Below are 142,563 nucleotides of genomic sequence, written 5' to 3' on the forward strand. Positions count from 1 at the left end.
CAAACTACAATGTGGATGAACTTTGAAGGTATTATGCTAAGTGAAATAAACCACTCACAAGCATGCTACATGATTCCGCTTATGTGAGGAACCAAGAGGAGTCAAATTCACAGAGACATATTCTCTGCAGCAAAAGATGGAGAAGCTCTATACAGTCAACAAAAACAAGACCATGAGCTGACTGTGGCTCAGATGATGAACTCCTTATTATCAAACTCAGAATGAAATTGAAGAAAGCAGGGAAAACTGCTAGACCATTCAGGTATGACCTAAATCAAATCCCTTATGATTATACAGTGGAAGTGAGAAATAGATTTAAGGGCCTAGATCTGATAGATAGAGTGCCTGGTGAGCTATGGAATGAGGTTCGTGACATTGTACAGGAGACAGGGATCAAGACCATCCTCTTGGAAAAGAAATGCAAAAAAGCAAAATGGCTGTCTTGGGAGGCCTTACAAATAGGGGTGAAAAGAAGAGAGGTGAAAAGCAAAGGAGAAAAGGAAAGATATAAGCATCTGAATGCAGAGTTCCAAAGAATAGCAAGAAGAGATAAGAAAGCCTTCTTCAGTGATCAATGCAAAGAAATAGAGGAAAAGAACAGAATGGGAAAAACTAGAGATCTCTTCAAGAAAATTAGAGGTACCAAGGGAATATTTCATGCAAAGATGGGCTCGATAAAGGACAGAAATGGTATGGACCCAACAGAAGCAGAAAATATTAAGAAGAGATGGTAAGAATACACAGAAGAACTGTACAAAAAAGATCTTCATGACCCAGATAATCATGATGGTGTGATCACTCATCTAGAGCCAGACGTCCTAGAATGTGAAGTCAAATGGGCCTTAGAAAGCATCACTATGAACAAAGCTAGTGGAGGTGATGGAATTCCAGTTGAGCTATTTCAAATCCTGAAAGATGATGCTGTGAAAGTGCTGCACTCAATTTGCCAGCACATTTGGAAAACTCAGCAGTGGCCACAGGACTGGAAAAGGTCAGTTTTCATTCCAATTCCAAAGAAAGGCAATGCCAAAGAATGCTCAAACTACTACAAAATTGCACTCATCTCACACGCTAGTAAAGTAATGCTCAAAATTCTCCAAGCCAGGCTTCAGCAATATGTGAACCGTGAATTTCCTGATGTTCAAGCTGGTTTTAGAAAAGGCAGAGGAACCAGAGACCAAATTGCCAACATCCGTTGGATCATGGAAAAGCAAGAGTTCCAGAAAAACATCTATTTCTGCTTTATTGACTATGCCAAAGCCTTTGACTGTGTGGATCACAATTAACTGTGGAAAATTCTGAGAGAGATGGGAATACCAGACCACCAGACCTGCCTCTTGAGAAATCTGTATGCATGTCAGGAAGCAACAGTTAGAACTGGACATGGAACAACAGACTGGTTCCAAATAGGAAAAGGAGTACGTCAAGGCTGTATATTGTCACCCTGCTTATTTAACTTCTATGCAGAGTACATCATGAGAAACGCTGGACTGGAAGAAACACAAGCTGGAATCAAGATTGCCAGGAGAAATATCAAAAACCTCAGATATGCAGATGACACCACCCTTATGGCAGAAAGTGAAGAGGAGCTAAAAAGCCTCTTGATGAAAGTGAAAGAGGAGAGTGAAAAAGTTGGCTTAAAGCTCAACATTCAGAAAACGAAGATCATGGCATCGGGTCCCATCACTTCATGGGAAATAGATGGGAAACAGTGGAAACAGTGTCAGACTTTATTTTTGGGGGCTCCAAAGTCACTTTAGATGGTGACTGCAGCCATGAAATTAAAAGACGCTTACTCCTTGGAAGGAAAGTTATGACCAACCTAGACAGTATATTCAAAAGCAGAGACATTACTTTGCCGACTAAGGTCCATCTAGTCAAAGCTATGGTTATTCCAGTAGTCATGAAGAAGGCTGAGCGCCAAAGAATTGATGCTTTTGAACTGTGGTGTTGGAGAAGACTCTTAAGAGTCCCTTGGACTGCAAGGAGATCCAGCCAGTCCATTCTGAAGGAGATCAACCCTGGGATTTCTTTGGAAGGAATGATGCTGAAGCTGAAACTTCAGTACTTTGGCGAAGTACTCATGCGAAGAGTTGACTCATTGGAAAAGACTGTGATGCTGGGAGAGATTGGGGGCAGGAGGAGAAGAGGACGACCGAGGATGAGAGTGGCTGGATGGCATCACTGACTCGATGGACGTGAGTCTGAGTGAACTCTGGGAGTTGGTGATGGACAGGGAGGCCTGGCGTGCTGTGATTCATGGGGTCGCAGAGTCGGACACAGCTGAGCGACTGAACTGAACTGAACTGAACTGAAAGTAGAATGGTGGTGGCCAGGGTCTCGGGGGAGGGGAGAATGAGGAGTTACTGTCTAATGAGTGCAGAGTTTCAGTATGAAGAGATGAAAATAGATCTGGAGAGGGATGTTGGTAATGGTTGCACAGCTATGTGAGTATACTTAATGCCACTGAACTGTACATTTAAAAATGGTGACAATGGTAAAAAATGATAAATTTTGTTATATATATTCTACCACAATAAAAAAAAAGCTTAGTGAGAAAGATACTATGCTGTTGGCAAAATTTGTATCTCTTTTAATAATATTTTCCCACATATACTCTGTGAAAGCATTTAGGAGAATAAGATTCTCTTGTTTGAATCAGCTGGGGAACTCTCCATACACAAAGCATTAAGTACAAAAAAGTCACTGATAAGACTTCCACTGACCATTTTAAAGCTTTGTTTGATTCAGCTTTTCTATGTATTTGACCCTAGAACCCTTTCCCAGAGATCCCTTAAACACCTGTTAGAGCTGGTATTCTGCAAAACGACAGCTTCGAAAGCACCATTTAAGTCTCCTTCCAAACTGCATAGGAGATGTGTTTGGAAAGCAATGGGTGATTTCCTTTGGAAGCTCCATTCTTTATAGATACACCTAGTGAACTTTGTGATCAACAGTTAGAGATCAAAGTTAGAGCCTAACTTCGTTAGGCTTTATTAGTTTAGTAAAGAGACGGTAAATAAAAAGCTCTCAGTGTGTGGGGAGGTACTCTGACCCACGGACTAGAAAATTAGTTTGAATTTTGCCAATAATGGAGGCAAATTCCATCACCCTGGTGGCACCTACCCGGATCGTAGGCATGAGATTGACAAATAAAAATCAGTCAGTTGACCATAACTGTCCCACAACTGACTTTTATTTTTAATCTGCCCAAAGGCTCCCCTTTTCCTTGATTGATATAAGTGGGCTCTTAGGCCTACATAGATGGAAACACTAATGTAAAATGACCTTGCTTTCACAGTTATTATTTCATGCTTGGATTTTGACCTACCTCTCCATCCAGAACAACTGCATAAAAAGACATTATTTCATGGTGTATCTTGTGCCCACAGATCAACATTTTGGGCAAATTATTTCCACCTTCTGGATTTCATATTCCTCATCTCTAAAACAAAGAGCTTGGATTAGATTGTAAAAGTTCCTCCCACCTTAAAAAAAAAATCACTTTTTTTTTTCAGATAAAAAGAGTCATTTTCCCTTTTCTTGCAAGTCGACATTTCTGTCTTTACCTTATGAAGATTTTGGGGTCTGTATGCCTCCTGTTGTAAGCATTTGCAATTTGCATACAATATTTTTTATATTTCATACCTACCAGACACTTTTCTTAACAGTTCTGTTGTTCTTCTGGCACTTTTATTGCTAAGTTTTTGACCGATTATTCTCAGAAAAGGTTCAAGGCTTGAAACTATGGCTCGTTTAGAAAATAATAGAATATTTAAAGTGAACCAAAGCAAAGTTTTAAAAACACCTATAAATTATAAACATTCAAGGACAACCATTATAAGAAGTGAAATGCAGGGTGAAACTTCCAAGCTAGAAAAGAGAAAGAAATGTAATCAAAAAGTAAATATGCCAGGAACTCAATATTTTTTTTAAAAAAAAGGAAAGAGAAAAAAATCCTACAGAAGAAAACACAGAGAAAAATAGTAGAAACATGCCCAAACGTGTAATCAATAAAATGCAAATGACATAAGTATATTAGTTAAAATAGACTTTAGAATGATTTTGAGACCAGTATTCAAAATTCAACCATATGCTTTTACAAAAGATGCACCAGAAACTTACAAACATGGGAAGGTTAAAAATAAAAAGGGTGGAAAAAGATGAAACACACAAATCTTAAACAAAAGACAGCTGGTGACAAGATAATAATTTTAGATAAAATGGACTTTAAGGTAAAAGTCATCTTTATGAATAATGTGATCTCTACATGATACTTTTTATTGGAATATAATTGCTTTACAAGGCTATATTCGTTTCTGCTATACAGCAATGTGAATCAGCTGAACGTGTACATACATATATCCCTTCCCTTGTGAACCTGCCTTCCACCCCATCTCCCATCCCATCCCTCTAGGTCATCACAGAACACTGAGCTGAGCTCCCTGCGCTTTACAGCAGCTTCCCACTAGCTCTCTATTTTACACATGGTCGTGTCTGTATGTTGATGCTACTGTCTCAATTTGTTCCCCTCTTCTTCCCTGCCCCTGAGTACCATTTTTCTAAATTTCATGTATGTGTGTTAATCTGCATTATATTTTATTTATAAAATGGGATGCAGTGCACCTCTCCAAGTGTAGGTGGGTGATATGACATAAAGTATCTTAGCACAATGCTGAGCATAAGTTCTCAATCATTGATAGCACTTACTATTATTTGTTATTTTTCAAAAAGCTCCAAATCAGCAGTTGCTGCTGAACCTGATGATAAAGTTTTAATAACACTCTGATTGAAAGCCATGGTACTTTGTGGATGAATATCAGATGGATGAATCTATTTTCCCACAAGTCCTAGTTTTTCAGTTTTTTATCATTTTTAGCCAACTTTATAGTTTTGCATATTTGAGGTCCACAGCTGGCAAAATTGAATGTTTTGGTTACTTTTGGCAGTTCTTAGTGCGCTTAGAATTTCAGAGTCAGGGTAATGCAATGTGTCTTTCTTAGCATCCTGGTCAAAATTCTCACTTTCTCCTGGACATGTCTAGACAGTTTAATGTGATATTTGCATAAAACTCAGAATCTGAGACCACCAACTTTTTTCTTTTTTGGCCCCACCTTGTAGCATGTGGGATCTTAGTTTGACTAGGGCTCAAACCTGTGCCCACTGCAGTGGAAGTTCAAAGTTTTAAACACTGGATCACCAGGGAAGTCCCGTGAAACCATTAACTCTTTAAAAAATTTTCTTGTTAGTCACTGCCTGTTTACTAGCTGCCGTTCATTTTAAGAGATCGCTTCCAAATGTGTTGAGGATTCACAGAGGACTATGGCCCAGTGCACTTTTGCTGTCATTTATTTAATACATCAATAAACATTTACTAAATTCTTCTTAAATGACAGACGCTTTTCTGTGTCAGGCACAACAGAGAGTACAAACACGAATAAGGCTTAATTCCTACTCTGGAAAATCCCACCGTGTGTGGGCAAGCTCCGTTGTGTCTGACTCTTTGCAGCCCCATGGATTGAAACCCACCAGGCCCCTCTGTCCACGGGATTTTCCTGGCAAGAATGCTGGAGCGGGTTGTCATTTCCTCCTCCAGGGGATCTTCCTGATAGAGGGAGCCAGCCCGTGTCTCCTGCATCTCTTGCATTGACAGGTGGATGTTCCACCCCTGAGCCACCTGGGAAGCGCCCATCTCACTGTTTAGTTAGGAGAAATGAGACAGATAAAAAATACTTGTCTCTCTAAGGTCAGGAAAAAGGCAAGGATATCTACTCATCACTTCTATATAACATTGGTCTGGAGATAATAACCAGTATAATAAGGCAAAAATTAAAAAGAGAGAAATGATAGTATAAATAATAGAGGTAATTAAAACTCTTTATTTCAGGCAAATAAAAACTTCTTTGTATTTTGTCACAGTCTTTGTTTTAGTGTCTAGTTTGTCTGACGCAAATATTGCTACTGAAGATTTCATTTCATTTTTATTTGCGTGAAATAACTTTTCCATCTCCTCACTTTCAGTTTCTGTGTGTCTTTAAATCTGAAGCGAGTCTCTGGTAGGCAGCATGTACATGAGTTTTCTTTGTATATCCTTTCAGCCATTCTATGTCCCTGATTGGAGCATTTAGTCCACCTATGTTTAATTATTGATAGGTATGCAATATTGCATTCTGTTCATTGTTTTGAGGTGGTTTTATCATTCTTTCTTGTTCCTCTTTTCTTCTTTTGCTCTCTCCCCTTGTGATTTATGACGGTCTTTGGTGTTGTGTTTGGATCCCCTTCTTCGTTCGTGTGTGTCTATTCTCAATGTTTGCTTTGTGGCTACTATAAGGATTCTGAAATGGTGCTCAGCAGCGCTGGTGTCTTCCTGGTAGAATGAGCTCCCCCAGAATGTCTGCTTCTAGGCCCTGTGTACCCTGGGTCAGTCCCAGTTGCTCCCTCCTCTCCTCTCCAGGAGGTCCTTCAAGATAAGCAAGCAAGTCTGACCCAGGTTCCTTTCAAATTAATACTTCTGCCCTGAGTCTCAGAGTGTGTGAAATTTTCTGTGCATCCTTTAAGAGCAGAGGCTCTGTTTCCCATAGCTCTCTGAATTTCCCCAAAGCCAGCCCCTTTGGCCTTCAAAGCCAAACATTCTGGGGGCTCATTCCCAGAGCAGAAGCCCTGGGTTGGGGAGCCCAGGGCTGCCCAATGGGAGACTCTGACTCCTCACTCCTTGGGGAGAAGCTTTGCAATTGATTATCCTCCCATTTGTGGGTCATACATCAGGGAATGTGGGGCTTGACTATACCGCATGTCCCCTCACTCCCACGCTCTTGTTGTGGTTCCATCTGAGAGTGTTAATAGTGTCGGACACTTGCGGCCAGAAGTCCCCAAGCAGCAGGAGGAAATAAACTCCAAGTAGCAGACACTTTTAAAAAAATTTCTCTTCTAATCCTGTGTTGTCATGGTGACACCTGGTTGGCCGAACTTAACTCCATCTCAAACCTTGAGCTAACCAATGCGTTTTTCTTACGGAAATGTTTTCTTAAGCTGTGTTAATGAACTATGTATTTGCTTGGAAATCTGCCTTTCTTTAAGATTCATGTTAATTGTTTTATGGCCAGGTATGACTCACCTTATGCCAGTTCAGTTCAGTTCAGTCGCTCAGTTGTGTCTGACTCTTTGCATGGACTGCAGCACGCCAGGCCTCCCTGTCCATCACCAGCTCCCAGAGCTTACTCAAACTCCTGTCCATCGAGTCGGTGATGCCATCCAACCATCGCATCCTCTGTCGTCCCCTTCTTCAGCCTTCAATCTTTCCCAGCATCAGGGTCTTTTCAAATGAGTCGGTTCTTTGCATCACGTGTCCTATTGGAGCTTCAGCTTCAGCATCAGTCCTTCTCTCAGGGGAATGTATAATTTCTTTAGTTATGTCTCGTCACAACAAAAATTTGAAGCGACAGACGTTAAAGCCCTCGGTGTGTCACAACTCTCGGACAATATTACAGCTCCATGTTACTGCTCAGTTTTATTTAGAAAATAAAGGAAAATACATCCTCGAGGCGTGAGGGCATGCTGACCCAAAAGACATGAAAAGAAGAGTGAGAGAGAGAGAGAGAGAGAGAGAGAGAGAGAGAGAGAGAGAGCGAGAGCGTGCACGTAGGGGAGAGACACCCCCGGGCCTTTGGCTCCTCTTTTTATGTTTTTTCCTCCCCCTGGGCCTGCCCTATGTAAATTGGGCTAGCCAGGAGTGCTGTTTGTCATACCTGAGGTCCTCACTCTGGTTCTCAGACTTTCCTTTGTTTTATTTTTGAACAAAGGCTTCTCCCTTCCTCGTCTTTTAGGCACCACCATTCTGGACTCCTTTTTCTTATTCTAACTACCTAATACTTCCAATGAATATTCAAGACTGATTTCCTTTGGGATGGACTGATTGGATCTCCTTGCTGTCCAAGGGACTCTCAGGAGTCTTCTCCAATACCACAGTTCAAAAGCATTAATTCTTTGGCTCTCAGATTTCTTTATAGTCCAACTCTCACATTCATACTTGACTACTGGAAAAACCATAGACTTGACTAGACGGACTTTTGTTGCAAAGTTATGTCTCTGCTATTTAATAAGCTGTCTAGGTTGGTTATAACTTTTCTTCCAAGGAGCAAGCGTCTTTTAATTTCATAGCTGCAGTCACTATCTGAAGTGATTTTGGAACCCAAAATGATAAAGTCTGCCACTGTTTCCGCTGTTTCTCCATCTATTTGCCATAATGTGATGAGACTGGAGTTTTTGAATGCTGAGTTTTAAGCCAGCTTTTCACTCTCCTCTTTCATTTTCATCAAGAGGCTCTTTAGTTCTTCTTCACTTTCTGCCATAAGGGTGGTGTCATCTGCATATCTGAGGTTATTGATATTTTTCTCAGCAATCCTGATTCCAGCTTGTGGTATATCCAGCCCGGCATTTCTTATGATGCACTCTACATATAAGTTAAATAAGCAGGGTGACAATATACAGCCTTGACGTACTCCTTTTCCGAGTTGGAACCAGTTTGTTGTTCCATGTCCAGTTCTAACTGTTGCTTCCCGACCTGCATACAGATTTCTCAAGAGGCAGGTCAGGTGGTCTGGTATTCCCATCTTTTGAAGAATTCTCCACAGTTTATTGTGATCCACACAGTCGAAGGCTTTGGCATAGTCAATAAAGCAGAAATAGATGTTTTTCTGGAACTCTCTTGCTTTTTCCATGATCCAGCGGATCCTGGCAATTTGATCTCTGGTTCCTCTGCCTTAACCCTAACCCAAACACCTTGTGCCAATGCTATCTCAAAATGCATGTTGTGGGTGAGGGGCCTGATGCAACTCTCTCAGTTTTGAGGAGTTTCCTTTCTCTAATTAGCATCTTGCTAACAGGTATATCACTTCTTGCTAAAAGCTAGTAAGGGGGCACTCTTTCTGCCCCCTTCTGATGTCTATGTCAGAAGCTTTCACTGTCTCTTTTCTACCTTAATAAAACTTTATTACACAAAATCTTCAAGTGATCAAGCCTTGCCTCTGGCCCTGGATCGAATCTCTCTCCTCCAGGGTCCACGAATCCTGGTGTCGCACAGGGCTCATAGCTGCAACCTTTCATTTCTTCATGTCTTTAGTTGTAGACGGTATTTGCATTAGCCTTCTGGCCATTTGCATTCACAGCTGCTTTGTAAGTAGTTGTGATTTTGGTGTGACTTTGGGAGGAGGTGAGCTCAGAGTCTTCCTACTCTGCCAGCTTAGCCAAGCCCCTCCATGTATGAACTTTTTAAGAACCCCAAAGCAGTGTATGACACAGAAGCTCTACCTGTCCCCACTGTTAAATCAAAACCCCTGGTGACATTACTGCCAGCTTTCTTCCTCTTCTGTGTCTGAGAAGAAGTGTGACTTCCCCTCCTCTACAAACTGAGGCTCCTTATTACTGGTCCGGACCCCACCCTGCCCTGTTTGCCTCATAAGGCTGTTTGTTCCTAGGGATTCTGCCTCTACTCTCTTCAACTCTTCACTCTCCACTGGATCCACTGAATAACATTTGTATACCACCCGTGGGCTTTCCTGGTAGCTCAGTCAGTGAAGAAGTTGCCTGCAGTGGACGAGACCCAGCTTCAATCCCGGGGTCAGAAAGATCCCCTGGAGAAGGAAATGGCAACCCACTTCCATATTCTTGCCTGGAAAATCCTATAGACAGAGGAGCCTGGTGGGCTACAGTCCACGGGGTGGCAAGAGTCAGACCACCATGTTACTCTAACCTCCTCCAGGTATTGCCCCAGGTTTCTGTTTCCCTGCTTCACTGCACTTCTTTTGAGAGCTGTGTGTGTCATGTCCTCACCTCTTATTAATTCTTCAGTGTTTTCAATGGCAGTTCTGCACCCTCCACTCCATAGACACCCGTTTTGCTAGGTCACTTTATGCTGCCCAAGCCAACACTGATTTCTTTGCCTATGTTTTGCTGGACCTTTCTGTGGCATTCTAGGCTGTTGACCACTTCTTTTTTCTTGTAACAAATGCTTCCTTTCTTTGCTTGCATGACACTATACTACCCTGGCTTTCTCCTAACTCCTTGGTCTTCTCTTTGCCAACACCCTTGTTCTTCCTCCCATCATGTGAACCCTAATACTATATGCTCTTCAAGGAGCCATTCATGGACTCTTCTCTTCTCCCATTAAGTCCACATCCCATCCACTCCCATGACTTTAGACATTGCTTTATATATGATGATCCTTAAATAAATATTGATAGTCCAGATGTTTCTTCTGGGCCTCAGATTCCTATATTTAATGACTAGTTTGATATTTCTAACTTGGATGGTTCATAGAAATCTCAAAATTAATATATACCAAAGAAATTTTTCATTCCAATTTCATCATTCTTTTTCATATGGGTAAATTTCATTCAGGTGGAAATAACTGCTCTTGGCCACACTGTACAGCATGAGAGATCTTAGTTCCCTGATCATGGATCAAACCCATGCCTCCTGCAGTGGAAAGGCAGAGCCCTAAACACTGGACCACCAGGGAATTCCCAGACAGAAGAAGCTCTATCTTTCTTGCTACCTTTTCCTCATTCACTGCTTCCTGTCTCCCAACACATTCTAATTCATCACAAAATCCTATTGATTCTATCTCTAAATCAGTAGTCTTGGAATATCATGGATATGTCCATATCCATCTCCAGAAGTTTACCCTAAGCCACCATCATCTTTTGTTTGACTCCTACCTAACTTCCAAACTGGTTTTTCTTTGTCAAGTTTTTCCTCCCATTAATCTTCTCTCCAGGTAGCAGTAAAAATGATTTATAAATGAGTATAGGATAATGTCTCACACTTGTACACAAATTGCACCTCTTCTCATGATGGAAAACTGTCAATGGTTTATTTCACTTAAAAATACAATAAAACCCTCACTGTGATGCCAAGACCTTGCATGATCTATCTCCTCACTCACTTACCCTTGAACCGCTTTTACACTCACTCACTACATTGATATCCCTCCTTCTGTCAGTACTTAGAGCAACCAATCTCTTTTTTTTTCCTCTCAGGAAGTTTGTGCAACTGTAAGCTCTGCCTAGAATGTTCTTTCTGGCATCCTTTGCCTGGCTAGCTCTGGCAGTGCTAGATTCTCAAATCGTGTCCTCAGCATGGACGTCTCTCTGCCTTCCTGTACCTGACAGCCCAGTGTTTTCCATTGTAACAGCCCAATTTGTAAATATATATTTATTTGGGTGTTTATTGGTTTAATGTCAGCTTTTTCCCCTAAATATATTTAATTTCTGTGATGGTAGAGAGCAGGCTGATTTTGTTTGTCACTGTATATAAGTTCCTGGTCCATAGTTGATACTCAGTAAGGGTTGAATGAATTTACTGTTGAATATAATATACATAATGATAAGTTCTCCAGCCTAAGGCCAGGATCAATTGTCTGTTTTTCTGTAACTGTCCCTACTCTCTTAATCCCTAATATAGGCAGAATGTACCATTTCTTCCTACAAGGTTTTATTTTATAGCCTTCTGTATTTGCCTCTATGATGCTATTAATGTCACATGAACAAGAAATAAATCACCATTCTTCTAAATTATTGAGATTTGGGGGGCTGCTTATTGCCATCGTTTAACCCAATGTAGAAATGAGATAGACTCATTTCCTTGAAGTAACTAGTTCTGCCGAGAAAATGTGAGCAGAAGTCACTTGGTCATATCTTTCCAGGCTTCAGAAATCATACTTCTGGGTCCAAATGTAGTAGAGCAGTAAGGAATCAGGAACAAAGTGTAGGGAAGATTAGATATTTATGGAATGTGAAGTCAAGTGGGCCTTAGAAAGCATCACTACGAACAAAGCTAGTGGAGGTGATGGAATTCCAGGGGAGCTACTTCAAATCCTGAAAGATGATGCTGTGAAAGGGCTGCACTCAATATGCCAGCAAATTGGGAAAACTCAGCAGTGGCCACAGGACTGGAAAAGGTCAGTTTTCATTCCAATCCCAAAGAAAAGCAATGCCAAAGAATGCTCAAGCTACTGCACAATCACACTCATCTCACACACTAGTAAAGTAATGCTGAAAATTCTCCAAGCCAGGCTTCAGCAATTCATGAACTGTGAACTTCCAGATGTTGAAGCTGGTTTTAGGAAAGGCAGAGGAGCCAGAGATCAAATTGCCAACATCTGCTGGATCATTGGAAGAGCAACAGAGTTCCAGAAAAAACATCTATTTCTGCTTTATTGACTATGCCAAAGCCTTTGACTGTGTGGATCACAATTAACTGTGGAAAATTCTGAAAGAGATGGGAATACCAGGCCACCTGACCTGCCTCTTGAGAAACCTGTATGCAGGTCAGGAACCAACAGTAAGAACTGGACATGGAACAACAGACTGGTTCCAAATAGGAAAAGGAGTACATCAAGACTGTATACTGTCACCCCGCTTATTTAACTTCTATGCAGAGTACATCATGAGAAACGCTGGGCTGGAAGAAGCACAAGCTGTAATAAAGATTGCCGGGAGAAATATCAATAACCTCAGATATGCAGATGACACCACCTTTATGGCAGAAAGTGAAGAGGAACTCAAAAGCCTCTTGTTGAAAGTGAAAGAGGAGAGTGAAAAAGTTGGCTTAAGGCTCAACATTCAGAAAACGAAGATTATGGTATCTGGTCCCATCACTTCATGGCAAATCAGTGGGGAAACAGTGGAAACAGTGTCAGAATTTTTTTTTTTTTTTGGGGGCTCCAAAATCACTGAGATGGTGATTGCAGCCATGAAATTAAAGGACGCTTACTCCTTGGAAGAAAAGTTATGAGCAACCTAGATAGCATATTCAAAAGCAGAGACATTACTTTTCCCACAAAGGTCCATCTAGCCAAAGCTATGGTTTTTCCATTAGTCATGTATGGATGTGAGAGTTGGACTGTGAAGAAAGCTGAGTGCTGAAGAATTGATGTTTTTGAACTGTAGTGTTGGAGAAAACTCTTGAGAGTCCCTTGGACTGCAAGGAGATCCAACCAGTCCATTCTAAAGGAGATCAGTCCTGGGTGTTCTTTGGAAGGAATGATGCTAAAGCTGAAACTCCAGTACTTTGGCCATCTCATGCGAAGAGTTGACTCATTGGAAAAGACTCTGATGCTGGGAGGGATTTGGGGGCAGGAGGAGAAGGGGACGACAGAGGATGAGATGGCTAGATGGCATCACTGACTCAATGGACATGAGTTTGAGTGAACTCCAGGAGTTGGTGGTGGACAGGGAGGCCTGGCGTGCTGCAGTTCATGGGGTCGCAAAGAGTTGGACATGACTGAACGACTGAACTGAACTGAACTGAACTGAAAGAGAGAATAAGATTGCACAGAAGACCTTTTGCATCAAATGTAAATATGCCTTGACTCTCCCATCCAAATCCTTACACTGCTTTTGGGTCACCAAGTGTTTTCTTGGATAGGACCAGACCTACATGTTCTGAAGTCCTGGATGTCAGAGATTCAGTCCCATCTCTGCTTGGCTCCCCACATGTGCAGGGACATTGTGCACTTACATCGTGCGTGGCCCGAGGCAGGCTCTTAGGAGGCATTCATGCTCCTCTGCCCATCTGCTTGTTGCTAGTGTATCCCACTATGGGACTCAGGACCTCTCCCCTAGGAAGTGCCTATGCGACATCACCAGTTTACTGACGGATGCGTTTGACTTGGGAGAGTAGCTAAACGACAGAATAAAATACTCCCAAGCTCCAACGACTGCTTCAGGAAACATTGTCTGAGTGCCTTCTCTATTTCTGGCAATTAATGAACCATGTAAAACCATCAGGTAAGGAAAGTATCATCTCCATTAGACAGATGGGGATGCTGGTTTAGAGATCATAGGGATCTTATGCATGGGTGCAGAGCTAGTGAGTGGAGAACAAGAGATTTGAACACAGCTATTTGAATCTCTCTTCCTCTCTAAGTGTATATTAATGATGTTGCACATACAACTAAATGTACAACTGGTTGCATAACATTCTCTTCTTTAAATATCATCCCTGGGATCTTTCTCTTGAAATCTCTTGTAAAGTAAAATAATAATAATAATAATAATTTTTTAAAAATAAAATAAATACACATAAAAAAATAAAATAAGATAAAAATGAAATCTCTTCCTACTGGCCTGGTGTTGAAGGATATTTTTCAATGTCTTGGAAATTGTTGTTTTCTGACAAAAATCAGTTCACAGAAGTTTGATGAAAGAGCCTGGAGGGGCAAGTCTTGGGAATTAAAACAGTGAAAACTTCTTTCCTGTTGGCTACTCCAGTACAAGCTGTGCTGGGCTGACGGAAGGAGACAGAGACTCGTAGAGCTCCCAGCTGAAGCCACTGGCCAAGACAGTCCTCTCAGGGTTGCTCACACACCCGAGCCAGCGCCTAGTGTCCGCCTGAATACAGTGAGATAATCTCGAGGAAGAGACCAGCTGCTGGGTCTGTTTCCCCAGGACACTTCTCATAACTAATTGTGGGCTTCCTAAATTGGAAAGCACAGTATAATTAAGGGGATCTGCCGGGGCGGTACCAGGCACCCACAGCTCAGACAATGCCACCCACAACTCCCACCAGTCATACCTGTCCTTAAGGTGCTCTCCTGACTCTTGAAGCTGACTGATTATCAGGTGGTGGTTCTGTGGGGCGTTTCAGGGCCGGTGACCACTTGGGCCTTCAGGGAATTCCTGGTGGGAATTTGAATGGCATGTCTGCGTTATGTTAAGCTTTATACAGAATGCTGTCTTCCTACCCTCTTTCACACATTTCCTTTCCTTTCAGTGGACCCTGGTAGGAAAGGGCTGGATCCTCCAGGTCCTTACTGAAGGAAAAGCACAGGTGCTAGCTGTGTGAGAGTGGAGGCAAAGGTGGGCTCTTTCATTTAAATCATGTCAGTTACTGCTTCTTGGAGTTTGTATCTGCTTACATGCTGTATTCTTTTTTAATCTGAAACAAAATTTAGTTTTATGTTTTAAATTTATTTTTATCAAAGTATAACTGAATTACAATGTTGTGTTAATTACTGCTGTACAGCAAAGTGACTCAGCTATATATATATATATATATATATATATATATATATATATACACCCACATACACATTCTTTTTCATATTGTTCTCCATTATGGTTTATCACAGAACATTGAATATAATTCCCCATGCTGTACATAGGACCTTGCTGTTTATCCAGTCTACATATACCAGTTTGCACCTGCTAATCCCAACTCACAATCCAACCCTCTCCCACCACCTCCCTCTTCCTTGGCAACCACCCATCTATTCTCTATGTCCCTGGTTCTGTTTCTGTTTCATAGACAGGTTAATTTGTGTCATATTTTAGATTCTACATGTCAGTGATATCACTTACCCTATTCCTACATGCTGGAAAACGGACCTTTACCCACAGGAGCTGGCGTTTAACTCCTTCCTTACCCTGTTCTACAAAGTCTGGTATAACACCATGCTGCTTGCTACACAACAGAAAACCAAATAAAAGCTGGCCTACCCCACGTCCAGGTAGAAAGGGACTGAATGTGAAGTCTTTTGCTTTTTGAGAGGGCACAGAGGGACCCTGGTGGGACCTTCTGGAGGATAAGGGAGATTCTGATGTCACAGCTGTTCCTTTCCAGAAGGGAAGTAAGAAAAGATTGTCTGAGCTTTCTGGGGATTTTTGTTGGGTAGGGGCAGTTAAGCATGTGGTTGGCCCCTTCCAGTCAGGGCTGACTCATTTGGTTGGATGCAATTACATTTTCATCACACCACGGGGACACATGAGGCCATGGGAGCGGGCAGCTGTGACTGGCTCATCTTCCCTCTGCTGGGGCTGGCTTTCTTTGAGCTACTTCCTTGTTTCCTTCCTCATCCTCTGCCCAAACCAGTTTCCCTACCTGTTCCTTTCTCACTTTCCTTATAATCTTTACTCATCCATTTCTGGTCTGCTTCCATACCTTTAGCCAACGTTCTTTCCAAATCCCTTCTCAAATGTTCCTCACAAGAGAGCACCCAGCGTTGCCCATGACAGATTTCCAAACCTTGAGTAACTCCCATCTGACCTGCTCTTTTCTGGAAAGTCCTATTTTACTTAAGCTAACATTTCCGGTGACTGGGACTTTCTGAAGCCAATCTCACTTCCTGATCCCTAGATTTTCAGTGTTGGTTGTTGCAATTCTGTTTTATAAATGTTGAGAGTGTCCTCCCTAACTCTTTCTGATTTGTCCAAGTCCAGTGTTGATGAGATCTCTGCCCTGGCCAGTTACCAAGGTCTACAAGAGCTTCTCAGTCATGAGAACAGTGCGGCTGTTCAAATCATAATCTTGAGGATCAAGTCGACAGGAAGGAACATTGAATCTGGGGTTAAAACCTGGGGTTCAAGTTCACTCTGCTGCTCATTCACTTTCAGACCTATTTCTATAGATGAAAATGGGGTTATAACTCCATGTATTATTTGTGACGATACCATGAGTTGATGTATATAAAAGAACTGATGTTGTTGTTGTTTAGTTGCTAAGTAATATCTGAATCTTTTGCAGTCTCATGGATTGTAGCCTGCCAGGCTCCTTTGTCCATGGAATTTTCCAGGCAAGAGTACTGGAGTGGATTACCATTTCCTTCTCCAGGGGATCTTCCTGACCCAGGGATCAGACCTGAGTTTCCTGCATTGCAGGCAGATTCTTTACCACTGAGCCACCAGGGAAGCCCATAAAAGAGCTGTAGTGCTATACAGACCAAAGTGCAAGGTGACAATTAAGGGGAAGCATCATGATAAAAGTAAACATGAGATTAAGATGACTTTCTCTTTGGGCAGGAGGGAAGTAGACTTAGGTAAGCTGTGTAAGAAGAATCAGTGCCTTTTCCTCAGCTGTCTATAGCTGAGCAGAGGTCACTAAGCAAATATTTATTGAGCTGGACCATAAAGAAGACAGAACATCGAAGAACTGATGTCTTCAAACTGTGGCACTGGTGAAGACTCCTGAGAGTCCCTTGGACAGCAAGAAGATCAAACCAGTCAGCCTTAAAGGAAATCAACCCTTGGAAGGACTGATGCTGACCAGACCTGGTCTCTGTGTTCTCTAATAGAGGTAGATGTAAAGCACAATGGAAATAGATGAGAGATCAATGAATTTTCCTTTGTGTGGTTGTGTGCAGAAGTCTGAGGCTATGGGCTGATTGCATTTAAGCTGAGCTTTTAAGGATTTCATTAGGGGGAGAAATGAGGAAAAGGAGTTCTAAGCTGAGGGAGTGTCCTGAGGAAAGGTCTTGAGACTTGGTGGTGAGTTCAGGGACTGGGAAATAGGCTTATTCCTCATATAGCTGAAAGATGGGTTGTGTGCGTGAGCAAGCTGAAAATGAGATAGAAGGTGGGTGGGGTCCAGGTGGGTCCTGATAGCACAGCCGTGTATGCAGAGGTAAAGTGATCTGCGCTGGGCATGATACCCTGGAACGCCAGAGCGGGGAGAATATGCGGAGTTTCACAGACAGGAAAGGGTCTTGCCATAAGTGTCAGGGAGGAACATATCCTTAGCTATCACCTGAGTCTCTTGTCCTCTAGACTGGGACTCTCTCCATGGCTTCACCTCAACTCAGCATTTGGTTGCCAAAATTCTCTAGATCAGTTGAATGAGGGCTCTGTTTCATAACAAAGAAATGGGAGGCTGGAAAATTTTGCCTTGGGAACTATATATATATATATATATTTTTTTTTTTTTTAAACAAGTTCACAAACTCTGCTCATAGACCCACCATTGAAGCCCTCTGATTTAGCCTCCAGGCAAGGTGCCTCACACAGTTCCTGGGAGCTGCTACTTTCCTGGCACCCAGACATGGGTACTTGGCTGTGTGATTCATTCCCAAGATCCTTCTCACCCTAGTTCCTACTTCCAGATGATTTTCTCAGAATAATAGTGATAATTATATAGAGGTGATGAATAGGGGGTATTTAATGTAGAAAAAACACTGATAGTGATCAAGACTGAAAAATTATAGTTGCTGGGTCACTGAGGACTATTAACTATTCTGGTCTGGCTACTCATTTGGTTCTGGAAGACACCCAAGCATCACAGGGGTAGAAAATTTGACTAAGAGTCCATGGAGTGGTCCCAGAGGTAATTTCAGTTGCCATTCAATGTTCATCATCCTTGGGAACCACTCTTTTATTGCTTCCTTTGGGTATTCCGTCTTCCTTCTTGCATGCTTATGTCCTATATCTATCAGTACTCTGCTCAGGCCCAAAGGTGTCCTCTGTGGGAGGTTAAAGCTTTTCCCATCCAGGTTCATGTTCCCTTCATGTGCCAGGAAGCTACCAATCCACCCACAGACACTGCTTTCCAGAAGATTCTTTGTTCTCCTAGGAAAAAATAAAAAGGACTGAGTCCAAATGTTGGGTAGACCCTGTACGAATACTCCCTTCTTTGTCCTTCTCTGCACATCCTGGACTGGAATTCTGGAGGAGTGATGGTAGTCATCACGCCTTCTGCTTCATTTACTTCTCCTGGTGGAGTGAGCCTGGGACCTTGCACCTTTCTGCTTGGTCCCTGGGAGTCAGTTGTTAGGCGGGTGACTGCTAAGATGGCACTGACTTCCCACTGTCTGCTTTTTCTCTCTTCCTGGAACCTTTGGACACTTTACATTTCTTTTGGGAATATAGAATTCTTTAAGATTCTTGGAGTCTGACACCCAGTTTCTGTTCTCTGGGTGATCCTGGTCTATGAAGCATGTTATGGGGACTAAACTATCTCTGTGTGTGTTTTTCAGAAGACAGGTCTGCGGTGCTTCAGCCTGCTTCTGCTACACTGCGCAACATTCTCCTTGCTGTTTCAGTCTGCTCTTCTCCTCTGGTTCTCTCAAGATCAAAGTTTTTCACTGCTGACACCTCTTCAATGTTAAGTGAGACCTTTATCAATGAAGCAGTTTCTTCTCTGTCTCTAGCCCCTATAATTGGTGGTGTTACACTAGGAAAGCCTAGTCTTTGCCCCATATTGCTTTCAGAAGATTCTAGAATCAGAGAAACTTGGATTCAAATCCTAGTTCTCCCTTACCAGCCTTGTAAATTACTAAACCTCTCTGAGGGCAGACAGCTTTTTCATATGGAAAATAAGAAATAGTATCTATCTTATAGGGATATTGTAGAAAATAAATAAGATCCACATAAAATGCCTACCTTAGGGCTTGGCATATAACAGCAGCTTCATAAATCTGTGTCCTCTTCAAATAGTCTCCCACTAGGGAGGTTATTTAACTTTGACCAGTAGACTAACCTTGGCCTTCCATTGGGGCATTTATAGCAAGAACTATAAGACGCTCCTAAAAGAGCTTAAGGTTCCTTTCTAGATCAGTGGGGAGATATGGATGTCTTAATTTCTCCAGTCATCACAAAATGCACTAAAACAAAGCTGACAGTATAAGAAATCTCCTTAAATCCCTCAGTGAGAATAGCCCACCATTCTGTGATGTGGATGCAGGATTATAACTCATGAATTTAAAATTCATGCTTCACAAAAATGGCAAATATGTCATGAAACTCTGGGATTACTCACAAATGGCTAAAATCTCAAATGTGCATGAGTGTGCACTCCTCCATGGACTGTAGCTTGCCAGACTCCTCTGTCCATTGGCTTTCCAGGCCAGAATACTGGAGTGGGTTGCCATGCCCTCCTTCAGGGGACCTTCCCTATCCAAAGATCAAATCCTCATCTCCTGCATTGGCAGGTGGATTCTTTACCACTGAACCAACCAGGAAGCTCCCAAATCTCCAATGTTATCCCACACATTCCAACTATCCTTCAAGACACTGGAGAGAAGGGTAGATTGTTTCCAAAAGTACAACAGAGGACAGAAGGAAAGATATAATCAGAAGATAGTATCAGCCAGGCATGAATAAGACCACCGTAGGGACTCATGCGGAAAGGCAAACTCTATGTAGAATGTCCTTTGCTTCCTTTTCTCTCTGCTTGAGCATCAGGAAAACTGAACTTGGTCTACAGAGAGGTCTAAAGTGATTGTTTTGGGGACTCTGCTCCCTTTTTGGGCTGTATGCTCAGGGATGTAAACAGTAGTTTAATAGATTTTTTTTTTTAATCAGGGGAGATGGTGTTCCTTCCTTTTTAGAAGAAAGACAAAGCAAATAACATCATTAACAACACTGTGTTCCTGTGGACAGTTCTGGTTCAAGGACAAGTTTAGAATGGGAACAGCAGGTGAACTTCCTATACACACCTGCACCCTGAATTGACTTCCCAGAGGTCACTGTAATAAAACTAGGAAGGCAGCCCTGGGAGGTCTGAAGGAAACTCTTAAGTGCTCTGATGATAACATATATAAGCCTGAAATCTGCAGCTTTGCTTTGGGTGGTGGTGATAGTTAGGAGGGACGGTAGTGTTATATGTTCAATTTCTGCAATGCTGGCCCAGAAATCAGAGATTATCTATAAAATACAATATTTTTCAAGCCTCTTTGACCCTACCAGTGCCCATCATCATGTCTGAGACAAGGCTGAGTCCTAGTAAAGTTGATAAATGAATGGGTGTGTGAATGTTGCCTTATGTAGAAGTTGCTCTGAAGCCCATCCTTAAAACAGAGTGAGGATGGGAACACTGAAGGCCGAGGATGTCGGAAGGAAACAAAATTGTCTTTGGCCCAGAAGCCCGCAATCCTTGGTGGCCCTGATTTACACATGCAGCTTTGCACATGGGTCAAGCCAGACTTCTGAGCCATGCTCCTTGCCTTTAACTAAACCTCACACCGTGTCATTCACTCATTCAGTCCTTCATTCATTCAGTATCCTAAGAAGTTTCTTTCTTTCTAATTGATTATTCCATTTATGTGAGAGAGGCAGATTTGAGATTATTTACAGAGCATTTGATCATTCTTAAGATTAATGAAAGACTCCATAGAGAAAATTATAAAGTATTTCTTGAATAAATATTGCTTACCCTGCCCAGGCAGTGTTTTGCTTGAACATCTCTGTCTTTGGGGAACTTACTGTATGGGGTTGGCCAAAAGTTTTGTTCAAGTTTTCCTGTTAAATGGTGCAGAAAAACCCCAATGAACTTTTTGGCCAACCCAGTATTAGTGAATGTAATCCTAGGTGCTAAAACAGACAACTCAGAAATCTCATTGAGTAAATACAAGGTGATTTCCTGCTCCTAGAAAGTAAAATAAGCAATAAGGCAGAGGAGAGGAATGCTCAGATCATTGTATTTATTTAACAACTTTGGCTTGAAGTTCTGTTGCGTTCATTGTGAGGTTTCCAAGATTACCCTGGGCATTGACATCAGTGATCAGATAATGGAAGAAAAGATGTCAATCAGGGCATTGTGGACATCACTTTCCCCCATATTACATTAATCAGAACTCAGTAATATAGCTTTACCTGCATGTAAGGGGGCTGGGAAATGTTATTTCTGGCTGGCAACAGTTTCCCAGCAGAAACTCTCTATTAGAGAAGGAGGGCATGAATATTTAGTGGGGAGATAGAATGCCTGCCACACTTACCTTCTATTAGGTGTGGGGAGATCCCAGGGATGGGGGAGCCTGATGCTGCCGTCTCTGGGGTCACATAGAGTTGGACACAACTGAAGCGACTGAACAGCAGTAGCAGCAGCAGGTGTGGGGAGATAGACAACAACATGTAATTGAGTATATTACATAGTATTTCAAATGATAAAAGGAAAATAAGTTAGGAGAGAGGAAAAGGGCTGCCAACAATTGTGAAAATAGTTTCCCCAGTGGTACACATTTGACCATATTGTCTACAGAGCATATGTGAGTTGGCCCTTTAAAAGTAAGAACTCTCCTTCCTGAATTGTGCTGGAGCAGCTCAGACTGGAAAGAGAGACCCTACTTGGTATCCAGACAAACCCACATTGTCATCATCACAATGGTGATGAAATTAAAGAGTTTATTGAAAGGCATTATCAAAAAAAACATAGTAGATAAAGTAAGTTTAAATTTGCTTTTGGATCTTTTCTATTCTTTGAGCTTTTTGTTGACAATATTGACCCAGGCTGAAGTTTAGAGGCCTTTGCTTTTGATTATGTATCCACTTTTAGATAATACCACTTTGTTGATTCTAAAAGGGATCTACTTCCCAGATGTACATTGAAAATCAAGGGTTGATTTTCTCGATAGTAAGAGAGTAATGTGGCCCTTATCCTGAGGAATACTAGCTGGTTACCTAATATCAACAACAGAAGGTTAATTGGAAAGAAGCTGGTGAGGGACTTTAAATGGTTCTAACAATGTATGGAGTGATGGGAGAAAGTTCCATGTTTGGCAAAAGGCAGAGCCTTAGACATTTCTGAAACCTCAGTTCTTTCCTTGCGTTGTGGATATGATGAATATATGAGCATTTATTGATAAATAAACGAGCATTTATGAGTCCTTTTTATATGCCTGACCCTATGCTGGGCACCAACAGTGTAGTAGTAGATGATTCTGCTTTTGATCTCAGGAGCTCACCGTCTAGGCATGAGAAACTTCACCAATCTGGAGGCTGGATTTCAGTTGGACAGACAGGACCCATGAGCATTGTGCTAACAGTTTTGAGCTTTATGTTTCCTAGTTAGTGAAGAACCATCAAAGAGGATTTCTCTGCTGGGTCGTGGGTGATGGATGTTGAAACCGGTACTTGCTTACTTTGAGACAGCTGGCAACTCAACTTATCAGACTTCTATTTTCTTTGTCTGGAAAGGGAAGATAATAATAACTTTCCTGCTCTTCTTGGAGGACTTTTATAAGAATCTAAAGAAATCACGTTATGGGAAAGAAATGCAATTTTGGTGAACTATTATTAGGACTGATTAATAATCTAGACATCTGGGAGAACAAGGGAGGACTTGGGCGCTGGGCAGTGATGCTGTGAGGATATAGCAAAACCTTTCATCTAGAATGGACATATGTAGGAGGGAAATCAGTCTTAGTAAAAAAAAAACAACAACACGCACACACACATAATCCACAAAAACTTAGTAAAAACTAATATAAACAATGGAGCCAATTTTTTTCAAGTAAAATTTGTTGTAAGTGAAGAAAGTGAACAGGGATCCTGGTTGGTATAGGCAAGATGTACATCTGGATTCAAAGAGGGAGTGAGCAGACCAGAGGCCCTGCTGCAGAGACAGGTTAAGGGCTGGCAGTGAGACATTTCCAGGGATCTGGGGGTCTGCAAGCGTACAAGCTACCAGAGAATCAACTCAAAAGCAGCAAAACCACAGCTGTCAATCCAACCAAGACCAAGCCTTCAGAGAACATGGGAGCACCTGGCCCCAAAGGAGCTCATGCTTCCAGAAATAATGATTTAGCTCTTGGCAGTATTTTCTCTCTTCAGTACAGTTCAGTTCAGTTGCTCGGTTGTGTCCGACTCTTTGCGATCCCATGAACTACAGCACGCCAGGCCTCCCTGTCCATCAGCAACTCCCAGAGTCTCTCCAAACCCATGTCCATTGAGTTGGTGATGCCATCCAACCATCTCATCCTCTGTTGTCCCCTTCTCCTCCTGCCTTCAATCTTTCCCAGCATCAAGGTCTTTTCAAATGAGTCAGCTCTTTGCATCAGGTGGTCAAAGTATTGGAGTTTCATCTTCAACATCAGTCCTTCCAGTGAACACCCAGGACTGATCTCCTTTAGGATGGACTGGTTAGATCTCCTTTCTCTCTTATGATTTCCTAAAATTGTTGTTCCAAGAGGAAGAGGCTTGTGTCCAGGAGGGCTCAGAGTTTATCTGACTTTTCTGTGGACTTTGGGACCTCACGTGCCAATGCAATGCATATTATAAATCAACAGGTTCTTAGAAGGGTCTTTCTTGATGGCTCAGTGATAAAGAATCTGCCTGCAGTACAGAAGAAGCAGGAGACATGGGTTCAATCCCTGGGTCTGGAAGATCCTCTGGAGAAGAAAATGGCAACCCACTCCAGTATTCTTGCCTGGAGAATCCCATGGACAGGAGGACTATAGTCCACAGGGTCACAAAGAGTCGGACATGACTGAGTGCCCAAATACACAGTCCTTAGGAAAATGGAGGGGATTAATGTAATATAAGTTATAATTGGCCTATTTCAAGACCATGAAATCCCATCATTCAGCCCAAATGTGAGAATTGATCCCAAAGTTGAAAGCATAAACAGAAGGTCTTTGGCTTGTGGAACAAATGCTTATTTTAGACTGTTTCCACCTAATTTATAGCATCTTGAAAAGCTGCAGAGAAAGACATGGTCACAAATATATCTTTTTAATTAAAAGTAATCATCCTAAGTCAAAGCGTGTGAAAGTTTTGTTAAATCTTGGTCATATAGAAACTGTTTTTTATTGAAATAAAATCTGAATGACAATCTGGTAAGCCTTTTTTGAAAATCATACTCAGAGTTTCGCAACAGTGGAATTTTTTTTTCTTCCTTAAATTTTTATTTATTTATTTTTAAAAATTTTATTTTTACTTTATTTTACTTTACAATACTGTATTGGTTTGGCCATACATTGACATGAATCCACCACGGGTGTACATGCGATCCCAAACATAACTGTGGAATTTTATCTCTAGATAAGAGAAGGAGGCTAATGATTGCCTGAGTGGGAAGTGACCAAGTCCTATATAAAACTGTACTGAAAACATGCTTTAAATCAGTTTCTCACAGTCTTAGAAACTGCCTGCCAGACTATAGTTCTCAGTATGGCTTGAATAGAACTTTTTAATTTATATTGTAGGTTGACTATTGCTGACTTCCTTTGACATCACTTTGTGTAGTCAGCACGATATCAGGTTAAATGGAGCCTGCTTTGGACTAACACTTAGTATCAAGTACAGATCGCTTGAGCCCCCACCACCCCAACTTCACAGCATTTTTCTGATACTTTGGTGAGTTCTTCCTGATATATAAACCTTCTTATCTTAAGTTTGATGTTCCTGTGACTTTTCTTCAAGTTGTCTTCTTAAATATTGGACTTTTATTGTGGTATGAGTACATTTCCTAGGTAAGAAAGACCGGGGAGGAACTGCTAGGCAGGAAAAGACTAGAAGAAATTTTTGTTATATTTCCTAGGTGAAAAGAACTTGAGGGGGATTTCCAAGCAATAAAAGCCTAGGGACATCCCTGGTGATCTAGAGTTTGACACTCCACACTTCTAATGCAGGGGCATGGGTTCAATCCCCGGTCGGGTAACTGGGATCCCACATGCCATGTGTGGGATTTAATCAATTAATTAATTATCAATTAATTTATGAAAAATAAATAAATATAATAAAATTATTTAAAGCTTCCCTGGTGGCTCAGATGGTAAAGAATCTGCCTCTAATGCAGGAGACGTTTGTTCGATCCCTGGGTCGGGAAGTTCCCCTGGAGAAGGAAATGGCAACCCACTCCTATATTCTTGCCTGAAGAATTTCATGAACATAGCAGTCTGGTGGGCTATGGTCCATGGTGTTGCAGAGTCAGATATGACTGAGTGACTAACAAACAAGAAGAAACTTTGAAGTGCTTTCCTAGGTGGGGAACTAGAGGTGGTTTCTTACACAGGGAACTAGTCTTAGACAGGAAAACTTCAGAGTGAAATGTGTTGGCTGACCTCTTTTTCCAATTTGGCTTAAATTGGCAAGGTTGGTATGTATATATTTTTAAGAGGTTATTTGAAACTGAGTCCATGTGGGCTCTCAAAACAAAGCATACTAGTTCCTTTAAGCCCAGAGGCATACTTAGGCAGCTGATAATCTAGAGAAAGTGTCTGAGAATTGATCATCATAACGAGTAGTGGTCCCATAGGGAATTCCACGCTGACACTTCATTTTATTTACGGTTCTCCTGGGAACATGTACAGAAGAATTTGTCAGTAAGTGCTCTGAGCCCCCATAGAGGTTTTAGACAGCTGGCAGAAGAAACCGAAACCCAAAAGAGCTGAACTGACTTAAGGGTAATGCCTCGATGAGCTAAGCTCACAAGCCGCACGCTTCTGATCCACTACACTGTCTTTAGAAATTGTTCAAGCCTTTTAAATAAAATGAAAGTAAAAGGGAAACAGTGCTTCCAAAGCCTACCATCTGCCAGATGGGCAGCCACTAGAACTCTGTCTGAGCTCATGTATGGTCCTGAACCATTGCTATCAAGTACTTACCTGGCCCTAAAATGACAAGTATGGGAGTTCTTCTGACATTCTGAAACTGGTTTTTACATATGTAGCTAGGAAATAAAGCTGGCTTGATAAAACATCTGTGCAAGATTCTGACCTGGAGGGAACAAAATTATTTCTAGGAGAAAGCTGGAAGTTATGAGTTTTACCATGTCCTTGAAATGTAAGCATAGCTTACATCTCCTGAGACTATGACCTTGGGTTAACCAGTAGAACCTAAAACCTAAACAAAAAAAGAGAAAAGCGGTCCTTTCAAACTCCAGCAGAAAAACCATGAGATCTCTCTGTATCTGGATGTATGTTTGTCTGTGTGTATGTTATAGACATGATATGTCCCTACCTTCAGATGGTATTATCAAAATTAAATTGTAAAAGTTCTGTATTTAAACAGCTTAAACAAGTAAGTTTTTATATAAATTCTCAGAAATATAATAGAAATTTACTAAAAGGAATTTTGGGTTCATGTGATGTGGGAAATATTCAGTATTAAATTAATATTCAGTATTAAAGTCAAGTTATTGGTATAATTAATACAAACATGTCTTTACAAGTCATCAACAATAGAATAATACTTTAATTGTACCTGGGTTTATGAAAGTCAATAAACTCATGTCATCTCTGTTAGAAAAATTTTCAACAAGAAAATTAACTTGGTATGATGATACTTTCATAAGTAATAAAACAGATAGAGATAAATGGATACTAGGTAGATTCTTTAAGACTAATTACGTTTTATGGTAAGTTTGCTTAAAAATAGTTTATCCAAAAAAAATAGTTTTTCCAGATTTTTGTTGAAATCTTTACTTGGAACTAGGGTTTTGCTAAATTAAGGATGGGAATTCATTTTATGTCTATATTGTTTTTAGTAAATGCTGAAACATTAATTGCTAAGCAAGTCTATGTTTACCTACCTTTGTCTTTTATTAGAGAAAAACTAAAGATGTTTAGTTTATTAAAAAGACATCTTATACCACATTGAGAGAAATTATGTTGTGAAAATACATATGTTTCTAGAAGTTATGCAATACATATATAAGCACGCCAATCAGGAAATGCTAATAAAACAGACAGCTTGCCATGATTGGTTCTTGGTTTTTGCTAGAGATTAAGGTTCTTAAGGGATAAAAATGGTATATAATTAAACCTACTAGAAACAATGAGAAAAATATTTCAATATTCAAGGAAAGTAGGATGTGATTCCAATAAAAGAAGATATGAGGAATGTAAATGCATTTTGTTAAGGTAAACAGAAAGCGATTTTGTCCAGAATCTGGTTATTTCTAAATGAGAAAGAAAATAGATAGATTTGGATATGGTAGGTTATGGGAGGTTTGTGGAAGAGGTGACCTGAGAAAAGGTAGTGGTCAGGACTAGAATTTGATTTTCTCTGTTAGGAGGACAAAATTTTCTCAGAATATTGATCTGTTTTGATAATGGATTGTGAAAGGTCTTTATATATATATATATATATATATACACATATATACACACACACACATTTTAAGCAATCTGTTGTCTTTCTGTACTTGCTTTTGAAATATTTTATTGTCACTTTGGTTAAATTAATGACTAAATATTTTTCCACAGTGACTTATTTGACTAAATGTTTTAAAAACCCTTTTTGACATTTTGAAAAAATGTCTCATGTTCAAATTCTAAATGAAGTCTTTTGGTTTAGAACTAACTTTGAGTTATTTTTCTCTCCTTATGGAAAGAGACTTATTAAACTAATCTGGCAGGTTGTCATGGGAAGCATTGTCAAATAAAAAGTAACATTCAGCCTTCTTTATGTTGTTACTATCCATATCAATATGCAAAATAAGTGTCCCAGAAATTTTTATGAGAGATTCCTGGAAGTCTTATATGTCCTGACATGAAATGTTATCTGTCATCAAAATTGAGTCTACACTAAGTAAGGAAATGGCAACCCACTCCAGTATTCTTTCCTGGAGAATCCCATGGATAGAGGAGCCTGACGGGCTACAGTCCATGGGTCACAAAGACAAAAGTCATGACTGAAGTGACCTTCATTTTCACAGAGACTGAACTCGAGCATCAGGGAAATGCCCAGTGTGCTCACATGTGAAGCCAACAGCAAAAGAATCTGTGACGATTATGTTATGTATAGATAAAGTCCATGCTACTGCTGCAAAAATTAACTTCTCCTTGTCAGACTTTTGCCATCCTGATATCCTTGTAACATGGCAACAGTTTGCTCCTAAATCAGAGGAATTAAGATGAGTCAGAAATTAAATAGTAAATTAAATAGTAAATTAAATAGTTGGGCCTTGGGGAGCTCAAGTTGACTGCTTGGCTCTTCCTGGATTCCTGGCAAACTCCGCTTTCCTTTTGATGGATTAGAGCTTTCCCTTACAGCAAGGCTGATGCCCTCACAATGACAAAAGAACTACTGGAAAATAAGTGCGTCTTCTACTTGGGGTATATCTTCCACAGTCTCCCTGGGCAAATTATATGAGTCTTAACAAAAACCTTGCAGACTTCTTGAGATGATCACTGACATTATCACCTTCCATCATCAGGCAAGAGTAATAAAACTAAAGGAAAAATTGGGTTTAAGCAAAACAAGAATTCGTTATATGGGTTGAATGAACTGATAAATATAATAATTTTAGTGATTTTTTTGGATCTGAAATATTACTGGCTTTTTATCTTTCTTTTTCAGGTATAAGGAAACATTTCCCCTAAACTAATTATGAAAGTGAAAGTTGCTCAGTCATGTTTGACTCTGCAATTCCATGGACTATACAAGCCATGAAATTCTCCAGGCCAGAATACTGGAGTGGGTAGCCTTTCTTTCTCCAGGGGATCATCCCAACCCAGGGATCAAGCCCAGGTCTCCAGCACCAGCATTGCAAGTAGATTCTTTACCAGCTGAGCCACAAGGGAAGCCCAAAAATAATGGACTGGGTAGCCTATCCCTTATCCTGACTCAGGAATCAAACTGGGGTCTCCTGAATTTCAGGCAGATTCTCTACCAATTGAACTATCAGGGAAGCCCAAGCTAATCATGACTTACACCAATTTGATAAATTAAACCTTCATAATCAGAATAAAAACTTTTGTCTTTCCTCTCTACCTGTTTCCACCAGAATTTGGAGTATTCTTAAGTTCATGATATTAGTTACTCGCATGAGTTTAGTAAGAATTTTTTCTCCTTATATTGATTTTTGTTGTTTAGTTGCCATGTCTGACTGTCTGGGAATCCATGGACGGCAGCACATCAGCCTTCCCTGTCCTTCACTATCTCCTGGAGTTTGCTCTAACTTATGTCCATTGAGTCAGTGATGCCATCCAACTATCTCCTCCTCTGTCACCCTCTTCTCCTCTTGCCCTCAATCTTTCCCAGCATTAGGCTCTTTACCAATGAATTGGTCTTTGCATCAGGTGGCCAAAGTATTGGAGCTTCAGCTTCAGCACCAGTCCTTCCAATGAATATTCAGGGTTGATTTCCTTTAGGATGGACTGATTGGATCTCCTTGCAGTCCAAGGGACTCTCAAGAGTCTTCAGCACCACAGTTCTAAAGCGTTAGTTTTTCGGCACTCAGCGTTCTTTATGGTCCAACTTTCACATCTGTATATGTCTACTGGGAAAACCATAGCTTTGACTATATAGACCTTTATTGGTAAAGTGATGTCTCTGCTTTTTAATACACTGTCTAGATTTGTCATAGCTTTCCTTCCAAGGAACAAGCATCTTTTAATTTCATGGCTGCAGTCACCACCTGCAGTGATTTTGGAGTCCAAGAAAATAATATTTGTCATTGTTTACACTTTTCCCCCATCTATTTTCTATGAAGTGATGTGACTGGATGCCGTGATCTTCATTTTTTGAGTGTTAAGTTTTAAGCCAGTTTTTTCATTCTCCTCTTTCACCTTCATCAAGAGGCTGTTTAGCTCCTCTTTGCTTTCTGCCATTAAAGTGGTATCATCTGCATATCTGGAGTTGTTGATATTATATTAATAGCAAGACACAACTGGAAACATTGGTGATATTACTATGGCTTTGACAGAAATGTCATATTTGGGAATATACGTGAAATAAAGTATGCCTTAATTAACAAACGTCTTAAAGAGAATAACGTGTGTATATTATGCCAGCTGCTCTCAAATATTAAATGTCATACAGATAACTTCTGGAAAACCTGCAAAAAAAAAAAAATCCATGCTTTAATACTGTGTTAAGAAAACTTCCAGTTAACAAAGCTGTCAGTGAGATTGCTTGTGCTCCCTGGAGTTTTATCTTTGCATGTGGCATTAGAATTGACCCACCTTCTCAGAGATGGGCACATAATGTTTTTATGGTAAATAAAATAATTATATTGACTGGTACCTAATGCTACCCCATCATCTCTGTAGAAGGCAATAGATGAACCTTCTTTCTCTTTTCATTATGGAGTCAAGAGATCTGTTTTAGCAGAATACCAAGATACCTGGTGGCAAAGTATTTGGGGAATCTTGATTCTTAGTGCAGGAGTATAACGTAAACAGAGAGATGATTAGAAATCTATCAGTCACTTTTGGTCAAAGGACAAAAGGACAAAACTTTTGGCAGAAGACAGTGCAAACAGCGTTAGAGCACAAAAGACATCCCTCAAACGCTTAGTCCAAGTAGTACTGGATAACAGGGCTGCCTTAGATTTTTTGCTGGCTAAACAAAGAGATGTTCATGCCATTGCTCACATTTCTTGTTGCACTCATATCAACACCTGAGGAAAAGTAGGTTATACACTTAGAAAAAAATTGCAAAAAAGCTAAAAGATGTATGGGAAACAGATCCTTTAAATAATCTGGTTAGAGTCCATCAGTAATAGGCAATTTTTTTCAGCTTGTTTTACAGAGGATTATCAAAGTCATAGTATGCGTTATTATTCTTTTCCTAGCTATCAAGGTACATGTGATATATATTACTCTTTGCTCTAAGCTGACTGCTAAAAGCACGTGTACAATGTTGGAGCAACAATTTGATATAATTGATGATATATCTTATAAAATGTTTACTCATCATCATATACCTCTGTGTTTACTTTGTTCCATTAATCAATTCAGCCTTCCCTGGTAGCTCAGAGGTTAAAGCGTCTGCCTGCGGTGCGGGAGACCTGAGTTCGATCCCTGGGTTGGGAAGATCCTCTGGAGAAGGAAATGGCAACCCACTCCAGTATTCTTGCCTGGAAAATCCCATGGACGGAGGAGCCTGGTGGGCTACAGTCCATAGTGTTGCAAAGAGTCAGACATGACTGAGTGACTTCATTTCATTCATTCATTAATCAATTACCTCCCCCATAATGAGAATAACTGGGCTTCCCTCGTGGCTCAGATGGTAAAGAATCCACCTGCAATGCAGGAGACCTAGGTTCAATCCCTGGGTTGGGAAGATCCCTTGGAGAAGGGAATGAATACCCACTCCAGTATTCTGGCCTGGAGAATTCCATGGACAGAGGAGCCTGGCAGGCTACAGTCCATGGAGTTGCAGACATGACTGAGAGACTTTCACTTTCACTTTCAATGAGAATAATTGGGCAAGTCTTTGAGGTTTGTGACATTGTAGAAGAGACAGGGATCAAGACCATCCCCATGGAAAAGAAATGCAAAAAAGCAAAATGGCTGTCTGGGGAGGCCTTACAAATAGCTGTGAAAGGAAGAAAAATGAAAAGCAAAGGAGAAAAGGAAAGATATAAACATCTGAATGCAGAGTCCCAAAGAATAGCAAGGAGAGATAAGAAAGCCTTCTTCAGTGATCAATGCAAAGAAATAGAGGAAAAGAACAGAATGGGAAAGACTAGAGATCTCTTCAAGAAAATTAGAGATACCAAGAGAACATTTCATGCAAAGATGGGCTCGATAAAGGACAGAAATGGTATGGACCTAACAGAAGCAGAAGATATTAAGAAGAGGTGGCAAGAATACACAGAAGAACTGTACAAAAAAGATCTACATGACCAAGATAATCACGATGGTGTGATCACTCATCTAGAGCCAGACATCCTGGAATGTGAAGTCAAGTGGGCCTTAGAAAGCATCACTACGAACAAAGCTAGTAGAGGTGATGGAATTCCAGTTGAGCTATTTCAAATCCTGAAAGATGATGCTGTGAAAGTGCTGCACTCAATTTACCAGCAAATTTGGAAAACTCAGCAGTGGCCACAGGACTGGAAAAGGTCAGTTTTCATTCCAGTTCCAAAGAAAGGCAATGCCAAAGAATGCTCAAACTACCGCACAGTTGCACCCATCTCACACACTAAAGTAATGCTCAAAATTCTCCAAGCCAGGCTTCAGCAATACGTGAATTGTGAACTTCCAGATATTCAAGCTGGTTTTAGAAAAGGCAGAGGAACCAGAGATCAAATTGCCAACATCCTCTGGATTATGGAAAAAGCAACAGAATTCCAGAAAAACATCTATTTCTGCTTTATTGACTATGCCAAAGCCTTTGACTGTGTGGATCACAAGAAACTGGAAAATTCTGAGAGAGATGGGAATACCAGACCGCCTGACCTGCCTCTTGAGAAACCTATATGCAGGTCAGGGAGCAACAGTTAGAACTGGACATGGAACAACAGACTGGTTCCCAATAGGAAAAGGAGTACGTTAAGGCTGTATACTGTCACCCCGCTTATTTAACTTATATGCAGAATACATCATGAGAAATGCTGGGCTTGAAGAAGCACAAGCTGGAATCAAGATTGCTGGGAGAAATATCAATAACCTCAGATATGCAGATGACACCACTCTTATGGCAGAAAGTGAAGAGGAACTCAAAAGCCTCTTGATGAAAGTGAAAGAGGAGAGTGAAAAAGTTGGTTTAAAGCTCAACATTCAGAAAACGAAGATCATGCATCTGGTCCCATCCCTTCATGGGAAGTACATGGGGAAACAATGGAAATACTGTCAGACTTTTTTTTTTTTGGGGGGGGGGCTCCAAAATCACTGCAGATGGTGATTGCAGCCATGAAATTAAAAGACACTTACTCTTTGGAAGAAAAGTTATGACCAACCTAGACAGCATATTCAAAAGCAGAGACATTACTTTGTCAACAAAGGTCTGTCTAGTCAAGGCTATGGTTTTTGCAGTAGTCATGTATGGATGCAAGAGTTGGACTGTGAAGAAAGCTGAGCACCGAAGAACTGATGCTTTTGAACTGTGGTGTTGGAGAAGACTCTTAAGAGTCCCTGGGACTGCAAGGAGATCCAGCCAGTCCATTCTGAAGGAGATCAGCCCTGGGTGTTCTTTGGAAGGAATGATGCTGAAGCTGACACTCCAGTACTTTGGCCACCTCATGGGAAGAGTTGACTCATTGGAAAAGACTCTGATGCTGGGAGGGATTGGGGACAGGAGGAGAAGGGGACGACAGAGGATGAGGTGGCTGGATGGCATCACCGACTCGATGGACGTGAGTCTGAGTGAACTCTAGGTGTTGGTGATGGACAGGGAGGCCTGACATGCTGCAATTCATGGGATCGCAAAGAGTCAGACATGACTGAGCGACTGAACTGAACTGAACTTTCCTCTAAAAAATTAAAAGAGAGGAAGTCCAGCACTGAGAGACCTGTGGGTAGGGAGCAACCACTCTGGCATCAAGGGACAAATATTCTGGTCATCACTGCTTTCTTTTCAAAGATTTTTTTTTTGATCAGAAAATGGGAATGATGGTGGAAATATTCACATATTGAGGCATGAGGAAGTCATCCTGGCTTATCCATGAATTAACTTAAACTTTATCCTAACTAGGACAGTCTGTTTTGTGACCTATTAAACGTATGTCGTACATCTGCTTTAACAATAAAGAAAAACTTGGTCTGCATTGACCGCAGTGAAACTGTCCATTTTAAAGATGCATGCCTCCCTTCCTAGGACACCAGTCCTGGTGCTCTTTGGGTGATAAACCTTTCCTGGCACCACGGCTTTCCTGACTCCCTGTGTATGTGCTGACCTGTCTTTTTTGAAACTATGAAGAAATGTACTCTTGTAATGGTACGTGTTTTTATTTTTTTCTGACAAGATATAAAACTTCCCCAAATCATGCTTTTCTGGAACGGTTTTTCAGAACTATTTGGAGAGACTTCCTCTTGAACTGTAGCCCTCAGTTTGGCTCAGATAAAACTCTCTTTTATTATTATTATTGTTGTCATTATTATTATAGATTGATTATTGATGATTTCTGTCACCAAGACATATCCCCAAGCATTGCCAAAAGGCTCCTGGGATGGGCATCATCTCTACCCAGGTAAGAACTACTGTTTTATGTTGACCAATCATCCTCGTTTGCCCTGGACTGAGATATGTCAAGGCTTCACTGCTAAAATCAAGATATCTGGAGGCAAACTGGGATGATCAGCCACCCGACAAGTGGAATTTCATCTCCTGCTTAAGTGGAGGCTGTTGTGAGAGGGCCGTTGGTTGATCTCATGGTGGTTGTCCTGCCAGTCTTTGATTTCTGTAAGGTATTTCTGTACCAAGCACATCTGCTTTTCTCCCTCCTTGTATCCTTCAAGGGGTAGAGGGAAAGTGACCTACCTCAGAGAGGCTAGCTGAGTAGAAGACAAGAGAGAATGCTGGTGCGTAAGCGCGTGTGTCAGAGAGACAGAGAGCTGGGAGGGGCATTGGGGTGCTGGACTTTAGAACCCATTGGTGGTGTCAGGTAGGTGATATGCATGTATGTTTATACCAGGAGTTAATGGAGACTGGATGGGGAAGGTTTTCAGCTCTGTATTAATTTGGCCTATGACTATGAGATAGGTACATTTTTTTTGGTGCAGTATTTTAAAATATGTTTATGAGTTAGAATAACTCAGTTTAATCTATGGTGATTCACTGAGAGAAACAAAAGGGAAACCTCAAAAATGGTTTGTTATGAGGATTATTTTTATTGTGCTGTTGAGAATACATTTGCAACAGAAAAAAAAAAGTTAGGTTTGTTTGCCAATTTAGGAAGCACTTCCCAAATACATCATCTATCCCCCAGCATTTTACTCTTGATGTCATTCATTTGCGCATTTACAGATGAAAATCAATGAGTTCTGAAAGTGAGAAGAGACCTGCTGGGGTCAAATGCCAGAGTTTGTATCTGAAGCACTGGACTCTGCCTCTGGTGACTCCAGACTCTTCCAGGCTCTAGGAGAATGAGTCCTGCCTACTAAGTGCTGAGTCTGGGTCTCTGTAACTAAATGGCGAGATGCCAAGTGTGGACTTGGAGGATGTGACTCACCTCTATCGCCATGACTGTGACTGTGACCACGGCCCCTCCCCCTTCTCTGTCTTCAAGTAGGGGGATGAAGCAGGTTCCAGGAGGGTGACACCTAAGACACACGGCCGTCTGGCACCAAGCCTGTATCCACTGTGTCTTCCTCTGTGCTCTTGGACACAAGTGTTGGGGGTGTGATTTGCTGAGTATGGTTGTTTGCATTTTCCTTGATTATGTAAACTGGTGGCTTGTGCCAAGAACTCTCTGTGCCCCAAAGCTCTAAGCTTGGTCCCTCCCATTGGCTGACTTCATTTCTTTTTTGGGAGAGGTGTATTTGTCAAGTTGCAGGGCAGTGATAACTGGCAGTGCCTCTTAGGCGTGAGGTACCTGGAGTTCGGGGACCCCCAACCTGTTGACAATGACAGCAGATGAATTGGTTTTCTTTGTGAATGGCAAAAAGGTAAGCAGAAGCTGATTTTTCCTCTGGTTTCCCTGATCCCCGGGGAGAATGTTTGTCCTCTCTATTTTGGGTTCTCATTCATTTGTTCACCTTCTCGCTTTCTCTTCCTTCAAAGCTATTCCTGAATTGGGGGTATCATTGGGGAGAGCAGACCTTCTCGGGTCTAGAACCCAGTCAAGATCCTCATGGGGCAGAGGAGTGATGGGGAGGGAAGAGAGAAGAGGGGTATATGTGAGCACTTCCCTCCCCCACGCTCCCAGCCTGTAGAGATGCTGGCACCAAGCTGAGAAAGGTGGACAGAATTCTCGGTGAGATTGAAGGTCACCCACTCCACCTCTATTTCGGTGTTTAATCAAACGTATCCTAAGGCTTTTGTTGCTCTCTTTACTGAGAAAAGGAACAGGAATGTGTTTTCTTGCTTATCTCAGGGTATAACGTGTACACTGCTTTGATTCTGAAATTTCATGCATATCAATGTAACAGCTAACTTGTGTGAGGACATATACTGACATCTTGTGTCAAGTCACAATGCTTGTTTCCTAAAGGGCATGGGTCCCCCCACCCCACTCTTGGTTCAGTTCAGTTCAGTCGCTCAGTCGTGTCCGACTCTTTGCGACCCCATCAATTGCAGCATGCCAGGCCTCCCTGTCCATCACCAATTCCCGGAGTTCACTCAGACTCATGTCTATCGAGTCACAAACCTCTTACTTTGATAAAAATTGCCCACTTGGATCAACTTCAGTGGTGTGCATAGGGACCTAGGAAAAGTGGGGATGGAATGGGGCAGAGGAGGGTCTTATGACATGGGTACCAGTCCTTGCAGCACCAGAAGGGTAAGAATTTTTGCAAATTTTAAAGCAGTTGGAGAGAGCTGTAAACACATCACATTGTCTCCGTTGTCGTCCACTTGCCCTCCCTCCACCGGTGCTGAGGTGCTTGCTTCAGCTCCCTGACTGTGAATGAAATGGACAGTAAAAGGCTAGCTGTGGTTGCACACTGTGGATGGCCATGTGGATTTTATGAGTGAGGGCCAAACCCAGGAGTCAGAGCAATTTTGTTTCACAATATTGGCAATTTTAAGTTGAGAAGCTAGGCGACTTTGGAGGCAGTTTTCAAGAATTAAAATGCAACTAGTGCTTAAATTGTCAGGGTGTGTCTGGGTGACTACCAGGGGAATGCTGTGAGCTGTTGCAACGTAAGGGGCTTCCAAGGTGGTTGGATTCAATTTCAGTGGTATCAGCAGGTGGCCCTGGGGAAGGAGGTCACTTGTGCTCTTTCAGGTGCAGAGTAGTTTCTCTGTGTTGACTTCCTTTCAGGGTTGGCCTCTGACAGCAAACTAAGAGGTAGGGCAAAGCTTCCACGTTGGTGGTTGTAAGATTTCTGCAGCCAAGAATTCCAACAATGCTGTCACACACAAAGTTACACTGGAGAGATTTAAGAAATGGTTGCTGAATAGGTCTTCTTCACATATTACTTACACAGAGGCATCTTCCGTGGCATTTTTCTAAGTGATTTTTGTAATGGATGAGCAGCTGGATTCAGTGACTTAACTCAAAGTTCTGATGGTTTATGAAGCCATCAATTCATGTGTGACAGTGCAAGGTTCTTTGGGGATGGTTGCTGTGATGCACCAGATCTAGAAAGCAGCATTTCAAGGTCAGTCTGGTTTGTTGAAAATTGTTTCCCTGTGTATTTTATTTTCACCTTAGGAAAGCAATTTAAAATTTTTTAGATGGTATTACTGCATCAAACTCTACCATCTCTTGAAACTTCGACTACTTCCAGTTTCTGTAATGAATATTGGCACATTTAATGTTGCAAACATGAACTGTTGAGAATCTACTGGAAAGGTGGTGAGGCAAGGTGAGGAATGATGAGGTGAAAACAGTGCTGTAAAAACTGGACCAACCAAGGAATTCCCAGTCAGATAGAGGCATCTGTTTCTTCCCAATTCTATTCCCAAGATGTTCTAGATCTTTCTTTACCAGACATTGTGCAAGGAGGTTACCAAAGAAGCTGATGGAACTTGCTGACTCACTCTTAAATATGCACTTCCTCCTGTTCCTCTTTCAGACCACAGTCTAGGACTCTTGTCTTCACTCGCTGTGATCCTGGAGAGGGAGTAAGATACAAATGATCAAATACCTCCAGAGCCTTCTGTGGTGGTGACAGGCCTTGGTGACTATGGCTTCCACTTCCTCTGATTTGAAGTCAGAGTCAAAGGGAAAGAGTTGCCCAGTATTTTGGAATCACTGTAGTGACCATGCTTTTGGCTGGATTCCTTTTTTTTTTTTTTAATGTATTTTTAATAGGAAGATAATTGCTTTACAACGTTGCGTTGGTTTCTGCTGTATGACAACGTGAATCAGCTATAAGTATACATATATCCCATCCTTCTTGAGCCTCTCTCCCAACTGCCATCCCACCCCTCTAGGTTGTTACAGAGCACTGAGCTGAGGTCCCTGTGCTAACATCGGCTTCCCACCAGCTGTCCACCCCACACACGGTAGAGCATACACGTCAGTGTCGCTGTCTCAACCTGTCCCGCCCGCTCCTTCCTCCGCTGTGTCCACATGTCCGCTCTTTATGTCCGCCTCTCTGCAGTCCGTTCTCTGTGTCTGCATCACTGTTCCTGGCAGTGGGGCAGTTGGGGTTGGGGCCGGGGGCAGGCGCTGGATTCTTGTTATTCAAACAGTCCCTCTCTGGTTAGTGAAGATGTTGACCCCTGGAGAAGTCTAGAAAATTCTGCATGGAGAGTACAGGTGAAAGTGTCCATGAGTGACGCCCACAAGAAGCCGCAGTCAGTGATAAGTTAACGCTCAGTCACTTACCCACCTACCCTCCTTGTCAACAACATTTACAAGCTCCTCCCAGGTCTGAGACTATGGGACACACATGCATGAGAGGAACACAATCTCCAAGATCAGGCATTTACCATTTGGGAGCTAATGAATGGGTTGGCAGAATAGATTGTGATCGGGTAAGTTACCATATTCTACAATGTATTTCAAAGACAAGTATCCCCACAAGATGCTCTTCTTAGATATTCTTAGACCGTTTTGTTGGCACAGAGTAGGTGCCCAGTTGATGTGGAAAGGATGAATGGATGGATATCAAAACCCTGAGAAATCCTCTACTAAAGAAATTTATTTTTCAAACTTTGAACTTTAAAAGTTAAACTTAAAAAAAATGTAAAACTTATAAGGAAGTTGCAAGAAGAATACAAAGAAATGCTTGCTAAATGAATGCCAACAAAATGATATATAGGTGCATAGATATATAGATCTATAAGTACATAATTTTATATATTTAGATATGTAATTAATTGGAATGAACATATAAAGTATAAAATTTTCTTTATGAACAATTGAGGATAAATTTCAGATATCATACTTCTTTCTCCCTTAAACTAAGAATAAGGGTATTCTTACATAACCACAATCTATTTATAAAAATCAGGAAATCTAGTGTTACTATATCATTGTTACCTAATCTATAGACTTTATGCAGCATTACTCCAATTTTCCTAAAAATGTAATTTATGGCTCTCTCTCCACAACCGCAGGACCCAGGATCATGCCTTGCACTTAGTTCTCAAGTCTGTTTCTGTTGTTGTCATTGTTTAGTCACTAACTCATCTCTGACTCTTTGTGACCTTATGGACTGCAGCATGCTAGGCTCCCCTGTTCGCCACTATGTCCCAGAGTTTGCTCAAGTTCATGTCCATTGAGTGGATGATGCCAGCCAACCATTGTCTCATCTTCTGTTGTCCCCTTCTCCTCATGCCCTCAATCTTTCCCAGCATCAGGGTCTTTTCCAATGAGTTGGCACTTTGTATCAGGTGGCCAAAGTATTGGAGCTTCAGCTTCAGCATCAATCCTGCCAATGACTATTCAGGGTTGGTTTCCTTTAGACTTGACTGGTTTGATCTCCTTTCAGTCCAAGGGACTCTCAAGAGTCTTCTCCAACACCACAGTTCAAAAGCATCAATTCTTAGACACTCAGCCTCCTTTATGGTCTCACTCTCACATTTGTAAGTGACTACTGGAAAAAACCATAGTTTTGACTGTATGGACCTTTGTTGGCAAAGTGATGTCTCTGCTTTTTAATACTCTGTCTAGGTTTATCATAGCTTTTCTTCCAAGGAGGAAGCGTCGTTTAATTTCAGATACCTTCTCCTCATAATTCAGAAACATGTGGGATCTCTAGTACAGGTTTCTCTAAAGAAACTCTTATCACACGTCTGTGTGTGTGTATGTATGCTAAGTCGCTTCAGTCGTGTCTGACTCTTTGTGACCCTATGAGCTGTAGCAGGCCAGACTCCTCTGTCCATGGGATTCTCCAGGCAAGAATACTGGAGTGGGTTGCCATGCCCTTCTCCAGGGGATCTTCCTGACCCAGGTATCGAACCCGCATCTCTTATGTCTCCTGCATTGGCAGGCGGGTTCTTTACCACTAGTGCCACCTGGGAAGCCCCTTATGACACGTGCTCTCCCCTTAATCACCCCAATCATCCAAACCCTATTGTGCTTGATGATGCAAGAGGAGACGTGAAACAGATTTTTACAGATTTCCTTCGATGATTTCCATCAGGACCTGGCACTGTACTTTGTAAGACAAGTTTTTTCTATCTTATTGAACATTCTGTTCATGGGCCTTTGGTTTGAGACTTTTCCTCCATTTCTAACCTGTGTTAGTGTTGTTGATTGTGATAACCCAACTCAAACAATACTCTGCTATAATCACAGGCCGACTGACTGGCAGTCTACCGCCTAAGAGTCTACTGTCCAGGAGGCAAAGCCAGAGGTCTGTCCCTGGTGTACACAGATGTTATCCAGCAGCTGGAAATGAAATGACATGCTTATCTTAAAGGGGACTTTGCCTTGATCAGCCCAACATGGCAGGTGCCACACCTACGTGCTGTCATGGGTCCAGAGCCGAGCATGAATGCAGAATTTCAGAACTGCAGGGTGTCAGCTTACACACAATTTGGCTTGCAGATAATATGTTCATCTTATGGAACGGTCAAGAAAAGTACCTTCATTTTCATGATATGTTTAACGCACCTCCATTATTAACTCTGCAAATTCTTGGGTGAGACAATGGCTAAGTATGTGTTTGATATAGTTTTCTTCTGTGTTTGTTTTTATAGGTGGTGGAGAAAAATGCAGATCCAGAAACAACCCTTTTGGCCTACCTGAGAAGAAAGTGTATCCTGACTGTGGAGTGGGGATGAGGGAGAGGGGCCACTGGGGACTCATTCTCTGGGCCCTGGGCCATTTGCTAGTAACTGGTCTGGAGGTCATGGAGTACAGAGAAAAGAGCACTTTGGAGCTCTGCATTTTAGCCACAACTCTGTCCCTTGGCAGCTGTCTGACCCTGGCAAGTCATTTGAACTCTGTGGGTCTGAAATTCTCAGCTGCCAAGCAGGAATGTTGTCCTTGATATTCTTCAAGGTCTCTTGCATTTAAGACTCCAGTAACGCTGAGATTTAATCCTGGGCCTATAAAACAAACAGCTCCAAAAGGCCCTGTTTAGCCCTGACCAGCTTCATGGCCTTTCCCCTCCCCACCAGGAAGAATGGGTGTTGGGTGGGGGCCTGCCTCAGCAGATCTTTGTTAATGCAGGTGCTTCCCATGAAGGCTTTCAAGCTCTGCGGAGGGAAAAGGAAAGTCAGAGAAGGGAGTATTCTGGGGGAAGAGATGCCTGAGGTGGGAATCGTGTAGAGGCACCATCCACTGTGGGAAAGGCAGATGCCGGGAAGCATGGGCTGGGGACTCCTGGGGGTGGGGTGTTGCTCTACCCGCAGTGTGGGGAGGGCTTCTGTAAGGTCCCGCATCCCTTTTGTTCTTTCACAGTAGGAAAGGATTCTGAGACCCTGGAACAAAAACAACAGTAAAGACAACAGGGGCTTACATCTAATGGGAGCTGACCATGTATAGGCAGAGTGCAGGAGATTTGTGTAGGCCGTCTCACTGACTCCACAGCGATCCCTTTGACAGAGGAGGAAGTGAGGCTGGGAGTGTTCAGGCACCTGCCTCCCCCACCTCACGTTTTCTGCACACATGCTGGGAGAGCTGGACTGAAGCCCAGCGCCACGGTCTGAACCTCCCACCCACCACTGGACACTTTCCAGGGGTCTCCTGTAAAGTGATGCCCATCCTGACCTCTGTGGCTCCCAGAGGTGGCGATGTCTCATGGCTCTTTCCAGTGATGTATTTTGGAACAAAAGCAAAAAGCTGTCTCAACATCCACAAAAGTGAGCCTGGAATCCATGGCCTTCCCTCTTGTTCTTTCACCTCCTATCAGAGAGTGACTGGCTCTAATGTACTTTGTCCTGGATTTTTAACCTGGAGGGGGCAGGTCTGGAGGTTCACGGCACATGGACCTGATGGTGTTTTTGTAGAGGTTGGGTCACTCAGTAGGATCAGGGAACTGCACGGAACTCCATTTCCAGCCCATCTACCTAGGCAGCCTGGGAAGAGAGGCTCATTCTTAGATTGCTGGCGTCAATTTTAGTTTTCTAATAAGGTTGTGAAGAGCCAGCAGGCTCAGAAGTTCCTGGTCATACCGTTGGTTGGTTTAAATGCCAAATCACAAATAAAATCCAACCGTGAAAGATGGCTTCATGTAAATATGAAGTCCTTGTGGCTTGTTGCTGCCTGTGTTGAGAGTTTATTTGTCAGAGTTCCAGGCAAGAGAGAAGACTCTAACCTTGACTTCTATCTTGGCTGCCAGAAAGATCCCCAGGCTAGCAGAAGACTCTAGACTACTTTGGGCTGCTTCCTTTCATCCTCATGAGCCCCTAGAGTGATCTCAACTGCTGATCTCATAGGTCCAGACTAGTGAAAGGAAAACTCTAGATCTAGAGAGCCCTCTTCAGCTGTACCTTAAAAGAAGCAGCAGCATGGTGAAGGAGGAGGCTCCAAATCCAGAACCAGAGGACTGCGTTTGGGCCTAACACTCAAAGTAACTGAGTGTTACCTTGCGGGGCTCACATTACGTCTTGGGTCTCAGTCTTTCCTCCTTCTTTCCTCCCTTCCCTCCCTCCCGCCTTTCTTTCCTGCTTTCTTTCTTTCTCCCTCCATCCTTTCTTTCTTTCTTTCATTTCACTGTTTTGTATAGCAGTTCCTGTCCTACCCACTAACGAAAGTATGGTGAACATCAAACATGGATATGAATGCTTTCCAAGTAGAAGATGCTGTACATCATTGTTAGTTATTAACTTTATCTTAAAATTAGGGAAATAACCGGGAGATGAGATACTCAGCTCTCTCCATCCTCAGCAGGAAGCTGAAGGGCTTGGAGGCCTGGGGGCCTGAGGGAGAAGCAGCGGGGGAGCTTGTGTGTCCCATGGGAAAGAGGCCACCATAATTGCTATTCTCCAAGGCAGCCTATTAGCTAGGCACTTTTCAAACTTCAAAAAGTATCAGAGTCTTAATTTCTCCCAGGATGTAAGAGATGTCTCCAATATTGGCTTTTGACCCCCAAAATATCCTCATTTTAATTTCCTTTCACATATCTTATGGGATGGATATTCAGAAGCCCTTAATGCAGCTCTAATTTTGGTCCCCAGACTTCATCAGTCCAAAAGGTTTGGCAAGGGAATGAGGGAAGCTGAACTCAGCAAGTCCCGTACTGGCCTGGGTGGCTTCATTGCATGCCCAGCTGGGGTGATGAGGATTGCCCCACTTGCTCCATTTTTGAGGCACCTGATTCACTTGCCCAGTGAGGCCACCAGTTTGGGGGCCTGTTAAGACCACACCTAGAAGACTGTGATCCCAAGAAGATCTCCAGGTCCAGAGAGCAGTGGAGCTCCAGTCCCAGGGGATGACACATGGGTGCCAGGGCCTTCCTTCTCTGCAAGTGGAGCTGGCTCCATCCCTGCCTCCTCGGGTTGCAGGGCAGCCTCTCTGAGTGGGAGGCTGTTTGGACCTGCTGCCTCCCGGGCTGAGGGCCCTGAGCCTGTGTGTGGATGGATGGCTCTTCACTTGCAGCTCAGCCCAGGCATTTCCCAGCAGCCCAACAAAGACTTTTTTCTTTGAGTTCATATTCCTTAACCCTTGACCTTCCAGTGGGGCTGAGAGGAACCAAGCTGGGCTGTGGAGAAGGGGGCTGTGGGGCTTGTACAGTGATGCTCTCCAAGTATGATCGCCTCCAAGACAAGATCATGTATCCTTTGCTTGCTGGCTGGTTGCCTTTGGGGACTAGGATGCAGGGGTTGGCTTTTGAGTGACGATGTGTCTGTGTGTATCTGTCTGTATGTGTGTGTATGCACACATGTGGGTAAAGCCCTGTGTTCCTGAATAGGCTTTTATCATGACCAGGGATATAATAGAATGATGTCTTAGGGAGCATCTTCCTGGCTTTTAAATATGGACAAGATTCTCCACTGCTGATAAAATGAGCTTTCTAAAACTCAGGCTCATTTCACATCCCATGAAATTCTTCAATAGGCCTCCATTGCCCCCGTCTAAGTCCAATTTTTTTGCTCAACATGTGAGGTCTTTCAATTTGTCCCACCTTTCTTCTCCAGTTTTCTTTCTCTCCATAGGTCCAGCATTCCGCTCATGCAGAAACTGTTATGAACTACCAATGCTCCATGTCCACTCATTTCTTGGTCTCTGCACAAGCTGTTTCCCATCTTGAATTCTCTTTTTTCAAAGACTTCTCTACCTGACTAACTCTTATTAACACCTTAGGACTGGGCAAAATATCAGCTCTTCCAGGAAGGCTTCCTTGACCTGCTAAGATTGGGTTAGGAGCCCTTTGTGCTGGTTCTATGGTGCCACGTGCACAGCCCTCCTGCAACCCTTACCATAAGATATTTAAACTGCATTTTCACACTGGTTTCTGCTTTCCTGAGTTAAGGCAAGCTATTAAAGGACAGAGGTTTTGTCTGATTCACCTTTATTTCCTCAGCCCTCAGCAGTGTGCCTGGTGTAAAGTTGGTCTTCCATAACTGATGTTGGTTGCATGAGTGAGTGAGAGATGAGTAAAAGGATGGAGGTGGGGAAGCTCTAAGGGCTGTTCACCTGGGGATTTTTGCCTCCCTCTCTGCATAGATGAATGGGAGAAATGGAGGTGAGTGAAAGCAGAGAAGCAAAAGTGACAGGAGGTTCTGAAATTGAAGTGTGTGCTAAGGGCTTCCCTAGTAGCTCAGCTGGTAAAGGATCTTCCTGCAATGCAGTTTGATTCCTGGATTGGGAAGATCCCCTGGAAAAGGGATAGGCTACCCACTCTAGTATTCTTAGGCTTCCCTGGTGGCTCAGACAGTAAAGAATCTGCCTGCAATGCAGGAGACTTGGGGTCGATCCCTGGGTTAGGAAGATTCCCTAGAGGAGGGCATGGCAGTCCACTCCAGTATTCTTACCTGGAGACTCGCCATGGACGGAGCAGCCTGGAGGGCTACAGTCCATGGAATCATATGACTGAGCAACTAAGCACATAGAGAAAAAGGGACGCATTAGACTTGGGACCTCCCAGAGGCCTCCAGGATCTACCTGAGTAAGAGGCAGCTGAAAGTGCCCCTGGCTTCCATGCTCCAGCCCAGAGGCCTAGGGTGCACCAGCGCGACCCCACAGGACACTGGAGGGGCTCGGGCCCTGGCCTGGGTGGAGAGATGAGGATACTTGCGGAAAAGAGAACACTATGTAGAGTGAGGAGAAGAGACACAAGCATCACGAATCTCCCAGACCCTGCACTCGGGTCTGCTCTGAGAGCCTAAACGGTCTATGGGATGACCTTAATCTGGGGTTCCAGCCACTTTTCTGCCAATGCCTGCCTGGCTCCCATCTGCTCCTTGCACCATGTGGCTGTGACGACTGTGGAAGGAATTGGAAGCACCAAGACGAGGCTGCATCCTGTGCAGGTAACCAGAGGCTCTACCAAGGCTGCTCTGGATTGTTGGGATGAGGATTGCAGCCTGAGCCAAGGAGGCATTCTGGCCAGCCACCCCCCTCAATTCCTTGTGGAGGTCAGGGGCTAGCTGTGAGGTGGAAAGAGGAGACACCCGAGCCTGAAGCTCCCTCCTGTGTTTCAGTGGCTGGTGACATTGCATGGCCCTGTGGGAATCAAGAGATCAACTTGATCTGGTGGCTGGAGGTCTAGCTGTACCAGAGCTGGGGGGAGGAGGGGCAGAGGACCTTCCTCTCTGTGCCCAAGTGTGCTTAGGAAGCCCCTGCCTTCTCAGATTGAAGATTCCAAATGCTGTGTGCCTTTGATCAAAAGCCCACCTACTCCCTGCTCCCTCCCACAGGAATTCCATTGCACCTCTCACCTCCCACCCACAGATCACCCAGACACAAGCTCGTTAAAACGGTGGTTAGCAAGGGCTGGGTCAGAGACGCATGGGTGTCTGACCGAGGTTTTCTCCCTGATGGTATCAGGCACCTGATGATGGGTTGAGATTGGGGACTCTTTGGGCAAGAGTAGGCAGTAGTCAGGGTTCTGTGGAGTGAGAAAGGTGTTCGCAGACTAGGTGGAAGAGGGCCCACATGGGAGCAGAGCACAGCGGAAGGAAAGGCCGCTGTTCCCAGTGCTCATGTTAAACTGAGGTGGGAGGTCTTTGGGAGGGTGTAATCACAGAAGGTGTCTGAGCCAGACCCTTTTCTTAGTATTCCCTGTACCATATCATTTGGATCTTGCCTTCCTTGGGTCCCTGACATGAATCCTGGAGCCAGGGCTGCCAGTTGAGCAAGCTAACTATACCCCCAGATGGAGCATCTTGGACCAGTCATGTGGGGTCAGAGTCGGGTGAGGTGGTATTACGTCACCTGTGTGGCTTCGCTTCCTAGGCAGGAAAGTGGCAGGTTACTAAACCTGTCCAACTTGCAGCAGGTGTGAGAGGGTTAATGAGGGCTTGTAATTTACTTTGAAACAAATAGACAAGAAGGAACTATTTAAACACAGGGATCACATCCCTAGAATCAGGGGAAAGCCCTCCCTTTCCAGTGGTACAGAGCCTTATTTCTGATGCACTTCTTTTGGCTCCAGATAAGCTTTGATTCCACTTTCCCTTGTCCGTTTATGTTTTCCTCCGGGATTCTATGACACCACGTGTCCCTCCTCCCTCCGTGCTGGAACCGTGTGCAGCTCCTCCTCAGCTCAGTCCCTAATCGCTGCAGCGCCCTGGGCTCTGGCCTGGGCCCAGTCCCTTCCCCACCTTCATACTCTCCCAACATGAGTTTAAGGCCATCTCCATATCTTCAGGTTCCATCTCTCCTCAGAGATCAGACTCCGATTTCCAGCTGCCTACTTGAATCACTAGATGGGTGTCTGATATCAAACTTAACAAAAACTCAATTTCACCCCAGCTTCGTTCTCCTCTGGTCTTCCTCCATCTGAGTCAATGGCAAAGCATCCACCCAATTGCTCATGACCAAAATCTAGGAGTCCTCTGTGATGTTTGCATTCCCCGTATCCAGTCCATCCAGAAGTAACAGCTACTCTGCCTCCAGACTTTACAATGGAATCTTCATTCGTTTCTCTGTCTCCCCTACTGTTTGGTCCAAGTCACATTCCTTCCCGCCTAGGCCACGTCAATGTCATGATCCCCTGTGTCTTCTCTTTCCCCCACAGCCATTCTCTATTCAACAGCTAGAGTGAATCTTTAAAAACACAAATTCAATCGTATCAAGCCCTGCTGAAATTCCCCTTTAAAAAGCTTCCCATCATCATACCCAAAATCACAGTCAGGATCCCTAATCCTGGCTGTGAAGAGCTGCAGGCTCTGGCTGCTTCCTGTCCCCCCAGCTGACATCTCTTGTCCCAGGGTTCCACCTGTCCCGGCCTTTCAGCAGATTTTCACACTGTCTGTGCTCAGAGCCCTTTTACTCACTGTTCCTTCTGCCTGGGTAACTCGCTTCCTTGTTCCAAATCAAGTTCACCTTAAAGGTCGCTTTATCAGAATGGCTCTTCTGACCACTCCAAATAGCCACTAGTCAGTCACTCTGAGTCATGTCATCTTGTATTAATTCTCTATATAGTACCAACCTCCACCTCGAATTTTCTTCTTTGTTTTTGTCAGTATTTCCCCCATAAGGATGTGAGCTTCGTGAGACCAGGGACTTCATCTCTCTTTCACATGCTCCATCCCCAGGGGATATACTATGCCTGGCACATAATAGATTCTCAGTAAATACTTCTCAAATGAATGACTATCTGTACTAAGTACTGGTGATACAACATTCTAGCAATTTTACTTGACATACGTTCCAAGAGAGATTCCCAAGAGATTAGAAAATAATGTAGATGAGGAGAATTTCGTTGTAATAAAGATCTGGCAGATCTGAATGAAAATTCTGTGATGTTCAATGCTTTTAGTGAATTCTATAGCACACATTTTCCAATTCTTAAGTCTCCATCCATTGGACTTCAAGAATTGCCTTCACTTAAGAATACAGAGCTGTTCTAATTTGGAATAAAATGCATTCATTTGGTTGATTTTGGGTTGTGGGGTAGTGTAGTTGAGAGAACCTAACACAGTTCTTGCTTTCCCCATGTGCAATCTTACACACATCCCTTAAATCTCTTAAATCTTCCTCCTCTGTCTTCAGCGAAGAGAGTGGTTCTAATTGTCGCTGTTCTTAGAGGGGGGTGTCCTATTAATAACTTCCATTGGCTGACTCCCTACTCTGTGCCAGGTATGATGGCCAAGCGTTTTACCTGAATGATCTCACTGAATTCTCAGCACAGCTCTGGAGATAAGTGCTAGGGTAGTGCTAAACAAACAGACAAGGTTTAGGAAGACTTGGTAGCCTGGCCGCGGTCACAGCTGGTGAGTGGGGACACTCGGATTTGACTTTGGGCAGTGCAGACTGTCAACATGGGCTGTCTTCAGTTGAATCATGTAGGGAGCCTGGCAGGGGTTCTGCCAACACAGGTGTCTGTGTCATCTGCCCCTTTTAGGAGAGAATCGCCAAAAGTCACGGCTCTCAGTGTGGCTTCTGCACCCCCGGCATCGTCATGAGCATGTACACGCTGCTTCGGAATCAGCCCGAGCCCACTGTTGAAGAAATCGAGGATGCTTTCCAAGGTATGGGCCTTGTGCAGGGCCCAGGAGGCAAAGGGGCAAGCGGGTTTCTGAGGAGGGCAGGGCAGGGGCAGAGTGGAAGCCAGGAGTGAACTAGGAGTTCCAGGCACTTGAGGGAAGGGCTCAGGCTGCCCCATCATGGTAGCTAAGATTTGTTGGGAAATGGCCCTCTCTTACTTTGATAGAACACTTGGTTAGTTTGAAGACCCTCTGGGCTCTCCTGCCTTAGTGTCCATCTTCCTGCGCTGTCTTCCTGACCCAGCTCTGTGCTGGGAAGGGTGACCTTGAGTGCCTGGAGTGGGAGGAGATCATCTGGGAAGCTGCACAGAAGCCAATGACATGGCATCTGCCCTGGCAGCTTCCCCAGAGCAGGGTTCCATGGGGCAAAGGCCATGTATGAAGAAGGCGGCCCTGGTTCTGAGTCTGGGGCAGGAAGTGGCTCCCCACTTTGCCTTCTATGAATGGGCCCAGGTGGCTGGACCTGCTATCTCTTCCTCTGAATTGAATAGAGAAAGCTTGCCATCCATTCAATTTCTTTCAGTGCATCATTTATTCCAGCCAGTTATGTGAAGTCCAGTCATAGGCCAGGCACTAGTCAGGGTACAAGGACATAGGAATGGAAGACAGTCCCTCTCCTCAAGGAGTCCATGTTCTGAAGGGGAAGAGAATTTATAATGTAGTTTGATAAGCTCAGTGATAAAGCTTTGACTAGGAGTCACCATGGGAGGACTTAGGGGGGCACTTGATTCAGTCTAAGCATTCTAGGAAAACTTCCTGGAAGAAGTGATAGATGTTTGGAAGTCAAGGGTACAAGTAAAAGGAGGATCATTCCAAGTAAAGAAAATAGAATATATAAAGAGAGCATTTAACTGTGCTGGGAGCAAAGCCACAAACCTCTTAGCTGCCCTGGGGCCAGTGCTGACATTGCAGGTTTTTCCTTGGCCCACAGGAAACTTATGCCGCTGTACAGGCTACAGACCCATCCTCCAGGGCTTCCGGACCTTTGCCAAGGTGAGTGGGGGCTCTGGGACAGCAGTGGCCCGGTTCCTGAAGCAGCAACACTCTGGAATCACAGTTGGGAGCGATGCCAAGGGCCTCTGGGTTACAGGAAAAAAAGATAAGATGACCAACTGGCAGGAACTTCTGCTGTAGGTACCTGGCAAGGACACTGGGCTCTGCCATTCTTATTTGGTGTGTGGGGGGAAGTGGTGGTTCTCATCAATAGCCCGGAGACTTTCCTTCCAGGAAAGGCCTGGAGAGCTGGCTCCTGAAAGAGACATGCCACCTAAGAGCAAACTTCCTACAGGGCGTTCGGGCTTGGCATCCTGCCTTGGTGTCTGGCATGCTCAGCCCATGGGGCAGGTGCTGAATGTGACGTTTAGTAACAACCCAGCCTGACTCAGCACTCGCGTCCCTCCTCCCTTGCCATCCAGGCTGCTTTCTGCAGCTGGCACTCTGCTGGGTTTATGAAATAATTAGATCTCCAGATAGTGTGTGAAGCCCTGCAGTATTCATATAACTCTGAGTGAGAAACCACAGCTGGGATGAACAGGCACTGATTACATAAATGCAGCCCACACACCTGCCATATGGCAAGGAGGACCGAGAGCTGGCTTCCCCTTTCTTTGCTTAATCTCCCCAGATTTTACCTGATTCCCCAAATGGGTCAAGTTGATCCTAACTCCTATCAAACTGTCTCATCTCAATTTGATTCTGGGTTGAGGGGAGAGTCACAGACACCTGTGTCTTTCACTGACCTTAGAGTTGGTACAGTGCAAAAAAAGGAGTATTGCATCCAAATAGTCCAAAAGGGTAGAGGTGGGACCTCTAAGGATGGGAAACAGCACACCCTGGTGAATGCTGATATTGAGGAACCAGGAAGTATGAATTTAAATGAAAGTGATTGAAAGATTAGATTCAGTCTGCAGACCTGGGTTCAAATCCCATTGCATCACTTAATTGATACATGATATTGGGCAAATTTCCTCATTTCTAAAATGGGGATTCTAATAATACCTACCTTAAAATGCTTGTGGAAAGAACTCCTTGTAAAGCTCTTAGAACAGAGCCTGGCACATCCTACATTTTCAGTAAACGGCAACATAAATTATGATGCTGGTACATTTTTTCCCGTCACCCAATATTTAATCTTCATGTGCTACTTAGGCTTCCCTGAGAACCACGGATTGTTAATTTTGTCCATGTATTTATTTCATAGGAGGCTTCTCAAAGGAAGATTATCTGACCAGCCCTCCTAGTTTCTCAAAAGAGAAGGACTTTTGGGTGTAGCTGGAAAGTATCCTCCTTCTGAGAGTCAGAGTTTTATCATTGTTGAAATGGTTCCTAAGCCCCCTTTATAGCCATACCTCCCTCAATCCTGCTGCCTGGCAGCGTAGAGCAGAGTCAAGTAGAGCTGGGTGCTTTAAGTAGCTCAAGCGACTGGCACACAGAGTATGCTCAGAAGCTCATGCATGTTACTCACTGGAGCCCCCAAGGCCCTCTTCAGAGCCTTTTAACTCTTGTTTTACACACAGTTCTAACAAACTCAGGTATCTAGTTTACATGGCCACACTGGAAAAGAGTGAGGAAGGTATGCTATAGGAAGGCAGCCTGTTCACAGCAAGAAATGATAACAAAGAAGGAAATGAGGAATCATAAAAATAATCTTGAGCCTAATCATTTTAGCCTGGGCTTCTCAGGTGGCACAGTGGTAAAGAATCTGCCTGCCTTTGCAGGAGATGCAAGAGATGCAGGTTTGATCTCTGGGTTGGGAAGATCCCCTGGAGGAAGAAATGGCAACGTGTTCCAGTATTCTTGTCTGGAAAAGTCCATGGATAGAGGAATCTGACGGGTTACAGTCCATAGGGCTGCAAAGAGTCAGACGTGACTGAGAGGCTTAGCATGCACACACCCCGAAAGAGGAAATCTCTCTGGGGGAAAACCCTAATCTTATCCAACCTCAGCAGACCTCGAGGGCAGTGACACATCATCGTATATCACAACAGTTTATGTCATAAAAAAACATCAGCAAATTATTAAGAAGAAAGATCTAAGTAAGAATGTGCTGGTACTTTAATTATTTGTGAAAGATAGTTTTGTGAAATATATCCTTCCCCACAAGGATCAGGTGAGCGAGGCTGTTGTCTTACTGTATGCAGGGCCTAGTATTCCCCTACATTACTCCTTCTCCAAAACGAGAGATGAGATGAGGCCCTCTTCTTTCTGTCCAAACACAGAGGGGAAAGGCAAAGTGTTGTTGCTTAGTCACGAAGTCATGTTCCACTCTTTGTGACCCCGTGGACTGCAGCACACCAGGCTTCCCTGTCCTTCACTCTATCTCCTGGAGTTTGCTCAAACTCATGTCCATTGAGTCACTGATGCCACCCAACCATCTCATCCTCTGTCACTCCCTTCTCCTCTTGCCCTCAATCTTTCCCAGCACATCAGGTCTTTTCCAGTGAGTCGGCTCGTCATGTCAAGTGTCCAAAATACTGGAGCTTCAGCATCAGTCCTTCTAATGAATGTTCAGGATTGATTTCCTTTAGGATTGACTGGTTTGATCTCTTTGCAGTCCAAGGGACTCTCAAGAGTAGTGGGGAGGTAGAAAATAGACAGCTCTGAAATCCAGTGATAAAGTAGTCACTACAGGAGGGGTCTGCACACAGGGTGGTTGAGGCAAGTCTGAGAATGCTTTCAGGTTCCCAAAGGAGCTTCAGCCTCCTTAGCCCTCTGAGAACTTCTTCGGGGACACTGATGAGCTGTGACTCATCGTTTAGTAAATAGTGACATGAATGCTGTCTTCCATGATTCATGTAGAGAAGGGTTCCTCCCGACTACTCCCCTAGGAGCTGGCTGCTCTGGAAATGTGTCTAGGACTGAGCCTGGGAATTTTCCCCACTCTCGCAGAACTCCACGATTCTATAGTGTCTTCTGGGGCCCTGAGCTGAGACTTCTGCCTCCTTAGGGCAGATCAGTCAGGTAAACACTCCCTTTCCCACCTTCAGTGCATTGGTTGAGGATGTAGCAATCTGGGCTCTAGTCTGTGCTCCGTCATTGGCACCTGGAGAGGTCTTCAGCAAGTCCTCTATCCATAGGTGTTGGGTCAGCAGACCTGTACATAACCTACCGAACAGGTCCACGGTGAGAAATAAAGAGTGTGAACTTTCTGGCAAGAAGTGCCTGATAAGGAGTGGGAGGCTGTCAGGCACATCCCTGGCCTAGCTCTGGTCCTAGACATCTTTGGCAGGAGCCCCACAAAGACTCCAGCCTGGGGGTGCCCAGGACTTGATGGGTTAGAAGTAGAGGCACGAGTGCTGTGAGAACCAATGAAATTTCTCTCAGGGAGGCTTCCTCAGGAAGCAGTACTGAAGTGGGAATGTGAGCACAAAAAGATGTTTTGATAAAATAGGACCTAGGTTTTATGGCGGAGAAGGCAATGGCACCCCACTCCAGTACTCTTGCCTGGAAAATCCCATGGACGGAGGAGCCTGGTAGGCTGCAGTCCATGGGGTCGCTAAGAGTCGGACCCGACTGAGAGACTTCACTTTCACTTTTCACTTTCATGCATTGGAGAAGGAAATGGCAACCCACTCCAGCGCTCTTGCCTGGAGAATCCCAGGGACGGCAGAGCCTGGTGGGCTGCCGTCTATGGGTTCCCACAGAGTCAGACACGACTGAAGCGACTTAGCAGCAGTTTTTATGGAGAAATTTTCTTAAAATTAAATTTCTCTGTTACTTCCAGGAGAGATCCTGTTTATATATCCTCAAGTTATTTAATCTATATTTATCAAGCAGAGGCCCTCCCTATGGGCAGAGACAAGTGGGCTGCAGGGGTGGGGGTGCAGTATCTGCTGCCCCTCTAGATGCTGGGGTGGATTTCAAACCCAGGTTTCATTTGACAGGAATAATCTAGGTTCTTTCAGTTCAGTTCAGTCGCTCAGTCGTGTCTGAGTCTTTGCAACCCAATGAATCGCAGCATGCCAGGCCTCCCTGTCCATCACCAACTCCCGGAGTTCACTTAGATTCATGTCCATCGAGTCAGTGATGCCATCCAGCCATCCCATCCTCGGTCATCCCCTTCTCCTCTTGCCCCCAATCCCTCCCACCATCAGAGTCTTTTCCAATGAGTCAACTCTTCGCATGAGGTGGCCAAAGTACTGGAGCTTCAGCTTTAGCATCATTCCTTCCAAAGAAATCCCAGGGCTGATCTCCTTCAGAATGGACTGGTTGGATCTCCTTGCAGTCCAAGGGACTCTCAAGAGTCTTCTCCAACACCACAGTTCAAAAGCATCAATTCTTCAGCACTCAGCTTTCTTCACAGTCCAACTCTCACATCCATACATGACTACTGGAAAAACCATAGCCTTGACTAGACAGACCTTAGTCGGCAGAGTAATGTCTCTGCTTTTGAATATGCTCTCTAGGTTGGTCATAACTTTTCTTCCAAGGAGTAAGCAACTTTTCATTTCATGGCTGCAGTCACCATCTGCAGTGATTTGGGAGGCCATAATAATAAAGTCTGACACTGTTTCCACTGTTTCCCCATCTATTTCCCATGAAGTGATGGGACCCCATGCCATGATCTTCGTTTTCTGAATGTTGAGCTTTAAGCCAACTTTTTCACTCTCCTCTTTCACTTTCATCAAGAGGCTTTTTAGCTCCTCTTCACTTTCTGCCATCAGGGTGGTGTCATCTGCATATCTGAGGTGATTGATATTTCTCCCAGCAATCTTGATTCCAGCTTGTGTTTCTTCCAGTCCAGCATTTCTCATGATGTACTCTGCCTACAAGTTAAATAAGCAGGGTGACAATATACAGCCTTGACGTACTCCTTTTCCGAGTTGGAACCAGTCTGTTGTTCCATGTCCAGTTCTAACTATTGGTTCCTGACCTGCATACAGATTTCTCAACAGGCAGGTCAGGTGATCTGGTATTCCCATCTCTTTCAGAATTTTCCACAGTTAATTGTGATCCACACAGTCAAAGGCTTTGGCATAGTCAATCAAGCAGAAATAGATGTTTTTCTGGAACTCTCTTGCTTTTTCCATGATCCAGTGGGTGTTGGCAATTTGATGTCTGGTTCCTCTGCCTTTTCTAAAACCAGCTTGAACATCAGGGAGTTCACGGTTTACGTATTGCTGAAGCCTGGCTTGGAGAATTTTGAGCATTACTTTACTAGCATGTGAGATGAGTGCAATTGTGTGGTAGTTTGAGCATTCTTTGGCATTGCCTTTCTTTGGGATTGGAAAAGGACTGGACCTTTTCCAGTCCTGTGGCCACTGCTGAGTTTTCCAAATGTGCTGGCATATTGAGTGCAGCACTTTCACAGCATCATCTTTCAGGATTTGAAAGAGCTCAACTGGAATTCCATCACCTCCACTAGCTTTGTTCATAGTGATGCTTTCTAAGGCCCACTTGACTTCACATTCCAAGATGTCTGGCTCTAGATGAGTGATCACACCATCATAATTATCTGAGTCATGAAGATCTTTTTTGTACAGTTCTTCTGTGTATTCTTGCCACCTCTTCTTAATATCTTCTGCTTCTGTTAGGTCCATGCCATTTCTGTCCTTTATTGAGCCCATCTTTGCATGAAATGTTCCCTTGGTATCTCTAATTTTCTTGAAGAGATCGCTAGTCTTTCCCATTCTTTTGTTTGCCTCTATTTCTTTGCGTTGATCACTGAAGAAGGCTTTCTTATTGCTTCTTGCTATTCTTTGGAACTCTGCATTCAGATGCTTATATCTTTCCTTTTCTCCTTTTCTTTTCACTTCTCTTCTTTTCACAGCTATTTGTAAGGCCTCCTCAGATAGCCATTTTGCTTTTTTTGCATTTCTTTTCCATGGGGATGGTCTTGAGCCCTGTCTCCTGTACAATGTCACAAACCTCATTCCATAGTTCATCAGGTACTCTATCTATCAGATCTAGGCCCTTAAATCTATTTCTCCCTTCCACTGTATAACCATAAGGGATTTGATTTAGGTCATACCTGAATGGTCTAGTGGTTTTCTCTGCTTTCTTCAATTTCAGTCTGAATTTGGTAATAAGGAGTTCACAATTTGAGCCACAGTCAGCTCCTGGTCTTGTTTTTGTTGACTGTATAGAGCTTCTCCATCTTTGGCTGCAGAGAATATAATCAATCTGATTTTGGTGTTGACCATCTGGTGATGTCCATGTGTAGAGTCTTCTCTTGTGTTGTTGGAAGAGGGTGTTTGCTATGACCAGTGCATTTTCTTGGCAAAACTCTATTAGTCTTTGCCCTGCTTCATTCCGCATTCCAAGGCCAAATTTGCCTGTTCCTCCAGGTGTTTCTTGACTTCCTACTTTTGCATTCCAGTCCCCTATAATAAAAAAGACATCTTTTTTGGTTGTTAGTTCTAAAAGGTCTTGTAGGTCTTCACAGAACCGTTCAACTTCAGCTTCTTCAGCGTTACTGGTTGGGGCATAGACTTGGATTATATGATATTGAATGGTTTGCCTTGGAGACGAACACAGATCATTCTGTTCTTTAGCTTCAAAGCTAGGTTCTTTAGCTTCTGTGAAAACTCTTTGCAAATATCTTTGTGTGACATTTGTGGTCATCTCTGTAGAATGGTGGATGCTGTGGAGGAAATGGGAACAATGCAAACTGCTGCATGGACCAGAAGAAAGACCACAGGGTAAGTGGATCTTTTTTGGCCTGGAAGCCTGAGGACCAACCTCAGGTCAAAGGAGCCAGTGGGCTATCTCCACACTCTGAGCTGTGGCAGCTGGAAGAGGAAACCATTATCTTCAAACTGAAGTTGGCGAATGTACACCTTAGCCCTGGATCCTCTGGCAAAACCTCTTTGTCCCTGCTTCCTGGGAGCTACCTCTCCCCCAACCCATCCCCACCCCAACCAGCCTGCTGGGGGCTGCGGATGAGCTCACTTGGACAGAGGGCTGGGCCAGCCCTATGGGGCATTTTAATGCAGGAGACAGTGTATCCCTTATCTTTTCCCCTTTCCAGCAGGTTACTCTCTCACCATCTTTATTCAACCCAGAGGAGTTTATGCCCCTGGATCCCACCCAGGAACCCATCTTCCCCCCAGAATTGCTGGTAGGTGATGCCCCCTGAGCCCCTGGAGACCTGCTGAGTCCCACTAGTACCCACTGGGGTCTTTGTGTCCTCTTTCTCCTATGGGTTTCAGCCTGAATTTCCCTTTGTTTCTCTTACTCCAAGTCCCTGTGCCACATATTTCCACAGGGACCTACGCTTCTCCTCTTCACATGCGTTGCTCACATGTGAGGAGGGGGTCTGTCTGGCAGGCCATGTACAGTAATAGGAGCTCCAGAAGTGTTTGCTGACACTCTGCCTAAATCTCTTGTCTAAGCCCCGAAGCAATGCATTCTTTCTGTAAGCCACCCATTTTTTTTACAAAACAAACAAAGAAACAAAAAAGCGCTGTGTTCAAAGGACACAATCCATGATGTGCAGCCCTGTCTTAAGGACACCTCTCACGCCCATTTTCTCACCTGATGATCTTGCTCCTCCACACCAACGTTTATGGCAAACAGACAACCAAAAATCAAGCCACGCTCAAAGTTTCTCAAGCGCAGGCTTCTCTAGGGGTGGTGAGAGTATGAAGATGACTTTAAGAGTTCATTGGGCCAGAAAGAATGGCTTTGCAGCTGACCACCAGAATATCTTTCTCTGGATCATGAAACCTTTAAAAAACCATCAGTTTGATTTGGGGATTTTCCCTCCTGACTCTGCATCACCCCTCATGCGCTAGAAGTGACCCTCCCTTACGTTCCCTTCTGATAGCCCTGCTTCTGCCACCCCTGTGCCCTCTCGCACCTCCTGGAGGCAGTGAGGGACAGTTGAAGTCACCTTGTGTTCCCATAGTCTTGATCCTCAGGCTTCTCCTTTACCTGCAAAAGGAGAGACTAACAGCACCTTCTTCCCCGAGCTCTTCTAAAGACTAAATGAAATAACGTATGTGAAAGAGCCGCGGCCCAAGTCCTGCCTCAGTACCAAGCGTTTCCCCTCGCTTCTTCCCTGACATGCACTTTCCCGCTGAATTCAGTACTAAGCAAATCCATAATTAATCCTCTTGCAAACTGAAAGCAACGGGCCTGGGAATCACAGCGGGGAGGAGGAGGCCACACGGTAAGAAAATGGCATTTTCCAGAGGCTGAAAGACGTTCCACCGAAGCAGCTGCGTTTTGAAGGGGAGCGTGTGACCTGGATTCAATCCTCCACCTTGAAGGAGTTGCTGGACCTCAAAGCTCAGCATCCCGAGGCCAAGCTGGTGGTGGGGAACACAGAGATCGGTAAAGATGTGGGCAGCTCTTGGTCAGTCTGCCCAGATCAGCCCCTTGTGGCTCTGTGTGTCCTACTCTGCCTTCATTTCCCCATTTCCTAAGTGGAGGTGATAATGCCTCCTCCAATGGGCTTCCCTGGTGGCTCAGACAGTAAAGAATCCGCCTGCAGTGTGGGAGACCTGGGTTTGATCCCTGGGTCGGGAAGATCCCCTGGAGAAGGGAATGGCTTCCCACTCTAGTATTCTTGCTTTTAGAATTCCATGGCCAGAGGTGCCTGGTGGGCCACAGTCTGTGGGGTCACAAAGAGTTGGACACAACTGAGCGACTAACACTCACTTTTCAAGGGTTGCTCTGAGTATTAACTGAGATCCTTGCTGATTGTTCTCCATAAACACTGACAGAGACCTGGCCCGATGCTACGTATTCTGGGCAAGCCAGGGGTGCCCAGATCACCTAGACCAGACTCCTTCCCTTGAGGGTCTCCCAGTCTGAGGGTAAGGGAGCAACATGGGTCAAGTGTCTGGGCCAGTACCTGACAGACCCGAGGGGTTCCATAAATGTTACTCTCCTGCCCCCTTTTTCTGGGGGTGATGTGGTAAGGCAAGGGAGAGGAAATGCCCAAGTGTGGCTGTGCTGTGTTGCCCATGTCTGTGGCCACCTGCCCTGTGGTGCTACCCCCCAGACGTGAGCCCCACAATATGTAAACAGGCCAAGGAGGCTCCAGAGGCGCCACTCGCAGCCCCGGTGCTTGAAGACTCAGGAGCAGAGATGCCCCACCTCCTGCTAGGCTCGGTCCATTCCTATACCTGGCGTGGCCCATTTCCCCTTGGCTGGGCCCCATGCCCAGTGAGGATCCAGGAGAGGTGGGGAGGCACAGGCCAGGGCAGTCTCAGGGGACCCTCAGAGGCCAGGGCCATCTCAGAGCAGCCCATTCTAGCCTGTCGGGGCTCCTATCTCTGGCTCTGGAAGAACCCCCCTACCCCAAGCCCTGGGTTCTGGTTGGCTCTGCAGCTGCAGAGAGGAGGGCCCGGCTCGGGTGTGTACTGGTGAACTGCAGAACTGAGCCATGCCTGTGAGCACACGTGCCATATGGAGCCCCTCGCTGCAACAACGGGGCCCACTGGACGGCAGGGTGAGAGGCACTGCAGGTGATAGGATCACGACGGCCTATGCGGCCATGACCCGAGGGCCCAGGGTCACGTGAGTTAAGGTGGAGAATGACTGGCTGGAAAAATCTTTGGGGCCCTTGGAGGTATGGCATATTCCTCACCAAGAATCATACAATGTCTTGGACTCAGTTAGATTCTAAGAGAAAAGGAATTCACAAAGATATTACAAGCTCCAAATTAGAAAGAATAGCCTAAGATCACTCCACAGCTCTACCCCTCCTCCTTCCCACACCCTGCCTCCCCCAGAGCAACCTTCATGCACCATACCTCCCCCCGGGTAACCATCTACTGCCGTGATGTTGGGGGAAGCTGAGCATCAAGAAAACCTTATCAAGATGAACCACTTATTGCCTCCCTCTCCCCTCTTTATTCTATGAGCTGATATTCAAACAGACCAGGCTTCTCAAAGCCTGCTCCACCCTTCAGAGACCCTCTGCAGCACGTGAGAAGATGGGGGATGATGCACAGATATTTCCTTTTTAACCTTTTCTATTTACAACCCTGTGGGTGGGGCTGGGAGGGGTGCTGTGCTGACTGGGTCTGAGGAATAGAAGCAGGTCTGTTCAGAGAGGTTTCTTACTTGGTTCACTGGAAGGATAGAAATCAGACACAGACATTCGGTCTCATCAAGCCATGCACTGTAAGAACTCAGACAGATATTGGGAACTAGGCGTTGATTTAAATTTTTCTCTCAGTCGTTTTTCCTTTTTGTCTGAATGTTAGACTTTCATATTATATTACTATTACATCCCAACTCTAATAATTGCCTCGGTACTGTAATGTGCCCGTTCTTAGCTGTATAATTTAGGAAAGAAACTTCACCTCCCTGTGCTCCGGTTTCCTATCTACTGTTGTTTTTAGAGCCTCAGTTGTGTCTGACTCTTGGCGACCCCATGCACAGTAGCCCACCAGGCTCCTCTGTCCTTGGGGTTTTCCAGACAAGAATACTAGAGTAGGTTGACATTTCCATCTCCAGGGGATCTTCCCGACCCAGGAATCAAACCCATGTCTCCTGAATTGCAGGCAGATTCTTTACCGTTGAGCCACCAGGAAACCCTTCTTATCTATGAACAGAGAAAATCACAGTATTTCATAGGGTTATTATGAGGATTAAATGAGTTAAAATACGTAAAGTGTTTCAAAGGGTTTCTGACTTATTTTCATGCCCTTTTTCTAATATTGTGAATAAACACACATGCACATACACACATATGAAGTCAAGTTCATCTTATTTGAGTTCCGATGAGAGAGAGAAAGACATAGCTTCCTGGCTGATCATGTGGAAACTGCACTTTATCCCATGTCCTGTCCATTGCCCCTCCAAGTCCCGAGACATCCACAGAGCATGTGAAATCCGTGCTGTCTGCAGAGGTGGGAGCCCTGCAACTTGGGGCTTTTCATTTCTTTCAAGGCATTGAGATGAAGTTTAAGAATCAGCTGTTTCCTGTGATCATCTGCCCAGCCTGGATCCCTGAGCTGAATTCAGTGGAGCATGGACCTGAGGGTAAGGGCGGGGGGCGCTGCTTGAGCCCACAGAGGGGCTGGGATCTTGGAGGTGGGTTGTGTAGAGGATGGTGGCGATCCTGCTGCACCTGCTTTTTCAAGAGTCACCCTGCACGGGGGACGCGGACACCTTCACTGTTCTCCTCCACTGAGCATCCATCGTCGGGTACCAATGGGCTCGAGGCTTGATATTTTCAGTAATCATTCTCAATCCTGGCTGCACACAGATTCATTCATGAGAATAGGGGGTGGGTGGAGATGGGGGTTGGGGTGCTTTTTTTAAAAGAAATGCCAAGAGTTCACCCTCAGAGATCTGATTTTAATGAGTTGAGAGTCACTAGTTTAGAGAAAAAAACACTCTGGTTTTAAGCCTGGGCTTGAGTTCTGGCTCTGTTATTAACTGTGTACCATTGGGCAGGTCACCAGACCTCTCTGGGCCTTAATTTCTTCATCCATATAAGGACGTGCATCCTGGTTCATCCTTACTCAGTTGCTGTGAAGCTTCCTAGGAGCTGTGTATGGAAGTGCTTCTTGAGCTGTGAGGTGGATGGCTGTCATTCCGAGCATGTGTTCCCAGGGATCTCCTTTGGAGCTGCTTGTCCCCTGAGCTCTGTGGAAAAGACCCTGCTCGAGGCAGTTGCCAAGCTTCCCACCCAGAAAACGGAGGTGTTCAGAGGAGTCCTGGAGCAGCTGCGCTGGTTCGCCGGGAAGCAGGTCAAGTCTGTGGCGGTGAGTCACTAGATAGGGGCCCAGGATGGGCACTTTGCCCACAAGGCGAGGGAGCCAGCCTGGGTTCTATTACAGCCCGAATAGGCCTCAAACTTGTGTTTAGGATTTCCTGGGGGCTTGTTGAAAATGCAGACTCCTGGGCCCCACTCTCAGAGAAACTGACTGCAGATCTGGGTTGGGGCGCAGGAGTCAGGCTTTAACAAGCCCCAAGGGTGCTCCTGATGTGGCCCTAGGGCCACTCTGGGGGTGCGCGTGCTATAACTCCATCTTCACCCCTGAGGCTGGAGAGATGGGGCCGCCTGCCCATCTCTTTCTGAACTTAGCCGAGGCTGCCAGCAGGTGCAAGAGAGATAAGTTAGGGAGAAGCCAAAATAGGAAGGCGGACTGCCTTTCAGAGTCAGGGGTAGAACCTAAGGTGGAGCCCCTTGAGAGGAGAGAGAGGCCCATGGGTCGACTGCAATCAGCCTTCAGACAAGCCCCCAGATCCAGGGTTTGCAGACGGCGTTCTCACACTCGGCGCCATTTGAGTCTCACAACTGTTGATGGGGTTGGAAGGAAAGCTGACCCTTCCATTCTATTGTTGTAGCTGTTGTTTTAAATTAGAACAAAAAACAAAGCCAAACAACCTACTCCCATTCCCCTCACCCTACCTCAAGCACCTTTTCCAATTACAGATAAGGAGACTCAAACTCATAAAACTCTAAGTTCCCCAATTCAGATGAAATTGACTTGCGGGAAGGATTTTTTTTTTTTTCCTGGAGCAACTGGTTTTCTTCCCCTTTACTAATAATGGGAACTCTGTGTCTGATTCTCCTTATATTCTTTGCCAAGGAAGCTCAGTTCGAACACATTGTTTGTCCTTAAGGCTTCCCATTCTTTTTCCTTGATCTTTGTCTTTTATTTCTCTTTCACTAACTCTCTACAGCCTCAGTGATAAACCATCTCAGCCCTTTCAGAAAAAGGTTGGGTGAAATCAATCAAACAAATGTAAATGAACTGATCCTGGTTTACATATAGGTAAACTTCAGAGCTGGGCCCCAACCCCAGGCGTTGGAATCTCAAGTTCGGCATGTTGCCCGAACGCCCGGGTTCTTATTGTGCTGGTCTGGTGTCTATAGTGGGTGGAGGATCTCAGAGCTCTCCCTTCAGCAGATGTCCCCCACCTTCCACATTCGGGAGCCAGGAAAGCTGGACTTTCCTGGGGTGGGCTCTCACATATTCTCCCTGCTTGTCCTAGTCCATTGGAGGGAACATCATCACAGCCAGCCCCATCTCCGACCTCAACCCTGTGTTCATGGCCAGTGGGACCAAGCTGACCATCGTGTCCAGAGGTGAGCTGCCTCATGCAGAGGTCAGGAAAGAGGGCCAGGGCTGGAGTGGAATCTCACAGGATAAGTCACTTACTGCAGAAGCAGAACCCAAAGTTCAATAATAGCTTTCCTAAAGCTTGGATCCCTGGAAACTACAAAAGGAGACGCACCCAGGCTGGGGGCCAGGAGGGCTGGACCATCACTTTATTAAGAATTCACAATAGGACCTGTCACCCAGATGCCATACTCAGTGGTGTGTTCTGGGGCCAGAGTATGCCACTCAGCATAGTTGATGGCTGGGTTTTCAGGGAGTCTGAGCATTTGTTAAACATGGCTATTGTTAAACATTAAACTATATACCCTCACAATGAAATAAATGATATTAAAAACAAAGGTAATAAATACTCAAAATTCACCATTTCCTCATTATTTCCCTTCAGTTTACAGCTGTCTATATCTTTGAGGTTATTTCCATTTATTCCATTTGCAGACTGGAAATGCTATGTAATAGTTCACTCCTGCACCTCTTTCCTTGCTCAAGGGTTTCCCCAAGACCACCTCTAGGTTTAAGGACTTTCAGGAGGACAAGGAAGACTCACAGGACTCAGTGTTGAGTCTGCTCATGGCTATGACTTATTACAGCAGGAGAATAGAGAGTGAAATCAGCAAAGGGAGAAGAAGCATGGGGCAGAGGAAACCAGGCACAAGCTTCCAGGGCCTCCTCCCAGGGGAGTCACACAGGACACACTCATTCTCCCCAGGAATAAGTTGAGCCATGACGACACACGTGAAGGATTGTTTACTGGGGATGCTCGGTAGAGACTTAGCGCCCTGGGCTTTTAGTGGGGCTGGTCATGTAGCTCTGCCTGGCACGTACCAGAAGTCCAGACTTCCAGAAGGAAAGTCAGGTGTTGAGCATAAACCATATGATTTGTACAAACATTTTAGGCATTGTGATCTGTTCTTATCAGAAAATGGTGGGAACTCTCCTGAAAGCTAAGGTCCCAGAGGACAGCCACTGGCCAGCCTTGTAAGCAGACCTCTTAGAGGGTGGCAGGCCTGCTGTGTCAACTCTTCGCTACCCTCTTTTCAACTTCACACTGAGCTATGCTGCTCTGGTAGCTTGACATTGGCCGTTGTAGAAATATTTATACCACAGAAGCTTGTGAATGCTATGAGTCAGGGCTTTTTCTTAAAGAACTGATTGTTAAACAGTCACCAGCACACCAATGCTAAGGGTTTCGGATGGAGTACCTGGGTCCCTGTCGTGCCAGCCACTCCCTCTGACTGTGGGCTTCAGGGGCCAGGAAGGAGAATTCCCCTGGTGATCTGTCCTATGCTTTCTCACACTGGTCCCTCTCTGTCTTGCCTCTGTACAGGCACCAGAAGAACCATTCCAATGGACCACACCTTCTTCCCCAGCTACAGAAAGACCCTGCTGGGTCCAGAGGAGATACTGCTGTCCATTGAGATCCCCTACAGCAGGGAGGTAAGATGCTGTCAGTACAACCCAAATCACCCCTGCTCCTGCCAGGCTCCAGACAAAGAGATCTGCCTCGGGGACCACGCTTAGCATCTCTCCACTTTAACACTGATGTTCTTGTCTCTGAGCCTGGCCTTTATTAACAAACCATATTCTTTTCTGGACAATGAGGAGTTTCAGGGTATTGGGCACAGGGCACAGACAAGGAAACCAGACAGGTAGATGTGTGGTTCTGAACAAGTCATTCATCTTTCTGAGCCACAAATCCTCATCTGTAAAATGGGCCCATGTTTACTGACTGTGCAAATTATTGCGAGGACCAGAAAGAAAGAATTCATAAAGTTCCTTGCAGGTGTCTGGGAGCCAGTGGGGATCAGCAGCTGGTGCTAGCAACACAATTCCAAGAATATACCCAGCTGTGGAATATCTCTGCCCCAGTTTTCATATGATGAGGCATGCAATGTGCCTGCCAGATGGAGTGGCACCACCAATGTGAGTCAGGTCCTCACCTGTTAAACTTGGGCTCAACCAGGTGCTTTTTCTGGCACCCCACTCCAGTACTCTTGCCTGGAAAATCCCATGGATGAAGGAGCCTGGTAGGGTGCAGTCCATGGGGTCGCTGAGAGTTGGACACGACTCAGTGACTTCACTTTCACTTTTCACTTTCATGAATTGGAGAAGGAAATGGCGACCCACTCCAGTGTTCTTGCCTGGAGAATCCCAGGGACAGGGGAGCCTGGTGGGCTGCCGTCTATGGGGTTGCACAGAGTCGGACACGACTGAAGCGACTTAGCAGCAGCAGTAGCAGCAGGTGCTTTTTCACTGATCATGCCCTGGGTTCACTTGGATGGGTTTCTGCCTCACGGGAGGGTTTTCTGGCCTGGTGGGGCAGGTCTGGGATCCTCTGACCACCTTGCTCGTGTTCCTTGGGGCCTGTGGTATCCTGACCTGGCATGGTTTTGTCCTGCACATTCCGTGGGCCTTTAGAAGAGTGATCTGGGAGAGGCCGGGCACCAGCAGTAAAGGAGAGTATTAAGGGTTTACACAGCTGGTGCTCTAGCAAGTGTTACAAGGCATGTTTGCCCTTGCTGATTTTGACCTCCTTAATGAGAATGTTGATTAAGTTAAGGCTGTTATGTCCCTGTAGTGGTTTTCCAGCTTGTCTTTATAGGCTATTTTGAACAGTGATTCCCAGAGTTTTTGTATTTCACAGATCAATAGATTTAAAAAAAAAAAAAAAAAACTTGTGAGATAGGGAAAGAAGGAGGATATGGTCCAGTTTGTATTCTCCCAGGTAGAGACATAAACAAAAAAACATTTCATAAATGAAAGATTTTCATACCAAGAATTTGGAAGTCTTTCTCAAGAAAGAACAGCCGGTGGCCTGACCCTGACCCTGCATGAACCCTAGGGAAAATGTTGCTTTGGGCCGGCACAGTCCTGGAAGTGGTTAGAACCTCTGTACCAGAACCAAGTTCAAGCTCTGGGCTCATAGACTCAGTGCTATGTTAGATGTCAGAAATCTCATCAAGAGGGCTCTCCTTGGCTTCTTCAGAAAAAGCCTGGGGTCATTTTGGACCTCAACAGTGTGTTTCTCCAATACACTTTCCCTTAAACCTCCCGCCACTGATGTTCATCAGAACTTGGTGCCAGGGACAGTTCAAAACTTGCACAGAACCTGACACAGATGGGTCTTTACCTGGAAACTGACTCACACTCTCCTCCCATCTCCAAAGACAGAGCCTGGCTTGGACCCAGGGGAAATGTACGCTCAAAGCACAAAGAAAGCTACTGTTTCATAGTGTGAGTCTTCCTTTCAGGAAAAGAGAATTCTAACTGAAGCCAGTAGACTGGTGGGAGAGAAAAGTCAGGGAGGGCATCTATGGAGGCCCCAAGCTGACACTGGGTTTCAACACCCTTTGGCATCTCATTGTATCTGCTTGAGAGGCAGTCACGTTGATAGAGGCTTTGGCACAGTGCCTGGCTGTGTCCTTGGACTTCCTGTTTTCCTGACCAATGGGCAGAAATCCTGATCCTTTCCCAGTTTCTGGGAATGTTACCTGGAAATCCTCCTGAAAATGTGGTAGCTATATCCTCACCTTTGACCCCTACCACTAGCTCCTGGATGCTATGTGATGGTCCTCTGATTTCACCTCACCCTCCCTGCTTCAGACTCATTGTTTGCAGCCTTTGCAAAGCAAGGTGGGAAAGAGGTATTTTTCTGTTAATTTCAGGATGAGTTTTTCTCAGCATTCAAGCAGGCCTCCCGGAGAGAAGATGACATAGCTAAGGTGACCTGCGGCATGAGAGTCCTGTTCCAGCCAGGAAGCACGCAGGTAAAGGAGCTAGCCCTCTGCTATGGTGGAATGGCAGACAGAACCATCTCAGCCCTCAAGACCACGCGGAGGCAACTGTCAAAGTAAGAGCTGAAAGTGGAATAAAGTTACTGCTGCTCCTGCTACTATGATTCCCAGTAGCGCTACCATTGCTGCAACTATTGCTATTACTACTGCTACCAGAGCTGCTACCACTACTATGATGACAGCTGCCACTAGTGGTATTACTATTAGTAGTGTTGCTGCTGCTGAAGTACTGTTAGCATGACTGCTACTGCTGCTACTATTGGTACTATTACTACTTATTTCGACAGCTACAACTACTATTACTACTGCTGCTGCTGCTTTTATTACTCCAATGACTACTGCTGGTGCTACTCATCTCACTTCTTCTACTACTGTTACTATTGTTCTACTATTATCGTTACTGCTATTCCTACTGCTATCACTACTATGACTAATACTACTATTGTGGCTACTGCTACTATTACAGTTGCTACCACTATGCTGTCTCTTCTACTGCTGATACTATTATTGTTGGTACTCCTAGTGTTACTGCTACTGATATTTCCACTACAGAAGCTATTATTAATGCTATTACTGCTACTTTACTGCTACAATAACTATTACTATTGCAACTAGCACTGTAGCTGCCACTATTACTGCTAATAGAAGTATCCGTATTGCCGTTGCTGTTATTTCTCCTGCTGGTAGTATTGCTTGTACTATTGCTGTTACTACTGGTGCTTCTCTTATTTCCACTGTTACTTCTGCTTCTACTGCTATTAGTATTGCTTCCACTACTACTACTAATGCTTCTGTCACTGCTAGCATTACTAGTACTAGTACTGCTGCTACTACTATTGCTGTTGCTACTACTACTGTTACTGCTGCTACACTATTAGTATAGCAACTGCTATTACTAAGGCTATCATATGGCAGCAATTGTACCAAGCACTTTGCTGGCACTGTTCTGTGTAATCCTTACAATAACCGTATGGCTAGATAAAGCTTAACTTTGGAGTTAGGCTCCTTGGTTCCAATTCCTGGCTTGAACACTTAACGGATGGGTAATATAAGTCAAGTTACTTAATTCTCCCATATCTCAGTTTTCTCATGGTAAAGTGAGTGTAAAAATTTCCCCTACTGTACCTTTTAGCTTACATTAGAAGTAATGTTTCATATGAAGCACTTAAGACATTGCTCAGTGTGTTGTAGGAACTCAATAGATTTAACTATTATTTTCATGTGTGGTCTTTGGAAAATTGTGTTTATTCTTAAAGAAGAGGAAATGGAGCCTTAAGGAGGTTAAGTAATTTGTGTGAAGTGAAAGTGAAAGTTGCTCAGTCATGTCTGACTCTTTGCAACCCCATGGACTGTAGCCTGCCAGGCTCCTCTGTCTATGGAATTTTCCGGGCAAGAATACTAGAGTGGGTTGCCATTGCCTTCTCCAGGAGATCTTCCTGACCCAGGAATCAGATTCAGGTCTCTGCTTTGCAGACAGATTCTTTACTATCTGAAGCACTAGGTAAAGTCACATAACTATAAGTATCTGAGTCACATTTTTGAGCTGAGGTTCATGACTCCACTCACACAAGTGATTCTGAGAGCTGGTTGGGAACACTCTCCCATGACCTGCTCTCTGGCAGGTTCTGGAATGAGAAGCTGCTACAGGACGTGTGTGCAGGCCTGGCGGAAGAACTGTCCTTATCCCCAGACGCCCCTGGAGGCATGATTGAATTCCGACGCACCCTCACCCTCAGCTTCTTCTTCAAGTTCTACCTGACAGTACTGAAGAAACTGGGCAAAGAGGACTCGGAAGATGTGAGTGTGGAGCCTGGCAAGGCCGAGCACTTGTGTGCTCCTGTAGCACTTGTGTTTCAGGATCTGGGAAGCTGACTGAGGTAGGAACAGGCTGTGGACCAGGTGGTAAACGCTCCTCTCCTCTGGACGTCTAAGGACAGAGGAGTAGGGACCAGGGACCCGGCCTAGAGAGTCACATGGAGATGGGAGCTAACTTGGTGGTTGACAGACAGAGCACTGGGCTGGGAGTCAGGGATGTGGGTTCTTGTCCTGGCTGTGTCATTTCCTCAGATGAGAACTTGAATAGGTCACCACTCTTGCTAAGCATTAGCTGTAAACTCTGGGGGTGGGTAGACCTGATGATCCTTCTGCAGCATAGCTGATACAACTGTGATTATGTACTTTGAATGGGAATGTAGTGTGATAAGAATGTGACGTGGGTCTGCTGCGGCCAGGCTGGGTGGGATTGTTGTGCATTCAGGAGGAGGTGTTAGTTGAAGTGGAACCCAGCTCCTGAGGCGGGTTTGCCAGCAAGCATTTATTTTATACTTTCTATGTCATAAGATTGTACTGCACATGGTGGGGGCCAAGTGTGGGAGAGAATAGGATCAATAAAGGCCAGCCTGGTGTGACTACTGAGGTGATGGAGTTGGGAGGGGGGAGCACAAAGTAGAAAAGCCTTCACATCTGTGGGGAGAGCAGAGTGAGATACCTCTTTTATAAACATTTATAATAATTTTTCTGATTATGGAAGTAAAGAACTTGTGGAAAACTTTATAAATACAAAAATGTATAAAGAAAAACTTAAAATTACTCTCAGATCTTAGATAAAACCACTGCTAGTATTTTTGCTTATTCCTCTGATCTTTTCCCCATGTTTATCTGTCCAATCTGTGTGTAATCCTTTTTGTCTGCCCCGTCTCTCTCTTTCTGTCTCCCTTCCATCTGTCCACCTATAAACCTATCATCTTCCTGTCTTTGATCTGGATATATTATTTTCTAAACAGATTTGGTATCATGCTGCCTACAGAGCCTCACATGCCACTGAATTTTGTTGAGATTATACTAATATTATGAATAATTCCCCTACATTAAATGTTTCCCACAAAATTGAGAGGGAAAATAATGACTTTTCCAGGAAGGCTGGGGGAGAAAGATATTCCCAACAGAGCAGCACACATCAGTGCAGGAAAGAGGGAAACCTTGGTTGGGTGTGTCCGAGGAAATAGGGTGCAGGGATGGGAGAAGAGAAGCTGACAGAGCCCATGTTAAAATGTTGAGATAGACCCAGCCAGTATCAGAAGGAGTGCAGATGAGGAGATGAGAAAGTTGTTACATTTACCACTTGGGGACAACCAAGGTGGGGACCAGTGATAGAAATAGTCATGATCACCTGTCACCTTGTCTCCACAGAAGTGTGGTAAACTGGACCCCACCTACACCAGCGCCACTTTACTCTTTCAGAAAGACCCTCCAGCCAACATCCAGCTCTTCCAAGTGAGTACATACCTTATGTGGCTATTATCAGGGGCCCTGCAGCTTCCCTGGTGGCTCAGACGGTAAAACGTCTGCCTGCAATGCGGGAGACCCCAGCTCAACCCCTGGGTTGGGAAGATCCCCTGGAGAAGGAAATGGCAACCCACTCCAGTACTTTTGCTTGGAAAATTCCACAGACTGAGGAGCCTGGTAGGCTATAGTCCATGGGGTCACAAAGAGTTGGACACAACTGAGTGACTTCACTTTAGATGATGCTGACCATTGGTGAGTGACTGATTTACATTGTATGTCAGTGCTTAAAGCTCCTTACCATTGTGCATAAATGTCTAGTGAAGGAAACAGGAATTATATTAATGTGAATGAAGCTATTTCCCCTCTTGCTCACCTCATTTCTCTCTTGGGCTTACTCTCACCTTCACCAGCTCCTTAAATTTTTTTTTTCAATTTTGTTTTTTTCTGGTTCCTCCATGGGCTAATGTGCAAAGCCATGAATTCTCTTGAGCATGCCAAGTAAAGAAAGTTTAAAAAATTTTTTCTATTAACAGCAATTTTTAAAAATTAAAATTTATTTATTTTAATTGGAGGCTAATTACTTTACAATATTGCATTGGTTCTGCCACACATCAACATGAATCTGCCACAGGCATACAAGTGTTCCCCATCCTAAACGCCCCTTCCCACCTCCCTCCCCGTACCATCCCTCCAGGTTATCCCAATGCACCAGCCCCAAAGATCCTGTATTGAACCTAGACTGGCGATTCGTTTCTTATATGATATTATACATGTTTCAATGACATTCCCACAAATCATCCCACCCTCTCCCTCTCCCACAGAGTCCAAAAGACTGTTTTATACATCTGTGTCTCTTTTGCTGTCTCATCTTGCATACAGGGTAATCGTTACCATCTTTCTAAATTCCATATATATGTGTTAGTATACTGTATTGGTGTTTTTCTTTCTGGCCAACTTCACTCTGTATAATAGGCTCCAGTTTCATCTACCTCATTAGAACTGATTCAAATGTATTCTTTTTAATGGCTGAGTAATATTCCATTATGTATATGTACCACAGCTTTCTTATCCATTCATCTGCTGATGCACATCTAGGTTGCTTCCATGTCCTGGCTATTATAAACAGTGCTGTAATGAACATTGGTGTACACGTGTCTCTTTCAATTCTGGTTTCCTCAGTGTGTATGCCCAGCAGTGGGATTGCTGGGTCATAAGGCAGTTCTATTTCCAGTTTTTTAAGAAATCTCCACACTGTTCTCCATAGTGGCTGTACTAGTTTGCATTCCCACCAACAGTGTAAGAGGGTTCCCTTTTCTCCACACCCTCTCCAGCATTTATTGCTTGTAGACTTTTGGATAGCAGCCATTCTGACTGGCATGAAATGGTACCTCATTGTGGTTTTGATTTGCATATCTCTGATAATGAGTGATATTGAGCATCTTTTCATGTGTTTGTTAGCCATCTGTATGTCTTCTTTGGAGAAATGTCTGCTTAGTTCTTTGGCCCATTTTTTGATTGGGTCGTTTATTTTTCTGGTATTGAGCTGCAGGAGTTGCTTGTATATTTTTGAGATTAGTTGTTTGTCAGTTGCTTCATTTGCTATTATTTTCTCCCATTCTGAAGGCTGTCTTTTCACCTTGCTTAGAGTTTCCTTTGTTGTGCAGAAGCTTTTAAGTTTAATTAGGTCCCGTTTGTTTATTTTTGCTTTTATTTCCAGTATTCTGGGAGGTGGGTCATAGAGGATCCTGCTGTGATTTATGTTGGAGAGTGTTTTGCCTATGTTCTCCTCTAGGAGTTGTATAGTTTCTGGTCTTACGTTTAGATCTTTAATCCATTTTGAGTTTATTTTTGTGTATGGTGTTAGAAAGTGTTCTAGTTTCTTTCTTTTACAAGTGGTTGACCAGTTTTCCCAGCACCACTTGTTAAAGAGATTGTCTTTACTCCATTGTATATTCTTGCCTCCTTTGTCGAAGATAAGGTGTCCATAGGTGTGTGGATTTATCTCTGGGCTTTCTATTTTGTTCCATTGATCTATATTTCTATCTTTGTGCCAGTACCATACTGTCTTGATGACTGTGGCTTTGTAGTAGATCCTGAAGTCAGGCAGGTTGATTCCTCCAGTTCCATTCTTCTTTCTCAAGATTGCTTTGGCTATTCGAGGTTTTTTGTGTTTACATACAAATTGTGAAATTATTTGTTCTAGCTCTGTGAAAAATACTGTTGGTAGCTTGATAGGGATTGCATTGAATCTATAGATTGCTTTGGGTAGTATACTCATTTTCACTATATTGATTTTTCCAATCCATGAACATGGTATATTTCTCCATCTATTAGTGTCCTCTTTGATTTCTTTCACCAGTGTTTTATAGTTTTCTATATGTAGGTCTTTAGTTTCTTTAGGTAGATATATTCCTAAGTATTTTATTCTTTTCACTGCAATGGTGAATGGAATTGTTTCCTTAATTCTTTTTCTATTTTCTCATTATTAGTGTATAGGAATGCAAGGGATTTCTGTGTGTTGATTTTATATCCTGCAACTTTACTATATTCATTGATTATCTCTAGTAATTTTCTGTTGGAGTCTTTAGGGTTTTCTATGTAGAGGATCATGTCATCTGCAAACAGTGAGAGTTTTACTTCTTATTTTTCAATTTGGATTCCTTTTATTTCTTTTTCTGCTCTGATTGCTGTGGCCAAAACTACCAAAACCATGTTGAATAGTAGTGGTGAAAGTGGGCACCCTTGTCTTGTTCCTGACTTTAGAGGAAATGCTTTCAATTTTTCACCATTGAGGATAATGTTTGCTGTGGGTTGGTCATATATAGTTTTTATTATGTTGAGGTATGTTCCTTCTATTCCTGCTTTCTGGAGAGTTTTTTTTATCATAAATGGATGTTGAATTTTGTCAAAGGCCTTCTCTGCATCTACTGAGATAATCATATGGCTTTTATTTTTCAATTTGTTAATGTGGTGAATTACATTGATTGATTAAAGAATCCTTGCATCCCTGGGATAAAGCCCATTTGGTCATGGTGTATGATCTTTTTAATGTGTCGCTGGATTCTGATGGCTAGAATATTGTTAAGGATTTTTGCATCTATGTTCATCAGTGATATTGGCCTGTAGTTTTCTTTTTTTGTGGCATCTTTGTCTGGTTTTGGTATTAGGGTGATGGTGGCCTCATAGAATGCGTTTGGAAGTTTACCTTCCTCTGCAATTTTCTGGAAGAGTTTGAGTAGGATAGGTGTTAGCTCTTCTCTAAATTTTGGTAGAATTCAGCTGTGAAACTGTCTGGACCTGGGCTTTTATTTGCTGGATTTCTGATTACAGTTTCAATTTCCGTGCTTGTGATGGGTCTGTTAAGATTTTCTATTTCTTTCTGGCTCAGTTTTGGAAAGTTGTACTTTTCTAAGAATTTATCCATTTCTTCCAAGTTGTCCATTTTATTGGCATATAATTTCTGATAGTAGTCTCTTATGAGCCTTTGTATTTCTGTGTTGTCTATTGTGATCTCTCCATTTTCATTTCTAATTTTATTGATTTGATTTTTCTCTCTTTGTTTCTTGATGAGTCTGGCTAGTGGTCTGTCAATTTTATTTATCCTTTCAAAGAACCAGCTTTTGGCTTTGTTGATTTTTGCTATGGTCTCTTTTGTTTCTTTTGCATTTATTTCTGCCCTAATTTTTAAGATTTCTTTCCTTCTACTAACCCTGGAGTTCTTAATTTCTTCCTTTTCTAGTTGTTTTAGGTGTAGAGTTTGGTTATTTACTTTAATTTTTGACTTGTTTCTTGGGGTATGCCTGTATTACTATGAACTTTCCCCTTAGCACTGCTTTTATAGTATCCCACAAGTTTTGGGTTGTTGTGTTTTCAATTTCATTCATTTCTATGCATATTTTGATTTCTTCTGTTGGTTATTCAGCAGCGTGTTGTTCAGCCTCCATATGTTGGAATTTTTAATAGTTTTTCTCCTGCAATTGAGATCTAATCTTACTGCCTTGTGGTCAGAAAAGATGCTTGAAATTATTTCAATTTCTTTGAATTTACCAAGGCTAGTTTTATGGCCCAGGATGTGATCTATCCTGGAGAATGTTTCGTGTGCACTTGAGAAAAAGGTGAAATTCATTGTTTTGGGGTGAAATGTCCTATAGATATCAATTAGGTCTAGCTGTTCTATTGTATCATTTAAAGTTTGTGTTTCATTGTTAATTTTCTGTTTAGTTGATCTATCCATAGGTGTGAGTGGGGTATTAAAGTCTCCCACTTTTATTGTGTTATTGTTAATTCCCCCTTTCATACTTGTTGGCATTTGTCTTACATATTGTGGTGCTCCTATGTTGGGTGCATATATATTTATAATTGTTATATCTTCTTCTTGGATTGATCCTTTGATCATTATGTAATGTCCTTCTTTGTCTCTTTTCACAGCCTTTGTTTTAAAGTCTATTTTATATGATATGAGTATTGCTACTCCTGCTTTCTTTTGGTCTTTATTTGCATGGAATATCTTTTTCCAGCCCTTCACTTTCAGTCTGTATGTATCCCGTGTTTTGAGGTGGGTCTCTTGTAGACAACATATATAGGGGTCTTGTTTTTGTATTCATTCATCCAGTCTTTGTCTTTTGGTTGGGTCATTCAACTCATTTATGTTTAAGGTAATTATTGATAAGTATGATCCTGTTGCCATTTACTTTATTGATTTGAGTTCGAGTTTATACACCCTTTTCGTGTTTCCTGTCTAGTGAAGCTCCTTTAGCATTTGTTGGAGAGCTGGTTTGGTGGTGGTGAATTCTCTCAGCTTTTGCTTGTCTGTAAAGCTTTTGATTTCTCCATATTTGAATGAGATCCTTGCTGGGTACAGTAATCTGGGCTTTAGATTATTTTCTTTCATCACTTTAAGTAGATCCTGCCATTCCCTCCTGGCCTGAAGAGTTTCTATTGAAAGATCAGCTGTTATCCTTATGGGAATCCCCTTGTGTATTATTTGTTTTTCCCTTGCTGCTTTTAATATTTGTTCCTTGTGTTTGACCTTTGTGTCTTGAGGTGTTTTGCCTTGGGTTTATCCTGTTTGGAACTCTCTGCATTTCTTGGACTTAGGTAATTATTTCCTTACCCATTTTAGGAAAGTTTTCAACTATTATCTCCTCAAGTATTTTCTCATGGTCTTTCCTTTTGTCTTCTTCTTCTGGGACTCCTATGATTCAAATGTTGGGGTGTTTAATATTGTCCTGGAGGTCTCTGAGATTGTCCTCATTTCTTTTCATTCATTTTTCTTTTTTCCTCTCTGATTCATTTATTTCTACCATTCTATCTTCTACTTTACTAATCCTATCTTCTGCCTCCATTATTCTACTATTTGTTGCCTCCAGAGTGGTTTTGATCTCATTTATTGCGTTATTCATTATATACTGACTCTTTTTAAATTTCTTCTAGGTCCTTGTTAAACCTTTCTTGCTTCTTCTCAGTCCTTGTCTCCAGGCTATTTATCTGTGATTCCATTTTTATTTCAAGATTTTGGATCATTTTCACTATCATTATTCGGAATTCTTTCTCAGGTAGATTCCGTATCTCTTCCTCTTTTGTTTGGTTTGGTGGGCATTTATCCTGTTCCTTTACCTGCTGGGTATTCCTCTGTCTCTTCATCTTGTTTATATTGCTGAGTTTGGGGTGGCCTTTCCATATTCTGGCAGTTTGTGGTTCCTCTTTATTCTGGAGGTTCCTCACTGTGGGTGGGGTTGTACAGGTGGCTTGTCAAGGTTTTCTGGTTAAGGAAGCTTGTGTCAGTGTTCTAGTGGGTGGAGCTGGATTTCTTCTCTCTGGAGTGCGATGAAGTGTCCAGTAATGAGTTATGAGATGTCAATGGGTTTGGAGTAACTTTGGGCAGCCTGTATATTGAAACTCAGGGCTGTGTTCCTGTGTTGCTGGAGAATTTGCATGGTATGTCTTGCTCTGGAACTTGTTGGCCCTTGGGTGGTGCTTGGTTTCAGTGTAGGTATGGAGGCATTTGATGAGCTCCTGTCAATCAATGTTCCCTGGAGTCAGGAGTTCTCTGGTGTTCTCAGGATTTGGACTTAAGCCACCTGCTTCTGGTTTTCAGTCTTATTTTTACAGTAGTCTCAAGACTACAGCAGTTTTCTGAGAGGCACTAGGTAAAGGATCAACTTTTCAGATTTTGTGGGCCATGTAGGTTCTGCTACAATTCCTCAACTTCGTCACTGTAGCACAAAATGTGCCAGAGGCAATACATAAATGAATGTGCATGACTGTGCACCATGAAAACTTTATAAAAGCAGAAACTGGGCCAGATTTGGCCATTGTCCACAATTTGTAGACCTCTGCTCCCAAGTGTAACAATCCAAAGCATGAACTCTAGGCCTGACTGCCAGGACTTGAATCCAAACTCTGCCATCATGTAACTGTGTACACTTGGACAAGTGACTTTCTTTCTGTTCCTCTTAGGCAAGATAATTATACCAAGCTGCAGATGTGTGTAAGGTGGGTCCCTATTTCACAGCACAGTTTTGAGGATTCAATTTGTTAATAAAAGTAAATAACTCAGATAATCTCAGTATATAGTAAACTCTAAATAAATACTAGCCATCATGATTATTACTTTGAAAAAAACACGTTAAACAGAATTTTATTTTAAACTGAATATACTTTAGAACATTTTGAAAAATATAGAAAAATATAAAGAAGAAAATAGAAATCACACCAAACCTTACCTCCAAGAGAAAATTATTATTATGTTTGTGTGAGACAGTGAGAGAGTTAGTTGCTCAGTTGGGTCCAACTCTTTGTGACCCCCATGGGCTGTAGTCCACCGGGCTCCTCTGTCCATGGGATTCTCTGGGCAAGACTACTGGAGTGGGTTGCCATTCTCTTCTCTAGAGGATCTTCCTGACCCAGGGATTGAATACAAGTCTCCTACATTGCAGGCAGATTCTTTACCACCTAAACTATCAGGGAAGCCAATATGTTTCTGTACTTCTCTCCATTTTTTTCCTATGCATATATGGACATATTTGCATTTTATCATGTTTTTCCAACAGGATTTGAATCATTACATGTACACATACAATAGTGTATGTCCTGTTTTTACACTTAACATGAGCATTTCCTTCTAATTAAAATTCTTCAAAAATATCTCTTAGCAATTGTATATTTTTCATCCTGTGAGCATAGCATAGTTTATTTACCCAACCTTCAACAAATGGACCTTTAGGCTCCTTGTTTTGTTTGTTCCTGTATACAGTTAGCCCTCATCTGTGTATGTGGAATCCATGGATACAAAGGGCCAATTGTCCTGTACCATATTATAGAAGGGACTTGAGCACCTGTAGATTTGTTCTCTGGGGGGTGTCCTGGACCCAGTCCCCCACAGATGCTGCTGATGACTGTACAGTGATACTGTGACCACTCTTCAAGTGACTTCTTACCTGCCTACTGTTTCCTTGCCCCTGTGCTCTCCTGCCTCTGCCTTCTCACTTCTCACATTTGCTTTGGCCTGAAGCTCTCCACGGTTCCCCAGGGCCTATAGAGGAACAGTGTCCTCTGAATCCGGTGACCATGTTGTTCCAGGAGGTGCCCAAGGGTCAGTCTAAGGAGGACACAGTGGGCCGGCCCCTGCCCCACCTGGCCGCTGCCATGCAAGCCTCTGGGGAGGCCGTATACTGTGACGACATCCCTCGCTACGAGAGTGAGCTGTTCCTCCGGCTGGTCACCAGCACCCGGGCCCATGCCAAGATCAAGTGCGTGCAGTGAGAACACTTGGGGAGGAGGGCGCTGAGAGTACCCGCCAAGCACTGGAGGTGCCACAACAATGAGCCTTCTCCAGGGCCTCCTGGTCCAGAGAGGAGCACAGCGACCTGTGTTAAACCCAGACAGGAGAGGAGCAGGATACAAGAGGGGCTCAGTGGTGCCTGGGAGGGTGGGGTGATGATAATAGAGACATAGTCAGGGCCCAGATCAGGAAAGCCTTAGGGGTGCTGACCAGGGATGTTACACTTGGCCCAAAAAGTGATGAGGAGCTGCTGAAAGACCTTTCTTAAATCTACACTGTGGATATTGAGCTAAACTTCAGTACAAATCTTCAGGAAAACTTGAGTCAGCACTAAAGGGAAGAAGGAGGCCTTAGCACGGCTGGCATTGACTTTCTGTTCCAGTGCCTAGCAAACTGACCTTGGCCTTGTCAAGCCAAGCTCTTGAAAAGCTCTCTTTTTCCCCATGTATAATAGCATATTTAAAATGATAGTGTCCACAAAGGACCCAACAGAAAACAGTCACTTGTACTTGTTTATTAAACTTTGAAAGCCCAAATGGCAAGAATTGCTACCTCTAAGATGATGATGATAATAATAAGAATAGATACTCATATCACACAATATTTGCTGCAGCCTGGTTTAAGCATTTTATACATAATGCTTTATCTATTCCTCTCCACAGCCCTATAGGCAGGTCCTAATATTATCCCCATGTTCCAGGTAAGGAAACTGAGTGGTATAGCAAGAGCCCTAATGTGCTGATTCTGGATGGTTATTAACTATGATGTGGGTGTTAGTTGGAGCTCTCCGGAGTAAATGCTGTTTGGTTCCCTTGTATGTGGAGACCAGAACAGGGCCTATGGGGACAGACTTGTCCTATTCATCTTATATCCCCCCTAGCACTCAGCTCATGGCCTCCACAATGGTATTTAAGCAGCATTTGCCAAATAGGATAGGATAGGAGGGAGAAAGGGGAAGAATTAGGGTGAAGGAAACCCTGTCCAAAAGAAGCTAAGGTTATCTGATTGGTTAATGGGTCATCTTTTTCTTAAGAGGAAAATGTTTTCCCATTTAAGTTCATGGATCCTTGAATTCTATCAGTGGACCTTTCAAGGATATAGATCTCTCTTATAGATGATAGTATCTGTTCTTCCTGCAAAGGGATGGATTCTATTGGATGGGTAACTACAAGGAGCAAGATTTATAAGGTATCAAAATACAGTTGAAGGTATTTCAGAGATTTTTCTCTACTATACAATCTTTTGGGAATAAATAACTGATACACAAGGTTGAGGTGTGGCATAGTTTGGCACTTTCTCAGGTGACAGGTCTTTCACTTCAGTTTTCCTTCCTGACTCCTCACACTCCTTTTTGCAGGTCCATTGATGTTTCAGAAGCTCAGAAAGTGCCAGGATTTGTTTGCTTTCTCTCTGCTGATGATATTCCTGGGAGTAATGAAACTGGACTTTTTAATGATGAGACAGTCTTTGCGAAGGATAAGGTATATCTTGGATTTTTTTTTAAAAAAATATGAAGTCAGTGGAATAAGTATCTAAGCTTTAATTTGTGTTCATTTCTTCAGACTCCTAATCTTGAAAAGATTATGCATTTGCACATATTGTGGCCATCATCCAATTGGGCAGTATTTGGGACAATCAGTAAAGGGAGAGATAAGCCTGGTAGCACTGTTAACTTAAGATGTACTTACTTATTTAATCGATAGCTGCTGCTTTTAATATCAGACATGGTAGGATGACTCCATGCCAGAGTGGCATTAAAAAAAGGCTGGTGACTGTATTTTAACTGAAAATCAGGTTCTTAGGGTACAATATCAAGCTCCTTTATTAAAAGGAAATAAAAATACATTAAGCAGAATGTATTGTATACATTGATGTATACATTAAGCAGAAAGTAAACAGAATAAAAATTACAATTATACTACCACTATGTGAACTGATAATTCACTTACATGAGAGTTTAACTATTGATTTCAACCATACATGGAGTTCTGCCAAAAAAAAAAATTAAGCATTCAAGGCAGGTGCTACAAAAACCTGTATACTTATTGGATAGTTCTCAGATAGTCATTTTATAATTCCAGTACAGATCAAATGTTGCAAGTTGACAGTGAGTAGGTGTTGCTTAAGGACAAATTCAACTGATTACTGAGGTAAACATGAAGAAGAGAATTCAAAACTACAACCCTGAGTCATTAGAACTAAAGGAGAGTGTTTGATAGAAGATAAATTGCTTTACAAACTTCAAGAGCCTCTAAAACCATAATTATCGTTAGTGAGAGTTGTCCAGGTTGGACATCCTCTATGCTAACCAGCTAAGTCAAGAGCTTAATTGAGTCCTAAAGAGGTAATTATGAGAGACAGACATGTTAAATATTGGTTCCTATTGTCAAGAAATATTATATTCCAAAGTGATGAGCTGGACAATATTTTGTTGTTGTTAATTTTGGGGATGATGTTGGGAAATATCCCTGAAGGAGATACATGAAGATTTTAAAATAGAAACTGAATTCATTCAATGAAAATAAAATAATAATTATTAATTAGTTTATAAATCTAACAACCAAAAAAACTGGCTTATAGACTATCATGACTAAGAACCAGTATTTGAGAACTACTGCTTTGGGGCATCTAGATGAACTATGGGACATGATTGCTGCCTTCGAGAAACTTTTGGTATAAATCTGAGAAAGAGAAGATAAAAAAGAGTGGAGTGGTAGAAAGAAAATAATACTACAAGTCAGAGATTAAGACTTAGTTATGGTCCAGTAATGAGCCAATTTAGATCTTGCTGTCTTCATTTCCATCTCTTCATATGAAGAACAAAGGTGTTGTGTGGATCTGAGTGGACAGATATACTTCATGGTGCCTTGCTTTCCTTCTGCTGCTTGTGGCAAACATCACTAATCAATCACCACGCTTTATCCTGAGCAGCTTCTCAACGGGTTGCACTCAGAATTGGCCCTGGAGATGCAGGTTTGCCATTCTGAGACTGGTTATCTCCAAGTCCTATTCCAATTCTGCTCATTCTAAACACTTAGGAAGAAGCACGTAGCCCCCAGTAGTAGGATAAGAACATGAAATGGTCCCAGGACATTCCTTAAATGTTCCTTAGAAAACTATGGGGGCAGGACTTCCCTTGTTGTTTTGAGCAATCGAAAATAATTAGCTTCATGAGGACTGTGTTATGTTCTTTAATGGTCTGACCCTGCTCCTAGGTGACTTGTGTTGGGCACATCATTGGTGCTGTGGTCGCTGACACCCCAGAACATGCACAGAGAGCTGCCCATGGGGTGAAAGTCACCTACGAGGATCTTCCTGCCATTATCACGATTGAGGTAACTGGGGGATGGGCTGGCTGGAGAGGGGAACGCTTCCTGTTCCTGGAGGCACCTTTATTAAGATCCTCTAGAGGAGATGTGAGGTGCAGGTGGGATTTTCCCAGACAGGCTTTTAAATCTCCAGTCCTGTGATTATGTGATCCTGTGAATCCTCCCCCATAGTGATCCTAGACTCAGTCCACCAACGGCCAGACTGAGTTCTTCCTTTCCAATTTCAACTGGTTTCTTGAGAGGTTCTTTGCTTTTCCCCAAGAACCAGGGTTGTGTGTCTATATCTGAGGAAACAGAGAAACAGGACACCCTGGGTTACAACTGAGTTTACTTTTAGTCTGCGTAAAATACTGATAGAGATGTCTGTGTGACTTACACGAGGAGAAAGAAGTAATCATTCAAGAGCTTCTTTTCCCCAGCCCCTTAAACTCACCTTCCATCCTTTAAAGTCAAGTCATTGAAATTTCTTTTTAATCCTTAGGATGCTATAAAAAATAATTCTTTTTATGGATCTGAGCTGAAGATTGAGAAAGGAGACCTAAAGAAGGGGTTTTCAGAAGCAGATAATGTGGTTTCAGGTACGGCTGCACCATGCAACGGTGGGTATGGGGTGGCCCTGGTTTCTGAGTGAAATTTAAGAGATGTACCTGAGCCCTGCAGCAAGGAAGTGATTTCCTGACATTTCTTAACAGAAGAGTCTCTCCGATGTTTGTAAAAAATACTAGACAGGTGGCTGGGAAAGAAGGAACATCGGCATCTTAGTCTCCACTCTCCTGTCTCTAGACCGGACATACTTAAGTGATTCTGGAGATGGCATATTGGATTTGGAAGACTGTTTAGAGAACATAAGAATCACAGATGTCTGGCTAGCCTTGGGTCCACCAGGCTTCCAGCTGCACAGAATCCTCGTCCTCCCCATCTGCATGAAGTCAGTCCTCACCCATTGACAGCTAGTGCTCTCTCTCCCCACCTCCTCCCTCCCTCACTGTGCAATTAGGTCTAGAGTGCACATCCTAGGGCAAGGCTACTGATCAGACCCCTTTGGGGTTTGTTTCTTACATCGGTTTCTGTGCATTGCTGTAACTAGTAAGTCAGCTCTCCAAGTGGCCTGACAGCCTCAGCTCTGGAAGATGCAGTTTATTTTTAGCTTCTCAATCACATTCATTAACTCCTTTTCTATTTTTTAAAAAAGTTTACAATGCTAGTTTAAAAATCTTTGATTTCCACTGATTGCAGTGAGACGAAAGCTTCACACCTGACATATTTCAGTGTTGTCCTGGTTTCTTTGTTGGGGTTTGGCTGCCAGATGGCTTAGACTTTGAGACTCTTGCCCATCCTGGTTAGGGAACTGAAAGATTCCCTGTGGACTGTTGGTATTGCCCGGGGCCCTGGACAAGTACATTCTCTCCGTAAGCAAACTCACTACCTCTGCAGCACTGGGTTCACTGTGGGGAGTGTTGTTGCTTCCCCAGGTGAGCTGTACATTGGTGGCCAAGAGCACTTCTACCTGGAGACTCACTGCACCATTGCTGTCCCGAAAGGCGAGGCAGGGGAGATGGAGCTCTTTGCATCCACACAGAATCCCATGAAAACCCAGGTAGGAGTACAGCAGGTCAGCAAGGGGCCAGGGGAGAGGGAGACGTGGGCTGGTCCAGGAGGGGACGTGAGGGTGGTAGTCTGAAGCCAGGCCCTGTCTCCAACAAGTTGGTTTGACTGAACTTGTTATATAACCTTTCTCATCTATAAAGTAGGGCCTGGCATGGATGTTTTAATGCTTAGATGAGTTTTAAAACTTGGATAGAGCCTAGAAAGTGTTAGCTTTTGTCATTCCAGTGCTGTATTGCTTTGGTCAGATCATATCTGACCTCAGTTTCCCCATCAGTTAAATGAAGGAGTTGAGCTTAATGAGAGCTACGGGGACCACGAGATGATCTGCAGGGGCTCAGCTGGTCCTCATTTCTCTATCGTGTGTTAACATGACAGTGGTTGCCAGTGTTTTTGGCAACTGGTCTTACCCTCATGACCCACCAGTTCTTGGCTAAATGGAATGAGTTTTGACCCTGATAGTATGCTGTGAACAGCTGCTCACCCCTCTGATTAAAACAAGTAAACAAGTATGTGAACTCAGTGTGCAGTAATTGATGTGTGCTGGACCCTGGCACCACTACCCAAGGGGTGCCCTGGGATAGGAGGGGGATTCTCAAATCAAGGAATTTCAGAATTCACAGCAATAATTAGGCTTCTGTGTGTCAGGCAGGCTCTGGGTCAAGCATGAAGAAAGTCCTGGTGATGCATTCACTGGGAGTATTTTGTTCTTTTGCCCACAGTCCTTTGTTGCAAAAATGTTGGGGGTTCCAGTAAACCGGATTTTGGTCCGAGTGAAGAGAATGGGAGGAGGCTTTGGAGGGAAGGAGACCCGGAGCACCCTAGTAACTGTGGCTGTGGCCCTGGCTGCATACAAGTGAGTTCCAATGGGCTCTGGGGAGGAAAATAAGGCTGCCTCTGCTGGGAAGACTTCCTGAGTTTCCTTTGTTGGAAAGTAGATAGCTTTTGCTTGGAATTTGCACAGCCCTCTGTTTATAGAACTCTTGAGTATAGGGGTGAAGGCAGTATCACCTAGCTCATTGTGTCCATGTCTTATCTCCTTTATCTGGCTGTGAGTGATGGGACACAGCCCACGTCCCATAACCCACACCCGTATACCTCTACCTTGTCCAGCACAGTGCCCTGGTGGAGAAAGAAGGCTTCCTTGCAGTTTTTATTCCTGAGACTCACCGGGCTCGGTTGTTGTAGAGATTTCTCACCCTCTGGTGTCTCCCCCAGGACTGGACACCCAGTGCGCTGCATGCTGGATCGTGATGAGGATATGCTGATAACTGGTGGCAGACACCCCTTCTTGGCCAGATACAAGGTTCTAGATGTCAGGGGTTGTGCTGGGTGGGCAGTGTCATCCGCTTAGGAAACGGGATGAAGACTCAGGGATCCTGGGATATACTCTAACTTTTGTCATGATAACCTATGAAGTTCAAAGAAGAAATAGCAAGAAGAGAAATTCAAATCAGCCAACAGCAACATAGGAAGGTAATGCAGGCCAGCCCCCAGGAGATGCCCCAGGTTGCTATACACAACTTCTGTTAAATTGCTGTGGTCCAAATCTTTTCTTTGTCCACTCAGGCTCAAACATGATTTATCAGCAGACCTGGGGTAAATCCATTCTGCAAAGTGATCTAATGTTAATGTGCTATAATCCTGGGAGCCTTCTGTCTGCACAAGCTGGCTTTGAAGAGCTCCTCTTTGGCCTCTTCTGACTTCATTCCATGACTTAACTTACCAAAAGAAACTGTTTGCTCATTCCCAAATTCTTATGGGCTTCAAGCAAGTAACTCCGTCTTTGGAGGTTTCAGGTTCCTTGTTCATGAAATGGCCTGTCAGGGTTTGTTTGGCTAGGGCACACGAGGCTGGGGATGTGAAAGCATGTTCATGCCTGTGCAAATTGTAACTATTGCTGTCTGCTGCCCAAAAGCTATGAAGGGGGTCTCTGGTTTCTCTCCTAGTTTCTTTTCCCAACATTCCCCTCCCTGACCTGTCATGACCAATGGTCTCTTTTCTACCTCCTCACTTCTGCTGGTAGAACCGAAGCCAGGAGCAGAGAGGAAGAAGGATGAGTGCAGGGAGAAGGGTCCATCAGTGGGAGATGTTAGTTCTTTCTTCTTTACCTGTGAAGTCTGCGGATCTCTGAAGTTCTCCTTTATTTCATGGTGTGATGTCTTCTTCTTTCTGTTTTTTTTTTTTTCCAAGTAGCTTAAGGGGAAGAGATGGTTAGAGACAGACAAAGGAAGGGAACTATTGAGAGCTCACTCTCCTTTTTACCAGGTTGGCTTCATGAAGACAGGGAAGATTGTGGCTCTGGAGGTGGATCACTACAGCAATGCCGGGAACAGCCAGGACCTCTCTCACGGTGTATGTCAGACCTGCCCCTGCATCCTGGGGTGACTGGGAGGTCCATGTTATAGCATGGATCATTCCTTTATTCCCTTTTATTGATGAAGAAGATTCCATTGTATGAAAGGACCATATTTTGTTTCCCATTCACCAGTAGATGGACAATTGGGCTGTTTCAACTCTTAGTTTTTATGGACAATGCTGCTTTGAATCTTCTCATATGACACAGATTTTTGTCATTTTGAAGATTAACAAAGTTACCTTGATGGTACTATCTTTAAGTTTTTTAAATCTTAACTTTATAACTATATTAGTTATATATGTATGCTGCTGCTGCTGCTGCTAAGTCACTTCAGTTGTGTCCGGCTCTGTGCGACCCCACAGACAGCAGCCCACTAGGCTCCTCTGTCCCTGGGATTCTCCAGGCAAGAACACTGGAGTGGGTTGCCAGTTCCTTCTCCAATGCATGAAAGTGAAAAGTGAAAGTGAAGTCGCTCAGTTGTGCCTGACTCTTCACGATCCCATGGACTGCAGCCTACCAGGATCCTCTGTCCATGGGATTTTCCAGGCAAGAGTACTGGAGTGGGTTGCCATTGCCTAGATTCCTGTAAAAAAGAAATTTCAGAAAAATGGAAGTTCTCTATTATTCCCACTTTGGACATGCTAAGGGCTTCTCTAATTGGCTCAATTTGGAAACTTTATACTTCAGATCTAGGATAAGAAACTGTTCTGGAAAGAAAACATTGCTAGTAGTCTTACTAACTATAAAACTTGCTTCTTGATGTTATAGGAAAATCAGGTTGAGAAAGATACAGGGCTTATCCCCAAAGATTTTACAAGTGTTAAAATTCAATCCAGCAAACGTTTATTGAACCCCTAGGGTGGTGACATAAAGAATATAACACTGTTTCCACCCGCAAGAAGGTTACAATATGGTGGAGACAGATAATAAAAGACAAAATGAAATATAAGTACAACTGACAAAGTACTAAGGAAAAGCAAAAAATGGAATTGAGACACATAAAAATCATCCAGGATGACTAAGACTGAAAAGCAACCTGTGGGAAAGAGACTATAAATGGGGAAGCAAACTAAAGCCAAAATGAAACAAACAAATAAAAGCTATCTCTTAGCTCATCAAAGAGATGAGTCATTACACTTTAAAGAAAGAACAGAATGCTATTACAATTGAGCAGTCCAAGAATAAAAATGAAGTCTTGTGAATTAATACTGTGAAAGTGGAAGGGTTGAAAGAAACTGAAGACACTCTCTTAAAAAGGAGGAAACAATGGGGAAAATAGTAGAGAAAATACAAGCAAATCTGAGGACCCATCCAGGAGAGCCAAATAATAGAAGCTTCAGAAAGAAAGAATAGAAAAAAGAGCGAGGAGGAAAACTGTTAAGAAGGAATTTAAGAAATTTTCCCAAACTGGTGGGCATACATTTTGAGACTAAGAGAGCCCATCCAGGAACCAGCACAATAAAGGAAAATAGACTTATGGTAGTTCTATTCCTAGATTTTTAAGGAATCTTCATACTGTTCTCCATAATGGTTGCATCAGTTTGACCGATTCATATTGATGTATAACAAAAACCATCACAATATTTATAAAGTAATTATCCTCCAATAAAGTAAAGTAATAAAAATTTAAAATATTTTTTAAAATTAAAAAAAAGAAAATAGACTTATGCTAATTTACATTATTGTGAAATTTCAAAAACCTGGGGACAAAGGAGATTTCACAGTTTCCAGGGAGGACAAAACCAGGACTCATTCCAAGAATTGGAAAGGTGTTGATTAGATTTCTCAATACTGGCGAGCTAATGCTTTCAAAATGCTGAGGGTAAACGAGAAATTTATTTCCAACCTGGAATTCTATATATAGCCAAATCATGAATTAAAAGTGAAAGCAGAATAAAGACATTTCAGACATGCAAGTTCTCAAAAATGTACCTCTTTATATAGTCTTTTTGGAAAGATATTGAAGGTTGTACTCCAATAATATGAAGGTGTAAAACTAAGAAAGGGGAAGACATGAAATCTAGAAAGAGGAAAGTGCAATGTGGAGAGAGGCAGAGGGAATCACTGGGATGAATGTGAGGGGAAAACCCGTGAGTGACAGCTGAACAGACGTCAGACTGTAGCACGCCAGGCTCTTTTGTCCACGGAGTTCTCAAGGCAAGAATACTGGAGTGGGTTGCCATTTGCTTCTCCACGGGATCTTCCCAACGCAGGGATCAAACCCAGGTCTCAAACCCAGGTCTCCTGCACTGCAGGCAAACTCTTTACCATCTGAGCCACCAGGGAAGCACCACCACAGATGCCTGGGGCAGCCAATTTAAATCAAAGTTGGTCAGAAGACTCCAGAAACAATGTCTTCAAAAAGATGAGACCTGATAGAAAATCGAATATGTTTGAACATATTGAAAACAGTTTTTTAGAAATATGTGCATAGAAAACAAAGCCAATGCAAAAAGTAAAGATAATTATTAGCTCCAAGGGGGAAATATTATCAATAAAGAGAGAAGCTTGGAGTTATGCTTGGAGTTCTAGCATAACTCCAAGGTTCAACTGTAAGTGATGTTTACAGAATTATTAAGTGGACTGTTAATCAGATCAATATATAACTATAAAGGGGTGGTGGGAGACAAGAGGCCGGTGTGTACAAAGAGAAAGAGGGTTGCGGCGGGGGTGGGGGAGGGAGGACTAAATCCTCCTTTCCCATGATGGGAAAACGGTATAAAAGTCTAAAACTGAACAAGTCAAGAAATGGAAGTGTAAACACATTATTTAGAGAAGTGGAAGACAATGTAAACGACTGACGGAGTAAGTGTTTGCTTCCGGGGAGTGGAAGGAGGGGCTGCCGGTTTGCATTCCATGACTTATGGAAGCATTAGGTTCTTAGAACTATTTGTGGTACAAGTTTAATGGGAATAAAATCACCAACTTTTTAAAAGAGGCAAATAATCAATTCCAACTAGAGGATCTGGGAGGGGCTTCCTCATGTGGGAGCCGTAATGAGGATTTCAGCAGGTGGATATGGTGGGGAGGGGCGTTAAGGTGAAGTGAGAGTAACAGGCTATCAGAAAAGAGGATAAAAGATATACTGGGGAAAGGTCAGAAAGTGTCCTCAATTCCACACTTAAAGATATACAGATTTTACTGTGGTGTTAACAAGTGGCGCTCTGAAGCAAGTGCTTGACTTGCTATGATCTTACCTTTTAGTACGAAGCATAGATTAGAGGGAAGAGACGCAGGCCAGGAGCGCACTAAGGAGACTGCTGTGATATCCCAGGAAAAAAACCACTGTGGGCCCACAGAAGAGCGGCTGACTGGGGCTGGCAAAGGCAGGGATGGGTGCAGACGCTGAAAGCTCGCCTCCTTTTTTGAGGAGCCAATGAGATATAGGCACTGGTCTCTCCCAATCTGGTTTCTTGTGTGTGCTTCAGATAATGGAACGAGCTCTATTCCACATGGACAACTGCTATAAAATCCCCAACATCCGGGGCACTGGGCGGCTGTGCAAGACCAACCTGCCCTCCAACACGGCCTTCCGGGGCTTTGGGGGGCCCCAGGCTCTGTTCATTGCCGAGAACTGGATGAGCGAAGTTGCAGTGACCTGTGGGCTGCCTGCAGAGGAAGTAAGCTGGGAATTTGGAGGAACAAGTCAGAGGGGCTTAGCCTACTTTGGATTTTGGACATCTCCGTCGGGGTAGAGGATGGGCAGGCGCTGGGGAGAGGCGGGAAGCTCCACTTCCGGTTACGCTCCCCTGGTCTCTTGCTACGGCCACGGCCTCAGCGTCTCTCTGCTTGGAAAGGTGCGGCGGAAGAACCTGTACAAAGAAGGGGACCTGACCCACTTCAACCAGAGACTTGAGGGGTTCAGCGTGCCCAGGTGCTGGGATGAGTGCCTGAAGAGCTCTCAGTATTACGCTCGGAAGAGTGAGGTCGACAAGTTCAACAAGTAAGCGCCGCGGGGGAGGAGCCCGACGTTCTGGGGTTCTTTGCTGCTGCTGCTGCTAAGTCACTTCAGTCGTGTCTGACTCTGTGCGACCCCATAGACGGCAGCCCACCAGGCTCCCCCGTCCCTGGGATTCTCCAGGCAAGAACACTGGAGTGGGTTGCCATTTCTGGGGTTCTCTAGGGTTTCAGATTTTATAGCCTTTTTGCTGAACTCAAGAATAATAACTTACTAGATAACTGAGAAGGCTGCTGCGTTTGCTGACTCATCCATAGCCATCTCTTTGAGATCCTGAAATGTTCTGCAGCCCAGGGGCCCCCGAGTCACAGCACTCAGGATCATAGCAGTGTGGTCCATCTTCACACGTTTGTCTGCCCTATGGGCAGACGATGCTTTGGCCCAGGACTAAGAACACCATAGTTATGTGCCTGCCTCTGACATCAGTCTATAAATGTGACCTTCGTAGTCACTCCATCTCCTTGGGTCTCAGCTTCATCATCTGCAGAGTGGGGATAATTGTGCTGGCCTCTCTCTCACAGAGTTACTTGGATAAGCAAATATACAGCACAGAGGAAGTATTATCAGCAACAAGCCACAGTTCTTCCCTGGCGTCCTCACAGTCCAAGACCACCAGACCGCTCTGACCCAATCCTGATCCCTCTCAGGGAAGCAGAGTGATGACTCTTTAAGGTCCACACTTTCAAGGGTGGGCTTTGTTCCAGCTCCACTGGAGGATCTAGAACCCAAATGCCCACTGTTCTCACTTTGTCTGCCCAGTCGAAGCACAACTCAGTTATGATGAAGACTGAGTGGGTGCTTCCAAGGACACCTTGTTCCAATTTTACAAAGATATTGCATAAAACATGTCCAATCTGACATGAATATGGTGGAGAAGTTACTATGGGATTTTTTTTCTTTCCTCTAGGGAGAATTGTTGGAAAAAGAGAGGATTGTGCATAATTCCTACCAAATTTGGAATAAGCTTCACAATTCCTTTTCTAAATCAGGTAATTGCTCTGTATAATTTTGTCCATCTTCACTGCTCTGGGGTCTCATTCCCCTCTGTTTGCACTGTTGCAAGACTTCCCAAGTGGCACATTGGTAATAATGATCTGTCTGCCAATGCAGGAGACACAAGCAATACGGATTCGATCCCTGGATTGGGGAAGATCTCCTGTAGTAGGAAATAACCCATTCCAGGGTTCTTGTCTGGAAGAGTCCACGGACAGAGGAGCCTAGCAGGCTACAGTCCATGGGGTTCCAAAGAGTCAGACATGACTGAGCACAACACAAGAACACACTGTCATGGGAGCAGGGCTGAGCAGAGGAACTCTCTGCTGTTTAAATGAAATTGAATTTGTACATCCCTAGTTGACCTGGGGTCAATGCCTAGTTATTATTTTCCTGACTATTGGACTATGGACAGCTGCTCTGCCTTTTGAATCCCATCTGTTTGTCTAGAGAAGCAGAACAAACATATATGACTGCCCTCCCTCTGAGGATGGGTGACAGAGAGATATATTTTTTAAAAGTTTTGCAAACTACTGAAGGTCTAAATTATTAAATCATGAGATGTATACTACTTTGATTTTTTTTTTTTGTCTGAGGTTTCTATTCAAAATGCTACTGCTGGTTTTCTTTTTCCTGGGCTCCAGTACTTTTGGTCCTGGGCCTTAAACTGAGTTAGGATTTGCTGAATTTTGTGTTTGGCATTCTTCTCTTCCCTTAGGCAGGAGCTCTGATCCACGTATATACAGATGGCTCCGTGCTGGTGAGCCACGGGGGCACAGAGATGGGCCAAGGCCTTCACACCAAGATGGTCCAGGTGAGCAGTCTGGAGACATTGTCCATCCTCCCCAGCACCGTGATGTCTGGGGGAGGTAAGATGCTGTGAAAAAGTGAGCAGTGCCACATCCCAGAAGCAGAGGTAGGCCCAGGTTCTGGCCCTTGCCCAGCTGCTTATTTACATGTGACCTTGGGCGAGCCTGCTGCTTCTCTTGGCCTCAGTTTCCCCATCTATGCAAAGGTATTGGTGATGATTCGGGCCACTTCCATCACCAGCACTTAAGGGCTCTGTGCCTGTGTGTAAGGTGTGTGTTAAAGGTAACTGGCTTCCCTCACATATGTGAGACTCCTCTCAGTGGAGCTGGATTAGAGTTGTCACACCTGCTTGGCTTGTGGGCACTGGCCAAGCTGAATCTTTTTTAAAGCCAGGGTTAGTTTTAAAAAGGCATCATTCATCACCATCAGGTTTATGAATATTTTGAATCCAACCAAACCACTCCATAAAGTGTTCAGATTCAGACTTCAGATTCAGACTGACGTGAGAACATTGCAGCCTCAGTAGAATTGTGGTTTATGAAATTATTTTCATGCCTGTTAAGAGTGAATCTGAATCCCACCTTGGGGAGAAGGCAGCCAAGCCCTGCCAGGCCCTTCCCTGGAAGGTCGTGTCCTCTCTGTTCGCAGGTGGCCAGCAGAGCTCTGAAGATCCCCACCTCTAAGATCTATGTCAGTGAGACGAGCACTAACACGGTGCCCAACTCCTCTCCCACGGCCGCCTCCGTCAGTACCGACATCTATGGACAGGCCATCTATGTAAGGAGCCTCGGGGGCTGCCGAGCCGAGGGCCAGCCCAAGGCAGGGGGCCGGCAGAGGCCCCGCATAGGAGCTGCAGTGGCTCCCTTGCGGGCTTGTGGCAGTGGCCATGCCTCTGGTTCTCTTCACCAGGAGGACACCAAGCTAGAAGAGGGGCCCAGGAACCATTACTGCTTCCATCAGGGCCTGGAAGGATGAGCGTGGAGGGGGCGGGGGGTTGGAGGAATGCAGGGGATTCTGGGAGGGCACACATGTGGTGGCAGAACTGAGCAGGAGACAGTGGATCGAAGCTGGACCTTGACTGGGGGTCAGCCAGGTCAGACCCAGTGCTTCCCCCCGCCCCAAGGTGGGTCATGTCATCAGAAAAGGAGTTTGAAGGGAGAAGCCACCTCCTTAGGGATCCCTCAGCGTTTCCCCTCTTGTCAACTTTAGGACTGAGTCGTGAAGTGCTCTCCGCACAAGGGCCAGTGGCTCCTACCCTGGGCCTGGGACATTGCTGAGAGGGTGGCGTGGCTGTCTGAGTGGCACTCTGGGCACAGCACTGCTTGGAGAACCTCAGGGTTTTGCTTGAGTTGGGGAATGCAGAGGACTGATATGTCTGCCATGTGGGCTGTCTTCTTTAGGAAGCTTGCCAGACCATCCTGAAAAGGTTGGAACCCTTCAAGAGAAAGAATCCTGATGGCTCCTGGGAAGACTGGGTAAGTTTGCAGACAGAAGAGAAATTAAGAGCAGGGCTGTGTCCCCGACCCTGGGAAGGAAGAGGAGGTCAGGATCTAGTCACAAAGGCAAAGAGAAGATGAGGTGTCTGTATGCTTTCACAGGAGAAGCAAATGTTCAGCCTTGCTGGCCCCCTTCTCTACAGCGTTCATAGTTGAGGAAAGTCACTTGAGAATTTTTGATCCAAGATCTTGACAGCCCTGAGGGAATTGGGGGTTCACTTGCCCCCAGCATCAGAAGATGGGGGTGACTGCTACTCCTGCCTCACTGAGAATTCTTCCCTCAGAACTCATCCCACATCCCATTCATCTTCAGTCTTAGAGTCTGATTTTCTTCAAGGCTCCATTTCTGAGAGGGCTGCCCCAGGAGCCTCCCGCATTACCCACCTCTGGTGTCTGGGTCCACAGAGACTCTTGTCTGTGAGGGGACAGGGATAAAGACATTGTGTCCCTGCTCAGTCACTTCACTTGTTCTGACTCTTGCGACTATAGCCTGCTAGGCGCCTCTGTCCATGGGATTTCCCAGGCAAGGCACCTGGAGTGTGTTGCCACACCCTCCTCCAGGGGATCTTCTTGACCCAGGGATCGAACCCATGTCTCCTGCTTGGCAGGAAGATTCTTTACCACTGAGCCACCTGGGAAACTCCAAAAGACATTACCCACAAATTTATATCATCCCTGTGATTTTAGGAGTGATACAAGCACTCATGAGAGGAATGAGCCCAGGTCTCTGATTTCTGGTTTAGAAGCCTGCACGTCAGAAACCCTCAGAGGGAAGCTGCCAGGAAATGTCTCTCAGGTGGGAGACTCAGCTCCGCCCACAAGCAAACATGCAATGGTGGCCCCACTTGACCTTCCCCTCATGTGGCAATGAAAGGACTGGATACAATAGTAACCCATAAAATGTGACCACACACGAACCAACTCAGATTGTACAAGTCTCCCTCAAAAGAGTCAAAGAAAATAAGCTGTTTCTCCTAGACCTACTCATCTTATTGTGCCTCACGCAACCTGTCCTTCCCTGTACACACTCATAGATACCACGTGAATATGGGTTGATTTTGATAGTGTGGGTTTTAGCATGGATTTGTAAGGCAATGTCAATGTTTTCAATGACAGTCTCTACAATCTGTTGACCTGGGCTTTGTCTTCATCTCCTGGCCATGTAGTCTAGTGTTCCTTATAAGCAGGTAACCCTCCAAAAGGGTTTTATCAGAAGAGTGTGATTGGGACATGACGGACATCAAAGCTCTTTAGTGTCTGTACTGAACTGAAAAAGACAAGCTATTACTGCTACCACTACTATCTATGTATATATTTGATGTCATATAGTAAAGATCCTAGAGAAATTCTTTCTGTAAACTTTAGTTTGCTCATCTGTAAAATGAATATAATAATAGTACTGATCTTATAGGGTTGTACTGAACATTAAATAAGGCAGTGTCTGCAAAGGACTTAATAGCATCTTTTATATAATAAAGTGCTTGGTAGTTGACAATGATCATGATGCAAGCTACATCAACAACAAATTAAATTTAGAGCTGTGAATGTTGAAAGAGAGGAAGGAAGAAAGGAAGGAAGGAAGAAAAAAATAAAAATTTATTATGTAGTTGTTCGGTTGCTAAGTCATGTCTGACTCTTTGAAACCGCATGAACTGCTGTACACCAGGCTTTCCTGTCCTTCACTGTCTCCTGGAGTTTGCTCAAACTCATGTTCATTGAGTCAGTGGTGCCATCCAATTATCTCATCCTCTATTATCCCCTTCTCCTCCTGCCTTCAATCTTTCCCAGCATCAGGGTCTTTTCCAATGAATCAGCTCTTTACATCAAGTGGCCAAAGTATTGGAGTTGTTTCAGCATCAGTGCTTCCAGTGAATATTCAGAGTGACTGGTTTGAGCTCCTTGCAGTCCAAGGGACTCTCAGTGAGAGTCTTCTCCAGCATACAGTTCAAAAGCATCAGTTCTTCAATGCTCAGCCTTCTTTATGGTCTAACTCTCACATCCGTACACAACTACTGGAAAAACCATAGCTTTGACTATACAGACCTCTGTCAGCAGAGTGATGTCTCTGCCTTTTGATACACTGTCTAAGTTTGTCATAGCTTTCTTCCAAAGAGCAAGCATCTTTTATTTCATGGCTGAAGTCACTGTCTGCAGTGACTAAAGAGATAGAATGGATGGAGAGGTGGACAACTTTATTAACAGAACACAAGGCTAGTATGTTAAGTAAGGAATGAGCATTGTGCAGAGTTGCTGTTGTAATGGCCAGAGTAGGGAGTCATCAAGGAGAGGTGGAGGAAGAGGCAAGCTTGAGCTGACTGTTGAGGGAAGGAAAGGATCTGGACAGAAAGAGCAGAGGAAGCACATAAATGAAGGTGCAGAAGTGTAAGGGTGAGAAGGATTGGGAGAGAGTTAATGCTGGAGTTTTGATTGGAGTAGCAATGATGTGTGTGTTACTGAAAGCCATAGAGGAGACTGGAATCCTTACTGTCAGGCATTTGCTCAGTGGCTCTGTACACAATGCGGAATCATGGAAAGCTCTAGAGTGGGTGAGTGACAATCATGGAAAGCTCTAGAGTAGGTGAGTGACAAGGACTGTGTGGTGTGTTAAGATGATCCCTCTGACTGGACTGGGCTACATGGCAGGGAGGGAGGTGACTTGAAGCTGGAAGACCAGTTAAGAGGCTACTGTGGTGCTCCAGGCTTCAGATGACCAGGGCCTAGTGCATGGGGTGGTGGTGAAGAGCAGGAGGTGCCATGTGGAAGCGAGAGCCACAGTTGAAAAAAAGCTGATCAGCTTCCAGGTGAGGAGGAGGAGCTCATGAAAGCTTAGTGCCGGGCTGGGGTTCCTGGAAGCCATGCTTCCGCCTTCCTGATGGCCATTCCCTCTCCTCAGGTCATGGCTGCCTACCAGGATAGAGTGAGCTTGTCTGCCACTGGGTTTTACAGGTAAGTAAGGGGCTGACCTTGCCCCTCTCACAGTGAGTTGTCATCCTAACCTCTGCAGGCCCCTCCAGCACTGCACTCTGTCAGCCTTTGGTCAGGAGAGAGCAGGTCCACCAAAAGCTTCTCTCTCCAATGGACTTCCACTAACTTCAATGTATTGAAGGTGCCCTGAAATACGTGAGCTTACCAAACTCTGTGCCAAAAGCATGAGCTGTCGTATTAAAAGACCTCTGTTCTAGTTCTGGTCTTAAAGTGTACTATTCCACTTGGGGGGTCACTGGTCCCTCTCTGAACCTGTCTCCTTTTATGACATAATGGGTCCCTTGCCAGCCATGCCTCTCAGCATTCTCCTGTAAGAACCAGGGGCGTCTGGTGTTCTGAGGGTTACCCATGTGTGTTACTTTGTGCTATGTGTCAGATTGCTTTAAGCAGGCTCTCCTGCAAAAGAATGAGAGGAGGATCTAGAGCACGTGATCTTGTTACAAAATGTAAAGTGGAACACAAAATGAGATTTAGAATAAAGCGTCTTCTGGAACTTGAAAATTCAGTGAGACCCTGTTTCAGCAGAGGCCCTGCCTGTCTGATCTAGAAGCTGTGAAAAGAAATGATCATATTTACTGTTAGCCATAATGTTTTAGCTTTCTCTGGGAAATCTAACTAAGACCTTTTCTTTCACGGATCAGTGGATGTGAAAAATAGTTCAATGTTTGCTTTAAAAGGTCTTGTGTGAAAATTTATAAATATATAGACTATATATGTAATATAAATATATATATGTATTTTTTAGGGCAAAGCAATGTTTTGCCAGTGCTCCCTGGTTATGTAATATTTGACTTATACAAACACAAACTAATGAAGATTTTCTTAAAAGTTCCTGTTTCATTGTTAGTGTTTATAGAACTTGAGTTTTATCAGGGAACACCCAGATGAACTTGATAAGGTTAGAGGTCAAAGAACATGGCCATCTCTTGGGAGAAGCCTTTTCCCTCAGCCCTGTATTGGTTTTGTTTTCATGCAAATGCTTATCACATCAGCTCACATTATTCTTTCTGTGTAAGGTATAGAATAGCTCAGGTACAGAGTACTATAAACAGAATACACACACACAACCAATGTAACTCATGCAAAATTGGAATCATAAGATAGTCAGGATTGAAAACGAAGGTCATGTTGATATTTGGCAGAAAACAACAAAATTCTGTAAAGCAATTATCCTTCAATTAAAATAAAGAAATTTAAAAAAAAGAAATGAACCAAGTCTAAAACCTAACACCAAATGCTAGAATAAACTTGCTAATAAATTTTTTTAAAGGAATAGAAAAAAAAGAAAAAATGTAACAGAGAATATCTGCTTCTTTTAACAACCCTTTGCTCAAATCATCTGTTGAAATTTAGGAGGGGTCCATAGATGAAGAGTAATACCAGGTGGCTGCACCCGTGTTGGCATGGGTTACTGATCTTGTTACCTTTCACCTTGAGAAAGGTGAGCAGCCCAGGAGCCAGCCCAGAAGGAACCTTTGGTTCTGAGATCTTTAATTCTAATTCAGTAGATCCTTTGGAGCGTGACTTGCACGTCCTCCATGAGCTCAGGCAAACCTGTCACCTCTGTTTCTACCGCATAGAAGCCGACATGCTGGGACCCTGCACCTCTCAGCTCTGCAAATGATTCATGTAAAGGCCATTGGCAAAATGCAGCAGAGACAAGGGGCAAGATGCTCGGGCATGCAGGGGTTTCACGGACAGGTTCTAAGTGCTGAGAACTCACCGACTTTTTAAAGAACAGCTGAATAAAAAATAAAGCCTTCAGGGTCTTAAGATTTATGGGAGGGGGGACATGTCCATCTTATTCATATGCGATATTTTCTTTTCTCCCCAGGACTCCCAACCTGGGCTACAGCTTTGAGACCAACTCAGGGAATGCCTTCCACTATTTCACCTACGGGGTGGCTTGCTCAGAAGTGGAAATTGACTGCTTGACAGGGGATCATAAGGTGAGAAGTTTGCAAAACGTTAGTATGAAAGGGGAAAAGAGAAACATCTAAAACTGTAATACAGAGAGCAGAGGAATGAACTTTCTGGTTGGGAAAATAGTGTGCTAAGTCATGGCTTGGCAGACTTCCTGTAAAGAACCAAAAAGTAAATATTTGAGATTTTCTGGGCCACAGAGACTCTGCCTCAGTTATTCCACTCTATCTTGTAGTCGGAAAATAGATAGGAATGTATGCAAAGAGATGAGCGTGGATGTGTTCCCACAAAAAGTAATTTATGCACCTGGAATGTGATTTTCATATCGTTTTCACGTCACAACATATTCTTTTTATTTTTGTCAGTCATTTAAAAACATGAAAACCATTATTAGCTCACAAGTTCCACAAAAGCAGGGGATGGGCTGCATCCAGCCCACAGAATGTAATTTGTCAGTGCCCTTCTTACATGATTGACCTGGACTCAGGTTCAAAGCCCCAGGAAGCTGCGTGCCTGCCCTTCCTACTCACACTGCTGCCTGAGGGTGCCTGGAGCGCTCTGCTTGGGAAAGAACTATTCATGTTGCTCTTAATAACCTAAGGGTTGCCATGACCCGTCTGTTATTCCATACATCCCTTTCTTCTCAAACGGCTTTTGTTTTGCTATCCATTCTAGAACCTCCGCACAGACATTGTCATGGATGTTGGCTCCAGTCTGAACCCTGCCATCGATATTGGACAGGTAAGACTCGTGGGGGATCCGGGTGGTGAGGGACTAGGCCACTGCTGTGCCCCACTGCCTCCTAGGATCCCTGGCCACACTGTCTCCCCTGCTGTTATTTTTAAGGAGGTCTGAGCATGGTGCCAAGTGAGTCCCCCTGAGAGTGGGATTTAGTGGATGAGAGTCCACCCAGTTCCTGAGGCAGAAGACAAATCCACATGGATGAACTTGAAAAGGGCATTCATACGGCAGAAACCTAGCTGATGGGCAGTGGGAACACTAAATATTCAAACACACACATGGCACCGAGGGGAGTGAAGATTGAATTTGAGTTCGATGTGCAGGCAGTGGGGTCTCAGGGCAGAGGCATCTTCTCCCTCTTTATTCCTCTTCCACTGATGATGGCTGTTGTTCTCTAGCAAGTAAATGCTACCAAGCCTGAGGTTGTGGAGAGTCCACCCCAGGTTCCAGCAAGAGGAATAAAGGGATGGCTGGAAGAAAGTCACTTTGGGAAAATATGAGAATATTGAGCAGAGCAGGTAGAACAGTGTCGGGGGGGGGGGGGGGGGGGGGGGGGAATCAAGAACCGATGTATTGAACATGCAGTAGAAAAGGTTCATTGTATTTCCCCAAACTGGACAATCACTGAGTACATAGAAACTTAAGTCATAAATCTGTTTTGTAAGTCATTGAACAACAGTGTGGGGAGCCCCTCCTATGGGCAGGCACTGAGCTTGGCATAGCAGATGCAGAGATGCTCAGTGTCTAGTCTCCCTCTGAACACACTTGTTTAACTGTGATGGTGCCACAGACCATGATTCTGAGCAGTGAGGCTGGGAGAGCAGACACGTGGGCCAGCAGAGGGCATGTGCCCTTCAAGAGATCTGTGAGCTGCAGCAGGGGCCATCTTCTCCCAGAGGGCAGGCAGGACTGGGAGTTCAAAAAGCCTGGAGTCTACTAACCAAGAAAGTCCCGTCTTGTGCTGTGTGCTTAGTTGCTCAGTTGTGTCCCACTCTTTGCAGCCCCGTAGACTGTAGCCTGCCAGGCTCCTCTGTCCATGGGGATTCTCCAGACAAGAATACTGGAATGAGTTGCCATGCCCTCCCCCAGGGGATCTTCACAACCCAGAGATCGAACCTGTCTTGTGGGACTGCCCCAAAATGCATGGTCCCTCTCAGTATACGGCGGGTAGTGGTCCCCTGAGGGACACCCTCAGCCACCATTACCCCACGAGCTCACTTCTCAGCTCGGGAGTGCCGTTTCTTCTGTGGCATCATGGAAGGAACTCTGCATCGGCCCTGAAGTAGGTTTCATAGGAAATTACGCCTACCACTGCCTGTCCCCCTCCTGGAGCCGCTGACAAGTTCTGAAACCGATATCAGTGTCCCTGCCTTTGCTCTGCCTACACCAATGCTGGCAACGGCCCAGATCGGTTATCCCAGGCTGGGGCAGGAGCCGGGGAAGGAAGCAGTAGGGGGCTGTTTTCAGCTTCTCTCCAGTTCCCCTGGGCAGGTGGGGCTTGGTGCCTGCTGTGGGAAGCAGCACCTGTCTTTGGATGGGGGGCGGGAGGCAGGGTAGCCATGGTTTCTGTCTGTCCTGCAGGTGGAAGGGGCATTTGTCCAGGGCCTGGGCCTCTTCACCCTGGAGGAGCTACACTACTCCCCCGAGGGGAGCCTACACACCCGCGGCCCCAGCACCTACAAGATCCCTGCGTTTGGCAGCATCCCCATGGAGTTCAGGGTGTCCCTGCTTCGCGACTGCCCCAACAAGAAGGCCATCTATGCCTCCAAGGTACCGTTGCCCTGGGCCTGTGCCGCCTTCCCATCTGCACTGTGGGAAACCACCCGCCATGGGGGTCTGCAGGGAGCTTGCATGGAAGAGAGAAAGAGGCCGGACAGGAGCCTGGGGCAGGTGATGAGCGGGCGGGGCTGGAGGTGGGGTGAGGGGCGCGGTAAGCAGACCCGTCTGGGAGCATAGGGCACTGGATTGAGGATGACACCACCTCCCTGTCATTTAAGCCAGCTTTCGGGGTGTACTCAGAGGGATTCCTTAGGTCAGTCTTACAGGTCAAGTCCTGACCTACACCCACGTCTCTGGTCTGCATCCCTGAGGCTTGGTCCCAGAGATGCTCTCGCAGGTCCTGTACCCCTGTCGTCTCTTGAGAATCAGCCCATTCCCCTGTGCACACACTTTCACCTCCTTCAATGACCGCCACTAGACCTTAAGCCTTGATCAGCATGCCTGGATGGTTATAACTACCCTCTGTTTCCTCCATGTCCCCAATAAGTATGAAAAACAGTTAATAAAATTCATTAAACTGATTGATACAGTTGTTGGTCTAAGAAGGAAGACAGATAATTATTTGTAATCAACAAGACACATCTCAGTTTACTTGCCAGTGGGAGGGCCTGGAACACTTGTGGCCCTTGCCGTCGGCTCTCACGCTTTAGCACGCGTCAGGTCACTGGGGGCTCAGGATAGAAAGGTAGCTCCGTGGGACTCACCCTTAGAAATTTTGATTCAGTAGTCTTGGGGTAGGGTCCTTAAACCTGCATTAAAATATATATATATATTTATATTTGGCTTCCCTGGGTCTTCATTTCTGCGTGGGGTTTCTCTCATCGTGGAGAGTGGGGGCTGCTCTCTACCTGCAGTGCCCAGGCTCTAGAGGACAGGCTCAGTGACTATGTTGCATGGGTGTGGTTGCCCCACAGCACGTGTGATCTTCCCAGACCAGGGATGGAACCCACCCCTGCATTGGTGGGTGGGTTCTTAACCACTGGACCACGAGGGAAGCCCAGGCCTGCATTTTTAACAAGTCTCCCTGCTGACTCTGTTATGGGCAGTCTCTGATCTATGATTTGGGGGATGAAACCACCTTTGCTAGAAAATAGTTTCCATCCTGTTGGTCATGATGCCTCTGTTTCAGCAACTTATAAGTATAATTATGGTGACTGTAAATATTGGTGACAGAGTTGCAGGTAGATTATTCCCTGAGGTTTATTGCTATGAGGAAAGGATCAGATTTTTTTTTTTTTGTCTGTAAAATATAATGCTGTGTACAACTTTATACAAATACAATGCTTTATACAACTTTCGCATGGTGTCGTCAGAGAAAATCACACAGTGAAATTTTAAAGACATGTGCCCACAAGGAGGAATCATTTATTAGACTGCTTGTTCTCGGTCCCTGTTTAGTTTTGAGCTCCTGCCTTGCTCTGGGGTCCCCGGGGTCTCCAGCCCTGCTGCTGTGGAGGCTGGCCCTCCCCTGATTCCCTGTCTTTGCTCTGCTCTTGTCCACTCAGGCGGTCGGGGAGCCGCCCCTCTTCCTGGGCGCCTCCATCTTCTTTGCCATCAAGGATGCCATCCGCGCGGCTCGAGCTCAGCACACAGATAATAAGATTAAGGAGCTCTTCCGGCTAGATAGCCCTGCCACCCCGGAGAAGATCCGCAATGCCTGTGTGGACAAGTTCACCACTCTGGTACGAGGGCCTCGCAGTCCAGGGAGGTGGGGCCACAGGCTGGGGAAAGTTCTGCTGCAGGGGGAGGGCTGAGATGTTAGGCTGTCTCTCAGCCTTCCTGTGTGTTAGGCTGGGAAGCCATGGGTCCGCACCGCCTTCTGCCATGAGGCACCGCCTCCAACTCGCAGGAAGATAACAAGAATCCCCTTAAAGCTGCAGCTTGGGCTGGGCCTCCTGAGAGGAAGGAGGGCTGTGTGATGCACTTATCACCCACTGATTCCATTATTTTCATAAAGATGAGGGTAATGGATAAAACTCCAGAAGAGCCTGATCTTTAGTGTCCACCAGTGGCATTTTGGAGACCCTTCTTTGTTAAACACACTGTGTGAGGTACTAAGGAGACTGAGAGGGAAAAAAATGAATTTGTGAGATGGAGCACTTTTGTTCTGTGATGACCCTGTGCCATGCTGATACCAGGGATGCGTAGGTGCCCTGGAAGACATTGCAGGCTTTGTGGACACCAGCTGAGTGCCCTGTGTGGTGACTGCTTACTGCCTTGGAGGTGTGTGAAGCAGTGAACACCATGGTCTTTGGAATCGTTCGGGGAAGTCCCTGTGTGATACTTGTGGGAAACAAGGCTGGTGAAAGGAGACTGTGCCAGGACAGACTCGTCCACTGTCGGAGCCTCAGAAGCAGCCCAGTCTCTGAGCTGGGCCGAGTGGGCCTTGCGCTCACTCTCCAATGGCATTTGCAGCCTCTGTTGAGTTAGCAGAACCAGACTCTTCCTGATACCCAAGTTGGATCTCCTCCTGGGTATTTGACAGGAAATTTGAGAGCTGTTTTGGGTTTCAGAGGGGGAAGGTACAGGAGAGTCCCTGGAGACAGGCAGATCTGCAGTCAGCACAGAGGGTGAGGGAGGCGGGTGGGTCTCCAGTCAGGCGGCTCTTCAAGTTTTGCAATAGCTTTAGCTTCAGGGTGAGACACACACAGACCATGTGCGAGGCTCCCAGGCAGCAAGGATGCCTACAACTGTGCACTAACCTCGCTGTAGCCCAGAACCTTCCCACCATGGCCTCCAGGCTGACAGTAATCCAAACCCGCCTTCTCTGAGAGCAGAGATGCTGCGTGGCTCCCAGTAAGCTCACAGAGATTGCAAAGTTGGCTCCTTGCAAACCCTCTGATGCAGAAGTCAGTGATCTGATGCAGAAGTCAGTGATCTGATGAGCCCCTCCCTCTGAAGCCCTGGACGCAAGCAAAGATTCTAACCCAAGTGCCTTGGCTATGCTGCAGCACAGCAGGGAAATCCCTGCTATGGATTTTCATGAGCAGCTGATCCATGAGCCAGTTGGGCTTTTGAAGAACTGTGAGTGCCATGTGAGAAAGGACCACTTCTGTATCTGGTCATCCCTGTACCTCCAGAGTCCGCCACAGTGCTTGACACATGGAATGTGTACAGTGAAAATTAATGAATGACCAGGATATCATGGGGTCCTGTCCTGGAGGCATTCCCCACAGCTGGGACTGCAGAGTGGTGTTTGGTCTGAGGATAGTGGTTGGCAGTGATGGGATGTGGCACAGAGTCCTGAGCTGTAGGAAGACCCTTCAATCAGTTCTCCTTTGTTCCTTCCTAGTGTGTCAGTTGTGTACCAGAAAACTGTAAACCCTGGTCTCTGAGGGTCTGAAGAGGAAGCCCCATAGGAGTCTTCTTATGCTACCCTGGGGATTCCATGGATGATGGAACTTGCCCTGCAGAACATGAATCTGTGAAAGTTTCAGGATGACAGAGGTGTTACTCCTCAGGATGGTGACTGGAAGAACATTGAATGGATTGGAAGATTTTGATAAAAATATGATTTATAATCATGATGATAAGCAAATTCAAAACTACTAGGCCCGAATGGCTAATAGGCAATTAGCATCATTTCATGTCTGTTTTAATCATATATTTGAAATAGGTGTAGGAAGTATTTGTGCTGTGTTCTAACTCCCTGGACGTTTGTATATGCTCAAGTGTTGACAGCATCTTTCCTTCAAAGAAGATTCTCACATGCCTCCAGAAGCTTAAAACAGAATTACTCTAAGTCTTTGTGTCTTCCTCAAAAAGTCTTTCCTTTGATTCAATAAACATCATATTATAATGTCAGATCCACACTCAGATTTGCAATGGGACAGTGGGGTGCAATTCAAACCTCTGATCACCTCATTGGAGAGAATAAGGAGAGAAATTCATTACTTGAATTGTCTTCTTTAAAAAAAAATTTTTTTTAAATTTACTTATTTGGCTGCGCTGAGTCTTAGTTGTGATACACAGGATCTTTTAGTTGCTGTGTGTGGGATCTAGTTCCCTGACCAGGGATCGAACCCAGGTTCCCTGCATTGAGAGTGCAGTCTTAGCCACTGGACCCCAGGAAGTCCCATGAGTTTAACCTTCTTAAGTTGCATAAAGTAAGATTAATCCATAAAAGCAAAAGCCAACCAACCCAATTATTCAGTACTTACAATGTGCCAGTGTCTTCCTCTTTCTCTGTGCATTAAGAAAAGATGGGGCTTAAAAATCTTCAATTGAAGCCAGTAGTTCCCATCTAGAAATGAGACTACTCGAATTAAGGTCAGCTGGAGAAAAAACAGCCAAGGACCCTGAGTTCTCACCCCAGCTGTTTCTCTGTTTTTGTGACCTTAGACTGGACTTCCCTTTTCTGTGCTTCATTTTACTGCAAAATCAAAGGATTGAACTGGAATACTCTCTTAAGGTCTTCTTCGGATCTAAAAGTCTATAAATACATGACCTGAAAATTCCAGTTATTTAAGAGATCTGCAGGGCTCAGAGACATGACTCCTTTACTATGATGTGCTGTCTGGGTTTAGCTTCCCCCAAGTTGAAAAAAGAACAGGAGAAAGGCAGGTATTCCCTCTGCTGGCTCTGATGGGTGATTTCATCACTATCTGGTGCTGATGGATGGTGTCGCCAGGTCATGTGCCTTCACTGTGTAAATATCCAACATTCTACTGGATGGGGTCCATGATTCTGGCCTGGAAGGACTGTGGAAACCATGCACTTGAACCCGGTTCTTGATGTTACTAATAAATGAAACGGTCAGCTGGTTGGCATGTGAGAAATGCTTATTAAGCATCATAATCATGACAGATGCTGACATCTGCCGTATATTAACCAGTCTGCATTGCTAGGGAATGCACACACCAGACTCACAGGTGCACACACATACACATATGCATTTCCCTACAAAATTCCTTTCCTCAGAATATTCTGGATTGTTTACAGCATGGTTAAAACTGAACCGCTTTAGAAATAACACCAGTATTTGGATTGAGATCTGCACAGGTCTGTTTCATTGGTTTTCTGGAATATTCTATTAGGGTATGGTTAGGGTATAGGACATGGCCAGCAACTGAGACAGGTCAGCTGTTAATAGTGAGGCTATCAGGGCTGAACAATGACTGCAAATTCCCTTCTGAGCTTAGGAACAGGGGCAAGGCAGGGTGGTCGTGAAAACCAAGCAGGCAAGTGCTGTGTGAGCTATAAGTCACTGTGTAGTTCCAAGCTGTTGCCCTCCTCAGACACCTGGTCTTGGCTTGCTGTCTTCCTCTGTAAACTGCTTGGGCTTGGGATGCCAGCATTGTCTGCAGTATCACACTGCAGCCGGCAGGGGACGGTGGAAGACCAGACGTGAGACCATCCTCTCCAGCGGGCCCAGCAGCACAGCCATCTGCTATGGGTTAGATTCTAGGCAGCTTATTTAGTGTCTCAGAGTAGACCCAACACCTTCAAAGTTCTCTTCAAGAGCCGGATTTGAAGCTGACTTAGGGTTTCAGACTGACAAAAATCTCAAAGGAGCTCAGAAGACGGGGGTCAGCTGTGGGAGTCTGAGCCTCAGGTAAACAGCTGGCAGGGGGAGGCAGGTCTTACTTTCTTAGTATCTGCAGCTTGTCCGCCGCCAGTTTCACATTTCACTTGTATGTGTGCGCTCAGTTGTGTCTGATTCTTTGTGACCCCGTGGACTGCAGCCCACCAGGCTCCTCTCTGCATGGGATTGTCCAGGCAAGAGTACTGGAGTAGGTTGCCATTTCCTGCACCAGGGAATCGTCCGGACCCAGGGACTGAACCTGAGTCTCCTGCATCTCCTGAATTGGTAGGTGGATTCTTTACCTCTGAACCACCTGGGAAGCCCTTTTACTAATGAAATCTCATTTAATCATCCCAGTAGCCTTAGGAGGTAGCACGTTAATCTCTGTAACAACATGAGAAAGAAATCCTACCCATAGCTGTGCAGAGGGATTACTCACGGGCATTGACTCCTGGAAAATAAGCTGCAACTGGGCCATGCGGGTGGGGAAACCTGGCGTATACTGGGCGCCTGTCGGAGTGGACCCATGCTACGCTGGCTCCCAGAAGTTGGTGGAGGCCCCCGAATGCCTATCTATTCGCCTGTGCTTTGGGCAGCTTAGGACTCTCACGATGACTTGGCCAAGTTGTAGACTGTTGTCAGAGGCAGCTGAAAACTTCCTTCTATTCCAGTTAAGGTGGCTGGGAAGCCAGGACAGGAGGACAGGATGGATGGAGGTTGTAGAAGGAACCCTGGGCAAGGGATAAGGGCAGAAATCATCCTAGCTGATTGATTTACAACTGGGAACATCCCTGAGCCCATGATGTTTTTATCTTTAGCGGAGGGGAGCCTGGACCATTCCTGCCACTGCCTGTTTTAGGTCCTCAGACAAAGCTCTTTGGAACACAGCTTCCTTTATCTGCTGAGGCTTGAAGTCACCCTGGGGCCCCCAGACTCAGGGACTTGCCCTTGTCTCTGTTCTGGACTGCGGGAAAGCATGATCCCAAGGCAGGAGACAGATCCCGGGACAATCGTATCACCTGATACAAAGCAGCCCACCGGAGGGAATGGAAATGTCAGGAACTACCCAGAGGGTTTGGTCCTCATCTCTGTCCTAGAACAGGCCTGGCCCTGACCTTGCGTAGTCCTCTAGACCAATTCGCATCCTAGAACTGGAAAGGCCCTGGGAACCATCAGACTCAAGCTTTTTGTTTAAAAGCCGAGAATCATAAACCCTGAGAGGGTAACTAACTTGTCTAGGGTCTCACAGCCCTTTAGTGAGAGAGACAGGCTTATGACAAGACTGCCTGAATCCTGGTCCAGGTGCTTTAAACTAAATCGTATACCCACTAGTAGAGTGAACCTTCTCTTAGGCAACCTCAGAGTGTGGGGGACAAGCTCGAAATCTAGTCATATGTGTGGGAAGAAGATAGGGAGAGCTTGGAGCCCAGGAATACCTCACTCATCTGTGCTCTAGGATAGGATGCTGCAATGGGAATCCTTCTGAAGCCCCCCAGGAGGGACCAAACAGTAAGTGTGAAACATCCCCTTGTTCCAAATGAGGGGCTAAGTCACCGATGTGAGACTTGCAGGAGGGATGGTTGAAACTGACTTTGCCGCTTTTAGCTCATGATCTACCTCAGGGAATAAAGGAATAGAGTTTGGGAGACTGGAGGGAGAGGATGTCTGAAGATCTTTGAAGAGGGCAAGCGGTATGTCCTCTCTGTTGAAGAGAAGGGAAGGAGGGAGGGAGGAGGAAAGAGAGGAAGATTGTGTATGAGGCAGGGTTTCCCCTCACTCGGCCAGGAGAGGGGAGCTTCATGGGGTGCACTCAGAGACCCAATCCTGAGAGCTGCTTGAGTGGCTGTGGTTGGATCAGCCTGAGGCACAGAGCAGCAAGAAGGGGGTGAGAGCGAGTTACACACCCTCCAGTGTTCGGGCAAGGACACCAGCTGTGGCCACACTGGAGGGAGCTACCCGTGAGGACTGCCTGGAGGGGGAGATGTAATCCCAACAGAGGGAGGGTCCATTTTATGTCCAGAATCAACTTGCTCCAGTGGCTATGAGAAATGCTCACACATCCCTGCCTGCCTCCTCTGTTCCAACCTGACCTCCACTACCACACTCCTCACTCCCAACCGATCTTTCACCAGGGAGAAGGTGGCAGGGCTCTCCACCGTGCCTCTGTGATGGTGGGTGCCCGATGCCTGGAATCTCGCACTCAGAAATCTTCCCTGAGAGTGAGCCCTGAATGTTGGGGGAGGAGGCTTAGGGGCAGCGGTGCCCAGGCTTCTCTGCTTACTCTGATGTGCTCAGAACATCAGCCTAGGAGCACAGAGTGTGTTTCTGAGAATCTGGGCAGCTTGTGGCTTGCTGCCCTCTCCCCCTGCCTCTGTGCAGCCAGTTGTCTTAATCATCTACAGTGTTGAACTGACCCATGCGTGTGCCCTGTGTTCTTCCCATGAGATGTGTATTCCCTGGGGTCCTCCTAGCTGTGTGCTGTGCTGGGGGGGAGGCTGGACTGAACGCCTGTCCTGGGCAGTAGCACCAACATGCCTCAGGCAGCACTTGGCTGTTTAGGAATTGAGGGTGGGCAGGCCAGTTAGCTCCTCTGAACCTTCATCTTTTCACCTGTAAAATAAGCTTGGATAATCATAACACTCCTGCAAGAAATTATTGTTTCCAAATGGACACCCATGAGGTATCTATCTCAGCATGGGAAATTGCCCTCCCTGCAACAAAATTATAAATGAAGGTATTCAACTTTAATACCTGCTTCCAGTCCTTTATCAAACCAATATAATTATTTCATGCTATAGGTTCTTAAATCATTTCTATGTATTGAGACAATTATACAAAAGTGTATCTGATTATAAACACAACCCTTGACTTAAAATAGACCAGACCAAGGTATTGTCCTATGATTCTGTGAGAAAAACACAGATATATCCAAAACACTTTTCATGAAATAGCTCTTCTTTTCCATAACTGCAACCAGAACTAAATACTGTGAATAGAAATTACTTGTGATGATTAAAGCATTTGAGAATCTAAACTGATCATTAACATCTTACCAAGACAAACGCTATATGTAAACTCTGTGAAAATAAGTTGCTCTGATGGGCTGATGGAAACCTCTAGGAGGGCTTTGTCTGTTACTCATCCACCCCGCTTCATCCACTCAGCCATTCATTTGTTCCTTTATTCAAGAAGAATAAAATGGTTTCTATTTAAAATAAGTATTTGGTTATCTATCTGCCTGTGAAACTCTTTTCCTATAACAGATATTTGAAATTTAAGATGTTCTCTTATTTTATTTAAATATAGATATTTCTATTACTTTATATTTGTTCCAGTTATTAAGCAAATCCTTCGGCTCCACAATAACTCTTCTATCTGCTCAATAAGGCTGGGCTGAAACCTTGTAAACCACATTTTTGCTCCGTCTGCCCCCTCTGCTACAGACTGCCAGTAGGGGGCAGTAGAGGTCGACTGTGGGGCCGGAGGAGGAGATGGACGTGTGCTCCATTGTATTATTTGCCTCTTTTTTAAAAATTAAATTTATTTTTAAATGAAGCAAAGATGAATATTTTAACGATAAAAGGTACAATTCACAAAGAAGATAGACATCATAAAACCATTTGATACCTAACAACAAAAAACAGAGATACATAAAGCAAAAACCAGAAGAAATATAAGGGAAAAGAAAAAAAATACAATCGTAATGAGACATATTAACATTTCTCTGAGAATATTTTATCAAGTATATAAAAAATAATAATAGGAGCATCTTGAATGATGCATTAATAATTTAAATTAATATATTTCTACTTAGATTAATTTATATTAATCTTACATCCTACATAAATATATTTAAAGTTTTGTATCTCATATGTTGTTATCAGATGTCCATAGGGCATTTAGAAAAACTGGAAATAATATAAACATAACTAAATTTCAAAAAGTAGAATTCGTTTGTGATTCAGTTATACATATACCATATATTATTTTTGAAATTATTTTTCACTATATGTTCCTACAAGACATTGACTATGGTTTCCCTCTGCTCTACAGCAAACCTTTGCTGTTCGTTCTATATCCTTTTTTTTTTAATTAGAAATCTTGCATCCTATTCACACTAAGTCAAACAAGTGGAATCAAAATGTCATAAATTGTTTTAGTTAGGCAAAAAGTCATGTTTCCTAAAATATACATATTATACATATTATTTACATATTATGTATACCAGAACTTTTCTACTATGCTTGATAAAGGCATGAGAAAGAACCTCAAAAAAAAAAAAGAAGAGATGAAGAAATTAGAAAACGTAAAATAAGTGAAATGGGAGCACTGAACGTGAGATAGAAGAAGTGACGCATACTAGATGAGAGTAAGCAACCCTCACATAGTCCAGTCGTTTTTAAACAGAGCTGCCCATTAGAAACATATCTGGAGCTCTGGAGAAAAAAGCAACACCTAGGCATCTGTATTTTTCAAAAAAATCCAAGATAATTCTGATATGCATTTGGATTTTAAAAAGTGATTAAAGCTTTTTCTATTAAATGGTAGTTTTGGTGATATAGAATGCTATTATTTCTCTGTTGGCCAATCGTGACTCAATGGTTTCAAGTAATAGTTATAGAATCACAATAGTAAAAGATGTTTTTCAGTTTTCACAATCAATAGCCAGACAAAAAATAAAAGATAAGTATAGTTTCACACCATAGTGGGAACATGATTATCCTAACTATAAAATAATTACATACAGTTGGGGGGCATCAAGCAAACTGACGCGACAAGTGGAAGTGCATACATGCACGTTTCCATCTGCTAAGCCAGTCTATGCCTTTTGGTTAGTGCATTTAATCCATTTACATTTAAGGTGATTACAGATATATATGATCCTATTGCTGTTTTCTTAATTTTTCTGGATTTTCTGTAGGTAGCTCTTTTTCTTCTCGTCTCCTGCCTAGAGAAGTTCCTATAGCATTTGTTGTAAAGCTGGTTTGGTGGTGCTGAATTCTCTTAACTTTAGCTTGTCTGGAAAGCTTCTGATTTCTCCATCAAATCTGAAGGAGATTCCTGCTAGGTAGAGTATTCTTGGTTGTAGATTCTTCCCTTTGATCACTTTAAATATATCATGCCATTCCCTCTGGCTTGTAGAGTTTCTGTTGAGAAATCAGCTGATAGCCTGATGGGAGTGCCCTTGTATATTGTCATTTTTCCCTTGTTGCTTTTAATATTTTATTTCTGTCTTTAATTTTTGTCAGTTTAATTACTATGTGTTTCAGCGTGTTCCTCCTTGGGTTTACCCTGCCTGGGACTCTCTGTGCTTCCTGGACTTGGTTGACTATTTCCTTTCCCAGTTAGGGAAGTTTACAGCTATTATCTCTGCAAATATTTTCTCAGGTCCTTTCTCTCTTCTTCTGGGACCCCTATGACGCAAATGTTGATGCATTTACTGTCCCAGAGGGCTCTTAGCTTGTCTTCCATTTCCTTTCCTTTCTTTCCTGTATTCTGTTTGGTGGCAGTGATCTCCACCATTCTGTCCTCCATGTCATTTGTCCTCCTTCTGCCTCAGTTGTTCTGCTATTGATTCCTTCTAGTGTATCTCTGTTTGTTCTTTAGTTCTTCTGGGTCTTTGGTAAACATTTCTTGCATCTTCTCAATCTTTGCCTCCATTCTTTTTCCAAGATACTGAATCATCTCCACTATCAGTATTCTGAGTTCTTTTTCCAGAAGGCTGCCCAACTCCACTTCATATAGTTGTTTTTCTGGGGCTTTATCTTGTCCCTTCATCAGCGACATAACTTTCTGCTTGTTCGTGCTGATTTGGTTCAGTTCAGTCACTTACGTCGTGTCTGACTCTGCGACCCCATGGAATGCAGCATGCCAGGCCTCCCTGTCCATCACCAACTCCTGAAATTTACTCAAACTCATGGCCATTGAGTTGGTGATGCCATCTAACCATCTCCTCCTCTGTCGTCCCCATCCCCAGATTCATCTACCTGACTGTCATCCCGTCTAATTTTCTTATACTGTCAGTATCCATCATCAATCAGCTCTTCCTTTCTATAGTCACAAATATTTCTAGGCCCATTTTTCAATTCTTCATTGTCACAGCAATTCATCTTATTAAACAATAACCAGCCATACAAGCTGTGAAACATCCTTTCAAGAAAAATTTAGCAGTCTACATGTATGTGCTACACCTTGGAAGGAAAATAAAAGATGAATAAGCCTCAGATGCTGCCCTGAGGGGTTTCCCAGGTAGCACTGGTGCTAAAGAACCCAGCTGCCAATGCAGGAGACGTTAAGAGATGTGGGTTCAATCCCTGGGTTGGGAAGATCCCCTGGAGGAAGGCGTGGCAACCCACTCCAGTATTCTTGCCTGGAGAAGCCCATGGCCAAAAGAACCTGGCGGGGTCATCCACAGAGTCACTAGGAGTCGGACAGGACTGAAGTGACTGCCCTGAGTATTACATCATCTAGTGGGAGAAATATGATGTATGTCGATGACTGTAATTATATAACCCAGGTGGACCGTGGGGATGGCTGAAGAGGCTTGGGGGCAGAATGCTTTGAGACTTAACAGGGAACACACCAATAGATGGAGAAACCAGAGAAGGCTTCATGGAAGCGGTATTTGTACTGAATGATGGGGCTTAAGGACGGTATGTTAGTTTCCTATTGCTTCCATAACAAATTACCACAAACTTAGTGTGTTACAACAACGCTTGGTAATGTACAGCATGCTGACAATAGTTAATCATACTGTACTACATATTGGAGTTGCCAAGAGTTATAATCACACAGTTCTGTAGGTCAGGTATGTGTGGCGCTGCAGGGTCCTTTGCTTAGTTGCACAGGGTCACAATTAAGGTGTTGGCAGGGCTGTGTTCCTTTCTGGATGCTCTTTAGATCCATCTGCTTCCAAGTGTATTCAAGTTGTCTACTGGATTCAGTTCCTTGTTGTGGCAGGACTGAGGTCCTGATTTCTTGCCGGCTGGCAGCTGGGGGTCTGTGCAGCCACTCCCATCCCTCCCCACACTTTCCATGTGTCCCATATCCACCCCCCAGCAGTGGGGGTTGAATCCTCTCATGCTTTCGAACTTCTGTCTCATCTCTTCTGACCTCAGCTAGGGAAACTGATTAGATCAGGCCCACTTAGGTAATCCAGGCTAATCAACCCATTTTCAGGTCTGTAACCTAATCAACATCTGCAAAGTCCCTGGTAACCTGCAAGGTAGTGTATTTACAGGATCCAGGGATTAGGATGAGCACATCTTTGGAGAGCTCCTATCCTGCCTGCCTCTGATGGGTAAAAGTTACATATGCTGGGCCTGGCCAGAGGGCTCTTCAGGCAGAGGAAATGGAAAGGATGAACCTTGGAGGCCAGAGATGACCCGCAAGCAGCAGTGAGAACAGCCAGCCTTTCTCCTGGGGTGTAACCATGTCTTCGAATGGTAGGATATGCGTGCGAGCTCCTGGGTCGAGTAACAGCCTCGGAATGAGAATAAGGCAAACACAGACAACTGACCGAGGGGTGTGGGAAGCGCAGGGCCACCTGCCTAGTTCCACGGTGGAAGCTAGAGACCTGATGTGGATATTGAATTCTTCAGCGTTCCAGTTTGTCTTTTTACATTAACAGATCTATATTCACAGCGCTCTAGTATCTCCTCAAAGTTCTCCCTTAGAAGCACCCGGACTATAACACGTAACTACTTTTCACTCCCTGGGACATCTTAAATTTATTTCACACGTTACAAAGGGAAGCATCCTGACAAAGTTATATATTCACTGTCCAGATATAAGGGAAAAAACACAATAATGGAAGAAAATTAAGTCTTATTTATTGCGAAAACCAAACCACTAGGAAAATATATCACAGTCTTGATACAGCAAACAGACAATATTATCATTTCAAGTAGTAAGTTGGTAAAAAGACAAGGTCCTTATCACAATGATAAGGGGCCAGAACTGGGGCAAGAACAACACGTGTAGCAAAGGCCCTGGCAAAAGTGGTATTTGGTAATGGAGGGCAGTACCTTCATCGCTCTAAAGGAGCCACAGTTCATCCCTGAGTTGCTTACTTTTCCTCCCTTGATTTTTTTTGTTGCCAGGGGATTGTCTCAACAAAGCTGTTATTTCAGGGGGCAAAGTGAGCAACACTGGGTTTAGGCTTTCATTCTGTTTCATGAGAAACAGATTTTTCCAAAGCCCGTCCTTCACAACCCTCTTAATGAAGTAGCTAAATAGTTCCTCTTTCGCTGTTCATTCCTGAATATGAGCATATTATACTGTCAAAACCCCGTTTCCCTTCCAGGCTGAGTGTCACTGTAAGATTGTCTGGTAGCTTGCTGACTCTGCTGCAGGCGGCCTCAGGGCCCACCATGGCTGCCAGTGAGAGGGAGAGCACTTGCCTCCCTTACCCGTGTGAGATCGCTTCTTACAATTTTGCAGGGTCTCCCGGCTGAATGATGTGATGTGTGAGAATTTTAAGAAACACACATCCACATCTTGATGGTCAGAAAGGAGTACCTGCAGGGACCCTTTCAACGTTTTTATCCAAACTGCCTCTCCCAACTTTACATCTTAACGTCATGCCCTTGCCAATAAAAGAAAAACAAGCAAAACAAACCCCTGGAAGACCCCTGCCCCTTTCTACATTAGTGACTGCATGGATTTTATTCGTTTGTGGAAAATGTTGTAGTGATCCTTCTGGTAAACAGCAGGTGGACACCAAATAGAAACACCTCCTTTCACACTCCACTAGACCATAAGCTGGTTACGTGAACCTGCCAGCCTCTTGGTATCTGTGCAATAAGAGGATCTGGTACCTTGGAGGGCCCTGGTTTGGTACAGGGGAGACTCCCTATTGGCAGGAGAAGTACTTGCCACATGAAACTCAGGCTCACAACAAACCTCCTGTGCTATCTGTGACCCAAATTTTAGCACTGCTTTTTATCCATTTCACTTTCTAGGATTGAAGCACAAAGGAACCAGCGTCCAGAGGAGAGAAACACAGGCCTTAGACTTGCTGCTGTTCTTAATTTCCTCATTCATCAACTCTCCTTAAAAGACCCAAATCCCCATTCCTCTTTTTAAATTGATTCCTGCCCTCAGCCCTGATGGCCACTAGCAGACAGCTATTTCCCAATGGAAGAGAGGGACTCCTTCATCTTCCTGGTCATGGTTGGGATGAGGTTCATGTGGTCATCCACACACTTGGTCACGCAGGTCTCCAGCTGCCGCTTCACGTGAAGCTCCTTACTCCCTGCATCTATCGAATCTTTGGCCTTGTCATTGCAATACATAGTGCACCGGGCCAGGCGGTCCTGTGGCAAGAAGGAACAGGGTAGACCAAATGAAAGGCTGATCTTCATTTACCAAGTGCTTATCATGTGCCACGTTCTACACTACATGTTTTGGCTTGACGTGTATTATCTCGATCAATTAAAGGGACACTATAGTGGAATTGACCAAGACTGTCCTGATTAAAACAGAGGGTGGCACCATGAGGGCCCAGACAAAGCATTACTAGAAAGTAGCTGAATGACCCAAAAAATTGTAAGAAGTGCCTTCCAGGAAGTAAGAAGGAACTAGAGGCTACTGTTACTCAACTATAGACTTGCAAACACCTTGATTTTATAAGATCTGGCATCACTACAGAAAAATACTCAATTCAGCAAATATTTATTGAGCTTCTACTGCGTGCTAGGGACTCTCCTGTTGGGGAATACAGCAATGAGTAAAACAGATAAAGCTCTTTCTTTCCGTGAACTGATATTCCAGTGGAGGGAGATGGACAAACAAGTAAGTGAAGACGCTGGCGAAACAGCTGGATATATGAACCTGGATAAAGAGTGAAGCTGATCTAAAGATACGGATGCAGGAGCTGTCAGTATGTAGCTATTTGCTATGAGACTACAGAACTAGACTGAGGTCCAAGCATAACCCTGGGCACTCCCCTGCTCTTCAGAGATTGGAGAGAGTAAAAAAGACAGTAAATGAGAACATGAAAGGAGTGCGGGGGTGGGGAGGCGTGACCAGGAGAGTGAGCTATCCTATCCTGGTGGCCAAATGAATAAAGATTTTTAAACAAGGGGGAGAGTGATCCACTGTGTCAGTGATGGAGGGAGACTGGGTAAGATGAGAAATGACCGTTGGATTTGGCCCCATGGAGGGAAGTGGAAAGAGTGGTTCTGGTGCAATGGAAAAGTAAGCCTGACTGCAGGACTGAACAGTGAATGGAAGAGAAAGTTGTACAGTAATTCAAGAAGCAAACTTTGAAAGACTTGTAAAATAAAGTGTCAAACACAGAGAAACCCTTTGGAGTTTCATGATCTTGGAGAAGTTACCCTTTTACAGTGCCAGTCATTTTGAAGAATTTTATATAGAATATAAAAACATTTCACATTGGATATAAATTTGTCCACATGAACAGAGTCCTAGGCTATGAAATAGCCTGATCAGAAGTGGGCCCTCTTCCACCCAAGTTTCAGGAATGTATACCCAGAGGAAGGGAGTAAAAGGAAGCTGGGGACACCCTTTGCTGCTCCAGAGAGAAATATGGAGCAGGGCAGGGGGAGAGGGGGCTCTCAGTGACCTCAGAGAGGCTTGCGAGTCAGGCATCAATGAGTCAACAAAAATAATGCTTCATGTAAATGACTGCTCTTTAGTGACACAGGAGCTGCCCTCTGGGTACAGCAAGTAGGGGCATCCTGGGTGGGAAAACCCACAAAATGATGGTAGGATCTTGCTCTAATCTGGACCTTTTAAAGACTGGCTTATTCTACTTTCCTGGGGATTCTGCTATTGTAAGAATGAACTAATATATTTTACAAAGCTTCATACTGTACAGTATACATATATTTGATGTCTATGGGGGAAAAAAAAAATAAGGCTCTTGGTCATGAACTCCCTTTCTATGGGAAATTCTTACAGCACTCAACCTCTAGGACTTTTTCCAAATTTTTAAACCGTGTAAAGACTAGCTGGACATAGGACTGTCACAGATGTTAACAAAGAAACAAGACACTAAAGCCAAGAATTCTGAGCCAACGTTTGTCATCTGCAAAAGAGCAACACCTAGGGCTGGAGTGGTCTGGCTGGGGTATTCCTCACCTGGAACTTCTCCAACTCGCTGGTCACCAGGGCCTGGGCTTGAGCCAGAGGTGCGTGGCAGCGCTCAATGCACTGGTGCACTTGCTGCATAGACGCCTGGCTTTCCTCACAGCAGGCGGCGCTGCACCGGAACATAAGGCCCTGTGGGGGGAGGGCAGAGAAGGGTGAGGCAGGAAAGCCTTAGTGCAGAGATGACCACCACCGCGTGCAGCAGAGGCTAGGGGGCGCGTCGCACCAGCGCCTCTCTTTAGAATAGACACCAAGAGCTTAAAACCACGAATGGAAACATTACCCTCGGTGCCTAGCAGAGTGTTTCATTGCTGCTAGCTCACTGACAGTTGTTGAACCGACGGCTGGATGGCCGGGGAGGGTGGTGGAGGATGAGATGGGGCCAAGTTCTGAAAACCAGGTGCCTAAACCACAGGGTTCAGAGGTCAGCGATCTAGTAACCATCCACCAGGGGGCAACTGGTCCACTGACTCCAGGGACACCCTGACAAGCGAAACCCACAATCCGGTCGGGGAAGCGGGATCAACAGCCGCTTAACATTCAGGGGATCAAAGCAGAACAGCATATGAGACATCGCTGCGTGAGCCGAGCATGACCAGGCCACTGAGGAGGCCGAGCACCGTCGGGTTTCCGGTCTTTCACCTTGGCGGTGCTCTTTGGGCGGGCTCTGGCTGCTCACCTGCGAAGCGGCCGCGCAAGACGGGAAGGTGGGGGAGGCTGAACACCTTACTCCAGGGGGCTTCTCAACCCTGGCGAGGGGACACCCCCACCCTGGCGAGGGGACACCCCCTCCCCGGCCTGGCCTTGGGGGCGGGGGGCAAACGGCCTTGCGCGTGGCGAGGGCTCACAGATTTCATTCGCTCAGCCGAAGCTCCAGTTCTAAGAGTGAGCAGTGCTTCCAAGGGCGCAGCGACGACCCCAGGGACACCCCGACCCGGGTCTGCAGGCTGGGAGGCAGTGGTGCGAAAGGATCCTGAGGCGGCTGCGGGAAGGGGCAGAAAACCCCGCACCGTACTCGCTCCCCCCAACCCCAGGTCGGCTTCCGCCCCGCTACCTGCATCTTCCGGATATTCTCCCTCTCCAGACTCTTCACCATAGAGTCCACCGCCTCCTGCACCCGGAGCTGCTGCAGCTCCGCCATGGCTACCCGCGCGGTTCCCGGCTGCGCCGGCGCCCACATGGCCTGCCGCGCACCGGCCCGCCCCCTCGCCGCCACTTCCCGGGTCACCGCGGCGCGCCCTTTCCCTGCCCACGCCGCCCCCTAGCGTCCGAGAGGAGTAACTGCACTCCTGGCGGCCCGCTCTCGCGGCGCCCCGGGGTCCCGCCCCCGCCGTCCCCGCCCACCTCCGGGATTCTTTACCAGGTCTGCGCACTTCTGCTAGTGCCAAAGGGTTCTTTTCTCTCCTTACCTGTCTGGGTCCCTGTTCCCCTCTCTTACTTAAAGTTCTTTAAATTCATTTTTGTTTATTTTTAAAAAACTGAAGTAAAGTAATGCTCAAAATTCTCCAAGCCAGGCTTCAACAGTATGTGAACCGTGAACTTCCAGATGTTCAAGCCGGATTTAGCAAAGGCAGAGGAACCAGAGATCAAATTGCCAACATCCGTTGGATCATAGAAAAAGCAAGAGAATTCCAGAAAAACATCTATTTCTGCTTTGTTGACTTTGCCAAAGCCTTTGACTGTGTGGATCAAAACAAACTGTGGAAAATTCTTAAAGAGATAGGAATACCAGACCACCTCACCTGGCTCCTAAGAAATCTATATTCAGGTCAAGAAGCAACAGCTATAACTGTACATGGAACAATAGACTGGTTCCAAATCAGAAAAGGAGTATGTGAAGGCTGTATATTGTCACTCTGCTTATTTAACTTATATGCAGAGTACATCATAAGAAATGCTGGGCTGGGTGAAGCACAAGCTGGAATCAAAATTGCTGGGAAAACTATCAATAACCTCAGATATGCAGATGACAGCACCCTTATGGCAGAAAACAAAGAACTGAAGAGCCTCTTGATGAAAATGGAAGAGGAGAGTGAAAAGTTGGCTTAAAACTCAACATTCAGAAAACTAAGGTCATGGTATCCAGTCTCATCCCTTCATGGCAAATAGATGGGAAACAATGGAAACAGTGACAGACTTTATTTTCTTGGGCTCCAAAATCACTGCAGATGGTGACTGTAGCCATGAAATTAAAAGACACTTCCTCCTTGGAAGAAAAGCTATGACCAACAAGACAGCATATTAAAAAGCAGAGACGTCACTTTCCTAACAAAAGTCCGTCTAGTCAAAGCTATGGTTCTTCTAAGAGTGAGCAGTACTTCCAAGTAGTCATGTGTGGATGTGAGAGTTGGCCTATAAAGAAAGCTGACCGCCGAAGAATTGATGCTTTTGACCTGTGGAGTTGGAGAAGACTCTTCAGAGTCCCTTGGACTGCAAAGAGATCCAACCAGTCCATCCTAAAGGAAATCAGTCCTGAATATTCATTGGAAGGACTGATGCTGAAGCTGAAACTCCAGTACTTTGGCCACCTGATGCAAAGAACTGACTCATTTGAAAAGACCCTGATGCTGGGAAAGATTGAAGGCAGAAGGAGAAGGGGACAACAGAGGATGAGATGGTTGGATGGTATCATCGACTCAATGGACAGTTTGAGTAAGCTCCGGGAGTTGGTGATGGACAGGGAGGCATGGCGTGCCGTAGTCCATGGGGTCACAAAGAGTTGGACACGACTGAACTGATAATTGATTTACAGTGTTGTGCCAATTTCTGCTGTACAGCAAAGTGAAAAAAATATTTAATATGATTCATGTAAAAGATAGGTGTGCAGATCTTAGATGTAAACAGCTTGATGAGTTTTAACAGTCCTTGACCTTTCCCTGTCAACCTCTGGCCTTTTTCCCCCTACTGCTCCTGACCCCAAGCAACCACTAATCTGCTCTTTCACTACAGATTATCCTTTTCTTTTCTAGAATATAATATATGTATTTATATATAAATCATTCATTCCTATGTGCTTTTGTGGGGGTCTGGTCCCTTCACCTAACATAACACTTTTGAGGCTGAGCCTTATCTTCAGTTCTCTTTGCTGTATTATTCTGTAGTGTTCTATTGAATGGAGGTACAGCAATTTATTTTTCTATTCCCCTGTTGATGGGCATTTGGGCACTTCCCAGTTATTCTGAATAAAGTGGTGACTGTGAACATCCCTGAGCAAACCTTTTGTAGACATCAATTTCCATTTCTCTTGGGCAAATAAATATCTAGAAGTGGAATCATTGGATTGTTGGTAGATATATTTATGCATTCATTTCTAATAAGAAATTGTCAGCTTCAAAGGCACAATGTGGGAGCTACAGATATTCAGTCGACAAGGAAGCATTTATGTGTCAGCAGCAGTGAGCTGTTTCGGAGCTTCTGGAACAGTTCTGTCTGGAAAACCCCTTCCCCCACGTCCTATGCATTTATTCATTAGGACTTCCCTGGTGGCTCAGCGGTAAAGAATCCACCTACCAACGCAGGAGCCTCGGGAGATACGGTTCAGTCCCTGGGTTGGGAAGATCCCCTGGCAGATGAAATGGCAACGCACTCCAGTATACTTGCCTGGGAAACCCCATGGCTAGAGAAGCCTGGACAGCTACAATCCATAGGGTTGCACAGAGTGGGACAGGACTGAGTGACTATGCATGCAGGCACGCACGCTTCCAACCCTTCCTGTTACAGGCTACTTCCAAACTTTAGTGAGTTTTCTATCTTATTAATCTGGCATTATTTCTAATTCTCCCAATCCAATGTCTGCTCAAGGTCTGCGGGTCTACAGAGGAATGTTCTAATGCCTTAGAGATGGGCTACCAGGCCCTTCAGAATCTGCTGGAACCTACCTTTGCAACACTATTCTCTCTACTCACTACCATATGTCAGCCATGCCCAACCGCTGCTGCTGCTGCTGCTAAGTCGCTTCAGTCGTGTCCGACTCTGTGCTACCCCACAGACGGCAGCCCACCAGGCTCCCCCATCCCTGGGATTCTCCAGGCAAGAACATTGGAGTGGGTTGGCCATTTCCTTCTCCAATGCATGAAAATGAAAAGTGAAAGTGAAGTTGCTCAGTTGTGTCCGACTCTTCGCAACCCCATGGACTGCAGCCTACCAGGCTCCTCCGTCCATGGGATTTTCCAGGCAAAAGTACTGGAGTGGGGTGCCATTGCCTTCCCCGGCCCAACCACTGACAGTCCCCCAAACATGTCAGCACCCCTTCCCAGGTCCCTGGACCACCGGTTGTGCCCTTTGTCCAAGGTGCCCTTCCGCACCTCTCTTCACCTTGTGAGCTCCTACTGAAGACTTAGTTTAGATGCTACCCAATTGGTGTCTTATCCTGAATGCTCCTGTAGTGCTTTATGTTTTCTGCCTTTTTCCTATCGCAGTGTCTTTTTTACAAAGCAGGGGTCTCAAACTCACCAGCATTTTGGGTCCTAGAGGCAGCAGCAGTGAGTGAAGCTGGTTTGGGGTAAGTACTTGTGTGGGCAGCGTGATGGGGACTGTAGTAGAGCAAAGAACATTTTCAGTGTTTCCCCTTAGACAGCATGGCCATACAGCACAAGGGAAACCTGATTCTTCAGGTGCTTTTGTCAAGCGATCAAACTGTTTCCTTTCCTTTTCTTTACCCTTGCTAGCTGGTGAGCCCTTTGAGAACGTTGTGTTGTTCTTTCCATTTTCCTTAGCATTAGTAACAATATAACACACACACATAATGAGGGAAATTTTGCTGAAGACAGTAACAAGTGAGAAGGCTATAGCTTATCTTTCTGTAAATTTTCTCCACTTTCAAGTTTGCCTAATGGGTGGTATGGCCTCTGGCCCACTCTGTGTACTTGGGAAGATTCTGGGTGACTTGGTGAGTGGCTTTTAAAACCAAGCCCCTTTGGGAGAAATAACTCTAACTAAAACCCTAGGGGGTGTGGACATTGGGCAAGGTATGGGAGAAATCTGGTTGAGACCTGGCTAGATGTTGTTCCCAGTCCTACCAACCCCCTGATCCCTCATCCTTCATCTCTCTGAGCCTCAGTTTCCTAATCTGGTGAAAAGAAAAAAAAAAAGAGGGAAGCAAATTTATTTTCATTGGCTGGTTTCAGGGAAGTACATAGACTAGGGTACTTTTAGGTTCTCAGAGGAAAATCTCTTTTTAATACAAAGAATTATTATGGAGAAATCCAAAGAATATTACTAAGAATTATTATTAAGAATCAAATCATTTAACAATGAGCTTACTGGTCACTGGAGAAAACAAGATGAGATGTGGGATGTTTTATGGTGAGTTTATGAAAAGACTGAGGAGATTTGAGGTGTTTTCACCTAAAGCAGAGACTTCTCTCACCCTTACCTGCCTGCAACCCTGGTGGGTCAGAGGGCTCACCTTCCTTGGAGATGTTTAAAGCCCAGTTCTAGGGAGATAATGCAGATTGGTAAGCACGTGGCTCTGGAAAGTGTCCCTCTTATATATTTTCTCTGTTAAACAATATAGCCGTGAGTGCTGCGGTCAGTAGGAAGTCAGCCCAGTGTTTGACAACTTGACAGATCTGGATTTGAGTTCTACTTGCCTCTTACCAGTGATGTCATCTTAGACAAGTTATTTATTTATTGGGGGCTGTGCTGGGTCTTTGTTGCTGTGAGGACTTTTCTCTAGGGCCTGTGAGCAAGGGCTACTCTCTAGCTGCGGTGTGCAGGCTGCCCACTGCAGTGGCATCTCTTGTTGAGGAGCATGGGCTCTAAGGCATCTGGGCTTCTGTGGCCATGGCTTCTGGGCTCTAGAGCAGCCGCTCAACAGTTGCGGTGCATGGGCTTAGTTGTGCCAAGACACGTATGATCTTCCTAGACCAGGGGTCAAACTCGTGTCTCCTGCACTGGCAGGCAGATTCTTCACCACTGAGCCACCAAGAAAGCCCTAGACAAGTTATTTAATATGTGACTACCTCACCATGTGGTTGTTCTGTGACTTTTGCCCCTGGATAATATCTGCCCCCACTCAGGCCAGGCACGGAGAAGGCGATGGCACCCCACTCCAGTACTATTGCCTAGAAAATCCTATGGATGGAGGAGCCTGGTAGGCTGCAGTCCATGGGGTCGTGAAGAGTCGGACACGACTGAGCGACTTCACTTTCACGCATTGGAGAAGGAAATGGCAACCCACTCCAGTGTTCTTGCCTGGAGAATCCCAGGGACGGGGGAGCCTGGTGGGCTGCCGTCTATGGGGTCGCATAGAGTTGGACACGACTGAAGCGACTTATACAGCAGCAGCAGCAGGCCAGGCAAAACTAGTCTAGACCTTTCTTCATGTAATCATAGACATCTTGATACTTACAGAGCAAAGTATTCCAGGAGGAGTCTCTTCTTTGGGTGAAATATCATCTTGAGATAGCTGGACCTGGGACCCTCTACTGAAGTGCTTGCACCTGGACAAATGTCTCCTTGAGCCAAAGAATACAAAGAAATTGTAGGCAATTGAAAATAACTGCATGCATGTGCAGTTGGGGCAATTATGAACAATAGGATAAAAAAAGGACATAAACCAGTGGATATTCCTGAGGTGCCTGCGGCAAAAGTGAGGTACTGCGAAAGGTCCTGCACTCAGTATTACCAAGGGGGCAGGCAGACCACCTAGCAATGCCCCCTGCCCAGCCCATGGATCCTCACTACCCCTCCCACCCCACTGTTAACCCCATTTAATGACCCAAGCAGCTCTCCTCGGGGACCTAGTTCTTGTCTTCTCTCCATCTTGCTGCAGCACAAACTGCAATAAAGTCTTGCCTGAAATTCTTGTCTGGTCTCTTATCAATTTCCATTGATTAAAGAGTCCTAGGGCCCAGGTCGGTAACAATCTTTGTCTCTGGTCAAGAATCATAGAATTTAAAGTGTTCCTAGAGAGCTGTTTGCTTTTACAAAATTTTTAGAAGAATCATTTGTTTTCAGATATGACAACTGGGGAAAACTCCAATATGAAGAACAGATGAAGATGTTATTTTAAGTCTAAATTAACTTTCCAAGTTCAAATTTCAAATAACTGTTTATTTTAAAGACTATCCAGATAGCCACTGGCCAAGTTATTTGTTATTTGAATTTAAATTAAATGTAAATAAAAACAACTCAGCTCCTTAGTCTCATGAGCCACAGTTCAAGTGTTCACTAGGCAAACTTGACTACAGTATATAGACACAGAGCATTTCCTCCATCACAGAAAGTTCTGTTGAACAGCACAGCTTTAGAACAATGAGGCTGTTTTGCTCAGGGTTGTGAATGATGTTCCTATATCCCTATAGCAGTCTCAGATCCAGTGTACATCTTGGTTTGACTTTACTTGCACAGACTCAAGACAACCTTGATTTCACTGGATGAGTAGTTACACACTGTGGTCCTTTTCAACAGCTCTTTTTTTTTTTCAGTCTCAGGATGGCCTTCCATAAAGCAAAGGTGGCAGAAGAAGCTTTAGTTAGAGCCCAGACCAGAGTTAGTTAACCCAGTTGCAAAATAACTAATGATGTCTTGTGGGTTAAAATAGGGCAAAGAATTTATTTGAGCAGGTGTTTTTTGAAGGATAGCTCAGAAAGTATTTAAACATGTTTTAAAAATTAGAATTTTGAAATGTGTGAAATACTCGGGCCTCTCTTGTAGAGCCCTAGGATGCTGCAGGGCACAGTTTGGAAACTCTTGATCCAAATCAAAGTTCTCATGAAACTGGGTCCTAGAAAGACAAAGAGATTTCATATGGTCACACAGTAGGTGACTATCAAAAGGAGAGTAGAAATAGATTTTTCTGATTCAGTCCAGTGTTTTTCATACACTGTTGAAACGATAGGGTCCAAATAGGGCTTCCCGCATCATCCGGGGGTGACTGAGTTCAGTCACTCAGTCGTGTCCGACTCTTTGCGACCCCATGAATCGCAGCACGCCAGGCCTCCCTGTCCATCACCATCTCCCGGAGTTCACTCAGACTCATGTCCATCGAGTCCGTGATGCCATCCAGCCATCTCATCCTCGTCGTCCCCTTCTCCTCCTGCCCCCAATCCCTCCCAGCATCAGAGTCTTTTCCAATGAGTCAACTCTTCGCATGAGGTGGCCAAAGTACTGGAGTTTCAGCCTCAGCATCATTCCTTCCAAAGAAATCCCAGGGTTGATCTCCTTCAGAATGGACTGGTTGGATCTCCTTGCAGTCCAAGGGACTCTCAAGAGTCTTCTCCAACACCACGGTTCAAAAGCATCAATTCTTCAGCGCTCAGCCTTCTTCACAGTCCAACTCTCACATCCATACATGACCACAGGGAAAACCATAGCCTTGACTAGATGGACCTTAGTCGGCAAAGTAATGTCTCTGCTTTTGAATATGCTATCTAGGTTGGTCATAACTTTTCTTCCAAGGAGCAAGCGTCTTTTAATTTCATGGCTGCAGTCACCATCTGCAGTGATTTTGGAGCCCAGAAAAATAAAGTCTGACACTGTTTCCACTGTTTCCCCATCTATTTCCCATGAAGTGATGGGACCGGATGCCATGATCTTCGTTTTCTGAATGTTGAGCTTTAAGCCAACCTTTTCGCTCTCCTCTCTCACTCTCATCAAGAGGCTTTTAGTTCCTCTTCACTTTCTACCATAAGGGTGGTGTCATCTGCATATCTGAGGTGATTGATATTTCTCCTGGCAATCTTGATTCCAGCTCATGTTTCTTCCAGTCCAGCGTTTCTCATGATGTACTCTGCATAGAAGTTAAATAAGCAGGGTGACAATATACAGCCTTGACGTACTCCTTTTCCTATTTGGAACCAGTCTGTTGTTCCCTGTCCAGTTCTAACTGTTGCTTCCTGGCCTGCATACAGATTTCTCAAGAGGCAGGTCAGGTGGTCTTGTATTCCCATCTCTTTAAGAATTTTCCACAGTTTGTTGTGATCCACAGAGTCAAAGGCTTTGGCATAGTCAATCAAGCAGAAATAGATGTTTTTCTGGAACTCTCTTGCTTTTTCCATGATCCAGCAGATGTTGGCAATTTGATCTCTGGTTCCTCTGCCTTTTCTAAAACCAGCTTGAACATCAGGGAGTTCACGGTTCACATATTGCTGAAGCCTGGCTTGGAGAATTTTGAGCATTACTTTACTAGCATGTGAGATGAGTGCAACTGTGTGGTAGTTTGAGCATTCTTTTGCATTGCCTTTCTTTGGAATTGGAATGAAAACTGACCTTTTCCAGTCCTGTGGCCACTAGTAAGGAGGAATTTTAGTTCAAAACGCTTACTGTAATGGGGGAGGAAGAGTACTTTAAAGAGGCAGGTAACTATTGCAATAGGGAGGCCGCGTTGACCGAAAGACCTGCAAATTTCTTCAGAGTTAGGCAAAAAGGGTTTTCCTTTCGCAGAGCAGTAAACAAAGCTAGAGAGACCCAGGTGCAAGGAAGTGGGATGAAAAGATGGTGAGATTAGATAGTGGATCAGAGATTGTTTTATCCTGAGGCTAGTTTATTTTCTGGGAAGGATCCTTTAAGGGGCTATATACTAGTTCAGGCTGAGGGTAAACAGGAGTTCAGGGCACTGGAGAGGGGAGAAAAGTTTAACAGAAAATTTGGTTAACAATAGCAAGTCTTATTCTGATTGATCAATAGGGACAAGCAGTTCAGCTACGTATTTGTAAAACAACGAATAAGAATTTGGAGACTGTGTGACCTCAAAATAAGTAAACAAGGAAGGCATCTGCACCCTTACAAAATCTTATGGGGAGGGGTGGGTCCTTGCAAGGAACACAAAGGATGTGAGGATTTCTTAATCTTCACTGGGCTCAGGTTAAATTCCATATTGTCCAGGAAGCAGGTTTAAAAGTCAAGCAAATTGGTTAAGGTCACACAGCTAAAACAATGCTGAAATGAGACTCAGATAAGATCTGATAGACTCCAAAACCACTGTCAACTAAGGGCTTCCCTCATAGTCAGTTTGTAAAGAATCTGCATGCAATGTAGGAGACCGGGGTTCAATTTCTGCGTTGGGAAGATTCCCCTGGAGAAGGAAATGGCAATCCACTTCAGTTTTCTTGCCTGAAAAATCCCTTGGACAGAGGAGCCTGGCGGGTCCCGAGAGTTGGATATGACTTAGCGACTAAACCACCACCATTGTCAACTAAAGTCAACTAAAAAGGATGCACAATGTGAGAGTTGTGAGTTAAGTTTTATCTGGGGCAAAATGAGGACTGCAGGCTGGAAGACAGCGCCTCAGAGTTCTGAGAAACTGCTCCAAAAAAGTAGTGGAGGAATGTGATTTTGGTGAAGGGAGAGTTCAATGCAATCAAGCACTTATTTGACAAAAGGTTTTCTGCTAGTCAAGAGGAGCTGATGTCATCATGAAGGGATTTAGTGCTCTTCTAGATATGAGGAGATACAAGGACTGGGATCCTGAAATCAGTTTCTGAAAATATCTAACTATCTAAAGATCTGTTAAACCAGTTTCCCTGGAGCACAAGGTGCCTCACTCTATGTCACACGAGTGTATGTTCCTCGGTTCTTTGTCTCGTCACAACAAAGATTTGGAGTGACAGACGTTAAAGCCCTCTCGTTGTGTCACAGCTCTCAGGTCTTGGATAGACCGTGTTATAGCTCTCAGGTCTCGAATGGACCATGTTATAGCTCTTAGACAAATCAGTGTTATAGCTCAGTGTTACAGCTCTATTTTATTTAGAAGATAGCAGGAAAATCTATCTTCGAGGCGTGAGGGCACATCGATTCAAAGACAGGAGGAGAAGAGCGTCCCAGCGCACAGGAGAAAGAAAGAGAGCTGGCTCTGGCTCCTCTATTTATATGCTTATTTCTCCCTGGGCCTGTCCTATGTAAATTGGGCCAGCCAGGAGTGTTGTTTGTTTTACCTGAGGTCCTCACTGGTTCCTTGGACCTTTTCTTGTTCTATTTTCGCGGGCTTTCCCCTTCCTTGTCTTTTAGCCACCGCCATTTTGGACTCCTTTTCCCTGTTCTACCTACCTAACACTCTCCAACTGTACTTCCTTCAGGGCGTGTTGAAGGTCAACAACTCAACAGCATAGGATTCAGATACCAGATGGCAAATGTCCTTGTTGTTGTTCAGTCACTGACAAGTACCCATTTGTAATTGCCAATTCCTATGGGCCTCTCTAGTCTAAAATTGTATAAATGGGTTTATCAATTGGAGCATTTCTCATATCACTAGGTGGTGTCTTGGTCAGGTGTACCTGGTAGGTTCTTATTGCACAGAACTGTCCCATTTTGCCGATGACGATGATGAAACTGTGCAACTCAAATTGGGACTTGAACCCAAGGTCTTTTAATTGGGGTCACACACCTGATCTCAGAACTTAATGAAACTCAAGTTCCTTATGTATCATCACAGAGGAAATTCAGGAGAGCAAAGTGTGAGAAGTGGATTTCTGTAGAGTGAAACACTCCACAGAGTGTGGGTCATTTCAGAAGGCAAGAGGCATTTGGGTATGGAGGTTGTCAGTTTTTATAGGGATGGGTAATTTCATAGGCTAATGAGTGGCCAGTCTGGTCACATGGACCACAGCCTTGTCTAACTCAATGAAACTATGAGCCATGCCATGTAGATGGACGGGTCATGGTGAAGAGCTATGACAAAACGTGCTTCACGGGAGAAGGGAATGGCAAACCACTTCATTATTCTTGCCTTAAGAACCCCATGAACAGTATGAAAAGGCAAAAGATAGGACACTGAAAGATGAACTCCCCAGGTCGGTAGGTGCTCAATATGCTACTGAAGAAGAGTGAAGAAATAACTTCAGAGAGAATGAAGAGATGGAGCCAAAACAAAAACACCACCCAGTGTGGATGTAACTGGTGATAGAAGTAAAGTCCGATGCTGTAAAGAGCAATATTGCATAGGAACCTGGAATGTTAGGTCCATGAATCAGGGCAAATATGAAGTGGTCAAACAGGAGATGGCAAGAGTGAACATCGACATTTTAAGAATCAGTGAACTAAAATGGACTGGAATGGCTGAATTTAACTCAGATGACCATTATATCTACTACTTTGGGCAAGAATCCCTTAGAAGAAATGGAGTGGCCATCATAGTCAACAAAAGAGTCTGAAATGCAGTACTTGGACAATTTCAAAAACGACAGAATGATCTCTGTTCATTTCCAGGGTGAACCATTCAATATCACAGTAATCCAAGTCTATGCCCTGACCAGTAATGCTGAAGAAGCTGAAGTTGAATGGTTTTATGAAGGCCTACAAGACCTTCCAGAACTAACACCCAAAAAGATATCCTTTTCATTACAGGGGACTGGAATGCAAAAGTAGGAAATCAAGAAACACCTGGAGTAACAGGCAAATATGGCCTTGGAGTACAGAATGAAGCAGAATTAGCAAAGGCTAATAGAGTTTTGCCAAGAGAACTCACTGGTCATAGCAAACACCCTCTTCCAACAACACAAGAGAAGATTCTACACATGGACATCACCAGATGGAGAACACCAAAATCAGGTTGATTATATTATTTGCAGCCAAAGATGGAGAAGCCCTATACAGTCAACAAAAACAAGACCAGGAGCTGACTGTGGTTCAGATCATGAACTCCTTATTGCCAAATTCAGACTTAAATTGAAGAAAGTGGGGAAAACCACTAGACCATTCAGGTATGACCTAAACCCTTAGGTTTATACAGTGGAAGTGACAAATAGATTCAAGGGCTTAGATATGATAGACAGAGTGCCTGATGAACTATGGATGGAGGTTCGTGACATTGTACAGGAGGCAGTGATCAAGATCATTCCTAAGAAAAAGAAATGCAAAAAGACAAAAGAGTTGTCTGAAGAGGGCTTACAAATAGCTGTGTGCTGGGAGCCACCACAGGAGATCCCACCCATGACAGGGTCATGTGGAAGAGAATTGTTAAGCAAGGCTTCAGGACTCAAGGGCTCCCTAGGCTTTCTCAAGCACCTACCCTCAAACCAGAATCTGTCTGTTTTACTATTTCATGACTTTCACCAACTCCTCTGACATTAACAGAGGGCTATCCCCGACCACCTTTCTCTGGAGAAAATCAACTTAGGGCTATAGCTAATAAGTCTCCTGGACATCAGAGGAATATTTCAAATCAAACCCCCTCTGTTAGCATTCTAGCTTGCTTGGCAGGTATATCCAGACTCTTGCAGCTATGCATATGATTATTTACAGCCTCCCAACTGTGAGAGGCACAGAAAGCCTAAAACATAGAGCCTTTCAAAGAGTTAAAAGTTATTAGAGTAGTGCTGGTGTAGGATTTCATTATTGGGCCAATGCTTGTTGCTAAATTCCCATATCTCTTATCCACTGTGCACCTGGGAGTGCATTAGTTAACATAGTTGGAAAGTAAGAAAAACAAAATAGTAGCCTTGAAATTAACCACATCAGACTTCTGGGGTAATTGGTTCTTTCTTGTAACTCACTGCACCTTTGCTCAATGAGAAATGTAACTCTGTTTGGCATTTTCTGAGGCTGACATAGATTAGAAATATAAAGAAAAAACACTTTGAGGGAAAATAAGTTTTCTGGTTGAGCAGCCTTTATCAAAAGAGGGTCATGAAATGTTCATAGGCCTCCAAGGCCAGAAGATAATGTGCACAACATCATTTGTGGGAAAGATTTGCAGAAAAAATCCTGGTTTCGATAAGGGCAAAACTGCTGGAATGTTTGGGCTGACTCTGTATGACCTTGCATCTTTCATTTCCCTCTATGTATAAGGCAAGGTATAAAAGTACCTTTTGAAAAATAAAGCTTTTGGGCCCTGCTCACCGAAGCAGCTTGGTTTCCCCGTGTGAATCATTCTCTCTCTCTCCCTCTCCCTATCTTTTTCAGGCTAATCCCTTGGAGCACAGAGGCTCCCTGCATTCACTTATCTGCCTGGATTTCTAAGACCTAAATGGAAAGACGTTCTGCGTCTTCACTCCCTTGGGAGACCGGGAGGGCACCTGCGGCCTCCGTGAACAGGGCAAACTTCTTGTCTCGGAGTTTTATTGGCTTTCTATGTAAACCAAGGAATGTCAGCCTCTTTCTCTCCTCTATTTTCTTATCTTCAACATTCTTTCCTTGTCTCTCTCTAAATCAATCACTGACATCATTTCTCCTTTGGGTTTCCCTGGATCCTGCGCAGGCTGGACCCCAGCGGCTGTGAAAAGAAGAGAAGTGAAACGCAAAAAAGAAAAGCAAAGATATAACCATTTGAATGCAGAGTTCCAAAAGAATAGCAAGGAGAGATAAGAAAGGCTTCCTCAGTGATCACTGCAAAGAAATAGAGGAAAACAATAGAATGGGAAAGACTAGAGATCTCTTCAAGAAAATTAGAGATACCAAGGGAACATTTCATGCAAAGATGGGCACAATGGCATGGAACTAACAGAAGCAGAAGATAGTAAGAAGAGGTGGCAAGAATACACAGAAGCACTATACAAAAAAGATCTTCATGATCCAGATAATCATGATGGCGTGATCACTCACCTAGAGTCAGATATCCTGGAATTCAAAGTCAAGTGGGCCTTAGGAAGCATCACTACAAACAAAGCTAGTGGAGGTGATGGAATTCCAGTTGAGATATTTCAAATTCTAAAAGATGATGCTGTGAAAGAGCTGCACTCAATATGCCAGCAGTTCAGTTCAGTTCAGTTCAGTTCATTTCAGTCGTTCAGTCGTGTCCGACTCTTTGTGACCCCATGAATCACAGCATATCAGGCCTCCTTGTCCATCACCAACTCCCGGAGTTCACTCAAACTCATGTCCATTGAGTCGATGATGCCATCCAGCCATCCTCTGTCGTCCCCTTCTCCTCCTGCCCCCAATCCTTCCCAGCATCAGAGTCTTTTCCAATAAGTCAACTCTTTGCATGAGGTGGCCGAAGTATTGGAGTTTCAGCTTCAGCATCAGTTCTTCCAATGAACACCCAGGACTAATGTCCTTTAGGATGGTCTGGTTGGATCTCCTTGCAGTCCAAGGGACTCTCAAGAGTCTTCTTCAACACCACACTTCAAAAGCATCAATTCTTCGGCCCTCAGCTTTCTTCACAGTCCAACTCTCACATCCATACATGACCACTGGAAAACCATAGCCTTGACTAGATGGACCTTTGTTGGCAAAGTAATACCTCTGCTTTTTAATATGCTATCTAGGTTGCTCATAACTTTCTTTTCAAGGAGTAAGCGTCTTTTAATTTCATGGCTACAATCACCATCTGCAGTGATTTTGGAGACCAAAAAAATAAATTCTGACACTGTTTCCACTGTTTCCCCATCTATTTCCCAGGAAGTGATGGGACCAGATGCCATGATCTTATTTTTCTGGAAAAGGTGTTTTCATTCCAATCCCAAAGAAAGGCAATGCCAAAGAATGCTCAAACTACCAAACAATTGCACTCATCTCACACACTAGTAAAGTAATGCTCAAAATTCTCCAAGCCAGGGTTCAACAGTACGTGAACTGTGAACTTCCAGACATTCAAGCTGGTTTTAGAAAAGGCAGAGGAACCAGAGATCAAATTGCCAACATCCACTGGATCATCAAAAAGCGAGAGAGTTCCAGAAAAACATTTACTTCTGCTTTATTGAGTATGCTAAAGCCTTTGACTGTGTAGATCACAAATTGTGGAAAATTCTTAAAGAGATGGGAATACCAGACCACCTGACTTGCCTCCTGAGAAATCTATGTTCAGGTCAAGAAGCAACAGTTAGAACTGGACATGGAACAACAGACTGGTTCCAAATAGGGAAAGGAGTTCGTCAAGGCTTATTTGATGAACTTATTTAACTAATATGCAGAGTACATCATGAGAAATGCTGGACTGGATGAAGCACAAGCTGGAATCAAGATTGCTGGGAGAAATATCAATAATCTGATATGCAGATGACACCACCCTTATGGCAGAAAAAAAAAAGAACTAAAGAGCCTTTTGATGAAAGTGAAAGAGGAAAGTGAAAAGGTTGGCTTAAAACTCAACATTCAGAAAACTAAGATCATGGCATCTGATCCCATCCCTTCAAGGCAAATAGAAGAGGAAACAATGGAAACAGTGACTTTATTTTGGGGGGGCTCCAAAATCACTGCAGATGGTGACTGTAGCCATGAAATTAAAAGACACTTGCCCCTTGGAAGAAAAGTTATGACCAACCTAGACAGCATATTAAAAAGCAGAGACATTATTTGCCAACAAAGGTTTGTCTATTCAAAACTATGATTTTTCCAGTAGTCAAGTATGAATGTGAGAGTTGGACTATAAAGAAAGCTGAGCACCAAAGAATTGATGCTTTTGAACTGTGGTGTTGGAGAAGACTCTTGAGAGTCCCTTGGATAGCAGGGAGATCCAACTAGCCCATCTTAAAGGAAATCAGTCCTGAATATTCACTGGAAGGACTGATGCTGAAGCTGAAACTCCAATACTTAGGCCACATAATGCAAAAAAACTGACTCATTTGAAAAGACCTTGATGCTAGGAAAGATTGAAAGTGGGAGGAGAAGGGGATGACAGAGGATGAGATGGTTGCATGGCATTACTGACTCAGTGTAAACCTGTTTACCACAGATAAGGATTCAAAGCCACATGGCTGGGACTTGCACCCAGCCAAAACCCAGGTTGGGACTTGAACCCATGTGGCTTAGGCTTGAACCCAGCCCAAACCCACAGTACCTGGTTTTAGGACCTAATGAACCTCAGATTCTTCATGTCTCATCACAGAAAGAATTCAGTGAGACAGTGATAGGTAAGAAGTGGTTTTATTCAGATACAGAGGGAAGCACACTCCATAGACAGAGTGTGGGACATTGCAGAGGGTGAATGTGGTGGTGGTGTAATGTGGCATGGCTAGTTTATATAGGCTGGGTAATTTCATATGCTAATGAGTGGGAGGACTATTCTAACTATTTTGGGGAAGGGGGCAGAGAATTCTTGGATGTGGGCCACCACCCACTCCTTGGTCTTTTAACAGTGCCTTGGAACTGTCATGGCACCTCTGGGTGTGTCATTTCATTTGCTGATTCAGGATCAAGGTCTTGTCTGCCATCTTGGTCCCATTTGATTCTAATAAGTTTATGTTGTCTTTGGGCTATGTCGTTCTTTTGAAAGTTATGCCCTGCTCTGAAGGGTTAATAGGGTAGCAGAGATGTGCCTGCAAACGGGTCTCTCTGCTCGGGCCGAGCGTCCTTGCATACGAGGTGTTCTGCCAAAGAGTCTGGACACAGCCTTGAGTTTAATGGTCCCTTGCAAACGAGGGAGCATTCCCTTCTTGAGATAAGAAGGAGATGGGGGCTTTGGGCAGACTCTGCAGTAGACAGAGATTTCACTCCCCTTTGCTAAACAATAACATGTATGCACCTGCGCTGTGCTGAAAAGGCTTATTCATGTAAGTCTGGAATTCTGCCTAGGGGGCTTTTATAATAAACGGCAATTAGTTTTTTGCCCAATTCTGTTCCTCTAGCCAGAGTGGTGTCATGTCTGTCTCTTGTGTGTCTTGTATGTTCTGTGTCATTTCACTCATAATCACCAGTAATCTACACTGCCCCTTTCCCTCCTGTTACAAATGGACATGAGTTTGAGTAAACTCTGGAGTTGGTGATGGATAGGGAGGCCTGGTGTGCTATAGTCCATTGGGTCATGAACAACTGAATTGAACTGAACTGAATTCCTCCACTCATGCAGTTCATTCCATTGAGTCGGTGATACCATCCCACCATCTCATCCTCTGTCGTCCCCTTCTCCTCCCACCTTCAATCTTTCCCAGCATCAGGGTCTTGTCAAATGAGTCAGTTCTTTGCATCAGGTAGCCAAAGTATTGGAGTTTCAGCCTCAGCATCAGTCCTTCCAATGAACACCCAGGACTGATCTCCTTTAGGATGGACTGGTTGGATCTCCTTGCTGTCCAAGGGACTCTCAAGAGTCTTCTCCAACATCACAGTTCAAAAGCATCAGTTCTTTGGCACTCAGCTTTCTTACAGTCCAACTTTCACATCCATACGTGACTGAAAAAACCATAGCTTTGACTAGATGGACCTTTGTTGGCAAAGTAATGTCTCTGCTTCTTTTGGGAAAGAGGTGTGGATTTCCAAGTGTTGGGCTACTGCCCACTTTTTGACCTTTTCTGGTTGTCCTTGGAACTGTCATTGTACCTGTGGGTGAGGCATCCTGAGGTGTTACAATGATCATACACTGAGGCTCAAGGTCTACTGAAAGTTGAATCTCCCTGCTATCTTGGCTATAGTTAGTCCTAACCAGTTTTTGTCATGTCCTGTCCTTTATTTCTTTTAAAGGTTGTGCCCTGCCCACTTCTCTCCTGTTTCAGTGTGGGTTGGAGTACATGGTGGATTCACTGCTATTACGTCTTTTAAAATATGTTTACTCCCAATACTTTTAGACGCTAATGAAAGAAATTGTAAGACCACAGAAACAGAAGGAGAGACATTCTATTTTCTTGTATTTAAAGAATACAAGAGGGAAGGGGGCAGAGTATAACCTTTAAAAGAACGATATAGCCCCAGGACACAACATAAACTGATTAGAGCCAAATAGGTCCAAGATGGTGGATGACTCAGCTTCCACTAGACCTTGAGCCTCAGTATATGCTCACTGTAACACATCAGCAAGCTAAATGGCACACCCACAGGCATCATGACAGTTCTAGGGTCAACCATCAAAGACCAAAAATTGGGGCAGTGACCGAATTCCTGGAAATCTCTGCCCCTTCCCTCAAATAGTTGCAATAATCCTCCCTCTCATTAGCCTATGAAATTACCCAGCCCATAAAAGCTAACCACATCACATTTTGAGGCTGCTCTTTCTTTCTGAGACGGTTCCACACTGCCTGTGGGAGTGTATTTCACTCTAAATAAATCCACTTCTTATGTATCACGTTGTCTCTCATTGAATTCTCTCTGTGGTGAGACATCAAGAACCTGAGCTTCACTGGGCCCTGAAATCAGTGTGTGATCTCAGTTGGAAGACTGTGGGTTTTGGCCGGGTTTGAGTTCCAGCACATGGGTTCAAGTCCCAATTTGAGATTAATGGTTTCAATACCACCCAAGGCAATCTACGAATTCAGTGGAATTCCTATCAAATTACCAATGGCATTTTATATACAACTGGAACCAAAAAATTTATATGGAAACACAGGAGACCCAGAATAGCCAAAATAATCTTGAGAAAGAAGAATGGAGCTGGAGGAATCATGCTTCTTGACTTCATACTATATTATAAAGCCATAATAATGAAAGTAATATGGTACTGGCACAAAAAATAGAAATGTAGATCAATGGAACAGGAAAGCCCAGAAATAAACCCACATAGCTATTACTCAATTAAGCTATGACAAAGGAGACACGAATGTACAATGGAGAAAAAATAATCTCTTTAACAAGTGGTGCTGGGAAAACTGGACATAGTCAGAACCCTCTTTGACATGATGTAAATTGCAGCAATATTTTTTTGGCTCCATCTTCTAGAGTAAAGCAAACAAAAGCAAAAATAAACAAATGGGACCTCATTAAACTTAAAATCTTTTGCACAGCAAAAGAAACCATATCCAAGGAAAGAAAAGGAAACAAAATAAAAAGATACCCTAAAGAATGGGAGAAATCATTTACAAATGATGTGACCAACAAGGGCATAATTTCTAAAATATATGAACGGCTTATACAGCTCAATAGCAAAACACAAACAACCCAATTAAAAAATGAGCAAAAGATCTAAATAGACATTTCTCCAAAGAAGACATACAGATGGTCAACAGGCACGTGAAAAGATGTTTAACAGCACTGATTATTAGAGAAATGCAAATCAAAGCTACAATGAAGTACCACCACTCACAGGTCAGAATGGCTAGCATCAAAAAGTTTACAAACAATAAATGCTGGAGAGGATGTGGAGAAAAAGGAATCTTCCTACACTGTTGGGGATGTAAATGGGTGCAGCCACTATGGAGAGCAGTATGAAGGCTCCTTAAAAAACTAAAAATAGTGTTACCATATGATCCAGCAATCCCATTCCTCTGTATATATCTGGAAAAGGCAAAAACTTTGATTTAAAAAGACACATGCACGCAATGTTCATTCAGCACTATTCACAATAACCAAGATATGGCGGCAACCTCAATGTCCAGTGACAGATGAATGGATAAAGAAGATGTGGTTCATATATTCAATTGAAACCTGTGCGTGCATGCTAAGTCACTTCAGCCGTGTCTGACTCTTTGCAAGCCTGTGAACTGTGGCGACCACGCTCCTCTGTCCACGGGATTTTTCAGGCAAGAATACTGGAGTGGGTTGTCATGCCCTCCTCCGGGGGATCTTCCCTGCCCAAGGACTGAACCTGCATCTCTTACATCTCCTGCATTGGTGGGCAGGCTCTTCCCCACTAGCACCACCTGGGAAGCCTATGAACTAGTACTCAGCCATAAAAAAGAATGAAATAATGCCATTTGCAGCAACATGGATGGACCTAGAGATTATCATACTGTTGCAGAAAGGAGAACTCCTTCCAGGGCCCAAGAATGGGCTCTTGTCTAACACTTGGAAGTGAATTAGCTGAGGAGACATGTGTGCTGACAAAACAAGATACTTTATTGGGGAGAGACACGTGGGCAGAGAGCAGCAGGGTAAGGGAAACCAGGAGAACAGCTCTGCTATGTGGCTTGCAGTCTCGAGTGTTATGGTGATGGGAACAGTTTCCGGGTTGTCTTTGGCCAATCATTATGACTCAGGGTCCTTCCTGGTGGTGCATGCATTGCTCAGCCAAGAGGGATGCCAGCAAGAAGGATTCTGGGAGGTGGAAGGACAGGTAATATCTCCTTTTGACCTTGCCTGAATTCTTCTGGTTGGTGTTAGCTTATTAGTTCTGTGTTCCTTACCAGGACCTCTTGTCGTAAAGCGACTCATGCAAATGGTTAGTATGGTTCCTGGCCAGGGTGGGTGGTTTCAATCAGTGCGCTTCCCCTAACAACACTAAGTGAAGTAAGTCAGACAAAGACAAATATAATATGATATCATTTACATGTGGAATCTAAAAAAGATGATGCAAAAGAACTTATTTAGAAAACAGAAATAGACTTGCAGACATAGAAAACAAACAAGGTTATTAAAAGCGAAAGCAATGAGTGATAAATTGGGAATTTGGGATTAACACATATACAGTACTATATATATAATGGATAAACAACAATGACCTACTGAATAGCACAGGGAACCTTTTTCAATATCTTATTAGAAAAACCTAGAATGGAAAAGAATCTGAAAAAGAATATATACACATACATATATATACAGGTGACTTCCCTAGCAGCTCAGTTGGTAAAGAAATCTGCCTGTAATGCAGGAGACCTGGGTTCGATTCCTGGGTAGGGAAGATCCCATGGAGAAGGAAACGGCAACTCCAGTATTCTTGCCTGGCAAATCCCATGGACAGAGGAGCCTGGTGGGCTACAGTCCATGGATTCGAAAGAGTTGGACATGACTTAGCAACTAAACCATCATATATGTATACATATATATATGTTGTTGTTGTTTAGGTGCCCAGTTATGTCCAACTCTTTTTGCCACTCCATGGACTGTAGCCCTCCAGGCTCCTCTGTCCATTAAATTTCCCAGGCAAGAATACTGGAGTAGGTTGCCATTTCCTCCTCCATGGGATATTCTTGACTCAGGGGTGAAACTGGCATTTCCTGCATTGGCAGGCAGATTCTTTATCTAACAAGCCACCTGGTAAGCCCACTTGCATGATTAGATTTAGGTTAAACATTTTGGGCAAAAATTCTATATAAGTGATGCTGTCTACTTCTGCTAGCATTCCTTAATCTCACAACTGTGACTCTATATTCATTTTCTTCTACTTTTATCCGTAATGCCGTTTCTTTCTTGCTTTCTTGGAGAAGAATCTCGTCTAGCCCTTCTCCTTTAGTATTACTCTTTTATCTTCCCTCTGAAGATACATTTTTCAAACTGTGGGTGTTAAGTCACTAGTGTGTAGTGAAGTACATTTAGGGGATTGTAACTAGCAGTTTAAAGAACAAAATAAAATAGATTTAGAATGAAAGAAAAAATATCCGAATGCATGGCACCTGGTAAGGGTTAACAGCACTTTTATGAAAACTTTTATTTCTGTTATATATATGTAAAATCACAATTTTTACTGGGGTTAATGGTCAAAAGAGTTTGGAAAGGCCTGCACTGGAATGTCATGTTGGGCAGAGGTCTAGGTTCTGTTGAAAACACAGGTTTACAGATCCAGTCTATGGCTGAACATCAAAGTCTTCAGTATTCTTCACTTATCTCTGACATCTATCTTTGGATTTATCTACTGACACACTTCCCTTTTCTTTTCTTTCCTTCTCATCTCTGAAAATTGTGGGCAATCCTGCTATCTCTCAGAGGTGCCATGGCAGGCCGTGATTCAGTGTCTTTGAGGTGTGAGGTAAATAATTATTATTGTTGTTGGGAATCTTGTATTTCTCTCTCTCCCGCTGTTATTACTATGGTAGGCATAGTGGAAACAACAATGATGATGCTAATATCATTATTAGCATTGATATCATTTAGCATGATTAGCAATGATAATGATAATAATTCATGGAGCCTGCTGTGGGTTAGGCTTTGGGGGCAGAAGGACTGGCGAGCACCCATAAGAAGACCTCTTAGGGGGCAGTGTTCAGTGCGTTCTGCAGGAGGAGACCTGAGGCTGGTCACACATGTTCTTAACCCAAGGGGCTCTGGTTCTCATGACACTGAAGGAACTTTGGTTGAAGTCTTTGAGTCTGTGATGGCCTTAAGCCTTCCTTTCTCTTGGACTCATGTTCTTTATCTGTAACACGAGTGGGATTGGATTAGACCATCTCTATGGTTCTTATCAACTTTACTCCCTTGTGACACCCTTTACCAACAGATGAAGAGTCTCTTGCTAATTGGGAGACATATCTGGCAGACAAGTTTTGAAGAGTAAGAGTAGAGGAGAGATCTGTTCTGAGACCTTGTCAAGATTGGGGGGAGGTGGTAGGGATGGAGGGGATAAGTGGTGAAAACAGTGGCAGTTAAAGGGCATTAAGATGACAATTGGCTTCCCTGATAACTCAGTTGGTAAAGAATCCACCTGCAAGGCAGGAGACCCCGACTCAATTCCTGGGTCAGGAAGATCCCCTGGAGAAGGGATAGGCTACCCACTCCATTATTCTTGGGCTTCCCTTGTGGCTCAGCTGGTGAAGAATCCACCTGCAATGCAGGAGACCTGGGTTCAGTCCCTGGGTTGGGAAGATCCCCTGGAGAAGGGAAAAGCTACCCACTCCAGTATTCTGGCCTAGAGAATTCCATGGATGTATGGGGTCGCAAAGAGTTGGACACAACTGAGCAACTTTCACTTTTTCATGATGACATAGTCTCCCAAGGAGACCAGGGACAGGAGAGAAGCTTTAAGAGAGAATTCATGGAGTTACTAAAGACTGACTTCATCTGCTATAAACACAGACTACTTTAGCTGCTGTATACACCATGCAGTGCAAGTTTTAAATATATACTTGAGTTCAACAAGAAGAGTATGCAATAGATTTGACTGACTCTAGGTATGAATGAGTGTGTTGGATGGGTCAAGTACTGGCCACATGAAAATGTCCATGAATGACTGTAAATACAACAGCAGTTGTCCTTTTGGGCTGCAAATAAATTTTACTGAGTCAGTAAGAAAAAGAAAAAAAGAAGAGTATGCAAATAGCCTAGATTAAGTTTCTCTTGGGGACATAAGAATATCAGTGAACCTCACAAGAAGTTTAGACATCTCAGGTCCAAGTACACGGCAAGCACAAGCAGCTTATTCTTCTTCTGACCTTGGACCACTGTGAGTCATTGAATCCTGAAGAAATGGAAATGTTGCCTTCAACATTTAAAAATAAGTCTGCATGCTCACTTGTGTCATTACATCACCATAACTTAGACAGTACTGGGGAATTATTGTGGGCTGGGAAGGGAGGTTGCCATTCAGGAAGTCAGTATGGAGGTGAGTGAGAGGGGCTGAAGGAAGGAAGGGAGGGACTGTCATCCACTGGGCTTTGGGGCCTTCAGTTGCTGCCCGCGGCTCCTGGCCAGGAACACAAGGTAGGGAGGCAGGATTCACGGGTTCCAGCTAAACTCTTAGCAGACTTGCAGGGTGGCCCCATCTGAGTACCAGATAGGGTGGGATACATTTATGCTCCCAACATGAGGTGAGGTTGGTAATAATGAGACAGATAATCAGTGGGACTCTCTCTTCCCTGGTAGAGGCATGGTGACTTGCTTAGCAAGGGGCCAGGTGAGCACATTCTTACTAGAAGGACAAGAGATGGGAAGAATTCCCTTGGTTCACCTAGGCTAGCCCAAGACGACCTCAAGCTACCCAGAGGGGAGTGGTACAACCCTCTCAGGACGGAGGCATAGGGTGCAGTCCAAACTGTGCACAGGGATAAAAAAGCTAAGATGTATTTGATAGGGAGATGTGAAGAAGATATTACACCTCCTGGACAAACACACAAGGGTGAGATGTCTGAATGTGGTGGGGGGAGGGTGGTGGAAAAGGGAAAGGAACTAGCTAGCAGGTATCCAAAGAGCTGCCTGGAATACAGACAGGTTGTCTGCGCAGGAACTGTGGTATTGGAGAAGACTCTTGAGAGTCCCTTGAACAGCATGGAGATCCAACCAGTCCAACCTAAAGGAAATCAGTCCTGAATATTCATTGGAAGGACTGATGCTGAAGCTGAAACTCCAATACTTTGGCCACCTGATGTTAAGAACTGATTCATTTGAAAAGACCCTGATGCTGGGAAAGATTGAGGGTGGGAGGAGAAGGGGCCAACAGAGGATGATATAGTTGGATGGCATCACCAACTCAATGGACATGAGTTTGAGTAAACTCTGGGAGTTGGTGACGGACAGGGAGGCCTGGCATGCTGCAGTCCATGGTATTGCAAAGAGTCAGACACGACTGAGTGACTGAACTGAACTGAAGTGGTTTATATCTTTCCAGACATGACCAAAAAGGAAAAGGAGGACCTGCTAGTTCTAATAGGAAAAACCCTGAAAGGGACTTCCCTAGCGATTCAGTGCTAAGACCCTGAGCCTCCACTGCAAGGGGCATAGGTTCAATCCTTGGTCTGGGAACCAAGATCCTGCATGATGCATAGTGTAGCCAAAAAAAAAAAGAATCCTGAGAAAGAACTCTGATTGTCCTGGTTTGGGTACCAACTAAACCTTGGTCCAGTTGCTGTCATGAGGTGGCTTAGGCACTAAGATGGACTCTGCCTCATACATGTGTACCCGATGGTCAAGACTGTGGGTCTCTCATCACATACGGTGTGGGAGAGGAGTTAATGGATAGAGTTTTTGAAAATAGCCACTAACATAAATAAACAAATTCAACACATTGTTATGAAAAACAAGATAACAATAACATACATACCATAGCTAGTTCAATAAAGATAATTAAAGTAAGTTATCCAAAAATGGACCTAAACTTAGATAATAATGGAGAACTATAATTATTAAAATATTATGCAAAATGCCATGCTAATATGTTTGAAAACCTTGATAAAATTCTTTTTTAGAATAATATAAATTATCAATATATGTTCAAGAAACTTCATGCATAGATGAGTTCTTTCGAGTCTTCTAAGAAAAGAATTCTCATGATATATTAAGTGTTGGATAGCAGAAAATTTTGTGATCTGAAGAGACAAGTAGAGAATGAAAGATTCCCCCACCAGCAAACAAACAAACAAAAAGGCCTTATAGACTAGTGAATGAACGTGAATGCAAAAACTAAGGGGACTACTTCTGAATAAAATCTAGGAGTAGATTAGTTGATTATTTCAGGTTTTAAAGTTTTCATTTTTAATGAAAAATTGTGCATTACAGTAATTAAAGTCGTTTGAAAGTGAAAGTCACTCAACCGTGTCTGACTCTTGGGACCCTATGGACTATAGCCCACCAGTCTCCTCTGTCCATGGAATTCTCCAGGCAAGAATACTGGAGTGGATGGCCACTCCCTTCTCCAGGGATCGAACCCAGGTCTCCCGCATTGCAGGTGGATTCTTTAGTTTCTGAGCCACTAGGGAAGCGCCCAAATTTGAACAGCAACAAAATGGCACTCTGATTAAACAGCATTTTACAGCCTGCAGGACACCCTGGGCCAACTTGCTTGCTTTTTTTTTTTCCCACCAGTTTTTTATTTTAGATTTATTTTAGATTTCTGTCTTCCCACCCAACTTCTTCA

General features: G+C 44.2%; 2 protein-coding genes across 9 annotated transcripts; one reads left to right on the plus strand and one right to left on the minus strand.

The window, feature by feature from the left end:
• Positions 1-34,165: 34,165 nt before the first annotated feature.
• Positions 34,166-103,489, plus strand: XDH (xanthine dehydrogenase). Of its 6 annotated transcripts, none has more exons than XM_060412324.1 (36): positions 34,166-34,347; positions 40,917-40,974; positions 43,840-43,936; positions 45,527-45,635; positions 48,674-48,800; positions 49,747-49,808; positions 56,387-56,455; positions 56,788-56,874; positions 57,950-58,091; positions 60,663-60,755; positions 61,332-61,483; positions 62,721-62,814; positions 64,173-64,282; positions 66,511-66,695; positions 68,262-68,436; positions 69,829-69,912; positions 77,506-77,675; positions 79,065-79,188; positions 80,923-81,042; positions 81,518-81,614; positions 82,509-82,633; positions 83,364-83,497; positions 83,860-83,947; positions 84,910-84,996; positions 88,429-88,620; positions 88,798-88,943; positions 89,866-89,947; positions 90,670-90,765; positions 91,410-91,538; positions 92,162-92,236; positions 95,151-95,203; positions 97,077-97,191; positions 97,841-97,906; positions 99,488-99,676; positions 101,191-101,367; positions 102,978-103,489. In XM_060412324.1, the coding sequence occupies exons 1-36, from the start codon at positions 34,327-34,329 to the stop codon at positions 103,026-103,028; spliced, it is 3,981 nt and encodes a 1,326-aa protein (XP_060268307.1). In that variant the 5' UTR covers positions 34,166-34,326; the 3' UTR covers positions 103,029-103,489. The 6 variants fall into 6 exon arrangements, with proteins under 6 accessions (XP_060268307.1, XP_042102249.1, XP_027822770.2 ...); XM_042246315.2 differs by having other exon boundaries at positions 34,228-34,347; positions 56,785-56,874; XM_027966969.2 differs by lacking the exon at positions 34,166-34,347 and adding an exon at positions 35,666-35,764 and having other exon boundaries at positions 56,785-56,874.
• A 9,535-nt stretch (positions 103,490-113,024) lies between these two features.
• Positions 113,025-117,504, minus strand: FAM136A (family with sequence similarity 136 member A). 3 transcript variants are annotated; one of them, XM_060412325.1, is made up of 4 exons: positions 117,379-117,504; positions 116,608-116,728; positions 116,316-116,456; positions 113,025-114,526 (listed from the first exon to the last, which is right to left on the minus strand). In XM_060412325.1, the coding sequence occupies exons 3-4, from the start codon at positions 116,448-116,450 to the stop codon at positions 114,338-114,340; spliced, it is 324 nt and encodes a 107-aa protein (XP_060268308.1). In that variant the 5' UTR covers positions 116,451-116,456; positions 116,608-116,728; positions 117,379-117,504; the 3' UTR covers positions 113,025-114,337. The 3 variants fall into 3 exon arrangements, with proteins under 3 accessions (XP_060268308.1, XP_042102250.1, XP_027822771.3); XM_042246316.2 differs by having other exon boundaries at positions 117,173-117,482; XM_027966970.3 differs by lacking the exon at positions 116,608-116,728.
• Between the last annotated feature and the right edge of the window lie 25,059 nt (positions 117,505-142,563).

The sequence above is a fragment of the Ovis aries genome, chromosome 3, assembly GCF_016772045.2.
Source record: "Ovis aries strain OAR_USU_Benz2616 breed Rambouillet chromosome 3, ARS-UI_Ramb_v3.0, whole genome shotgun sequence".
NCBI classification, from domain to species: domain Eukaryota; kingdom Metazoa; phylum Chordata; class Mammalia; order Artiodactyla; family Bovidae; genus Ovis; species Ovis aries.

Excerpts from the sequence above, each read along its gene's own strand:
- XDH (XM_027966969.2), top strand. The coding sequence starts at position 35,723 with ATGACAGCAGATGAATTGGTTTTCTTTGTGAATGGCAAAAAG. Across the intron at positions 62,815-64,172 it reads GCTGACCATCGTGTCCAGAG|GCACCAGAAGAACCATTCCA; the intron begins GTGAGCTGCCTC and ends GCCTCTGTACAG. Across the intron at positions 88,621-88,797 it reads GTGGGCTGCCTGCAGAGGAA|GTGCGGCGGAAGAACCTGTA; the intron begins GTAAGCTGGGAA and ends CTGCTTGGAAAG.
- FAM136A (XM_027966970.3), bottom strand. The coding sequence starts at position 117,504 with ATGTGGGCGCCGGCGCAGCCGGGAACCGCGCGGGTAGCCATGGCGGAG. Across the intron at positions 116,457-117,378 it reads AGAATATCCGGAAGATGCAG|GGCCTTATGTTCCGGTGCAG; the intron begins GTAGCGGGGCGG and ends CTCCCCCCACAG. Across the intron at positions 114,527-116,315 it reads GCGAGTTGGAGAAGTTCCAG|GACCGCCTGGCCCGGTGCAC; the intron begins GTGAGGAATACC and ends TTCTTGCCACAG.